The following is a 144,179-nucleotide window of genomic DNA, read 5'->3' on the forward strand; positions in this document are numbered from 1 at the left end:
ATTTATTTTGGTGGGCCTTTGATGCCGTATAATGACTGATTTTACACTTGCTGAAAATAGCATATCTACAAGCTCACAACACGTCTTGGCGTGTATCTGCTATTTTCAGCATGCAACCAAGTGTAAAACTAGAAAAAGTGCCCTTCTGGGCACAGGTCTCCACCAGGATAGGAATGTAAGACATTGCAGCTTGCCTTCATCTGGTGGTTGGATAAAAGGGCAACAAAAGTAAACTGAGTTGAAATTGTTCATGTGGCATTTCTTCCTCGGCCTAGTGGGAATGTGCGTGCACAATTTCACGGAAATCACGCGATGTGTTCATGATTTGCAGCATTTTGTTTGAAACTGAGCACTCCTGTGAACTTTGGAAGCCAATCTTAACCAATCAGGATGGAGTCAATCTGAAAGACTCGTTTCGTTGAATGGCTCTAGAGAGACTGTGTACCAATTTGCGCGATGTTTGGACAAAATCTGTAGGTGTACTGTGCAAAAACTTGTTTTGCACAAAGCGGCCTCCTGGTGGCGCTATAACAGGCCATTCTGGAAATTTTGGGGCAGAGGTTCATCGTTGGCATGCAGGGAGTGTGTGTGCAAAATTTGGCATCGACCGGGTTAACGGTGCCGGAGATTAGCTGCTCACGGAGACACACACACGGACGGACACACGGACGGACGGACGGAGTGCAAAACATACTCTCCCCCCATGCCTTCGGCCTGGTGGAGACAATGACTTGTGTCTTTTACTTATGCTGGATCTATTGTCCACTATAGTCCCTTCCTAACATTTTAGTCTAGTTTTTATTTGTTGACAGAATCGACAGTAGTCTTAGTTTTAGTCATCATAGCTAACTTTTTCTTTTAGTTTCCATTTAGTTTTCGCCAGTGAAAAAAGGTAGTCGACGAAACATTTTTCGTCATAGTTTTAGTCGACGAAAACAGCACTGGTGGCTCAACCAAGCTCACTGTACAGCAAAATGAGGTCACCTCAGAACCAAAACTCTTGGCTCAGTTTCCCAGAGCATGCACATTACTGCCAATTTACTGGTATACATTCCTCTACGGCTTCAGTATTGGAACTAGAAAAAGTGCCCTACTGGGCACAGGTCTCCACCAGGATGAGCAGATGTGAAGAATTCCAGGCAAAGGTTTTTCCTTGGCCTCTAGGGAGTTGGCATACAAAGTTATCCACAGATCCGTGCAGTTAGAGGTAAAAACAGTTTTCGGCCAGTTATAGCGCCACCTTGAGGCTGAGTTGAAATTGTTCATGTGGCATTTCGTCCTCGGCCTAGTGGGAATGTGGGTGCACAATTTCACGGAAATCACGCGATGTGTTCATGATTTGCAGCATTTTTTAAACTGAGCACTCCTGTGCACTTTGGAAGCCAATCTTAACCAATCAGGATGGAGTCTGAGAAATCTGAAAGACTGGTTTCGTTGGATGGCTGTAGAGAGACTGTGTACCAATTTGCGTGATGTTTGGACAGAATCTGTAGGTGTACTGTGCAAAAACTTGTTTTGCACAAAGCGGCCTCCTGGTGGCGCTATAACAGGCCGTTCTGGAAATCTGAAAGACTGGTTTCGTTGAATGGCTCTAGAGAGACTGTGTACCAATTTGCGTGATGTTTGGACAAAATCTGTAGGTGTACTGTGCAAAAACTTGTTTTGCACAAAGCGGCCTCCTGGTGGCGCTATAACAGGCCGTTCTGGAAATCTGAAAGACTGGTTTCGTTGAATGGCTCTAGAGAGACTGTGTACCAATTTGCGTGATGTTTGGACAAAATCTGTAGGTGTACTGTGCAAAAACCTGTTTTGCACAAAGCGGCCTCCTGGAGCGGCCTCCTGGTGGCGCTATAACAGGCCGTTCTGGAAATATGAAAGACCGGTTTGGTTGAATGGCTCTAGAGAGACTGTGTACCAATTTGCGTGATGTTTGGACAAAATCTGTAGGTGTACTGTGCAAAAACTTGTTTTGCACAAAGCGGCCTCCTGGTGGCGCTATAACAGGCCGTTCTGGAAAGTTTGGGGCAGAGGTTCATCGTTGGCATCCAGGGAGTGTGTGTGCAAAATTTGGCATCGACCGGGTTAACGGTGGCCGAGATTAGCTGCTCACGGACACACACACGGACGGACGGACGGACACACACACGGACGGAGTGCAAAACATACTCTCCCCCTAGGCCTTCGGCCTGGTGGAGACAATAAGTGTGGCAGAGATTTTGGTTGCACCATTTCCTAAGTTTCTAAACAATAATCTCTACAACGAATTGGATTTTTCTACAATCTCTGGTAATTAAAAAAGAAATTGTTAAACATATATGCATTTATACTTTAAATATATACAAGAAGTGTACACTCTTCTCTCCTAATGGTACCACATCAATATAGCATGGAATTGTGGACAAAATCTTAACAAAATCTAATCAGATGGTGGTCCGTCGTGGCTCAAATGCAGAATATATTACAGACATGGAAAAAGGGTTTGAAGACCCCTGAAATAGATCATGAAAACACTACAAGAGCAAAAAGGTCTAATTGTTTTAATGTCAAAAAAATCTCAGAACACACACATACTATCTTTGATAACACCAACAGATCAACATAGAGCTACACACTGCTGTTGTAAAGGTAAGAACGCCCACATATTCCTCTGTAGAGCAAACCCAGGACATGGAAAGACTCCTGAAGCTAAACGGTAGCTATCATTTGCAGATCTTGTAAGTAAGAACAAATTGTTCATCTCCCACTGTTGCAGTCAATGTTTATACTGTAGAAGGTGGTGATCAATTGCTTGATAATTATGCCCCGCGGCTGTTCCGGCTTCACAACCGGGCTGTGTAAAAAACGAGAGTAACTTCTTCTTTTGGATGTAGTTGGGATATTGGTTTATTTCTTCTTACTTATGATATTGTTGCAAATCCAGTTCATGCCATCCTACGAGGGAGGTAGAGAGAGAGAGAGAGAGAGATGTTGTATAATTATGTACAACAGATAAAATATTTAAAAATTAGGTTTCATAGATGGGATTTATTTGTATTTTAAGTAGAGATGTCCCAATATCGGTATCGTAAAAGTATCGGATCGGCCCTTATTTGGGTATATCGGTTCATATCGGTATCGGCAAATATGCCACTCTAACCACAGATCCGACACAGCAGGGGTAAGGGGTCGACACTATAGCAGGTAAATAAAATGTTGGGGCATGTGGAGTTTGCTTTGGAGTTGCCCAAACTGCAAGTGTACATTTGATTGAGGAGTCTGCTATAAACACAACACGAGATATATAGCTAGATATCTATAAAGACTATTCCCAGTCGGTGGACTTCAATATATAGTATAATATATAATAACACAGAAATTGTGGTATCGGGATCGGATCGGAAACAAAAAGAAAAGTGTATCGGGACATCCCTAAATTTAAGATAGCATACGGTTAAATATGAAAAGCAAGACAATTGCTGGTGAGAATAATGTTTACATTGTTGACATCTTGGAATCAGTTGTATTGAGTTGGTTTTGATGATAGTAGAGGTGGATCTTACCTGAACTCCTTCCCCGGACACAGCAGAGCAGGCCTGAATCTGCCACTTGCGGTCCCTGTGTGTGCACGTTGTTATTATAGGCTATGTCAATTCAAATAAGGCCTGTACGAGTAACCAACATATCGTTGCTGTCGGGAGGAAACCACCTAACTCCATTTTTGAGGTTTTCGATTTGTTGTTGTTGTCCTATTGAACACTCTTTATGTCTGTGTGTAGGTTACAAAAAAATCACACCTGTGTGAAGTGAGGAACACTCTTATCATCGTTCATCATCATCATCATACATCATCTCATTCTGGCCAGTCACAAGTTGCATCCTCACTTGTGTTTACGCAAACTCGGAAAGATGGGCATAGGAGGGGCCCCTCAAAAGAATATTGAACCAATGAAAAGTAGTAAAGAGCTCTTCGGAAAAAACCTCTTAACTCCATTGGACCTTCAAACTGTCTGCTAAAACAGCTAACTCCACCACCTCTGACCCCTCTCATGTAAGGTAGTAAGGTAATTGACAATATATAAAGTCAAAACGCCAACTTTGATGAGGCAGTGTTGCTTTGTTTTCAAAATATACGTTTTAAAGAAAATTCCTGAAAAATGAACATTTTGGAGTCGGGTGGTTTCACTCCTTCGATCGATAAGTTGACCTGACCTCAACTAAACGAGGTCAGGCCTACAAAAAATGTGATTATCTCAATTAATCGCAAATTAGACGATTATATGTTATAATTTATTGTGACAACCCGATAGTATTTATATACACACCTGTATGTGTGCAGGTTGAGTCCTTCAGCGATCTCACTGGCCGGCGATGCCCCGACCAGGTCCTGTTTGTTGGCAAAGACCAGCACCGGAACCTCCTTCAGGTTCACATCGTCGCACAGCTCGGAAAGTTCCTGCACACACACACACACACGCACACGCACACGCACACATGATGTTCACATATTTGTGAGGTGTTAAAGTTTTATCGTCTAAATCCTGACAGTTTTCTGAAAAACACATGTTTCTATGTCAGTGGTTCTCAAACTATTTCATGTCAAGGACCCCCAAGATTATATGTAATTGGCCGCCGACCCCCATCTGAAAATATGTTGTTACAGGGACCTCCCCAGAAGCAAAGATTTGAGTTAAAAGATTTTCAAAAATAGCAGATCTACAAGCTCTTAGCGCGTCACTCGGTGCCACGCTATGAGCTTGTAGATCTGCCATTTTTGCCAACAGCTAAAGTATAACATAATGCTTAAAACACCAAAAGGGATTCACACCCAAAATGGGTTAAATTGTACTTCATGCTTACCAATCCTGTCTCCTCAAATCGCTTTTTGTCTGCACTATCTATAACATAGATCTGAAAGAGAGAATCATACATCAAATCAATGAGATTCACAGAAGCGTTTATCATTATATTAACCACTTAAACCCAGTTGCCCGGGGTCCCCCATGCAGGCCATTTTGGCTGAATGTTCATCCTAGAATGTTGCTATGGTTCACTCATGTCACTCATGTTAATTGGATTCAACAGGGTTTAGTAACTTAATGTGTTCTCTTTACAGAAAAGAGAAACATGTTTTCAAAAGGAAATAATGATGCAAAAATATATATCTCTGCTGTTGGGAAGAAACCACCTAACTCCAAAATGTTCACTTTTCAGGAAATGAAGAAAAACCTTATATTTTTAAAACAATGCGAAACTGCCTCATGAAAGTTGGTATTGTGATGTTATTGTATTTAATGTCAATTACTTGCATGAGAGAGTGGTGGTGGAGTTAGCTGTTTTAGCAGACAGTTTGAGGGTCCAATGGAGTTAAGTGGTTTTGTCCGAAGCGCTATTTAAAATACTTTTAATTGATTGTAACCAAAACACAGATGTAAAGGGTGTTCAATAGCACTGATCTAAAAACAAAAAAACAAAGGTAGGTGTTTTCCGACAATATATTGCTTGAAAATGTTGTATTATGTTGTACTGTATCTTGACGACACTGCAAATGAGGGAAAACCTCAATGTCTCTCGAGAATAAATAAAGGTTTGAATTTAATTGAATTGAATATTTTAATTAGGCCTATTATTATTGTTCAAATAAGGAACGCTGAAACTGCAGCTTCAATAGGCCTAGAAACAAAGAAACAGAATTGTGTGTGAACAGCTGCACTCACCAACAGGTCTGTGTTTTCTAGGTACTTCGTCCAGAATGATCTGATCATCCGTTGTCCCCCGATGTCCCACACGTTTAGTTTCATGCCGTGAGACGCCACACACTTTATGTTAAAGCCCTGCATGAGGTCAAAGGTCAAAGACACACGGCAATGTTACTGCATATCAGTCAGTGTTTCGGAAGTTTGTTATGTCACACATGGCTGAGTTTTCTAAAGGCCTATTCATAGTTGAGTTTTCGGTGAAGTGGTCCCCTCTTCACCGAAAACTCAACTACGAATAGGCCTTTAGAAGGCCACAAAATAAAGAACGTCTGAAATGAATTGTGATCCCAATCATGACGGAAGAATGCATGTGATCCACCAGTGGTGGAAAACATACGCATGTAGTAGAATTATCAATACTGAAATGTTGAAATACTCTGAGCTTGTAGATCTGCTATTTTCAAATGGCCGAAATATATAGGGCTGAAGTGGTTAGCGTGTTTTCTAATTATAATCAAAATCTACAAAGTAACTAAACGTTTCATATAATTGCAGACAGTAAGCCCAGTTTTAAGGTCAACCACACCAATGCAACTGCTTGCAACTGCCATTGGGGATAATGGTTGCAAGCAGTTGCATGACGAATCATTGGTGTGGTTTGGGCTTTAACCCATTCTGGGCAGGAACCCATTTTGGTGTTAGCATTATGTTATGCTTTAGCTATTGAAAAATAGCAGATCTACAAGCTCATAGCGCGCCACCGAGTGGCGCGCTACGAGCTTGTAGGTCTGCTATTTTTGAAAAATCGAAGAACGACTGACATAGAAACGTAACGTTTTTCAGAATACTGTCAGGATGTAGAAGACATTTTTAGAATCTGATCTCAAGGTCAGAATGGGTACAATATTTTCCTCTGCGATGTATAGTAAGACCAGTAAGTAGCCTGTGATCCCACTGAAGTAACTTAGGCTTAATGTATAGCCTAGTACTGCTCCATAGCAATAGGATGTCACTTGACAAAAAGTTATTTTGGCAAGCTGTCATAAATATGACGAAACACACCATAAATTGAGTTTCACACTGGAAGTGCTGTGCTCAGAGGGTAAAGCCACAGCTGCTGCTTCCATAACATTTAGCTTAATTACATTACATGGTTGTTGTGCAGCAACACATTACCCTGAAGACCAGCTGAGGAGAAAGACTCAGAAGATCATGAACCCACCGAACGTGTACATGTGTGTGACACTGATGAGCCTTCACTTCACATGCACTAGCATGGGACTTTACCTTGGAGTATATACTCTAGGGACTTTACCCAGTGGTGGAAAGTAACAAAGTACTGTACAAACTTTGAAGTAGGTTTTTAACTTTACTGGAGTATTTCAAAATTCCAATACTTAATACTGTACTTCTACTCCACTATACCGTACATCTCTGAGGCAGAGAGGAATAGTTATACTGTAGTATTATTGTGCAAAACTAGTTCTGCTAGTTCTGCTAGTTTCAAAATAGTTCGACCAATTTGCTTTGAAAGAATTTACTTACTTTTACTTTGGAACTTTAAGTAAATTTCTATAATTATACTTCTGATCCTCTATTCTTAGTATACAGGACTATTACTTGTGGTATCACTATACCTTTACTTGAGTAAAAAGTCAGAGTACTTCTTCCACGCCTGGACCTTACAGATTATGTCTGTGTTGGATTTCATATTATATAGTAGACAACAGGGACGTGCAGAGAATGTTAGAAAGACAGGGGCTGAAATTCCCTAAAAGGGATTTTCTATTTGCAATAAATAGCGGATCTACAAGCTCTAACGTGTCACTCTGTGACACATTGAGAGCTTGTAGATCAGCTATTTTCGGGCCACACTGTTTAGCTACTGGAAATGAGGCGTACAACTTGGATTTCTACACAGAGGACAGATCCTTTCAATGTAAAATTGCGTTTAAGTTCAGGAAGGTTCGGCAGAGAGAGTTCTCCTGAATGCTGCCTTGTATGGCATGGAAAGGAAAGGAAAGGGGGGGGCATTTGCATTTAATTCACCGTAAATGCATGATCTCTGGAGAGGGCAGTTTTTTACAGACCACTCAAAGAGCAGAGGCTCAAGCCCCCTTTGATGTCGGGAGGCATACTATGATCCGACAGGGAGCTTTGGTTCGAAGGAGCATTGGTCTGTCTATATGTGTGTGCACGTGTCTGCATGGTTTAACCTGATGTGTGTGTTGTGTGATGATGATACTGGTTGTTGGTATTGGTGAGAATAATGATATTGGTTCCATAAGAGATGTGTTCTATTCTGAGAGTATATATGCCTCAGAGTATCCAGATGCTATTGTAGTCTATCTCCTCCTAATGAGACATTCTTTAACAAGAGTGTCACGTGACTTCATTCTTTGAACGAGAGCTCATGAGACATGCACCTGTTCCTCCGACATAATGAAGGCTTAATATGTATAGTAGCATATGCCGCAACAGGATGCATAGCTTATTATGTGATAGTACCTAGCAATATAGTTAACATACAGTACTATACACCAGGAGGTCATATATTGTAGAATGAAAGTGTGTGTGTGTGTGTGTGTGTGTGTGTGTGTGTGTGTGTGTGTGTGTGTGTGTGTGTGTGTGTGTGTGTGTGTGTGTGTGTGTGTGTGTGTGTGTGTGTGTGTGTGTGTGTGTGTGTGTGTGTGTGTGTGTGTGTGTGTGTGTCCTGAGCATGACGTTAAACTGCTCCGTTGTAACTACCATCGTTAATGTAGTGGGTGCAGATTTAAAGGACAACTTTAGTTTTTTTCAACCAAGGTTCATGTTTTAGGTTGTTATTAGAGAAAGTAAAACGTGGGTGTAATGTTTTTTTTTCATTTGCTGCTTTCTTTCGTTTTAGGGATTTTAGCTATTTTTGAAAGGGGGGCGGGGGCATTCGAGCATAGGGCTAAATATGTATTTATTTACAAAATGTTATAGGGATTTATTTTTTTATTAATTACTATAGTCCTACTAGACCCCAAGAAATTACATCTGGCCACAAAAGATCACGGGATCTACTGAATGTGTCAAACTGACATATTGAGCCTATACACACAGTGTGGCTTCCCCCCAGTACGCTACCTTCACATTCAGTAGATCCTGTGATCTTTTGTGGCCAGATGTAATTTCTTGAGGTCTAGTAGGACTATAGTAAATAATAAAAATATAAATCGCTATAAAATGTTGCAAAAAAAATACATATTTAGCCCCATGCTCGAATGCCCCCGCCCCCCAGTCAAAAACAGCTAAAATCCCTAAAACGAAAGAAAGCAGCAAATGAAAAAGAATTAACACTCATCTTTTACTTTCTCTAATAACAACCTAAAACATGAACCGTGGTTGAAAAAAACTAAAGTTGTCCTTTAAGTTGCATTTGCAACCTCTGTGGACACTGTGTGCTTCAACACCATCGCAAGCTTGCATACAACAAGGCGCTGCTCACTGGTGGAGTATACCAACTGCTGCTTGGTGGACCTTCCCATGAGCAGCTACTGGGAAGAGAGGCGTTGGACCTGGCCTTCTAGCGGTGTGTCCATCCGCTGTCGGAACAACAGTGGGTGGGTTTTGGGCCCATGGGAATTGACATGACATTCTTGTTGTATCGCGACATATTCCTTGATTTTGTGGATGTAACTTTGCTGCACCTGAACTATTTATGTCCTTGTATGCAATTTCCTCTGTGTGGACATGAGAAGAAAAGGGTCCCGCACTGTCGTTTCGGTCTAAACAACCTTCATCAGGTAGCCTAGCTCAGGTTTAGACCGAAACGTTGTCATCTAATAAGTGAAGACATGTGTGCGGGATCCTTTTCTTCTCATGATTCGCATTTGGTTGCCGGCTCCCACGCACCTGTCCTTGTAGGAGTGCACAATGCCTTTTCGCTACTCTTGTGTGGACATACTTTTGTGTGTGTGTGTGTGTTGCATATAGCTTCCCCTCACCTGTGTGGGTGTGATTGTGTCAATCTCTTCAGAGGCAAGGCTCTTCAGCAGTGTTGTTTTGCCGGCGTTGTCCAAACCCAGCAGAACTATCCTCAACTCTTTCTCTGTGGCCCCCTTCAGTTTCTCAATGACGGACAGTAAACCCTGCTAGAGGAAAATAATTGCAGTTTATGTTTACAGCATATGTTAAACGATCCCCATTAGAGACACTTGAAAGTGCCTCTAGTCTTCCTGGGGTCCTGCCGAACAAAGCTTATACAATACCAATATTATGTGAACAATTCAGCAAAACAAAAAGGAAAAACCCTCTTTTCCTTTGAAAAGCGCAGTGCTGGAATCTGTTCTTGAGAGATGCATACAATACATGCTACAACAAAAGATTTAAGTTAAAAAAAACATTTACACAAATTAAACAAACTAACATTATAAAATCGAACAGTCCAAACAAATTAAACAAATACACAAATAGTTAATTCATGTGTTTCCACTGAACATGAATTGGTTCGAGAACCCTAAAAGTTGGTTTTGAACTGGAAACCAAAAATGGCTCTGAGTAATGGGAATATGTTTACTGACACCCATGCTATGCATGGTTATTTGCATTTTCCAGTGGAAAGATTAAGATTAATAATTAAGAATTAACATTTATAGTATTATTATATTTCCAATGGCATCGGTAAAGTCGCTTCGTTTATGTATGAATGTACGTGCTTTTAGACTGCTTATTTCATTCTTGCAAAGGCAGTGTACCTTCTGAAGGAACCAGGAAGTACTGTAACTAACTAACAGCCATCTTTCCCTCCATGGTTCACAAGCTCTTTCTATGACAATCATATGCCCAAAAGGTAGAGAGAACAACAGATGGTGTTCCAAAGACCAAATCACACACAATGGAAACAATCCCCAAGACCTCTCACATTTCCAGATGTTCTGAGTAGGGACACAGGACTGACTGTGAATAAACTTGGTGTGATACAAGGAGGCATGAGGTCAGTCCGCTGCCCCCCCAGGTTGGCAGAGGAAGTGTAGCGCCCAGGATTACATTAGATAATTGGCACTGGGTGAAAAGAAAACTGGGTTACAAAATTGTGGGATAATTCTTTTTAGAGAACTTGGTGTGATGATGAGACAACAGAGACCAGTGGAAGCAGCTTGTGTCGCAGATCTCGAGGGCACTCGAGGGATGATGATGATGATGATGATGAGTGATAATTACTATATCCTATATAGCCTATATATTATATCCTCTAGTCTAGTAGGGGATGGAGGAGTCTCATCAACGGCCTATGAATTTAAAGGCCTAAGTAAGTCTAGTCTAGTAGTGAATATGAGTGAAGTATTTCAGAGTTCATACACAACCAATGTGAGTAAAGCTTTCCAGGAAATCTTAACCTGGCTCTGACCTTTTGTCTTATCTGGTTCTACATGACTTCATAGATGTCTACTACACTACATCTCTGGCACACTCCTTACGTTACGTTCTCGTCTCTTGATCGAGAACGTAACCAGTTGGGCGCCATTCGTATAATGACTGATTCATGCTGAAAGCACAACCTACAAAACATACATCGTAACCTCATTTCGACCACTGATAGGACAACACATGCGTTGGTGTTTGAAAGGCCCTCAGAGACAACTGTACCCTATAGATTCATACAGATTCCTACAGTTCAGGCTTTAGCACCCCTCAAAAAAACAACAGCACATTGAAGCATAATGAAGCATAATATTAAATGAAAGAATGAAAGCAGAGAGAGGCTAACCTACCCTTTGAGATTCTGCCATGATGCCGTGTGTTTCTCTAAGCGGCTGAAGCTACATTCTCAGGTGAAGCTAACGGGTTTGCAGGGGGACGCAGAAGGCACCGGTGTGGCCTTCTCGTCCTCGTCTTCTGCCCAACGCGGGACAGTCTGCCGTTGCACGTGCGTCTGTCTGTGTGGGTGTCTGGCTGCCTCTGTAATGTATGTATGTTTGTGTGTATGTGTGTGTGCTCGCGCATGTAAATGTAAATGTAATGTCGGCTGGGCTAGAGTTCGCAAGCAAGCAGGATGAGGGGGGGAGGGTGGAATGGACAGGATTAGGAGGCCAGAATTATCAACTCAGCCCTCCCTCCTCTCCCTCCCTTGCCCATCCCTCCATCGCTCCATCCTCACTTTGCACTGGAGCTTTAGCTGGATTATCCCTTAGCCACCTGCTAAGAAACCTGCACACACACACACACACACACACACACACACACACACACACACACACAGAAAAAGCACAACTCAGACAACTCACCATATGGCTGAGCATCAAGCCTATAGAGGGGAACGGAGGCCTTTTTGTCATCATAAGTAAACTGAACATGTTGTGAGCATCATGCGTGCTCCTGTGAGCAGAGGGATTATTTTCACTCTTGTTTTATTCCTAGATTAAAACATATCTCTCAACTGAACAGCCTTGGGCAGTGCATGTGGACACAGTATAGTAATACTGATCAGCCTTGGGCAGTGCATATGGACACAGTATAGTAATACTGAACAGCCTTGGGCAGTGCATATGGACACAGTATAATAATCTGGCAGCAAAGTTACGCCACTCGAGTGACTCAGATCTGGAAACGGCTTCTGATACCATCCCCTGCAGGTGGAACTCTGGCTGACCTGTCCTCTACACATGCACGCACGCACGCACACACGCACTCACGCACACACACAAATGAACATAAACATAACAGCACACCTACTGTAGGTAGGTTAATAGAAGATTTGAGGACGGATTATCACATTAGAAATATGATTATGATTAGATTCTTAGAAATATGATAATGATTAGACAGGGCTAAAGCTAGATATCTCAACAGGCCCACCTGTCCATTTAAACTCTAGACAGGCGGCCTGCCCCAATGTTATTAGCGCAGCCATGCCCGGCAGCTGGTGAAAAGTAGAGTTCTCAACAGGCCCGAAAATTAAGGCCCGGCCCTACCTGGGCTCTCATCAAACCCTGTAGGCCTACAATATCCAAAGTAAGTTGAAATGATGGATAGGCTCGGTCTTTTTCTCTCTCAATAATTTCACAAAGAAAGAAAAAGAAAAAGAAAAGAAATTCCATAAATTAGAAAGCTAAATCTACAAACAAATGTTTCACTAGTTTGGGAACATGTGTGACACTTTAGGACCAAAGCACTGGATCCCCAATCCAATCCAATCCACTTTATTTATGAAGCACATTTAAAACAACAGTGTTGAACCAAAGTGCTGTACACAAGACACAGAAGAATGTACTAGTTTAGTTGCTGTGAGAGTGAGGTCTAGCCAACACCAACTCGGGATTCCTGGATCGCTGCCCTCCACAATTTCCTATCCAACATCAGGTTCTTAATTGAGCTCTTCAGTGTTGTAAGCCAAGCTGTCGCGCCGCAGCACGTCTACATAGGTGGTGGTACGCTTCTTTCTCCTCCTGGCTTTGCCCTGGGTTGGCTCCCATAGGGTCAATTTACTTGCCTCAAGTCCTGGGTGCCTGACGCAGTGCCCTGCCAGCCTAGGTCCACATTTCTGATGCGGACTATGTACTAAATGTACTAAAATACCAAGAGCAAAACAAGAATACATAATAAACAGGGCAGTATAAAGACAATTTCATCAAATACAAGTCCAATTTGACACCCAGTCCCATATAAACCTGGAAAAAAAAAGATCTGAGAAAACCGTGATGGGTTAACATTCATAAAACTAGCAGCACACAGAAGAGTTTATTTACAGCGCAACACAAAGTATCAAATTACTCAAAACTATTTTTACGCCCCCCGCCAGAGGCATTCATGCTTTTTTGTTTTTGTTTCTGAGAATCTTCACTACATAAACTATACAAGTCTGGACTGACATGGGCGTAAATGCCAACTGGTTGTCGGAGGCATACAACCGTGATGTTGCATCACGTTGTCCTTGTTTGAATCCAGGGTGAAAGCATTCACATTGTATTAAAGGTGCTTTGGATGAAGGCACTATATGAATGTAGGGTTAATTTTGCCAGCAGATTCAGATTTTGTCTTAGTCTTTTGAACACACCATTTTAGTTTTAGTCCCATTTAGTCATCTGAAATTATTTTGTCTTTAGTCTAGTCTGATTTATTTGAGCAAATATCAAAGGCCTATTCATATTCCTGTTTATAGGTAATAAGGTGTCCACCAAAAGCTACAACATGACGTCACGCCGCGGTGGTAAGCGACTCACCGCTCACCCAAACACGTCACTATTGTTTTTACTAACCACCGTTTCGGTAAACGGTGGTCACCTTATCACCTAAATCTGGAGTATGAGTAGGCCTAGTCAACTAAATGTACACTGTATATAAGTATAAATGCACCATTTACTATGTATTTACCAACATCAATAAAGCTATTGTGAGTCTAATATTATTTAGATTAGATCGAATTGTGAGATAGAAGAGTCAGGCATCTCTAGGTCTCATCTCTGGACCCCTCTGCTGGTTACGTTGAAGCTGAAGTTTCCTTCTCTTATTCTGAGCTGTGTGGAGACAAACAGACGGCCGACAGACAGGAAGACAGATGAAAAGGAGGACACAAGGGAACAGACCCAAAAACAACGTACCCTAATGTTTCATTGCTTCCTTCAGGGTGCAATATTCACATGAAATAGAATGAAACAGCTAAACAAACATGTCCACTTCATAATTTATAAGGCTTTGTTCATTATTTATTATTATTATTATTAAGCATTTGAGTTACATCCATCAAGTTAATATACATCTGTGAGCTTAAAATATGTATTTTTAGGGGTTTCTTCTTTGTTAAACGGAAAAGGCTTACCGGTCTCCCTATTCAACTTGTACTTCATAGCCAATCCCAGACACACAACCAGAACCACCGCAGAGATGCCACAGATGATCAGAAGCACTGGACTGTTGGCTGGGAGAGAGAGAGAGAGAGAGAGAGAGAGAGAGAGAGAGAGAGAGAGAGAGAGACAGAGAGAGAGAGAGACAGACAGACAGACAGACAGACAGACAGACAGACAGACAGACAGACAGACAGACAGACAGACAGACAGACAGACAGACAGACAGACAGACAGACAGACAGACAGACAGACAGACAGACAGAAATAACACAGACAGTTACACAAAGTCTGAGATCCCACTAGAACATCAACTGATACTTTTTGTACAGGTTTTGATAGTCATTACTAGTGCTGTCATTATTAATAATTAATTCACTAATATTATTGTATTTATGGTAACATTAAAAATGTGAACCAAATGACATTACTCAGCAACAACATAAATGATAATGATCATTGGCAATGAGGGTAATGTGAATAAGGATAATAACAACAATAATAATGTGTAATCTAACGGTTATGTAATGCTATCTCTACGGGGGACACTGGGGGGGGGGGTGTAGGGTGGAATTCTCGTATCTGACTTTTGTTTTGTGAATCAGTTAATGTAATGAGTATTACGATTCATGTTCTGTTGTAAGTAGGATAGGCATTTATAAGCTTTTAGCTTCTGTCTACTCCTTTTGATCATCTTCATGTTTTGGTTTTGTTTTGTTTTCATAACAGCTTACATTCATCGTCTTTAAATATATTGTATTTGAAACTGAAGGATGGTCAAATAAACTAAACTAAACTAAAAAACACTGATGATTAAGAAAGCATTACACATTTCTACAATTTATTTAATAAAAAATAAAAAATATGAATAACTACATGCAACAGTGACCCCCCGTGGTAAAGAGCTGAAATTGCCACACAGACTCTGGACGCTGCAGGTGTATTGGCCCCTGTCTGAGCTAAACGCCTTCAGCGTTAGGCTGCTGGCGTTGCAACCCTCCAGGACATGAGCGTCCTTCTCCCACATGAACTGCAGGTGCAGAGGGGGCGCGGCCCGCATGGGCAGGTCGTGGGTACAGTTCATGGTGATGTACTCGCCCTCGCTCAAGTCAAAGCCACCGCTGGCATTCAGAGACACCTGGAAATCTGACAAGTAGAACATCAAGTCAGTCAAAAAGATGCCTAATCTTCTCTGTCAAAGACTCAAAGTTTTAATGCAGATGTCGTGATATCATTTATGTCAGTGGTTTTCAACCCTTTGCATACCAAGGCTCATTATTTATTCTGCATTTGAGCCACGTCGGACCACAATTTGAGGACATTTAGCATCTCAGGCCCAAAGCCAAAACGTAGAATATTTGATAAGATTTTTGTCCACAATTCCATGCTGTATTGATGTGGTACCATTAGGAGAGATAACAGTCAAACCTTGATCAAAATAACAATTCTTCTAATTGTGTAGACTAGACTTCTTGTAAATCTGATGCAGATGTTTAACGATAATGCAACTCCTGAGAGCATCAAATGAAACAAAAGACCTGTAAGGGTCAATTTGGTGAATGTCCCTGGACCACTTGTTGAAAACCACTGATTTATGTCAATCACTTCTTCAATCTACCTTTACGAGTGCAGTTCTCTGGAACTTCTATAGGCAAATTAACAAAGAGAACAGTCATAATTAAATACATTAGTCAGCATGAACTTTAGTTTCTTCTTTTCTTTTTTTACTGTCTTTGATTATCAGCAACTAACAAAACAGAGGAAATAGTTTACTGACCATTGAAGCAGACTGCAGTGTGATTATCATCTAGCAGAAAGGTGAACCGAGACAAAGGAGGAGTCATTTCATTGATCACGTAGACAGCACTAGAATTGCATTTTATGTAGTCATAGCACTTTATAGTATATATAGTATAGTATGTATAGTTTATATAGTTTCATTATATAGATATTCCACTGTTACGTTCTTAGCTTACGCATGTTTCATGATAACTACTTTTTATGTAGCCTACTGTTCTTGCTTATTGTAAATCGCTCTGGATTAAGAGCATCTGCTAAATGCCTAAATTGTACATTTCTTAATCTAACATTATCATCACATAGGTATTGAGTTTAAACATAAACAGTGAAAGGAGCATCACTGAGTTTCACCTGTGATATTACAATGCAGGCATTCAACACGTATGCAGGCGGAACAAACCTGGCCTACAAGGAAGACAAAACATGATGTGAGAGTGAAGACAAAACATGATGTGAGAGTGAAGACAAAACATGATGTGAGAGTGAAGACAAAACATGATGTGAGAGTGAAGACAAAACATGATGTGAGAGTGAAGACAAAACATGATGTGAGAGAGAAGACAAAACATGATGTGAGAGTGAAGACAAAACATGATGTGAGAGTGAAGACAAAACATGATGTGAGAGAGAAGACAAAACATGATGTGAGAGAGAAGACAAAACATGATGTGAGAGTGAAGACAAAACATGATGTGAGAGTGAAGACAAAACATGATGTGAGAGTGAAGACTAAACATGATGTGAGAGTGAAGACAAAACATGATGTGAGAGTGAAGACAAAACATGATGTGAGAGAGAAGACAAAACATGATGTGAGAGTGAAGACAGAACATGATGTGAGAGAGAAGACAAAACATGATGTGAGAGAGAAGACAAAACATGATGTGAGAGAGAAGACAAAACATGATGTGAGAGAGAAGACAAAACATGATGTGAGAGAGAAGACAAAACATGATGTGAGAGTGAAGACAAAACATGATGTGAGAGTGAAGACAAAACATGATGTGAGAGTGAAGACAAAACATGATGTGAGAGAGAAGACAAAACATGATGTGAGAGTGAAGACAAAACATGATGTGAGAGAGAAGACAAAACATGATGTGAGAGAGAAGACAAAACATGATGTGAGAGTGAAGACAAAACATGATGTGAGAGAGAAGACAAAACATGATGTGAGAGAGAAGACAAAACATGATGTGAGAGTGAAGACAAAACATGATGTGAGAGTGAAGACAAAACATGATGTGAGAGTGAAGACAAAACATGATGTGAGAGTGAAGACAAAACATGATGTGAGAGAGAAGACAAAACATGATGTGAGAGTGAAGACAAAACATGATGTGAGAGTGAAGACAAAACATGATGTGAGAGTGAAGACAAAACATGTTGTGAGAGTGAAGACAAAACATGATGTGAGAGAGAAGACAAAACATGATGTGAGAGTGAAGACAGAACATGATGTGAGAGAGAAGACAAAACATGATGTGAGAGTGAAGACAAAACATGATGTGAGAGTGAAGACAAAACATGATGTGAGAGAGAAGACAAAACATGATGTGAGAGTGAAGACAAAACATGATGTGAGAGAGAAGACAAAACATGATGTGAGAGTGAAGACAAAACATGATGTGAGAGAGAAGACAAAACATGATGTGAGAGAGAAGACAAAACATGATGTGAGAGTGAAGACAAAACATGATGTGAGAGAGAAGACAAAACATGATGTGAGAGAGAAGACAAAACATGATGTGAGAGAGAAGACAAAACATGATGTGAGAGTGAAGACAAAACATGATGTGAGAGTGATGACAAAACATGATGTGAGAGTGAAGACAAAACATGATGTGAGAGTGAAGACAAAACATGATGTGAGAGAGAAGACAAAACATGATGTGAGAGTGAAGACAAAACATGATGTGAGAGTGAAGACAAAACATGATGTGAGAGAGAAGACAAAACATGATGTGAGAGTGAAGACAAAACATGATGTGAGAGTGAAGACAAAACATGATGTGAGAGAGAAGACAAAACATGATGTGAGAGTGAAGACAAAACATGATGTGAGAGAGAAGACAAAACATGATGTGAGAGTGAAGACAAAACATGATGTGAGAGAGAAGACAAAACATGATGTGAGAGTGAAGACAGAACATGATGTGAGAGAGAAGACAGAACATGATGTGAGAGTGAAGACAAAACATGATGTGAGAGTGAAGACAAAACATGATGTGAGAGAGAAGACAAAACATGATGTGAGAGTGAAGACAAAACATGATGTGAGAGAGAAGACAGAACATGATGTGAGAGAGAAGACAGAACATGATGTGAGAGTGAAGACAAAACATGATGTGAGAGTGAAGACAAAACATGATGCCAATCATAAGAAACATCAAATTGTACAATTCAAAGAGTTTCTTACTCATGAAGAGAATGCCAAGTCCACGATACAGAGACATCTCTGTCACGTCCATTCTGTCACACAGAAAACTCCTCATAAAAGTGCTATTAAACAAACACATTTAAATTTGAATTGAGTCTTTTTCAACAGAATTAAAGAGCAGAAACAGCAACAAAGATCATTTGTACGAGGAATAGCATTAACTGAGATGATGATGCCCTATTCTCGATGTTGTTTAGCTTAAATAAAAAAGCAAAAGGCCAAATATGGGGCCACTACTTTGAAAGTGATTCAAACTAAATTAAGTAATAATAAAAAAAGAGTAGCCTATTAAAGAAAGATATTTTGGTCATTTTATTAATAATGGTTTTCATTTTTACCTGTTTTGTGTCTTCATACGTCGTTAGTCCTGTGATGGAGAATGAGTACACTACTTTGCCTAAGCTACAGCCTGGTCTTTGTACTGGGGAATGCAGTGAAACTAAACTGAACACTGATAACAATGCAAATGTACATGTTCCTGGAACTCCAATGAATAACCACATGCATACTGCTTTGGAACATATAAATGATGGCACTGCTGCTGAGAAAGAGAGAGAGAGAGAGAGAGAGAGAGAGAGAGAGAGAGAGAGAGAGAGAGAGAGAGAGAGAGAGAGAGAGAAATAAATAATGCTATTACAGTTTTCAGGGAATGTTACAATATATATTATTTTCTTTTCCGCAATGGCCAGGAGAGTGTGCTGTTGATCTCTCATGGCCATTTCACGTCGGTCTGAGGTAACAGTGGATAGTGCAACATCCCTGGCTAAAGTAAACTGAAAGGTATATTCAGTGATTTCGCTCAAAAAACCTTAGGTTTCGTTTTTGGCTGTGGGACCCAGCCTTTCGTCCAATCAGGATAGAGAGTCAAAAACGAAACCTAAGGTTTTTTGACCCCAGGGGTTAACTGGGGACAGGGTGGAACTCCTTATATGGCCAGCACACTCTATAGTAGGGAGGATTATCACAACAAAACAAAAAAATAAGTGATATTTTAATTAAGTGAAATCACTGAATATACCTTTCATGAACTTAAGTACAAACATGACGCCAATGCTCCATAATGTCTCGCTATAAAACTATTTTGTTGCAACAAGGAGTTGCAACTATAGTTGCATTGGTGCGGTCTGGCAGTGCGGTCTTTGAAAAAACAGACAGAGACAGAGTAGCCTGGAGAGTGGAGACAGAGTAGCCTGGAGACAGAGCCATTTCCAGATTTCCATATGCCAGACCATGAACCAATGGGGATGGGATTGGGGCCGAGTCGGCCGACGACCAATCCGCATGCACAATCAGTTATTTATATGTTTCAGCCGTGCGACATCGAGTGTTTCGTTCAATCTGACATTTAGCCTACTGTAATTAGACATTTCATTAGGCTACACTACAGTTTATACATAGCCTGATATTGTGTTCTTGTTGTGAAGATGGTGGCCATCATCCGTCTTTCTACTGTGTATCGATTTGCCAAAAGCACAGTGAAAAAACATTACAAAAAGTATAAGAAACACATCAACGGAAAACACAACAAATGCATCACCGTGGTTGACAATAAGGTATGACTATCATTTTTGGTGAAAGCTTTTTAATGTTGGAAATGCCTGAATTAAACTAGGCAAAATGTTCCACCACTTCCATACACAATAATTACAGTATTTAATTGGTTTGTGGGATCGACATGCTCTATATGCACTCAACATGACGTCACTTGTAGCCTACATAGTTGAGTTGTTTGTCTGTTCCCTCTGCAGATGGAATCCGACTTAATGTAGGCTATTTAAAATGTATTCCTTTCTTTAAAAATGTGAAGCTACATATAAAGTTGTATTTGTAGCTGGATCCTTTCATTGGATTGAGATGTCATGAATATGTTGTCTTGTCTTTATGGAAAAGGAAAAGTTGCTCAGGTCTTCCAGTCTTGACTTTGCAGCAAACTAAATAAAATGTCAGTAGGGCCTATAGGCTAATAGCAATAGGCCTTCCAGTATGAGAAATAACAGACAATGTTATGGTCATAGTTCTAGTATTAAAGGCTGGATTTTATTACAGCCAGGTATGTAAAAATAAAATATTCTCTAGTAGCCTGATATTAGTTTTAGAATGTCGATATAACTTTTGGTGACATGATGTTTCTCAGAAGTGTAAAATATAAAATGTGTTAACTTTTATGATAGGCTACAACTAAACCAATTATGAATAGAAATGCAGAGTAGCCAGGCTACATGTAGGCCTATACACTTACTCAAAAAGCAGAATTTCTATACTTCTCAAGTAGCCTACAGTTAGAGTTGTTCAAAGTAACTACAGTAAGTAGTAGTAAGTTAATTGGCATTACAACTGCTTGTGAGACGGAGCACTATCATTTAAGTTACAGTATGGCCACCATATGTACTATCGCCACGCACAGAGCACGCAGCTTGTGCATGTGTTTCTATAATAATAATAATAAAACTTTATTTGTATAGCACCTTTCATGACATGAAATGCATGAAATGCAGTGAGTCCACTTCAGTTGGTTGCTCAAGAGGCAAGCCTGCATGCCACTTTCATCATGTATTAACAGCAATTCTGATACTTCCTCTTTTGTGACTTGCGATGCTCGAGAGACTTCTCTTTCAGGCAGGAAGTGACAGGAAGTGGTGAAGTGTTGAGGCAGTGTATCAACCTTTGGTGGATCACTCCACTGTGTGTGTGACGTTTAACATTGTTCTTTTGGCTTATTGGAGCTCATACCATATCATCATGGCAAATAACCGTAAAGGTCTTTTCATTCCCGTTGGCCATATGGTGAGTGGCAAATCAACTATTTTGTTATGTTTTGGCTAGTTTCATCATCAAAATATACTAGAGAATAGAGATGCAGCTGGCTACTGTATGATGGCACAGAGCTGGTCAGGTCTTTTTAAAAGACATGCAGACAATGACATGTTAATGCCTTTGGATGCTATTAGTAAAGATCTAGGAGATTGTTGTAGTTGATGGTTTGTTGATGGATCTAGTAGTGCTATTTAAAATGGTTATTGAGTTTGAGTTCTCGACATGTTTCGTGTTTTCACTAGTGATGCTAGATCAGGCTCTGTTCTACTGAAACAGACAATGTTGTCTAGGTTGGTTTGGTAATTCTGAATAAAGGTATCTACAAAGATATCTACATAAATGTACAGTAGTTTATAACTAATATCAAGCTCTTTCTGTCACTGCATATTGTGCACACGATGTGTAATTACTAATGCCTCTTTATGAGAGGCAATGGACTCCTATACTGCACATCCTTCAAGTTCTTAAAAAAAGCCTGTGTTCTTCTTCTGGAACACTGTTATTTCTTATAAGCCTGAAAAGAAGAAATGCACAGAAGGAAGCCGAATTGGGTCTGTGTTTTGCGTCACGTTAATGAAAGGCAGAGAGATACACATCAGGCCCTACTCTTTCACGAGGATATGGTTGGTGGTTGTTGTGAAACAATGACTGAGTCACTTGAATTGAACTGACGTCTACTCTGGAAGCTGTGAATGAACGGTGGGGCTGTCTAGTAGTGCCACACCCTGTTCCCACCATATGACACACCAACGGTGTGTCATATGGTGTACTGTAGACCAGTGGTTTACCACCAGTGGTCCCTGAGGGGTTTCCTGGTGGTCCCCAGCCAAATGATGGAGAGTTGGTAACCAAATGGACCCTTAAGAGAGAGTGTAAAACACATTATTGTTAAATATCTGCATTACTTAATTTACAAGTCTACACAATTTAGAGAAGGTAGAATAATTAATATTTTTTGATCAATGTTTGCCTGTTGTCTCTCCTGATGGTACCACCTCAATACAGCATGGAATTGTGGACAAAATGTTTGGGTCCGAGAGGCTAAATCTCATCAAATGGTCCGTGGCTCAAATGCCCAGTAAATAATGGACATAGTCAGATTAGTCACATAGATATGAAAAGGGTTAAATTGGTGTAGACCTACTCTAGCTAAACAAAAAGAACAGCATGCTCACAGCATGCTCATCACACTTCCCAATTCAAAACATAACTTTTGTGTATCTTGAAAGTATTTACCTCAATCTGCTTTTTATATTTTCTCTCTAAAAAAAACATTGAGGTTGTATTTTGGCACCCACATTATCTCTTCATCTCTCTATTTCAGAGCCAGGCGGTATCAGATGGAGGTATGTGCGCATGTGTACTTCTATGCTGTCATATTTTCAACGAACTGAAACATGTCTATGCATGAAACTTAAAGTATTGATATATCAGTCTCCTGCGGTGCTCAGTTTGTGCTTCTGCGTTTGTTTCAGAGCTGAACATGTCTGCTCGAGGCCATGGAGGCAGCAGTTCCAGTCTTCCAGGGAGTCCGGCCGGAGAGCCTGGTCATCAGGCCAACAATGTTCTGAGCTGGGCTGTCTGCTTCGAGAAGCTCCTGGAGGACCCCGCGGGGGTGCGCTACTTCACGGTGAGAGACACAATTAACACCGTCATACACAGACGGGACAGGGAAATGGACAGGTACTCGAGACTAGCGGGGTTCCGGTTCTTTTTCAGACCTGGTTACCCGGCTATTAAAGAACCGGAATCGGGTCCATCGTATTTAGAACCGTTTCTGGAGTTAAAGAGAACCGTTAAGGAATCGGACCGTTAAGAGGGAATCGTTAAGGAACTGGAGTTGTTAAAATCTTTAGATTCCCAACACTATTCGAGACGGGCAGAGAGACACAGGCAGAGACACGCGCACATACATACACACCATCCACACAAATTTCAATTACTGTACCATTTTAAAATATTGACATGGATAATCCAATCGGAATGATGACTTCATGCACTTCATCTGAACAGAGGTCTGCCAGTGGTGAACTGTTATCTCCATATTTGTACTCTTTCCTGCTCCCTGTAAATTAAAGGTAGGGGTAAGTGATTTTCTTTGGTTAAAAAGTGTTAATAGCTCTATATTCTGATAAAACTAATTGCTATAGAGTAAGAGCGCTATAGGGGTTTCCTTGACTGGAACACCATGAAGCTGATAAATGGGTAATCTCTCCTCATTGGCTGAAATTAAAGAACTAGGGAGACTCATGTTACTGAACAAATGCAAATGGAAATAATCAAATAGCAATGATTACTATCTAAATATGATGCTTTAACCATATAACATTGTTTTCATCAAAAAATATCACTGATGTGACGTGCTGTAAGCTTGTACATCTAGCATCTTAGCTATGTTCAAAAACAATTGAAAAGTGAACAGTGTTGTGTGGGATACAGTATTTAACCAATGAAAAGTAGTACCAAGAATTTATGACTAATGACTATACTGGCACCTTTGGAACACAGGTTATTTCTTTCCCCCATTTTTTTACTGTTTGTGATGCGTTTGTTTCTACAGGCCTTTTTGAAGTCTGAGGTCAGTGAAGAGAATATTCTGTTCTGGCAGGCTTGTGAAAAGTTCAAGAAGATTCCAGCTAAAAGTTCAGGCAAGGTATGGTAAAGTTGATTCCTTTTCTATTTAGTGTATCATCCCTCTTTTCACAAAACTCTACAACACTGCCTGGAGCCTATCCCTGCCCTCTGGTGCTCATTGTGTAAGAGCGCGTATCCAACAGATGAGCTACACCCAGCGCGTCTGTGCGTGGAATTTACTTTGCGCGTACATCGCGTTTGGAAAGATCCAATATATGTCAATGATACCGGCTACACCAGACACACAGATAGCACGGGCCCCGGATATGCATATAGGCATGCTCTAAAAATAGGATCGGCTCTATATTTTTTTACAAGCATATGCCCAGTTGCCCACATGCGCACGTATCATTTGGGAGACAAATTGTGCAAATCTGCGCGCAGCCACAGATCTGGTGTAGCCCGGAGGGTTTCGCAGGTGCATTATTTTCGTGGACTGCGCATACGTCGCACACACACACACACACACACTCTGTGTAGCTCGCCCGTCAATAAGGCTATAATTAAGGCTACCCTCTTTCTGTATAGTGACCCCAGTTCTTCTGACCCAAGGCATTTTCACTGCATGGCAGCCCCCCTCTCTCCCCTGCCTTTCCTGTCAACCTTGATACTAAATCAATTTATTAAAATCTGGCTATTTAAAATTAAACGCAATTGGACTCATGCGGTCTTATTCTGTCACATTTGAGCACTTTTAGGACAGTTCATGCAGGGTGTTTATGTGATTGTGTTCTTTTAGGTTCATGCAGGGTGTTTATGTGATTGTGTTCTTGTTTGCAGTTAAAAGAAGAGGCCGCCACTGTCTACAACACCTACCTGTCCGACAACGCTCCGTACTCCGTCAACATCGACGATACAGCCCGAATAGAGAAGCAAGACCTCCAGCAACCCACACCTCACATATTTGACAAGGCTCAGACACAGGTCTCACGCACGCACGAATGCACGCACGCATGCATGCACACAGTCACCTTCAATCACCTGAAAACATTAACACTTTCATGGCACATTTTCCAGTGTAAAATGCGTTGTCGTCTGTCCTCACTGCTCTCTGTGGTGCTGTGTGCCCGTCAGGTGTTCAAGCTGATGAAAATGGACAGCTACAGACGCTTCGTGCGGTCCCCTCTCTACCTGAGCTGCAGTGTGGGCAGCAAGCCTCTTCCAACACTCGCTTCTAAACCAACCTCCAAGGGCTCCTGGGAGGACATGTTCACTGTGAGTGTGTGGGTGTGTTTTACTTGATTGAATGTTTTGTTAATTAATTTTTTTTTTATTAGTTTAAAAAGACAACACAAAATGCCAAAATATACACTTCTAACTTCTAAGCGATGCGAGATGCGATGTGAGAGTGTGGTCTAGCAAACACCAACTCGGGACTCCTGGATCGCTTGCCCTCCACACTCTCCTATCTAACATCGGGTTCTTGAGCTCTACAGTGTTGGCTAAGCTGTAACGCTGCAGTGTGTCTACGTGTGTGGTGCGCTTCGTCCCCTCCTGCCTCTGACCTGGGTTGGCTCCCAGGGCCTCTAGTTCTGGGTGCCTGACGCAGTGCCCTGGGCCTCTAGTTCTGGGTGCCTGACGCAGTGCCCTGCCAGCGTCCAGTGCTCTTTCCTGTTGTGCCGTGAGAGGGTCCATGTCTCAGCCCCATACAGCAGTACTAACTCCACAGTAGCTACCGTATCTTAAGGTCTACTCTTCTCTCATGTCTGATTTCCACACACTACTCAGTCACATTGACCCCTTTTCTTTGGTTCTAGAACTGGTCCCGTTCTTTATTTTGAATGATGTTTTATATCACATCTGCATCTTCCAACCTGAATAGTGACACGCCCACTTTGGTTCCCACTTCAGGGCAAGAAGAAGTATTTTGTGATTCCAATTCCGAACCAACTTTTACGAATCTGAACCAATTAATTCAGTTCAAATTTAGTCGGGATAAAAAAGAGGGTAAGTTGAGTAGAAATCTCTCACAGACACTGCATTAGAGAGAGAGAGAGAGAGAGAGAGAGAGAGGGGGGGGGGTGCCAGGGCATTATGGAAAGCCATGGAGCAGCTTTGCATTTATTCATATCAATTCTATTCCAACGGCTTGGTTTCACTTTCTCCCAACAGAACAACGGTCCAGTTGGAAAGAGCACTGAGACGCATCAAAAGAGAGGATCATTGGGGGGTAAACTAAACGACGATATACAGTTTAAAATACATTATTCTCCACTTCCAAGGTCCTGTTGTCACAGTCAGTGTTTCTTCCCTATGTAGCTATAGACGTGTCGCAACTGCAGGTCTCTGTGTGCCGAAACAATTCACAGATGAAGTCAAACAGCAGTGTGGAACTTGGCTCCCTCTTCAGGCACATACAGGTCAGTACAGGTAATGAATGGTTACTGGTTGCTGCTCAATATGAAGTCTAAGAGGTCACAGCTTTCTTTCTATCCATCTTTCTATCTCTCTCTCTAGCTCTAGCTAACATTTGACAAATTAGACCCTTCCTCACCTCAGGAGAGTCAGCTCAGCTCCTTATTCAGTCATATCAAAACTTGACTATTGTAACTCTCTCCTTACTGGCCTATCGGCATGTGCACTTCATGAGCCTCTCCGATTGATGCAAAATGCAGCAGCTCACTTGGTCTTCAACCAGGCAAAATTCTCACGTCTCCCCACTTCTCCGCTCCCTCCATTGGAGTACAAAACTCTGATGCTGTCCTTCAAAGAAACCAAAGGTATTGGCACCCCATATCTTCAAAGAAGAACATTCAGTGAAAATGCCAGGACAACGCTCCATACGTCTCAAACTCTTCTCCCTTCTGGCTCCAAAACTATGGAACGCACTTCATCAGAACTGCAGACTCGTTCCCAATCTTCCACCGTAGTCTTAAAACCCACCTCTTCAGACTCCATCTTAGCCCGTAGCACTTGACGTAGCACTTGCCCTATCAATGATGACCTACACGCGTATGCAAAGGTCTCAGGTCAGATTGGGTTAATACCTAAATTGTACCTCTCCCTCCACCTCTATCTCACTCTCTATCTCTCTACTAATCAAACTTCCTACCTCCTTATGAATCAGAATGGCCGTTCGAGTCCCTGTTCCCCAGAGCATGGGGGTGGGAGTCATCCGGGGCTGGAGGGGGGCTACTGCTGCGTCTACCTGCCCGACGGTAGTGCCTCGTTGGCCCCCGCACGGCCCGGCCTGCTCCTCCGAGACATGCTGACCAGCCTGAGTGAGAAGAGAGGGTTCCCACTCAAAGATGTCGTCATCTACCTCCGTGGCAAAGACAAGGTGAGCTCTTATTTCGGCTTCAGTTTAGTCCGCAAATGGTTATGCCTACATGGCTGTCACAATTACAAATTAAAGGCTTAAATCAGGCTTTAATTTCACAAGTATTTTCCTTGAGTGGGGGGGGGGGGGTCATTCCACAGTTTGTCAAAATCTTTTGTTCCAGGGACCCCCAGAAGCAAAGATTTGAGGTGCAAATATTCATATATATATATATATATATATATATATATATATATATATACACACACACATTTTCAAGGTTTTTCTAAAATCTCCCCACAGCATCCCCTCTCTTTGGACCAGGACTGTTCAGTGGTGAGGGACAAAGAGGTGGACCTGGAACTGAGGGTCACCATTGCGTGAGTTAACCACATGCAGCACTTCTCCTTCTGTTCTGCCCTCATGGCTTACCAACTTACACACAACGGTTATCCAAATACACAGTCTTCTTGTCCTTGAGGCTCCTGTTGGAGCGCCTGCCTTGGTGATGTAAAAATGACTGCTATATATGCGGCATTTGTGTACACGATCGTTTAGTGGGAATGTCTGATACACTGACAATTGGACTATATGGAGCTAAAAGTGGACTGCCTGGAATAATTCTGTTCCCTGGCTGCAGATCCTTTGACTTAACGTACATCTTATTGTTGCTTAAAGGAAAACTATTTTTTTCTATTTATCCATATATCAATCCTCATTAATGCTCTAAGATGGTACAATCACTGTAGGCTATACTCTGTGTCTCGGAAGTAGACTGTAGAAAGCTTGAAAATGTTCAATGTTTTTATTTTTTATTGATGCATCTTTTATTCGCATGACAAATGAAATGCATGTCTGTTAACTCCTCTTTTATTCGCATGACAAATGAAATGCATGTCTGATGTTAACTGTTGCTGCGTTAACTTCACTGGCTGGTGTGTTTGTTCCAGGCTGGAGGTGTTGTTCACCGGGAAGACAGTGGGCGTTGTGGTGAAGTCCAGTAAAAAGCTGCAAGATGCTCTCGCTGGGGTTCTGCTCAAACACCAGCTCAAACCACAGGATGCCATCGTCACCATGGTGTGTGTGTGTGTGTGTGTGTGTGTGTGTGTGTGTGTGTGTGTGTGTGGTGTGTGTGGTGTGTGTGGTGTGTGTGGTGTGTGTGTGTGTGCAGGGACGTAGGAGACACAGGGTCAAGTCCCCCGTTGGCTGATGACCTTATATGGGCCCACGACAAAATGTTATAGCAATTTATTCTTTTTATTATTTTACTATAGTCCTACTAGACCCCAAGAAATTACAACTGGCCACAAAAGATCACAGAATCTACTGAAGATCCCGTGATCTTTTGTGGCCATTTGTAATTTATTGGGGTCTAGTAGGACAATAGTAAATAATGAAGAAAAACAATCGCTATAACATTTTGTAAATAAACTTAAAGACATATTTAGCCCCATGTTCGAATGCCCCCCCCCCCCCCCTGTCACAAATGAACGAATGAAACAAATGAAAGAAAATGAATACTCATCTTTTACTTTGTCTAATAACGACCTAAAACCTGAACCTTGGTTGAAAAAAACTAAAGTTGTCCTTTAAAGAAAGTATAATGTTGTACTGTGTAGTACAACAGCTGTGGTGTGTGCTGTGGCACCCATGGCTGAGCTATGTATTTTACAGTATGTTCTTATCAAGCCATGGATGAGCTTATTGCTGACATTGTTGTTGTCACCCATACTTTGAACCCAGACTATTCTCAGTTACAGTACCAGTGTTCCCACTAATTAAATGAAAAAAGAATCTTATAAAACACAACCTTTTGTTAGGCTGCACCAACATAGACAGCAAAACAATCGACGCATCCCAACAGCAACAACGGATGAATATTTGCTACTGCCATCGGTGAATGTCAACTTAATTTACAGACACTGATACATTACATACATTACACCTTTTTATTTCCTGTGATTTCAGGCCGGGTGTCCTGATCCCATCAACATGTCCACCAATGTGTTCAAACTGGCCAATAAGAAGCTCCAACTAGACAAGATCAAAGGTGAATATACTGTACCTGTACATTTATTCATACTGCAGTGTAAAGGCCTATTCTTAGTCTGGAATTTCGGTGGTGAGGTGACCACCGCTCCGGTGGTGAGCTGACCACCGGAGCTGAAATAACGTTGAGCGGTGGTGAGTAAAAACAGAGAGAAGGGCTGGAGCGGTGGCGGTGGTTTGCTCTTCACCGCGGCTCGTGACGTCATGTTGTAGTTCGGTGGTCACCCCACCACCGAAAATCCAGACTATGTATGAGCCTTTAGTCAGACCATTTAACGGTGATGCATGCGAGCTCCGGATTGTTCCAAGATTTGTGTATCCTGGGTCAACAACACTCAACAGTGAACACTATGTATTTATTCATTTGTCTTATCCCTCCACCTTTTCCTTTTGTTCTGCATGCTCCTGGAGTACGTTATCTTGTTGAGCTGATGTGCTGTACCTCTTCTCTGTGCTCTGCTGCCTCAGCTTGGTGCTACAGTATATCCTACGGGAGCACTTTAATCCTTACCTCACTGATTTCACCGTTTCTCTGCGCAGTGCGCACACTTAAATACTCACTGTGTTAATGGAGAAAAAGGTTTGTATTTATAGCACAAAGTAATGACTTCTCAGACCAAGTCTTGGTCTTTTGTCAAAACAATAAATATTGCTGTCCATAGTTGTCACTGATGTCTCTGTTCTATATGCCTATGCCCTATACTAGTACAGTATAGGTAATTATTTAAATGCCACTGACCATGGGTGTCACTAATGTCTGTTCTATATACCTATACTAGTATAGTAGGGATGCACGATATAATCTGTAGCATAATCGCAATCGGCCATAAAAATGCCATATCGGATTGGTCTCAAAATAATTGAGATTATTTCATCTGTTTTCACCAGCAAAACAAATTAAAATGAAAAAATGCATCAATGAGTTCAATATGAATCTAAAGTTTCTAGTTACTCTAGTTTAGAACAAAAGCGAAATCAAATATGATATTTATTGATTGATTGAATACTTTATATATATATATTTTTTTTTTAGATTTTTTTTTTGCGGCTTACGCCTTTTTATTGATTTTTGAAGGGACAGACAGTAGGCTGACAGGAAATGGGAGAGAGATGGGGGGATGACATGCAGTAAAGGCCGTGTCGGGCTCGGGAGTCGAACCCGCGGCACACTGCGACTGGATTACCAGTCCGGTGCCCAGACCGTTACGCTACGGCCTGGGCAATACTTTATTAACATGCTTTGGGCCAATAAGCCCCTAGAGGGCCTAGGCTTGTTTCCATTGTGGTCCTCTGTATAATATTGGAATCGGTCAGAATCTGTATCGGCAGATATGACCCTGAAAATAATCGGAGATCAGATATCGGTCAATCGTGCAGCCCTATAGTATAGTATAGTATAGGTAATTATTTAAATTCCACTGACCATGGGTGTCACTAATATTCTCTGTGTGGTTTATATTAACAGGTCCAAGCAGTTCCAGACACATTTCAACCACTCAGGTAAGCTTTCTGTAACTCCCTCCGCGCACAAACAGACACAAGTGGTTTCCTTGAACTGATTTATTTGTAGGGTTGTTGGTCCTCCAAATCACAGTGAAAACTAAACAATAAAACAATAAAACAAAGACGTTACAATCAACACAGCATGTAGATGCAAACATTTCACGTAGCAAAACACAGACAAAACAAACAACAAATACCTCGTTGGCTGCGTGCGTAACAAAGGGGGGGGGGGATACTCTCCAATCTTCAGGTCCTTATAACCCTTTCTTATCAGTTAGACAGTCTCTTATTTCTTGTAACTTTACAGTCTCTTTGTGACCAGTGCAAGCCGGAGCTGCTGCACCTTGATGCTGTTGCTTGTGGCTTGATCCGTCTAACCAATTGACATGCGCATACCAAACGAGACAGACAGAACAGGACTTTGACTCTTCAAAATAAAGGCATTACAACTTGACAAGAAAAGCAATGAAATAATGTTTTAACATGAATATGAACTTCTTAATTATGAACTTATTTTAGCCTTCTTATAAACTTTGTCTTTAGAGAAATTAACTAATTATATTACTCATAGTGGCAACAGTTACACTCCCACCAAATCTCACAAACCTTCAAGTGGGATTTCTTTAACACTTTTACAATGAAATGTCAAGCAAAACATTAAACCCTTTCCTCTGCTTCAAGCAGAGTAACAACCTTTTATCCAGGCCTTTCAATGTACACTCTTTTAGTTGTAGGTTTTCTCTTTTCATCAAATGTAGTGTCACTGATCATCAATTTTCGTTTTCTCACCCTATCATCTGACCCTGAATAGACTTCAGTGATCCCGGCCATCTTCTCTCTGTAGGGTGGTGCCAGATCCTCTTCTAGAAGGATGACATCATTGACCTTCAAGTTCCTTCTGTTCCTGTGCCACTTTCGTCTTGGTTCCTTGTGACTGTACTTTGGTGTTGATGGATGCTTTGCGTGTGTTCCTTCTTCATCCAGGAACGGATCCAACTTGCACAGTTTACTGTGTTTGGTCTTGGCAACTGCTTTCTTGACTTTAGCGAGATCTTCTTTCCTTTCCTTTAAGATTTCACTTTTTCTGGTTCTTTCTTTTGCACCTTTATCTTCTTTTGCTTTAGTGCTCCACACGAGAGCCTTGTGGAGTTCTTTCTTGATTTCTCCCACCTTGCATTCTCCGCCAGGTGGCTTGAGATCTTCTTGGAGCACTGGCTCTAAACTTGGTGTCACTTGTCTCACTATGAGGCGATGGCTGATTCTGTTGGCATCACTGTTGTCTACACAGGGATTCCCATGGCCGACAACACTCCACCCAAGGTCTGTACGCTGCGCATAAGGCTGGTTGTCTTTACCAGACACAACTTCCCTTGGAAGTAAGGCTTGTGAGCAGTTGTATCCGATGAGCAGACCTACTTTGCAGTCCTTCAGTGTTTGTAACTTATTTCCGAGATGCTCTAGATGAGGCCAAGCTTTTGCAGTTTCACTTGTTGGTATGTGAGTTCTGTTGGCTGGAATAAACCCACAGGTGTAAACTGGTGGTAAAGAGATTATTTTACTGGAGTAAAAGCCTCTGACTCTTAGATTGCTTACTCTTTGCGAGCTTACAACTGTACTTCTTGCAGTCATAGTCGAGAGCTTGAGCTTGACTTGTTCTTTGTCTGCTTCCAACGCTTCTGCTACGTCGCTTAGTACAAAGGTTGTGTCACTTTGAGAATCCAACAGAGCATATACAAGTATTTCTCGTGCTGGTTGAGTTGTAGATGAAAGCCAGACTGGAATTATTGCAGCTGTTTCTCTGTTAGCTTCATGTAGAATTACTCTATTTGAAATAGCTTCTTGGTACTGTGATGACTGATCTTCTTGACTTGTACTTGGCTTAGCTTGAGGTGTGCTTTGTTCTTCCCTGGCTCGCTCCTCATGCAGACAAGTAGGATGCTTCTTTTGGCATGTGTCACAAACACTCCTACTGTCGCAGCTTTTTGATTGGTGCCCAGACCTGAGACAACCAAAGCAAAGTCGTTCGGTTTGAACAAACTTGATTCTTTCTGACATTTCTTTCTCCATGAATTTTCTGCATCGGTGTAACTCATGTCCCATCTTTTCGCAGAAACTGCATTTTATGACAGTCTTTTCATTGGTGCTTGTGTTCAGTGTCTCTTCATTGGAGCTTGTATTCAGTGACTTTGCTGCAAAACTTTGTTGTCTTTGGGACTTTGGGTTGTCAGCTTCACCTTGTTTCAATGACTGCAGTGAAGTGACAGGGTTGCAGGCAATTCTTGCTTCTCTTGTTAGAAATCTGACAAAGTGGCTGAATGAGGGAAATTGATTTCTCTCTTCTTCCATTTCCATAACCTTCCGATTCCATGCGGCCGTTAGCCAATCTGGTAACTTAGAAAGGATTTTCCTGTTCTCATTACAGTCATTCAGGATCTGCAATGTCTTGTTGTTGATCATGGCAGCTTCACAACTGCGGAGAAAATCTGTAAATTCTCTGAGCTCAAAGCTGTCCTTCGACCCAATTTTAGGCCATGCTTGGAGCTGGTCTCTGTACGCCTTGGCAATTGTGAATGGGTTTCCGTATCTCTCCTCCAGAATCTCCCATGCTGCAACATAGGCAGATTCAGTTCCGAGCAGGAAGTATCCATCAAGAGCCTTCTTTGCTTGACCACCGATGTATCTTCGTAGGTAGTATATCTTCTCCTTCTCTTGTATGTTCTTCTGGTCTATCAGTATTTCAAAAGATAGTTTCCAGTCAATGTACTTCAATGGATCCCCACTGAATACTGGAGGTTCAGGAATTGGTATTCTGTTGGCACTTAAAGCGCCTGCCAGCATCTTAACGAGCTCTGCTGTACTGTCATGAGAGGCTTGTGGCACGGGAGACATATGACTGGACTGATGACTTGTGAGAGCAGGTACTTGTTTATCTGCTACTCTCTTATTTTCCAGTAATATGTCTTTCCGTTCTTCTTTGATGCTCCCTTGATCATACACCAGCATTCTTGCTTGTGCTGCATTAAGATTTTTCACAGTTTCCAATTTCTTTATTTTTCTCCGTTTTTCATCCAGAGTCCTTTGTAGAGCTATATGCTCTTCTTCTAGTTGAGCTTTCATTTGAGCTGCCTCTTCCTCTCTCTGAATTCTTCTTTTCCTTGAATCTGCTTCTCGCTCTAGCTCATCTGCTTCTTGCTGCAAGTGGTGCTTTCTGATTGCTGCCTCTTGATCAGCTAACTTCCTTTTAGCTTCTTGCTCGAGGAGGTCCAATTCAGATTGTTCTATTTCTTGTTGTTCTATCACTTTTAGAACAGCTTGGTTCGCAGCAGCTTCAGCGGCAGCTTCTTGTCTTCTTACAGAAGACCTAGTGGAATGGTCTGAGCCGCCTTTCCCGATAGAAGCGACAGAGTGATTTACAACTTGAGTCAAAGATAGAGCCTGCTTCTGGCCATTCTGGCTCCTCTGCTGGAATATTTCCATCCAGTCGACTTGCGGCTCTGAAGAGAATGAACTTAGAGATTTCCACACACTGATCAACCTTTCGTCGGATGTCCTGCTCTGGAGCTGAGACTTGACGCAGGTTATCGTAAGCACCTGTGACATGCGCAGTGAAGCCTTTGAGTTCACGAATGATGTCGTTAATCAATGTCTCACTCAGAGGCTCCGTTTGTGATAACATCTCCTTAGACAATTTAGCCTGTGATCTCCATTTGTTATAACAGTAGTTGAAGCTTTGTTGCAAATTTTTAATTTTGTCCGCTTGCATTTCTTTACCCTTTTCTGTTAGGTTTCTTGTTCTTTCACTTCGTCTCGGCATCCGAGTTTCCTCTTGCTGCAGTTCCTCTTCAGCACCACTCACTTCCTTTTCTTCAGGTCGTGCTTCTTCCTGGTGTCTTTCCTCTTCAGGTCGGGGTTGGGAATCCTTTCTCTCCCTAATACTGTCCCTTTCCTGTTCTGTAGGTGCACCTGGATCTGACATTTTAATCAATTCTTAAATAATAACCTACTTGTAAATAAGACCCTTAAATTGCCCAGAGAAAATATTGACAGTAAATGGAATTTCTGTCAATCCTTGTTAGATAAACTTGTAAATATCACTTAAATGCAGTAAATATCCTAAATGTAAATACCTTAAAGCTTAAACAAATCAAATCTTAAATTCAACTTTCTTAATTCAACCTTTGAATATTACCTTTTCAGAATATTACTTTCAAAACGTTCACTATATACACTTTAAATCACTTCAAAACTAAAATAGCAAAGGCAGTAGAAATGCTGAAATATCAAATCAAATGGCAAATACCTTGAATTATTTTTTGTAAAACCAATACAACTTTAACTTGGTATAATATCAAAACAAAAAAATATAGTGTCCCTTTTTAACTTTGCACCTCAAGTGTGTCTTGTATAATGACAAGATTCAATTAAATTGAATGAGCAGATTAGTCCAAACTTTACCACACACTCCTAAGTATCTTCAAACGTTTCCAGAAGCCCTCTTTCTTCTTAGAGTACTGCTGATTTAATGTCCATTTTCTTCATAGCCTTATTGCCTTGAAAACGTTCAGATTACCTTTTCTTCTGTGTGTGAAGTGTGTGTGAGAAGGACTGAGGGGGGAAGAGGCGGGGGGGGGGGGGTGGCGCTGAACGGGCTCATCTGTCGGTGCTTGCTGACGATCACTCCGTGCAGCTGGCCTGGTCCTTTGATCTTGCAGACTGTCAATTAGCGTGCGTATGGAGTTACATTTGTCTCTTTATTAACCAAACAAAAGAAAAATTAACCAAACAAAAGAAAAACATTTGAGAGAGAAAAAATCTAAACAGAACAAAAAACTATTTTTAATTCAAACAAATTAAAAACGCAATCAAAAAATATATTTGCAAGCAAAAAAAAAAAAGATTTGAAAGAAAAGAAAAAATAATTGAGAACAAAACTTTTAAAAATTAAAAAAAAATTAAATTAAAAAAAATTAAAAATTAAAAATTAAACTACATAAAACAAAATACTTACTAAATGTTTGGGTAATAATAATATGTGTTGTGCTAAATAAAATGTTTTTAATGTTTTTTTTCCTTCGTTTGCGAATGAAAGTTTTTTTTTTCTCATTGCAAAACGCCTTCTCTCTCAAAACCTATGTCTTTGGTCTCGATTTTTTTTTTCTCTCTCAAAACCTATGTCTTTGGTCTCGATTTTTTTTTTTTCTCTCTTGGATTATTTGTGTGAGGGGTGAAAGTTCAGAAGGCGGGTCCTACGCTGAAAAGATGTAAGACACCTCTCCATTGGCCACTGTCTTAAACCCTTGCTTAGGGTGCAAATCTCAACTGTTTTGGACGGGGGTGGGCTCGTTGGAATCGTGTCGCCCCCCTGGGGGCGTCTTTGGGGGGCTCAAGGTTCAGGGACCCCCAGGGACCCCCCAGGGACCCCCAAATGGTAACTCTGTCATTTCTCAACCGTTTTTGACGGGGGTGGGCTTGTTGTGATTGTGTCGCCCCCCTGGGGGCGTCTTTGTGGGTCTCAAGGTTCAGGGACCCCCAGGGACCCCCCAGGGACCCCCAAATGGTAACTGTCATTTCTCAAATGTTTTGGACGGGGGTGGGCTCGTTGGAATCGTGTCGCCCCCCTGGGGGCGTCTTTAGGGGGCTCAAGGTTCAGGGACCCCGAGGGACCCCCCGGGACCCCCCAGGGACCCCCAAATGGTAACTCTGTCATTTCTCAACCGTTTTTGACGGGGGTGGGCTTGTTGTGATTGTGTCGCCCCCCTGGGGGCGTCTTTGTGGGTCTCAAGGTTCAGGGACCCCCAGGGACCCCCCAGGGACCCCCAAATGGTAACTCTGTCATTTCTCAACCGTTTTGGACGGCGGTGGGCTCGTTGGAATCGTGTCGCCCCCCTGGGGGCGTCTTTAGGGGGCTCAAGGTTCAGGGACCCCGAGGGACCCCCTGGGACCCCCCAGGGACCCCCAAATGGTAACTCTGTCATTTCTCAACCGTTTTGGACGGCGGTGGGCTCGTTGTGATTGTGTCGCCCCCCTGGGGGCGTCTTTATGGGGCTCAAGGTTCAGGGACCCCGAGGGACCCCCCGGGACCCCCCAGGGACCCCCAAATGGTAACTGTCATTTCTCAACTGTTTTGGACGGCGGTGGGCTCTTTGGAATCGTGTCGCCCCCCCCTGGTGGCGTTCTCAAGGTTTTGGAGGTTCGGGGACCCCCCGGGACCCCCCAGGCACCCCCAAATGGTAACTCTGTCATTTCTCAACAGTTTTGGACGGCTCGTTGTTATTGTGTCGCCCCCCTGGGGGCGTCTTTGGGGGTCTCAAGGTTCAGGGACCCCCCCGGGACCACCCAGGGACCCCCAAATGGTAACTCTGTCATTTCTCAACCGTTTTGGACGGCGGTGGGCTCGTTGGAATTGTGTCACCCCCCTGGGGGCGTCTTTAGGGGGCTCAAGGTTCAGGGACCCCGAGGGACCCCCCGGGACCCCCCAGGGACCCCCAAATGGTAACTGTCATTCCTCAACCGTTTTTGACGGGGGTGGGCTCGTTGTGATTGTGTCGCCCCCCTGGGGGCGTCTTTGGGGGTCTCAAGGTTCAGGGACCCCCCCGGGACCACCCAGGGACCCCCAAATGGTAACTCTGTCATTTCTCAACCGTTTTGGACGGCGGTGGGCTCGTTGGAATCGTGTCGCCCCCCTGGGGGCGTCTTTAGGGGGCTCAAGGTTCAGAGACCCCGAGGGACCCCCCGGGACCCCCCAGGGACCCCCAAATGGTAACTGTCATTTCTCAACTGTTTTGGACGGCGGTGGGCTCTTTGGAATCGTGTCGCCCCCCCTGGTGGCGTTCTCAAGGTTTTGAAGGTTCGGGGACCCCCCGGGACCCCCCAGGGACCCCCAAATGGTAACTCTGTCATTTCTCAACCGTTTTGGACGGCTCGTTGTTATTGTGTCGCCCCCCTGGGGGCGTCTTTGGGGGTCTCAAGGTTCAGGGACACCCAGGGACCCCCCAGGGACCCCCAAATGGTAACTCTGTAATTTCTCAATGTGTGTGAGAGAGAGAGCTATAGTAAGAAGAATATGCAGATGAATATAAATGGTTCTCTCTGTCTCTCCCTCCCATCAATAAAGATCTATCATAAAAATGTCAAGAGTTACCATGTGGAAGTCCCCAGGGGTCCCCGAACCTCCAAAACCCTGATAATGCGCCCAGAGAGGCAACACGATTCCAACGAGCCCACCCCCGTCCAAAACGGTTGAGAAATGACAGAATTACCATTTGGGGTCCCGGGGGGTCCCGGGGGGTCCCCGAACCTACAAAACCCTGAGAACGCCCCCAGGGGGGCAACACGATTCCAACAAGCCCACCCCTGTCCAAAATGCTTGAGAAATGACAGAGTTACCATTTGGGGGTCCCTGGGGGGTCCCGGGGGGTCCCCGAACCTCCAAAACCCTGAGAACGCCCCCAGGGGGGCGACACAATTCCAACGAGCCCACCGCCGTCCAAAACAGTTGAGAAATGACAGTTACCATTTGGGGGTCCCTGGGGGGTCCCGGGGGGTCCCTCGGGGTCCCTGAACCTTGAGCCCCATAAAGACGCCCCCAGGGGGGCGACACAATCACAACGAGCCCACCGCCGTCCAAAACGGTTGAGAAATGACAGAGTTACCATTTGGGGGTCCCTGGGGGGTCCCGGGGGGTCCCTCGGGGTCCCTGAACCTTGAGCCCCCTAAAGACGCCCCCAGGGGGGCGACACGATTCCAACGAGCCCACCGCCGTCCAAAACGGTTGAGAAATGACAGAGTTACCATTTGGGGGTCCCTGGGGGGTCCCTGGGGGTCCCTGAACCTTGAGACCCACAAAGACGCCCCCAGGGGGGCGACACAATCACAACAAGCCCACCCCCGTCAAAAACGGTTGAGAAATGACAGAGTTACCATTTGGGGGTCCCTGGGGGGTCCCAGGGGGTCCCTGGGGGTCCCTGAACCTTGAGCCCCCCAAAGACGCCCCCAGGGGGGCGACACGATTCCAACGAGCCCACCCCCGTCCAAAACAGTTGAGATTTGCACCCTAAGCAAGGGTTTAAGACAGTGGCCAATGGAGAGGTGTCTTACATCTTTTCAGCGTAGGACCCGCCTTCTGAACTTTCACCCCTCACACAAATAATCCAAGAGAGAAAAAAAAAAAATCGAGACCAAAGACATAGGTTTTGAGAGAGAAAAAAAAAATCGAGACCAAAGACATAGGTTTTGAGAGAGAAGGCGTTTTGCAATGAGAAAAAAAAAACTTTCATTCGCAAACGAAGGAAAAAAAACATTAAAAACATTTTATTTAGCACAACACATATTATTATTACCCAAACATTTAGTAAGTATTTTGTTTTATGTAGTTTAATTTTTAATTTTTAATTTTTTTTAATTTAATTTTTTTTTAATTTTTAAAAGTTTTGTTCTCAATTATTTTTTCTTTTCTTTCAAATCTTTTTTTTTTTTGCTTGCAAATATATTTTTTGATTGCGTTTTTAATTTGTTTGAATTAAAAATAGTTTTTTGTTCTGTTTAGATTTTTTCTCTCTCAAATGTTTTTCTTTTGTTTGGTTAATTTTTCTTTTGTTTGGTTAATAAAGAGACAAATGTAACTCCATACGTGCGTTGTCCACTGCGTCGATGAACAGTGCGAGTTTTCACTATAACTCCCTCCGCGCACAAACAGACACAAGTGGTTTCCTTGAACTGATTTATTTGTAGGGTTGTTGGTCCTCCAAATCACCGTGAAAACTAAACAATAAAACAATAAAACAAAGACGTTACAATCAACACAGCATGTAGATGCAAACATTTCACGTAGCAAAACACAGACAAAACAAACAACAAATACCTCGTTGGCTGCGTGCGTAACAAAGGGGGGGGGGGGATACTCTCCAATCTTCAGGTCCTTATAACCCTTTCTTATCAGTTAGACAGTCTCTTATTTCTTGTAACTTTACAGTCTCTTTGTGACCAGTGCAAGCCGGAGCTGCTGCACCTTGATGCTGTTGCTTGTGGCTTGATCCGTCTAACCAATTGACATGCGCATACCAAACGAGACAGACAGAACAGGACTTTGACTCTTCAAAATAAAGGCATTACAACTTGACAAGAAAAGCAATGAAATAATGTTTTAACATGAATATGAACTTCTTAATTATGAACTTATTTTAGCCTTCTTATAAACTTTGTCTTTAGAGAAATTAACTAATTATATTACTCATAGTGGCAACAGTTACACTTTCGCTCATAGAGCTAAATAGCTATAGTGTACGACCACAACTTGCACAACTTTATATTACTTGAGATCTAGAGTCTTCGGGGTAGAACGGAACAGACTGGAGAACTGATCAGTGGTAGATGGTAAGTATTGCCGAGCCGTGAGGCCCATATGGCAGGAGAGTATCTCCGGTTTCCTTATAGTGTGAGGCTGCTTGATGTACAAGTACACCCCCTGGACATGACACATGAAGCTAGTAGTACATCGCAGGGACTTATACCCCCTCAAAACCCATGATGCTTTTAGTCTTTAGGTTTGATGGATGGATGGTTAGTTTAGTAACGTAGAATCGTAGATAGAGGCCCAGGGAATGTAGGCCAGAGACTGGGTGGAGGAGAACATGGAAGTGGGTCCTGTCTCTCTATACAGCAGAACTTGGAAATTGGCATCTGGGCAGAGTTTAGCGTGGCATGATCTCAAAGAGATTCTATAAGGAGAGATGCAACTCCTTAATTTTCTTGGAATCACCACTAGATGGCGCATCAATCCAAGATGGCGGCAGCGCTTTCTGAATTAAAGTTAAAGAATTCTGAGAACCCATCAGCCGAAAATAAAAGAAAAACGGTGAGTCAACAGTCTGTCTCGAGAGTAGGGCTGTCGCGGTTACATAATTTAAACCGCGGTGCGATCAATTGGCTCAGAAGCGCGATATGCGATACTGTGCGATATAGTTCTCAAGCCCCCTTTAAAATGAATGAAAAAATACATTATTAATAAACGAAAGTTACACTAAGCTTTACTTTACTATGTTGCTTTATAAATGGCAGAGACGACAATGTTTATTTAAAATTAATCTTCAATTAATCCTGGTCTTCATTAATTTAATATATTAATTTAATATATTAAATTAATGGTGTAAAACCGAAAGCAGTAATGAAAATGGAACACACCATCAACTGCCTATATAACCCGCAATGGCTTCAGAGAGGAACGCAAATTGATAATTGTTCTGTTTGCTGCTTGTTATTATGATAGTTGCTCCGTGAGTTTGGAAGTAAAGAAGAGCTTGTGAATCAGCAGACCATGAATGATACAGCTTAACACAACTTTTCTTTACTTCCAAACTCACGGAGCAACTATATCAGCCTAATAACAAGCAGCAAACAGAACAGTAACGATATTCCCCGCTTCACGGAAAACTCTCGGATGGTGCACTTATAACACAAATAGCCTACAGCCCTACACATGTTGCATGCAATTTTAGAAAGTTGAAGGAATCTAGCCTGGTTTTCACGCCACCAGACGAGGATCATCATTGGTAAATAATTCCTTCTGTAGATAGCGAGTGAGTTTGGTTTCTGCTCGAACTCTCTTGGGCACAATCAGTGCAGGAGCATCGCTCATTGATCTCAGTGCAGGAGCATCGCTCATTGATCTCAGCAGAGGTCTCTAACCAAGAGTCCTTTTTTTTTGGCTGGATGTGCCACTGGCATTGTTGGCTCCGCGTTCGCTGCGTCTGCGATGGCCGCTGCAGGGCGTCCATCGGCCCACTGTCAGGGATCCTGCGGTTTATTGCGCCTGTGCGGTTTTTCTGCCCCCTTGCGGTTTCAACTTGTAACAGCGCGATATGCGATAAATGCGATAATTGCGACAGCCCTACTCGAGAGACTAAAGTTAATGTAACACTTGTAACACTGTCCTACTTACTGTAACACGCATGCATGGACGTGCGTGCGTGTCCATACATGCATGGGTACACATGCACCCTGACATTCTGAATGAATATATATCAATACATATTCATATTCTAATATGAATGTATATCAATTTCTGCTTTGATTCATTCATAAATATGATTTAATAAATTAGTAAACTTATTATAGTAGTATGTATATTTCTAATTTTACACTGTTCAACACTGACAAGTTCTGTAGAAGCATTAAATATAATCGTAGAATAGGTTTGTACAGCATGACTTTGACTTTTTCTTTTTTTACCCATTTTGGGCGGGAACCCCTTTTGGTGTTAGCATTACGGTACAATCCTATCCGTTTCTTCCTCGATCTCAAAATGACATCCATGGGTACCTACAGGTATCTATGTTAGACACACCCACAGACACACCCCCAGATTCTCAGCCACACCCACAGGTTTATTGTGGAGTGTGGAGTAGCTATTCAACCACCAGGTGGCGTCGGCCCATGATGAGCAGAGCTATTAAGTCTTAATAGCAGGGACCCCCTTAGCTGAGAAAGATGAAGCAGGGACCCCCTTAGCTGAGATAGAGATGAAGCAGGGACCCCCTTAGCTGAGAAAGATGAAGCAGGGACCCCCTTAGCTGAGAGAGATGAAGCAGGGACCCCCTTAGCTGAGATAGAGATGAAGCAGGGACCCCCTTAGCTGAGAGAGATGAAGCAGGGACCCCCCTTAGCTGAGAGAGAGATGAAGCAGGGACCCCCCTTAGCTGAGAGAGAGATGAAGCAGGGACCCCCTTAGCTGAGAGAGATGAAGCAGGGACCCCCTTAGCTGAGAGAGATGAAGCAGGGACCCCCTTAGCTGAGAGAGAGATGAAGCAGGGACCCCCCTTAGCTGAGAGAGAGATGAAGCAGGGACCCCCTTAGCTGAGAGAGATGAAGCAGGGACCCCCCTTAGCTGAGAGAGATATGAAGCAGGGACCCCCTTAGCTGAGAGAGATGAAGCAGGGACCCCCTTAGCTGAGAGAGATATGAAGCAGGGACCCCCTTAGCTGAGAGAGAGATGAAGCAGGGACCCCCTTAGCTGAAAGAGAGATGAAGCAGGGACCCCTTAGCTGAGAGAGAGATGAAGCAGGGACCCCCCTTAGCTGAGAGAGATATGAAGCAGGGACCCCCTTAGCAGAGAGATGAAGCTACCCCCTTAGTGCATTTAAATAAGTGGTTCTCAACCAGTGGTCCGGGGACCACCAGTGGTCCTTGAGGGGGTTCCAGGTGGTCCGGGGACCACCAGTGGTCCTTGAGGGGGTTCCAGGTGGTCCGGGGACCACCAGTGGCCCTCGAGGGGGTTCCAGGTGGTCCGGGGACCACCAGTGGTCCTTGAGGGGGTTCCAGGTGGTCCGGGGACCACCAGTGGTCCTTGGGGGGGTTCCAGGTGGTCCGGGGACCACCAGTGGCCCTCGAGGGGGTTCCAGGTGGTCCGGGGACCACCAGTGGTCCTTGGGGGGGTTCCAGGTGGTCCGGGGACCACCAGTGGTCCTTGGGGGGGTTCCAGGTGGTCTGGGGACCACCAGTGGTCCTTGGGGGGGTTCCAGGTGGTCTGGGGACCACCAGTGGTCCTTGGGGGGATTCCAGGTGGTCCCCATATGCAGCCTAAATGATGGAGCGTTGGTAACCAAATGGTTACCAACTGTCATCTGGGGCAATATTACTTAAGAGTAATATGTTTACTTTACTTATTACTCATTAGAAATAGTAATACTATGACATTACTTATTACTTGGAATCAAGAGTAATATAGTTACATATTACTTTATATTACTTTTCAACCGGGCCCCTTCCACCCACTAAATAAGCCAGCTCTTTTTACAACTGAATCCAATTCATTGGAATAATCAGCCAAACTGTATAATTACAGCATGTAAAACAAAATATTCAACAAAGAACCTTTTTTGCATGGTGGGGAACATAGAACCTGGGGAACATAGGTACGCTCCCAACAAGAATTGAACTGGCACAATATATCTTGTAATTTTTTTTGAGAGGACCCCCTGTTCTGAGGACCCCCAAAGTAATCATATTTGAACTGGGGATCCCCCACCCAGACAAGCAACAGAATGGTTCCACAGATAAATATTGTGAAAATAGCCAATCTACAAGCTCGTTGTGAACTTGTAGATCGGCTATTTTCACCAGTTTGACCAGTTTTTATAGCATGGTTTGCTGATTACTTTTGATGCAGTAATGGTATTTTTTCTTTTAGAGCCTTTGAGGCATTATAAAAGTCTTAAAAGTCCTTAAATTGTCACTTCACTGTCATCTGGGGTCCCACAGGTTGAGAACGATATGATAGGATCTCCAGCTTCAAGTGTCTCTTTAGACATGCTAATAAGCTGGTCAGGCTACTACTTGGCCTCAACCCCCGAATCCAACTAACACCACACTTTGAAAGGCTGGAAGGGCTTAGAGAGTTGCAGAACCACGTTACAAAATGCCATGCAGGTCGCATATGACCACACATGTGTTGCCTGGCATGTACAGTATGATAAAGTGAGGGCACAAATCACTGAAGGGCTGAGCCACGCAGATCAAATTGCACTAGTAGTCACACTTTCGCTCTTATAGTCTTACCTGTTCAAACAATGTGAACATTCTACAAAGTAGAAGAATTTGTAACAGCCAAAAAACGTAATTGTTTGGTTGAACTTTGTATTTACTATTTGTCTCTTTTTTTCTTTTACTTACTTAGAGCTTAACAAGAATGTTACAAGTCATCTCATCTTAAAGACACATTTAAAAAATGTTAGGGCATAAAACCCAAAGTTGTTAAACCTTTTATTATTCTCATTTTGATTTGTTATTTATAGAAAATAAAAGTGACTTATTGGGAAACAAGTGTTTTTCTTTACAAAAAGGAGGTTTTAAATAAATAGATTGATAGTAAGGGTCTGTCTGCCTGCCAAATTACAATATTTGCCTCTGAGATGTGGAGTAGAAGTAAAAGTATTGGAAATCGGTAATACTTTAGGCTCTTTGGATGCAAGAGAATATAGAGTATTTTAATTCGTATTTAATGATGTTAAATACGAATTTAATTTAATACTTGCCAGGGAACTTCAGTTTACTGGCAAGACAGTTCATATTACCCCACCCCCCACGGCGCATTCAACACCTTTAGCTGTGTCCCAAACAATGGTGCCAGGGTGCCAACTGTGCTCTCCTCGCAAGACTGTGTTCACTGAGTCTATATTGAGTTAAAGTTTTCCTTAGTTTTGGGTCAGTTACTGTGCTCAAGTATTCTACTAATGTGTATTCCCTGTTTAGAGCTAAATAGCATTCCATTTTGCTCTGGTTTTGAGTAGATCTGTTCCAGTGTGTGAGATAGCTTTCTTTTTGTTTTCTTATGATTTGGTGTAGCAAATTCAGATTTAAGCTCAGTCTTTGAACAATCTGTTCTGAGGACCCCAAATGCCAAATGCCATCTGAATTAGTTAAAAGCAGGCTCTGTACCCAAACATGCCTGTATTTAGCATGTCCTGGTTTGTGCTGATTAAAAATGCTAGTCTGTTGCAATCTTTTAGTAGTATTTGACTCTCTCTCCCCAGTGTCTAGCCAAACAGGTTATGTTAATTGTATACAGTAGTCAGCCTACAGAGAGAGAGAGAGTGGGGGGGGGGGGGGGGGGGGGGGTTCCACCCTCAGTATATTCCTCTGCTTAACCCCAAAGCAGTTTTCCAAATGAATGTCATTGAACAATAATCAAACAAGACAAAACAAAACAAAGGAATGTGTCCATTATGTCACTTCAATGTTGTCTTCTTCTTAAAATAATGACCTCAGGATACATCACTGAGGATACGTCCCAGGTGCATCCATGCAATGTTTTTTTAGTTATGCCTAAGTTATTTTTTTTAGGGTTTTCAGGAAGAAAAAAAACTGATAGGCCTATTTCTTTAAATAGGATTAAACCTTAGACTTGTTTTATTATTATTATTATTTATTCTCAGTCAGGGTGGTGGTCCCCAGGTTAATTTTCAGTCAGGGTGGTGGTCCCCAGGTTGATTTTCAGTCAGGGTGGTGGTCCCCAGGTTGATTCTCAGTCAGGGTGGTGGTCCCCAGGTTAAGTTTCAGTCAGGGTGGTGGTCCCCAGGTTGATTCTCAGTCAGGGTGGTGGTCCCCAGGTTGATTCTCAGTCAGGGTGGTGGTCCCCAGGTTGATTTTCAGTCAGGGTGGTGGTCCCCAGGTTGATTCTCAGTCAGGGTGGAGGTCCCCAGGTTAAGTTTCAGTCAGGGTGGTGGTCCCCAGGTTGATTCTCAGTCAGGGTGGTGGTCCCCAGGTTAATTGTCAGTCAGGGTGGTGGTCCCCAGGTTGATTCTCAGTCAGGGTGGTGGTCCCCAGGTTGATTCTCAGTCAGGGTGGTGGTCCCCAGGTTGATTCTCAGTCAGGGTGGTGGTCCCCAGGTTAATTTTCAGTCAGGGTGGTGGTCCCCAGGTTGATTTTCAGTCAGGGTGGTGGTCCCCAGGTTGATTCTCAGTCAGGGTGGTGGTCCCCAGGTTAAGTTTCAGTCAGGGTGGTGGTCCCCAGGTTGATTCTCAGTCAGGGTGGTGGTCCCCAGGTTGATTCTCAGTCAGGGTGGTGGTCCCCAGGTTAAGTTTCAGTCAGGGTGGTGGTCCCCAGGTTGATTCTCAGTCAGGGTGGTGGTCCCCAGGTTGATTCTCAGTCAGGGTGGTGGTCCCCAGGTTGATTTTCAGTCAGGGTGGTGGTCCCCAGGTTGATTCTCAGTCAGGGTGGTGGTCCCCAGGTTAATTTTCAGTCAGGGTGGTGGTCCCCAGGTTGATTTTCAGTCAGGGTGGTGGTCCCCAGGTTGATTCTCAGTCAGGGTGGTGGTCCCCAGGTTAATTGTCAGTCAGGGTGGTGGTCCCCAGGTTGATTCTCAGTCAGGGTGGTGGTCCCCAGGTTAAGTTTCAGTCAGGGTGGTGGTCCCTGGTTCATAATCAGTTGAAAACCCCTGGATTAAACCTTAGACTTGTTTTATTACTCTTAAACAGATACAGGCTTTGAGAAAGCATATTCAAAGAGCCTAGTGACAGTCAGGGGTAAATATAAACTGTTACTGACTTACTCCTGATGACATCACAAAACCATTGAAAAGATCCTATTTTGGCATGCATGGTAAACCTATTAATTTAAGTTTTTATATTTAAATGATATTAAGAAAGTCACTCACCATTCCACAGTGGTGGAAAGTAAGTGCATTTACTTAAGTACTGTACAATTTTGAGGCATTTGTACTTTACTTTAGTATTCATGAATTCCAATACTTTTACTTCTACTCCACTACATCTCAGAGGCAAATATTGTTGCTCTGGCCTCTGTCCTACTGTCCTACTGCCACCTACTGTCCGTTTATTATATTACACAGTGGGTGAAAAAAACACACCCCTTAAGACTAAACCACACCCATCAGAGGTGTGGCTTCCAGAGGTACCCAGGTTCTTTTAAAAACCTATAGGTACCTCTAGGTACTGGCCTGGTACAGACGAAGGGGACAGTACTGTAGGTTATGCTTTAGCTATTGCAAAATAGCAGAGCTTGTAGGTCTGCTATTTTTGAAAAATCGACTGACATAGAAACATAGCTTTTTCAGAAAACTGTCAGGATGTAGAAGACATTTTTAGAATCTGATCTCAGGTCAAAATGGGTTAAGCAACCGGAAGTTGTGTCATCACACCAAAATGGTGGAGACATTGGGTGCTAGTTGTTACTATGGGACTTATTGGGAGTTTCCTCTCTTGTTATAGAACCTCTTTGATGATCTCGGGGTGGAACGTCCTCCCAAACCTCATGTTATCCCCCAGACAATTTAAACGTTGTTTTCGTGCTTTACAAATCTTGTCCCATTTATTGTCAAATCTAATGGATGCAATGCGGTGTCTATACCTTCTGTTGGCTTTCTGTATTCTGCCTTTGCGCCAAGGAAGCTTACAGAAGGAAGAGACACCGCAGACGTCATGGTACGCGCCATAACACTTTCATGGGAGGCAAATCTCACACCCGAAGTTCAATGAATACATGGCAGTGAATGGAGCCGGCTGGACCAGCCAGCTAATATTGCTTATAACTTAAGCCAACATTATTTCTGAACAATTGAGACCATTGTCTCATAATCGGTTCACGAATATAAAAGAAGACTTATCACAGGTTGTTGTTTTCTAATCACTTGCTGTTCGATGTGCAGAGTAGTAGTACATCATTTTCTGGAGCATCTAAACAGTGCTAGGTATCGTTTCCGTCTCTGAGGTATCGCAAGATTCGCCTGCCAGGCAGGAAACGAGATACTGTACTTGGTATATTCAGAAAGGTACTTTGTGCTCTTCTAAACCTCTATAAAATGACAAGGTGTACACATCAAAAAGCAACACAGCGGACAATAATGTGTTATTTGTCTTGTGTTATTTTCCAGAAGCGATTACTTTACAAAATGTCTGTCATTCAGAATTTATCAGAAATAGTGTTTGTTCACTGGGCTCTCACTGACTCCAATGCATTCCAGTGATTACACCAAACTTCCGGGTGTAGTTTGGCTCCCATTGTGCGACGAATCTGCTGTCTGAAATTGTATGATTGAGAAAATGGTGTCGGTGACCTTACCTCCTTTCCATATACCTTGCTTTGTGCCAGGAACGGGGATCGGCTGCTGGGGGCGCGGAGAGCCAGTCATGCCCGGAGTCTGGCTGTGCCAAGAACCAGCCCAAGCCCAGTAAGGATGACATAGATGGTAGGCCCCCCAGTATGGTGATCTAGTTGCCGTCCTTTCTTAACCACTTAAACCCTAAACACTTTGTTGACCAGGGCCCTATGCTAAATTGGCCCTCTCCTTTGAACCCTTTACACCAAATCTCTTTGCCGAAAATAACCGATCTACGAGCTCACAACTTGAAGCTTACAATGCACTTGAGAGCTTTGTGTTATGAGCTTGTAGATCTACTATTTTCGCCTATTGTTAGAGAAAGTTCACCTTTTATGACATGCCCAGAATGGGGACGCAGGGGTTCATGTGGTTAATTTTCTAGATCGATTGCTGGGGGGCAGGTCAAAGCTAAGACGTCTGTCTGTCTCCCTGTCTTTCAAAGCGAGATTTAGTCAATCTGTAAATCTTTCTTGGTATTCGTAAGAACTCAAAGTACAAAGCTCTTTGTGCCAAAAAGGAAATCACAAAAGAAGCATCTGGCAAGGATAAAAAGGCAGAAAAGTTAAGCCAACTCGAGATGTGTAAATGGCTGATAATCTGGCCAGGTCTTATGCCAAATTCTGCATGCCTGCATGGAAACTGGATGACGGGGGCATTTGGCAAAAATAGCCAAAGTCATTTGGGGTCAATATAAGTAGGAAAATGAGCCTACGTCATTTAGTCTGGAGTTGTCCTTTAAGATGAGTTCGTTGGCCAACAGAGGATGGACTAAATGTCCAAAAATAAATGACCCAAAAATGAGTCCTTCATCTTTCCGGGGTCCTTCAGCTTTTACTCCACATAGTGGAGTAAAAGCTTTTACTACATAGTGGAGTAAAAGTAAAAAAAACTGCACAAATGAGTGCAGTGGTGATGAATTGCCCTCTACTCAAAGTGATTGACCGGTTAGTCACCCATGGCATTCTAAAGTACCTTCAGAACCGTATTATATAGTTTAGAATAATTATGATTTGACTTGCGTTGAAGGACATTTTCTCTCTCTGTCAGGGATCATGGATATGTTGTCCAAAGCACAGTTCAGGGCTGACGATCAGCGAGGTCTCCTGACCAAAGAACACCTGACGATGCCCGTGTTCCTCCGGCTGCCCTCGGACGAAGGGTTTGAGGATCCAGAGGGAGACGATGGGTCCGCCAGCGGAAGCTCAACGACACGCACTACAGAGGGAGTGGATGACTGCGTCACGCCTGCTGCAAGTTCAGCTGGAGGAGCAAAAAGCGCCGATTCTAAAAAGGACTTGCAGGAAACGACACTTTGAATGTGACTGCCTGTGTGAGAGCAGGTAGGCTATTTAAGGATGTTTTGAAGGCCATTTTAAGGATATGTTCTCCAAAATGTGGGTAAACCCGATGTTTCCAACGTGGCCTTGGTGAATAGTGGACCACAATTAATTTATCACTGAGTAAAAGCTAGTCATGCACTTTTTACTTTTATTTGTGAATGTCTGATGCATAAGCTCCGAATCAGTGGACTGCTGCTGTCACTGTAATGAGTTGTAATCATCAAGCAGTGTTCTTATGTGATGAAGTGTTTAATTTGCATATGATATTTATGATCCATTAGAAAACATATTGGGCCCGATTCACTAAGCGGTTTACACACATATTTTGGGTCTAAAGGAACATTCCAAACTTTCCATGTTAGTAGTCTGTAGTAGTTAGTAGTAATCTTTTTTTTATTTATCTTTTTATTTTTGCGGAGAGTCTGCTCGGATGCAGACTTGCATGGATCCATAGCTTGCTGTATACTGTCTGTCATTTGAATTCCTTATTCTAGACTAATGTGGGAAGTTTGGAAAACTCCTTTACACCCAAAATATGCGTGTAAACAGCTTAGTGAACCAGGCCCATTATGAATTATGACTGAAAAACAAGTAACCAGAACGTAAGTTATTTTAAAGTATTACTAAAAGGCCAAGTATGACCATATGATGCGTGTGATCGGTTTTTAATAATGGATTTGTTTTTTTTATGGTATACAAAAATGTTAAATGCTAGGGTACAACATTCTTTCCAATTGATTTGTCACAATGTAGCCATTATTTTGATTCTCTAAACTGAGGATAGCCTACGCAGTCAGTGATTTGTTGAATGACCAAAAAAAAGGGCCTTTTCTGTTTTGACGTGTGAAGTGTGTTTGCACAGACTTTTGAACATTTTCTACTGTAATTATTTGTGGTTGTTTATATTTAAGTGCTTTATTCTTAATGGTATGTCTATGGTAATTATTTGATTACACGTTTGCTGTGTCGACAAGTCTTTAGTAATTGGTCATGTGCTATTCCTGTCTCCTCAGGCTGAATCTCAGTATTAACATGGCATCAATGAACATGAATGTACAGTATACCACATGGTGTACAGTGTGCAGAATTAAATAATGTTTTATGATCAATCAATCCCTTGTAGTTGAAGTTATTGTTTGCAGACATGTAGCAAACAGATTACCGTTATTGTCCTGGGGGCGCATGTGTTGGTCCGACGTATTAACAGTCCGATATGCAGTCGTTGCTGATTAAGACTCACCCGTGGCGTCTGTGGGTGGTTCGGGTAGGGTGTCGGACTATTGCGTGTCGGACTGTACGTCGGACCAAAGATATGCACCCATTTATCTGCTTATTGGTGTCGTGTAAATTTAACAAATGGCCATTCTACAAACTCATAACGTGGCTGTGTTGACTACTTTTCCTATTGTACTGTGGTTGTTTTTTAATCAATTTAGTTGATTCGTTTACGGGACTCCACCCAAAATGTTTTGTTTTCTCTCTTTTTTTTTTACATTTCTATTTTTAAATCTTGGTGTTTTTTTTTGCACTTTGCTTTTATCTAAAGCATTAAAGGTATATTCAGTGATTTCACTTAATTCAAATATCACTTATTTTTTTGTTTTGTTGTGATAATCCTCTCTACTATAGAGTGTGCTGACCATATAAGGAGTTCCTCCCTGTCCCCAGTTAACCCCTGGGGGTCAAAAAACCTTAGGTTTCGTTTTTGACTCTCTATCCTGATTGGACGAAAGTTTGGGTCCCAAGGCAAAAACGAAACCTAAGGTTTTTTGAGTGAAATCACTGAATATACCTTTAATATGGACTTTTACCTCAAACTGGCCTTAAGACCGCCCTGCCTGTGGCATGTGACGTGAAGTGGGCTCCATTTGTACACCGAGTTATGGTTATGTGGGTCCTTGAAATTAAAAGGTCTGAAAACCACTGCACACTAAATGGAACGGAGCCTTAATTGGTATCGTCGGTAACACCTGTGAAGGAAGTAGGGAAGCGGCCCGGAAGTAGGAGGAGTTATTCTGGGTGCATCTGGCCCATTCAGGCACCGTGTTCGCGTCATCAGGGACACGCCGCCAATCGCATTCTCTTCAGCGGCTCTGATAAACCTCTGACGTACAGTAACTGCATAATGCCCTGCATAATTCATGACTGTACTCCGTACTCATCCTTTATAACTTTGAGCCTTCATCAATAATGAGCAGGTCCACGGAGAGGTGACTCGGCTTACTAGAAGAACTATAGCTCTGTGACTCATTGCTACTGTGACTCATCGGCTGCTCAATTCCTCCCAAGTCTTCCTCCCTGGCTGTCCATTTGATGATGTCACGTATTATGTCATTTTCAAACGGTGAAGGGTGTTGCCGGCGTTGTCTGTGCTGTGACTGGTGCTCTGTCACAGCTTACCAGCCAATGACATGCCTCGTCTGTTTCTCTTCAGTCATATCGTCGGAAAGGTGTTTATTTTTTTGGAGTGAAATCCGGAGAGGATTCACTTAATTTAAGATGATGTCACCACCAAACCATACTGTACATCATACAGTGTATGATGTATGGTACACTGACATACACACATACACACAACCATGTAATATGAGCAACATCAATCTACCGCTATGCTTTGCATAATTTACAACAATGACATATTGCATTAGGAATAAAGCTATTACTACTAATCACACCCCCCAGCCCCTCTCTCTTAAGTGTTCACAGTAGCAGACAGTCACTGCTATGATTGGTCAAAACTGTGTGTGTGTGTGTGTGTGTGTGCGCGCGCGCGTGTGCATGTGTGCGTTCAGTCGTGCGTGACGACGTGTTGGTGAAGCTGTGAATGGGGTGTTGTGTCTCTCGCTCTCGCTCTCTCTCTGTAGCAGTGGAATAGCAGCGCATCCAGTCTTTCACTGAGACAGTCACCGGGAGAGGAGAGAGGTGAGAGAGTGCTTTGAATGAATCTCTTTAATGTCTCAATATGTCATCGCAGCCACTCTGTTTTCACGCATTTTCATTCTCACTCCTTTCCTCACTCTCTATCTTAATGTTTCCTCTGCTATTTGCCTATTTCTCATACAAACTATTACTATAATTGGGTGGTGGTGGTGGTGGTAGTGTTTCATATGGGTGACAAGGGGTGCAATGTTTCCATCTATGTTTTGTTACTGGATATATTCATACCCAGTGCTATAAAATGCTGAGAGTTCAGGGGCGTGCTGCATAGTCTATCATGCATTGCTATGGATTTTTGATTGGGCTCGTGTTCTGAACTAAATCCTCTGCTAATGGGTGCTGCTCACTCGGAGACTACTTGCTATGAGTGTAAGCATAGTATCTGAATATTAGATTGATGCGTCCCACTATACTGTGCCACCGAGACGTTCCCCTGAAGGACAAAGAGAGCATGTGCTCTGTGTGTTTAAAAAATGAGGAAGATTGCAGAGCAGTGCCAGTGCTGCTACATGCACCCTGGCTCCGTGTCAGGTGAGATCCACAGAGCCACAGAGCTGTGTTAGTGGGGACGTCCACAGATCCACAGAGCTGTGTTAGACTGGGGAGACGTGCTGTGATGGATGGCTCCTGACCAACCTTATGGATGAATAGAGGTTTAACCTCAGCGTGGCCGAGCACACAGCCCGCCATCAGTTTACTGCACATAATGTCCTCACTGCCGCACAGTATGGTGTGTGTGTGTGTGTGTGTGTGTGTGTGTGTTTCCAGAACGGCATCTAAAATTCTAAATATTCTGTGCCTGTGTGTTCTCTCTATCATCGCAGACACAGCAATGGATTCAAGGAAACTGAACTGTCTTTTGAGTTTCTGATTGAGTTGGATTTATTGATTGATTAGTTGAGCATAAAGTATATGCATACAAATGAAATCCTTAAATGATTTGTTAAATCTCATACACGGGGTCAAATTCTTTGGTTACGGTTTCTCAACATTGTAGCAGAAATAACCAAATAATGAACAATAATAAAATAAAGATATATCAGACGCACATATACACAATCATAGAATCTTTGAAGCCCACAGGGGGAAAAGGGACGTTTTTTTCAGAGGAGTATCTGATCTGGCGTGGGCTGGGATGCTCACAGTATGACACATTTCCAACAGGTTTATTTGGCAGATGAATGGACCAGTCTGTTCTGCTGAAATAGAAGAGGGCACTATAGGGCTCTATTTTCGTCACCGCTAAACCCCTTATCCCTAAACTACTTTGCCTTTTTTCACTAGTTTGAAAAACATTTTTGAATAGTTAAAATAGCCAATCTATAAGCTCACAACGTGTCGATGTAGATTGGCTATTTTTTTAAATAGAGCCCCCAGTACTGTAACAGCACATACAGGTTGAAATAAATGAGGGCACATATAGTACTGTAACAGCACATACAGGTTGGCATTCTTTAACCCATTCTGACCTGAGATCAGATTCATACGAGGTTTCCACCGGACACACACTGGTCTGATTAACCCATTCTGACCTGAGATCAGATTCTAAAAAATGTCAGTCGTTCTTCGATTTTTCAAAAAATAGCAGACCTACAAGCTCGTAGCTGTATGAGCTTTTAGATCTGCTATTTTTCAATAGCTAAAGCACGACATGACGCCAAAATGGGTTCCCGCGCAAAATAGGTTAAGTCAGGGCTGGTTTGGACAATGATACAGGCCGGGTGTCTCTCACCCATGTTGCGGATGCTAGACGAACAACAGTGACATTATCTAATACATTTAGAGTAAAACCATGATGATTTGCATGGATATTTAGCCCTCCCCATATTGCAATATGTGCTCTCATCATGCCTTGTATGGTGTCCTAATTCTGTCCCACAGATCCCTAGAGACAACGTAGCGTGAATATTCCAACAGATCATCCATCTCCAGACTTCATCGCTGTTCTCCAGAGGAATCCTTCAACTCAGCCATGGAGCAGAAAACCAATGAGGTATAATAAGCAAATTGAGGGCTGATATTGAGAAGCTTTTCTTTCAGACATTCTGCCTTTAATTTATGTGTAATTTATCTATCTATAATGTATTCTATCCCGTCTCTTATACCTAGCTCTCTCTCTTCAATTCAAAAGGCTTTATTGGCATGAGAAAATAACTATCTATCTATCTATCTTTTCTATCTATCTATCTACACAAAGTCTCTGGCTGTCTGTGTGTAATCCACGTAACTCGAGAACCGTTTGCCCCACCGACTTCAAATTCGCCACACGCACATTCCACACCACCGCAGGGGGTGCAGTGCCCGGTGTCTAGTCGGTCGGACCCACGCTTGTCCAGAACCGCCCCAAAAAGGCCTCTACCCGTGCTCTGGACAGGGCCCCTGTCCAGGGTCCATATATGGAGTGGCATGTTCTGACATCACACCACTCCAAACTTGGCATGCCTGACACAGAACTCCATAAGCTGGCCTGTTCTGACATCACAACACAACACTCCATATTTGGGCATGCCTGACACAGAACTCCATAAGCTGGCCTGTTCCGACATCACAACACTCCATATTTGGGCATGCCTGACACAGAACTCCATATATAGGAATAGGGACACAGAGAGACAAATACATATCCATATATGGGCATAAAAGGGACCCAGACAGATGGGTGGAACAGGTAATCTGCATTTCCGGTTGTCCAGAATCAGCACAAAAGCCTCATTCCAAGTTGGCCAGGGCACTGCTGTAGAGGCTCCAACGCATATACCATATAATATCTGGGTGGGGCATGCATTTCCAACTCGCATCGTTCCAAGTAGTTCCAACGGCCACCGCCGTAGAGGCCCCATGGGCACCGCTCTAGTACGTTAAAATTGCCAAAGAAAAAGTGGAACAATACAATCTAAACAAAATAATGTATGTGCAATACAAATGATGTGTGCACAGAGCTATTACATTGCAACTGAGTGAAATCTAAATTAACAAAACCATAAGGGCCGATTCATACTCCTATTTTACCGCTGTTTCGGCGCTGTAGTGCCGAAATGATTTCCGCTCGTCAGAAATTTTCAGTAGCACCGAAGAGCCGACTTCAGGACCGTACCCCCCCCCCCCCCCCCCCCCAGAACCTCAAATGACGTCACATTAGGCTCTACAGCGCCGAACCCACCTTTATTCGGCTCTAAAATAGGAGTATGAATCGGCCCTAAGAATTGTGCATTTGCTGTCGGAACTATATCCACGTAGGAAAGGTTGTGCACAAATAGCAGTTGTTTTTCAGAGATGTTTAACGGTAATTTCTCTACCGTACAGTACAGTGTGTACGGTACAGTGTTTCTACAATTTATGTTTTTCTTTTCAAATGTGTCTAAGTAAATGTACAGTAATAGTTGTGTGTGTGTGTGTGTGTGTGTGTGTGTGTGTGTGTCCCTCCTCCAGGACCCCTCCACCACCTCCCCTCAGAAGCAGATGAAGAGCAGGTCCAAATCCACGGAGGAGATGCAACAACAGACCACTAAGAAGGTGAGAACTTGAAGGATATTACGTTTAATCCCCTTGATCTTCTGCACTCTTCCATTACTCTGGTCTGGTGTGTGTCCGTCCGTCCAGGCTAATCTCCTTTTCCTCCACGCAGACCTTTGTCTCACAGAATTCACTCCCGGGCGGACCAGACATGGAGAAAGTTAAGGTGAGAGGCTGAGAGCTGTGTGTACGGTTGTGCAGATATATATTATTTTCTTTCATTTTCCCCAAAAACATTATATATAAAATAAAAAAACATAATTGAAGAAACACAGCCCCCTCACGTATTAGAAGTTACAATAGGAATTGTATAGGAACTAAGATGGTGTCTATCAAATATCTAAACACTGAATCGAGCAACTTAGTTAAAATCTGTCTGGGATGCACGCAAAAGCCTGGGTAAACGATAAAATGACCCGAACACTTTTTGAAAGAGAAATACCCCTTTCTTTTTTGACGTGTGTGTGTGTGTGTGTGTGTGTGTGTGTGTGTGTGTGTGTGTGTGTGTGTGTGTGTGTGTGTGTGTGTGTGTGTGTGTGTGTGTGTGTGTGTGTGTGTGTGTGTGTGTGTGTGTGTGTGTGTGTGTGTGTGTGTGTGTGTGTGTGTGTGTGTGTGTGTGTGTGTGTGTGTGTGTGTGTGTGTGTGTGTGTGTGTGTGTGTTGCAGGAGGGTCCTGAGTGCTGTGACACACATTCGTCGTCTTGTTGTTCCCATGAAGAGCACAAGTGACCCTGAGATGAGAAAACACCAACCTCCCCTTTAACAGACTCACAGAAAACACCATCCTCCCCTTTAACAGACTCACAGAAAACACCATCCTCCCCTTTAACAGACTCACAGAAAACACCGTCCTCCCCTTTTAACAGACCCACAGAAAACACTGTCCTCCCCTTTTAACAGACCCACAGAAAACACCATCCTCCCCTTTAACAGACCCACAGAAAACACCCTCCTCCCCTTTTAACAGACTCACAGAAAACACCAACCTCCCCTTTAACAGACCCAAAGAAAACACCATCATCCCCTTTAACAGACTCACAGAAAACACCAACCTCCCCTTTAACAGACCCACAGAAAACACCATCCTCCCCTTTAACAGACCCACAGAAAACACCATCCTCCCCTTTTAACAGACCCACAGAAAACACTGTCCTCCCCTTTTAACAGACCCACAGAAAACACTGTCCTCTCCTTTAACAGACCCACAGAAAACACCAACCTCCCCTTTAACAGACCCACAGAAAACACTGTCCTCTCCTTTAACAGACCCACAGAAAACACCAACCTCCCCTTTAACAGACCCACAGAAAACACCAACCTCCCCTTTTAACAGACCCACAGAAAACACCCTCCTCCCCTTTAACAAACCCACAGAAAACACCATCCTCCCCTTTAACACACCCACAGAAAACACCAACCTCCCCTTTAAACAGACCCACAGAAAACACCAACCTCCCCTTTTAACAGACCCACAGAAAACACTGTCCTCCCCTTTAACAGACCCACAGAAAACACCAACCTCCCCTTTAACAGACCCACAGAAAACACTGTCCTCCCCTTTAACAGACCCACAGAAAACACCAACCTCCCCTTTAACAGACCCACAGAAAACACTGTCCTCCCCTTTAACAGACCCACAGAAAACACCAACCTCCCCTTTAACAGACCCACAGAAAACACTGTCCTCCCCTTTAACAGACCCACAGAAAACACCAACCTCCCCTTTAACAGACCGTCATCCATCATATCAGGTCATCTGAATGCCAGTGGTGGAAAAAAGTGCTAAAAGTTTACTTAAGTAAAAGTATCAATACTACAATATAGAACTACTCTGGTTACAACTTACAAGTAAAAGTACGGAAATCAAAATGTACTTCAGTAAACGGTACAAAAGTATTGGCATTAAAATGTACTTAAAGTACCAAAAGTTGAATGTATAGGCTACTCATTGTGCAGCGAATGTCCCATTTCACAAGTTTTCAAAGGTAGGCCTATAGAAATCTTTTGAAAATTGCCGATCTACAAGCTCACTATTATCAAATGGCTGAAATGTATATAGGGCTGAAGTGGTTAATGTGTGTTTTGTATTAATAATCAATCTACAAAGTAACTAGTAGGCGAACTAAAGTTTTCAATTAAATGTAGTGGAGCAAAAGTACAGTATTTGGATACGAGATGTAGTGGAGTAGAAGTAAAAGTATTGGAAATACTCCAGTAAACTACAAATACCTCAAAAGTGTACTTAAGTGCAGTACTTAAGTAAATGTACTTAGTTACTTTACACCACTGGCAGAACACTGACATATCGTCTGCTCGGGTGGAAACCTCATTACGTCCAAAACGGAAAAGGATTCAAATTCAAAAATGTCAAAAGTAGCAGATCTACAAACTGAAAACAAGTTGCTTAGCGTCACATTTCGACCTTGTAGATCTGCTACTTTTGGTGCTGTTGTATGATGCTATAGTATGATCAAGTAGGGATGTTAATTTACGAAAAAAGTTTAAAGTATGGAGATTTAAGGTTTCTGTCCGACAGCGACGATATGTGTAGCTACTGTATGCACGCATGCACACACACAAACTGTGACAATCGCACATCAACAAGGTGACATGATCATGCTGTGGCTCCAGCTCCATTGTACTGTGAACATTTTGTACAAACTGAATGTCTATTAACAATAAAGGAATGCTGTTCATCTATGTGCTCTTTTTTCCCTGTGTGTGTGTGTGTGTGTGGGGGGGGGGGGGGGGGGGGGGGGGGGGGGGGGCGGACGACGAGGGGACACACACTTGTTTGTCCAGTCCATACCAGTGATGACACCCATGTGTGAAATGACAGCAGGATCGTGACCAAGGTGAAAGAACGGTCATTGTTTTTGTCCTTACATGCTCCCACTGTGTGCACAGCATTGAATCAGTTACTGATTCATATGTTCCCAATCTCAGGTTTTATGCTTAGCTGGGAAATTGTCAATTGTCAAGGCGTTTTTCCGCAGTACTGTTTCTCAACCCTGGCCGGCCCTCGGGAACTCTGTTTGGATTTTTGTCTGATCAGCTGGCAAATTGCCTTCTTCTGGTGTCCTATAGGTCCTGATTCGCCTCTAGGTATTGGAGAAAACCAATCGGAGTGTAGTGATGCCCAGGAGCGGGGATTGAACCGCAGTCTCCCACTCACCAGACCAACGCACAACCTGTCGTGCCAATAGGGCCGTGTCTTGGCTGGGTGCTACAATCACCCCCCCCCCAGTCTTTGGAGCGCGTCCTCACGCTTCACACTTCATGCCGCGGACCACCGTCCACCGCACACGACCTCCCTCATGTCCCTCAAGCAAGGATCCCCGCACTCCCAAGTCCTGCCGACTACGCCACATACCGACACACAACCTATCTGGTGCATATGTTTTTCACCCTAACCTAACCCTAACCGCATGAGGAAGCCATGGTTGAGTCTTAAGCTGCCACTCATGTCGGGAGCCACGGGTGAGTCTTAACCGGCCATGAATGTTGTCGGACTGTTGCATGTCGGACTGTCGGTATGTCGGATTGGCCCCCAGACTGGCAGAGCTGTTGTGGGCTGGCCGGGTCTTGACTGGGTGCTACACAGGCGTGTGCGTGCACGTGATGTCATTAAAATGCTGTACCACCAGGGAAAATAAATCGCCATTACTCCACTGGTAGTACATTACTTGAGTACATGTACTTACAGTTACTTTACAGTACACCATGGACGATAATAATAAACGTGTGTCAAAGTTCTCTCCCGTCTGGACAGTGTAGGGGTCAGCAGGTTCTCTGTTGGCTGACAATAATGCTGAAATGGCACAACGTCAGCTGGTGTAATTATCAACACTATTAACCTGTTCAGGGCAGTGGTGTTCAAACCTTTTCATGGGATCTAGTGAACGTGACGGCCTGACGGGGGATACCGTTTGGAACCCAAAACCGACCCTTGAGGGACTCCACAGTAATGTTCATACATCTAGAAGTACCTCAAAACTGTACTTTAACTTTATAAATATAACTTTGTCATATTTAGGCCTATCAAATCAGCAACACTAGGCCAAGTACATATCGGGATGTAGATTGTATTTAGAAAAAACAAACAAAAAAACAATGCACCTTTCCATTACAGTTGCCGAAACGTTGTGCTGTAGTTTGTAAATACGGTACATCAAAGATGCCATTATGATCCATCTATAATGGATAAAGCCTTGGCCTAGAAGAGAGGGTTCATATAAGATGAAGATAAAGAACTTTATTGTCTATTAAATTTACATGAAATGGAAATCTGTCTTTGGCTCACCGGCAGTCAGTTTACAACACAACATTACATAAAATACACAGATGCATTAATATACTAAAATACGTTCACATAACGCAGCAACAGGGAAGTAATCATGGGCTGTGGGGATTAGGTGGTGGAACTATTTAAACATTTCCTTATTTAAAATGCCCACATCAAAGTAACACTTGTAACACTTCTTTTTAGCTAATTTTTCCCTACGCCTCCTGCCTGATGGCAACAAGTCAAATTCAGAGCGAAGAGTGAGGGTAGAATCATTGTAAATCTGAAATTGTTTTTTTTTTTTTAAGATAAAGGTGACCCCCAACCTTCGACCCGTGGAGTCGACCCCACAACACTCCAGTTGGTGGGTCAGCAGTGATTGGCCACTGCCCCTCTCATCCAGGCTAAAGTTCCTTTCTCTATGCCAGAGCCAACAGGAGGCTCCACCTGCCTTGGGTTCTTGGGGGTTTCTAGGACCTCTAAGTGTGGTTTGCGTCCTGCCTAGGGTCCTCCTACATCTCAGCAGACTATAGAAGTCTGTGCGGTGTGCATGCATCTTGGCCTTACTCTGGTGTTTTTGAGAAGGTGGGTTGGGTTGTTTGAGCCCTCTCTGCGTCTGTGTCACTGTTACAAATCTAAGAAGAACCATAATACTGTGAAAGCCTGACATGGTGATTTCAACACATGCCAGTAGGTGTCACAATTTTCCTGCACATGAGAACAAGAAATGATAAATGGTTGAATTGCATCAGACCACTTATCAACACTTAATTATCTATCTATAAACCTGCTGCATGAACACATTTCTCTCATCATGTCATGCATTAAGTGCTGCCCTGAAGTGTGTGTGTGTGTGTGTGTGTGTGTGTGTGTGTGTGTGTGTGTGTGTGTGTGTGTGTGTGTGTGTGTGTGTGTGTGTGTGTGTGTGTGTGTGTGTGTGTGTGTGTGTGTGTGTGTGTGTGTGTGTGTGTTGAAATTAGTGTTATAGGTCATGTTATAAATTAACAGTAAGATCTCCAGTGATGGGTTCAAGTTACGTTAATCAACAAAGATGAAATGCTCTATTGGACACACAGATAATAACAGGTATAGCTGCTGGTATATAAAGACTCCAGCTGTGCTAGTCTTCCCTTTGGAACTCATCCATCCTGGGCCGGCCGTCTTCCACATCACCAAGACAGACACGGTAAGCTCAAACTCCATGCACAGCATTGCACACAGAATAACTTCATACCTCAGGTGTTACTGATGGCACTAATTAAGGCTCTGTTCAAGGACCCACATAACCCTGAGAGTGTACAAATGCAAGTAGACCTGTAAGGGTCCATTTGGTTCCATTTGTGCGCTCTCTGAGTTATACACCCATACAGGGCCATTTGGAACCCATGTAAAGGACACTATGGCCCTCATTTATCAACCGTGCGTACGCCAAAATATGGGCGCACGCCGAAATTACCGACATTTTCGGCATTTAACATTTCCGGCAAAGCTTGAAATTGAACGTGACAACGTTCAAAACCCACGTCTGCTCGGCAGCTGTCGTACGCTTTGTCCTCACCTGTTTTTCTGTCCTAGAACAGCGGAGCAGCATTGTCTGACCAGCTGAGAGGCTGCCAAAGGCATCGAAACATATGTATTCACTCCTAAAATGTTAATATAAAACTGTATGTATATGGGCTACATGTAAAAAAAGGAAAAGAAAAAAGCAATAGACCTACAAGATGTGTCTTTGTGTCATATGAAATTTGTAGCAGCTTTCCAACTTTACAATTAGAATCGCGCTTGATTTAAGCCATTTAAACAGTGTTTTGCATGAGCGCATACATGCAAGGATTTGGGCTGTCTGTGCTGGAATATTTCCATGACGTTGGAAAGTAGCCATAGTGCAATGCAGCTGCGGAGAATTCCAACGTGGTATAGCCTAATCTACAGCAGGCCGATGTCTTTCTGGAGTTACGGTATATGTGCAATATAATAAATCGCTCGAATGCCAAATGTACCGTGCCAGGCTGCCAGCGCAAGTGGGAACTGCATCGGAGATATAGGTATATATACCCAGCCAGCCCACCACCAGCCACACATGAGGCTATATACGGTTTTGGCTGCACATTCATATAATGACAGTTGACAGCCCGGCCACTGCAGTGACTAACGACTGCGAGGCAATCTAAATAGACTGTCGAACGTGCATGGTCACTTGGTCAGTTGGTCACGGACGGACCACTGTGATAGAGAGAGACAGTTGCTTGCAAATAGCGATATGTGCGTGCGTGCGTGCGGGGGGTGAGGCGGGCAGCAAGGGAAGCGAAGCGAGAGGAGAAACAGACAGCTTTATTTAATGTGTCATGTAGGTGCGTGCGTGCATGACAGCAAGGCAAGCGAGGTGAGAGGGAAACAGACAGGGTAGGCCTACAACTTTATTTAATTCATGCAGGTGTTCGTTCTTTATTTGTTTAACAACACACCAGTTAAGTGGGCTTGCGATCACTTTATAAATGCCGTGGCGACGTGGGTGTACTACGAAACCTGCACTCGAATCTGTGGCAGATTTGACACTCGATTGATAAATGAGGGCCTATGACCCCAGTTCAGTTATTTTTGGTTCTTAGTCCATGACCCAGAGCTCCACAATTGGAACGTTAATTATTAATTGAGTGGGCAAAACCATACGTTAATTATGAATTGAGTGGGCAAAACCATATCTATATTGTAGAAGTCTTTCTAGCGACCCAACATGCACAATAGCAGCACCCTGACTCTGGTTGATCAGTCCAGAATGGAACAGAGCCTTCATCGGTAACACCTGTGAAAGAAAGTGGCCCTTAATTTTCTTTGAGCATATAGCCTATATGAAACTGTCTTACGTGTCATGTTGTTGTAGACCAGGTGTTTTCAACTGTTGATCGTTGGACCACTGGTGGTCCGTGAAGGTAATTTGGGATGTGGTCCCTGTCCTGACCATGCACTAATGGGCTAATTAACCACTTTAACCCTCCGTACTTAGGAAACTTATTTGGCTTTGTACCTGGTCTGCTCTTTTTTTCCCCTGTGCACCAAACCTCTTCACCGAATATAGTCGATATACAAGCTTGTAGATCGACTATAGGAGGGTCCAAGTAGTTATGCCCTGCAGGTAAAGTGAATACTTTCTTTCCTTTTGCAGTAGACGGATATATGATGGTATAGGGAGACAGATATAGACATGCATGGTATAGAGAACAAATGGACATGCGGTTAAAAAACAGAGGAAGATTGGTGAGCATGCAGGTATGCACGGGACAGACGAGACACTACGTACAGTGGTTTTCAACCAGTGGTCCGGGGACCGCCAGTGGTCCTTGAGGGGGTTCCAGATTGTCCCCAGCTAAATGATGGAGAGTTGGTAACCAAATGGATCCTTATACATAACAATGAATGGCATTTTTGTAGCGCCTTTTCCAAGTGCTCAAAGCGCTTTACAATGGTTCATTCATTCATACATTGGGATGTGAAGTGGCGAACAGTCGACGCCAGCGTCCTCACTTCCCACATTCACACACCAATTGACGATATTCAGACCATCTTGCCAGCCCAGCCAGCAAGGTGCTAACTACAGTAGGTGCAACTTCCCATAGTACTGCTGTACTTTATGCCTCATATGCTTAGTATGAGGTATAACTAGGTGCAACTTCCCATAGTACTGCTGTACTTTATACCTCATATGCTTAGTAAGGAAATACGTAAGCTGCGACCATGAGACCCGTTTCTGAATTTGTCTATCTATTCAGTTGTACTTATAACTGTGAATGAAATGTAATGTAACTGTAATGAAAAGTGAAGTGCCCTGTCTATCTCTGCTCCATTCAGCTTGGGGACAGTGCATGCACACACACACACACACACACACACACACACACACACACACACACACACACACACACACACACACACACACACACACACACACACACACACACACACACACACACACACAAATGGGAATTTTAGAATGCCAACTATAGTGCCAAATATATGCATTATTGTGTATATATATCCATTTAGTCTCTTTCTCACCAATGTGCTCAGTCCAATTCATGCAGCTGTCAATCTAACAGCTGACACACACACACACACACACACACAATCGGATGCAGAATTTGTTATCTACAGCAGCAGTCTGTGCGTGCGTCGCTGAGCCTACATACAATACCACATCATCCAAAGACACGTTATTTTGTTCAGCTGCGGTTGAGTTTATAGTAGCAGCATTTCCTAAATCAGTGGTTTTTCAACCATTATATCAATTATTTATTTGGCATTTCAGCCACGGAACACGAATCGATGAGATTTAGCCTCTCTGACCCAAGAGGCCAAGACCTGGAACCCCCTCAAGGGCCTCTGGCGGTCCCCTGCTGTAGAATTTCCACAGAGAATGCTCGTCTAGCCACAGTGATTACTGTAATTAAGTATACAGCCATTAAAGCAACATCCTCTGCGTCATCATCTGCATCGTCTGCGTCATGTCACTGGCGGCATATAGTTTGGTCACGTGAAAAGGAAAAGCTAAGACATTTGTACTGTGAGAGAGGCTTTTGGTGAACTGGATGGTTGCAGCCAATTAACACCATTCAAATCTGACTAGCATCTTCACTTCAGTTAAGAGGATGAGACAGTCAAAAATGTATAGAGGCCGTATGCGTGTGACATCATCAACATACAACAACATAGCCGGAGGTTATGCGGCGACAGCTATACTGAGTGGCCAAAAACAAAAACCCTACTTCCTGGCCTTGACAGCCCATGCATCCACACCGAAAAAGTCCCATCTGATTGCATTGAACGACGTTAAACAACGTTAAAGGGGGTTTAAAAGTTTTTGTTATTATTTAGTTTTAAGGTTTTCTGAGCTCAATTGCACCCAAAAAAAAACCTGAACTTTTTAACATTCAGTAGATTTTCTGTGATCTGTGGGGTTTTCTGGCCCAAACAAGTGCTCTGATGTTCCTGCTGTTTGTGATGTCACGGCCTGCAAATCCCATTATGTGTCAATTATGTTCCAAACCCCAGAGAAAACCCCACACCACAGAAAACACACTGAATGTAAGTTCAGGTTGTTTGGGTGTAACTGAGGTCATGCAACCTAAAAGAAAAACGAAAAATAGAAATTAATTAACATTAATGTCATGAAACCTTTAACCCATTCTGACCTGAGATCAGATTAAAAAAATGTCTTCTACATCCTGACAGTTTTCCATTCTGACCTGAGATCAGATTCTAAAAATGTCTTCAACGTCAGTCGCTCTTCGATTTTTCAAAAAATAGCTAAAGCATAACGTAATGCTAAAGCCAAAAGGGGTTCCCGCCTAAAATGGATTAAACTCACTTTGCCACTCGATTGGCCACACACAAACAATACCCTCTAGTGTCTAGTGACTCTAGTCTATATGACTGTTGTCATATTGATTCTGGCGAGATGTTAATTTGTTAAATCACATTAACAGCCTCCTGGCATCTGTGCTGAAGCGGTGACATTATTGCATCAAGGACAGCTGCCAATTAATTACAAATGCAGGCTGACTTTGTTCCCCAGGTAATTGCTCATTTGTTGCTCTCAGCACCTGGTCAAATGGCTGTCTACAAACTAGACATTTCGCCCTGCTGTGTCTGTTTCCTTTAAACTGTAGGTGGTTAATGGATTCATTTATCTTTACATGAATTTCTCCCCCCTCTCTCTCTGCGTGGTTTTCGGTTCTCAGCCACAGTCGAGTCGAGACCCACTATGTCGTCTCGATCAATCACAATAGTGTCGTCTAGGAGGAGCCTGGTCGTGGACTACAGTGGTAAGGATTTTACACTCCACTGCCGCCGTTTACACAACACGTGTAACACAAAGATGTGTTATGTTGTGTCCATCAATCCGTCCGCCCGTGGCAAAGACTAGCTTGGCCTTGTCTGTATATAGGCTTAGATTTTTCAGACATGATTATAATGTTATTATTTTGATGATTTGATCATAAGACCCAATTACTCAAAGTCAGGTTCTTCCGAGTATGACTTGACGCGATGATATTTACTATGACACTATATGTACATGATGTATGGCACTGGCTGCACATTAGGAGCCCACTGTACTTGTGGTTCTCCAATGTTTTATTTTCAAGGACCCCCATAAGTCTGAGAGTATACAAACGGGCCCATTTGGTTCCATTTGTACACTCTCAGAGTTAGACCATGCTAGGGCTGTCCCCGACTAAGGATTTGTATAGTCGACTGATAGATGAATAAATTTGCTGTTAGTCGACTAATAGTCGACTGAGCAAAAAAAAAAAAAAAATTGTATATAAAAATACAATATTTACAAAAATATACAAAAATATTGTATTATTCCACTAGGTCTGTGGGGGACATAAACACATTTGAACATTCTGACTGTTCAAATCTCCAATGTGCATGTGGAGTGTGTCTGCCTGTGTGGCAATGTGCCACTGCCTGTGACTTGAATCGCACATCAGTGCGCTGGCCTGATAGACTCCAGGTTTTGGTGAACAACTGAGAGGCTTTTCATTAGCCAGATTGAGCACAGCAGGTGAGATTGAGATTCTGGAGTCTATCAGGCCAGCGCACTGTGCTCAGTCGACTAAGAGGTGGTCAGTCGACTGAGACCCGTTCCGATCGATTAGTCGACTATTCGACTAATCGAGGTCAGCCCTAGACCATGCAGAGTTGGACCATAATTATTAGACCTGTTATGGTTATTCAGGGATATCGCTTTGTGCTTCTCTCATGGTAATATTATTGTCCGCTCATTTTATGTCCATGGCAAAAATGGAATTTTGACATAAATGTCTGCCAGCTGCATGGTTGTTGTGTTGTGTTTTGTTGTCAGGGGTGGTGTTGTCGTCCTCCAAACCCAAGCTCCTGATGGAGGAAGACAGAGAGTCGGGGCTTGGCTCCACCCTAGACCTAATTGGCAGCTGTGAGGGTGGTGACAACAACAACCACCACATCTCCCAAAAAACTCCACCTGCGGATGCAGACATCTCCCTCAAAGAGACAGGTACAAGGGAGCATTGTACCGGGTGGGTAGAAACCTTGTACATAATATTATCTCCATATTTCATTCATAAAATGAATGCCCTATTTACTCATTTGTCGTGACAGTTTTGTCGTATAGTTCATGTACAAGCTCAAGTCGTTGCATTTTGAGGAATTGTAAGCTTGTAGATTAGCTATTTGTTTTGACAATTCTTTTTTTTTTTTTTTTTTTAAGATATTTTTTTGCGGCTTACGCCTTTATTGATTTTTTAAGGGATAGAAAGTAGGCTGACAGGAAACGGGAGAGAGATGGGGGGATGACATGCGGTAAAGGCCGTGTCGGGTCCGGGAGTCGAACCCGCGGCACACCGCGCCTGGATCACCAGTCCGGTGCCCAGACCGTTACGCTACGGCCTGGGCCAGACAATTTATTTTTGAGTGGTGCAACCATAGGGTGCAGCCACTCCAAGGCCCAGCTATGTCCGTCCCTATGTTTGTCCCTATGTATGTTTAGGTACCAACTACCAACAGGTGACAAAGTGGCGCTGTTGAGCTTCACACTGTGCACAGGTGCATGATGGGAAGCTGAGTTTTTAGCAGCCATTACGTGATTTCTGGTGTGACAGTACAGTACAGTGACAGTAGAGTACAGTACAGTAGAGGGACCCCCTGGGGACCCCCACACGGCAACTCTGTTATTTCTCGACTGTTTCGGAAACCGATCCGCCATCCTGGGCACATTCCTGTGGGTCTGGAACTTCCGGGGACCCCCTGGGGACCCCCACACAGAGTTGCACTCACTTCACTCATCTTCCCAAACCTTTCAGGTCGAGACCCAAAAGAGAGATTAGATATTTGTCTGTCTGTCTGTCTGTCTGTCTGTCTGTCTGTCTGTCTGTCTGTCTGTCTGTCTGTCTGTCTGTCTGTCTGTCTGTCTGTCTGTCTGTCTGTCTGTCTGTCTGTCTGTCTGTCTGTCTGTCTGTCGTAGCTCCTCACTGGCTGCACCAATCGCTCCGACCTTTCACACAGGCATAGACCATAATATTACAGAGGTCTTAACAAATTATTGATTAATAATTAATTTTGTAGTGCATTAAAATTCCCCATCGACTTACATAGGAAAATGCAAAAACTCACATGAAGTATTTTTCCCTCAGAAACCGTCTGAGCTACAGTTACAACACTTGGAGGGGAGGTTCATAATAATTAATACAATTAATTAGTAATGAATAATTAAATCCGTCGGCTTGGCCAGCCTCATAGCGTGGATTCCTCCCCACAGCACAGTGATTATCTTCCTCCCTTTGCTTTGAGCAGACGACTCTGCCGAGACATCCACTGGCTTCAATCCACACCATCAAAGCATCAAGGACTCCTGCATCAATATCTCCAAGGCCCCTCTGCTCCTCCTCCTCCTCTTCCTCTTCGTCTGTTCCTTGGATACGCTGAGCTCTGCCTTCCAGTTGGCAGGAGGTAAGACAAGTGGACCCTTTAGTCCACCAATGAGTCACTGACTAACTGGGCCGTGAGTGTTATTGCAAGCGTTACCCCAAATATTCTATTCATAATATCACATCTCTCTTTAAAACCTCTTGAGCCCCATTGCCCCCCGCGGGCCTCCACCTCTGAACAGCGCTCAGCGGGTTAATGGAGACCCAATCGGTCTCCGTTTCCATGTTCCGTTTCCACCCAGTTGCAGCCGAAAGGCTGACTCTGGTCCAGTGGACTCTGACCCAGAAAAGGTTGAGAACTCTGGGCTAATGAATGCAACACTGACTAACTATTAGAGTTGTTCACATTGTCCTGATACGACCCATGTGTGTACAGTAGATGGGATATTCGACTGGCGTGCACTGGGGGCTAGTGTGGCGTGTGTGATATGAAATGTGAGCTTACCATAATCACAGTAATCCTTTTTTCACCCAGTATTAATTATCTAATGTAATCCTAGGCGCCAACCTGGGGGGTGGGGGGGGGGGGGGGGGGGGCAGGCAGCGGACTGACCTCATGAGTCCAAGCTGCTTCTTTTCACCTGACGGGGGAGAGTTGACCCCGGCCGGACGTAGCACGTGGAAGGAACACGTTATTCTGACCAGCTCCTTTCCCCTCCATCAGGCCCACCTGGCTGGCCATGAGGAGGTAGTTTAGAGACCAGGATTACAGCATGTTTTTTGTGAGGGTATATCTCTACCCTAGGGGACACGGGGAGAACATGCATGCAAACTCCACACAGAAAGGCCCTTTCGCCAACCCCGCCTCAGGTATGGGCACTGATGATGCGGAGAAGAGAACACGCCCCCAGCGCCCACAGCAGGAATCAAACCCAGGACCTTCTAGCTGTGAGGCGACAGCACTACTGAGCCCCCCATAATCACAGTAATCCTTGTTCATATTCCATCATATTCAAGGGATTTTGGAGAGAAACGAAATTACTCCATGCATTTCATGCTTTCAATAGAGCACTGCAGAGCACTGTGAAATTGGTCTACATCTATTCTATATCTCTAATCCTCTTAAATAAAAGTTGAGAAAACGATATTACCATTTTATCCCATTTAGACCTGAGGCTGATTAAAAAAAAAAGGCTTCTAAATCCTGACAGTTTTCTGAAAAACCTATGTTTCTATGTCAGTCGTGTTCAACCTTTTCTATGTCAAGGACCCCCAGATTCATCTGAATCTGGCCGCAGACCCCCATCTGAAAATATGTAATTTCAGGGACCCCCCCCCCCCCCCCCAGAAGCAAAGTTATGAGTTAAAACGTTCATTGTGAAAGAATATATCCAAAGATTTGTGTCATATTTTTCAAAAATATCAGATCTACAAGCTCGAGCTATGAGCTTGTAGATCTGCTATTTTTCAACAGACGAAGTTTTAAATAATGGTTAAAACACCAAAAGGGGGTTCCCGGGTTAATGTTAAGGTGGCGTGTGATCAAGTGTACTGTACATACTGTACCTCTGAGATTGATAACCGTGCGTGCATCATGTGCACCTCCTCCTGACCTCTCTCTAGGTAAGGTAGAGGTTGGACATCCTCCAGGAGAACGCCGTGCTGTCCAACCCAGTGGGAGGCCTGGTGGTGGGCATACTGGTCACTGTGTTAATGTTAAGGTGCACATCCTCCTGACCTCTCTCTAGGTAAGGTAGCGGGGGACATCCTCCAGGAGAACGCCGTGCTGTCCAACCCAGTTGGAGGCCTGGTGGTGGGCATACTGGTCACTGTGCTGGTCCAGAGTTCCTCCACCTCCTCCTCCATCATCGTCAGCCTGGTGGCGTCTGGACGTGAGTGGGCGCCGAGTGCGTGCGCCGCGTGCATGCGTGCATGCGACATTTAGAGTGAATATATGCCATCTGTTCGTCTCTGTTGGTCTATAGGGCTCTATAGGGCTTTCTGGAGATGATGAATCAAATCAAGCTTTATTTTATTATTAAGCTTTTATTTAATTTTCTTAAATTTTATAATCAACCTCAACCTCCGTCATCGTCAGTCTGGTGGCGTCTGGACGTGTGTGTGTGTGTGTGTGTGTGTGTGTGTGTGTGTGTGTGTGCAACAATAATCATTTCATAAACTATATTTGGAGCAACGTCATCATCGACATCGATGGACTGCCATAAGCAAAGTGTGAGTGAATATATGTCATCTGTTCATCTCGCGGTTGGTCTGTTATGGAGATGATGAATCATATCAAATATAGATTTACTTTATAGAGCAGCTTTAAGTGCTGTATGTATGCATTCTGCTGCTAATGGATGGAGGTCACCTTTAAACAGCTTGTTTATCCGTATAGTGAGACTGCTCTGAAACCCCATGAATGGAAAATGGATAGCATTTATATATAGTGCTTACATTTATATAGTGCTTCTTCTACTAGTGTTTCCAAACCCTCAAATGCACTGAAGAATGTACCCATTCGCACACGCCGCCCGCAACGGTGGAACGCCATTACACATTAGTGCGTTGTGCGTCAGTGGTGGTATAACACATAAAAGTATCAATGACGCAATTTAGAAATGCTCTGTTAGAAGTAAAAGTCCATACCTCTACAATTTACTTGATAAAAGTACAAAAGTATTAGCCAAAAGTAGTACTCAATACAGTCTGCTAATTATGTATGCTTTGTAATAATAGTAATAATAATAATCAAAATCTACAGTTAGTAACTAGACGTTTTCAAATAATTGTAGTGGAGTAAAAGTACAATATTTGTATCCGAGATGTAGTGGAGTAGAAATAAAGTATTGGAAATACTCCAGTACAGTATATGTATTGTACAGTATGTACAACCACTGACACAACCACTGACATTCACACATTACACTGCTCTTCGGGAACAGTACTGGTACACACCTGGTAATTTGATGTTACCATGTCTTGTTTTTGCTTACTGTAAATCGCTCTGGATTAAGAGCGTCTGTAAATTGAAGTTAAAGGACCAGGTTCAATCTATCTTTATATAATAGGTCCTCACAAATACCATTTCTGTCTACTTGGTCTGTGTCTCAGAGGAGGGCTGTGGACACTTCAGAAACCATGAATACAGCGACTATCAGCGGTAGCCGGTAGGAAGGTTTGGTCATTTGAATCAAGATTATTTTTGAGTGGTGCAAGAGAGAGAGAGAGAGAGAGAGACCGACCGACCGACCGAGACCTTTAACGAAGCCTTTATTTAATTTTGTATACACTCACATATTCTTCAGGACATTTCTAGAAATGTCATGCTTTCATGCTCACAATAATATTAAAACCCATGTTTTTTTTTTTCCTTTTTTTCTTTTCTTCCTTATAGAGATAAAACCAGTGATTCTTGCTCAATGCTACACAAGAGGTTATCATGTCCCCACATCTCAACGAACTGTTCTAGACAGGAAATCAGTTTATAGTAGGCAAACTCTATTCTGAGACGAGCTGTTATCAGTCCTTTTGCCATGAGTTCTGGGTCTACTGACCCTGCTCCTTGCATTTTGTTCCTCCTAGTGAGCCAGATGCTAATCTTTACCTGTGCAAGTAAAAAGTTCAGCAGGCCCACTCGTCTCTTTTGTGATGCTTTATACTTTGGCCCAAAAATAAACACTTCATCACTTAGTTCTCCATTAAAACTGTTAAACCATCTCTGTAGCATCGCAAACAGACTACCAAGCCTTGGGCACCTTAACCATAGATGTTCAAGTGTTTCTTCCTCCTGACAGAAAGGACAACTTCTGCTGGCCCTAGAGTCAACTTCTGCTGGCCCTAGAGTCAATGTGTGCCACATGTCTGTTTGTAGCCACGGCCCCATGCACTATTCTCCACTGTAGATCCGCTGTGCGTTTCTCCACTGGAGCTTTGTACATACATGGACCTCCAGCTGCCCCGTGGGGAGGAGCCTGGTGCAAGTACTTCTGACCACTTCGACTCCCGTACTCCCACCAGTGCAGAGCTGCCAACCTGCACACATTTTGTGTACCAACCACGCAATTCTAGGTGTCTATACGCCTAGAATTGCGTGGTTGGTACACAAAATGTGTGCAGGTTGGCAGCTCTGCCAGTGTGACCTTGTTGATGACCTTGACACTCACAGCATATAGCGTCTTACTGGACAGTTCACGTATGTCTCCCAGCTTTGGTGTTGAAAAGGAGAGGAGTAAACCTTCCTCCTCCTCTCCTTCCTCTACTGCCGCAGAGACCTCTAGGACTGGGAACTCCCAACTCCTTTCATTCTGTTCACTCTCAGGTTCTCTTCCCAATATCTCTCTGAGTGGGCCGGGTAGTGAACAGATCACCTCACCTAACAGACGCTGCAGGAACCGAACAGACCTCAGACCAGTCTGCTCACTGAGGTTTTCCGCTGTTTTCCAGTCTCAGATCAGCTAGTTTCACCAGTCCTGCGCTTATTAATATTCTTTCAACCAAGTTGTTCTTTCTGCTGGACGCAAATCCAACTTGTGACTGTCTAGCTTCATTGATATCCATAATAAAGCTAATCTGACGGAGCAGAGAGAGAGGAGGGGGGGGGGGGGGGGGGAGAGAGAGGGGAGTTGCACCACTCGGTTCACACAGGTGTGATTTTTTATAAACAAATGCAAGAACGTTGGCTTCTATTTGAGGATGCTACACCTTTCCATGCAGGATGAAAAAGGTCGCAGTTGTGCTTTGAAAGGTTTCTGAATTGCCCTTCTTGCCCTCGCACTAATGAGACTTGTGCCATATTTTATTAAAGTAGGACCAATTATACGATGATAAGGTTGAAAGTGGGTGATGTGCTCCATTTAGAGTTCAGTGTCTTGCTCAAGGACACTTTTAGACACACGCAACCGGAGTTGGGAACCGGTTGTGTGCAATATGAAGTGTGAGATTACCATAATGAATCCTTAATCATATTCAAGCTTTTGGAGAGAAATGAGACTGTCGTTAATGTCAAGGCAATTATGTTTATGCACTGTCAAATAGGTCTACATCTATTTTACGGTAGCATACCGGTATACCTGTATAGACATATTATTCTGCTCATAACTTTGCAGACATTTTATATACTGTATAGTATACATAAATCATGATTGTAAAAAAAAGAAATTGAGAACCCACAAAATGTCCATGTGCATGCACCCCCCCCACACACAATCATTCTATAGTTGTGGCCCCCGGCCTAATCTACTTGAATACCTAGTATCTACTAGACCTCCTAAGCCACTGCATTGCATTCATCATACTAAAAGTGTGTGTGCACGTGCGCATATGACATGCAGGGATGCCCTAAACATTAAACCTCCCTCTGGAGTTAATTGCCTTGCGAATTGAAATCAGCTCTCATCGCCTATCAAAGTTTGGATGCCAGATGAAAGGTGAAGGGTCATATCATATTTAAGCATCAAACTTGCATATCACCCCATGTAACTAACCCATGTGCACTGTGTGTGCGCATGCTCCCACATCCGTGCATGCGCGTGTGTCAAGGGGATACTCATATGGGCAACCTTCCTTCCTCACTCACACACACACACACACACACACACACTCACACACACACACACACACACACACACCAATGTGGTGTCCTTTGCACTTATGTAAATGCATTCTAGTTGTAATGCCAGGTGAGAGATGCTCCATGAAGTATGGGTGCGTGCCACATATGCATAACAGCATGTCTCTGTCTCATATAGTGCTGGGGGTACGATCAGCCGTTCCTATCATCATGGGCTCCAACATTGGAACGTCGGTCACAAACACCATGGTGGCCATGATGCAAGCAGCCGAGAGGGATGACTTTAAACGGTGTGTTCGGGTGGTAAGATATACAATCAAACATGACATGCTGCTATTCATTGCCTCTGTATGTGACTTGAAACCTAAAGCCAGATTTATCCATCCCGATAGCAGAGCATGTCAGAATCACGTTAGTCACATCGCAGGTTTTACAACTGTGAATCATGCTGGTGAAATTATTTTTCGTGCAAGCTCCGTCTTTTGGGTTGTTTGCTAGGGAAGAAAGAGGGGGGGGGGGAATTAAAAAACTTCAGTGCACTGTGCCTACACATGTTGCGACTGCAGGTCGCAACATGTGTAGGCACAATGCAAGGAATAAATGCATTCGCCATGTATCCGAAAGGAAGTCTGATCCAATCATTTTTAGATTTCTCCAGTTTAATCCTGAGTTTAAGTTTTGTTGTGTTCAAGATCTGATTTTAGGCATGTTTAAGCCTCCAGGAAAATCCGTGTTGAGGTTCTTAATCCACTGTTTTTCATTAAAACGTCTTTGTCCTACTGTCCAGTTGGGATTGTGTTGAAGTCCAGCGCATTTTAGGGCTTCAATGCCATGAGCCATGAAATGTTGCACAAACCTTGTGGTTGTCTTTTTTCCATTGTTAATATTGTATCTGTGTTGTCCCAGCCTTGTACCTATTGTTTTACCCGTTTCTCCGACATATTGTAAACCACATTTGTTACATGTGATTAAGTAAATGCAGTTGCTGGTTCTGGTTGTTATTTGTTGTTTAATCTCTAACACGCGTTTTGTAGTTCTATTTTTGACTAATTGTTTGGGTTTGAAGTATTCTGGTCCCTCACGTGCTGGTGTGTTGATTTCTTTTTTGCTGTGTACTATAATCTTTAAGGTTTTTGTTTTTTCTGTAGGCCGATATCATTTTATAATCTTTTAGAAGATCATCCGTTCGGTTCTCAAAATTCCTTTTTATTCTGTTGTTGGCTAGTGTGCTCTGTGTTGAATAACTGGTTATCAGGGCCAATTTAGGGCCTGGATCTCGCACTCTTATTTCTAAGAAGGTACTTTGAGCTTTCCGGAGGAATGTCCTAGTGTATCCTCTTAGTCTGAGGGCCTTAAATAGTGTTTTACAAGCTATTTTGAAATCACTTCTTTGCGTGCAAATCCTATGGAATCTTAGTAGTTGTGATTTGACTATCCCTGTGTAAGAGTGTGTCGGGTGAAATGTATGTTATCAGGACCCACTTTAAAGTCCCTTTCATCCAATTTCGGGAGGAAACTATGGCCATGGCCTTTTAGAATATTGCGATTTAAATCTCTTAAGTTGTCTTTATCCTTGTGTGAGAGGTCATTTGAGAAGTTGATTAAAGGGATATGGATACTTGCGGTTGGAAATGCGTTCTGTGCTGCTGCGATGGTCTCATGCTGGTGAAATTATTTTTCGTGCAAGCTACGTCTTTCGGGGTTTTTGCTAGGGAAGAAAGAGGGGGGGGGGGGGGGGGGGTTATGTTCCGTATACGGTACATATAAGGTGCAGTGGCAATGCATTATAGGCCCACATACAGTAGTAGCCAAATAGAAATATACTTTGTTTGTGTAGAAACATTACATGACATGAAATGCAGCTCAAAGTGCTTTGCAGAGCAATAAAAAAAAAGTGAAGCACGAAGCATAAATCAACATTAAAATAATAGCAAAAATCAGTGACGACATGAATAACAACACAGAATTTAAAATCAACTAAAAGCAAGAGTGAAGAAATAGGTCTTGAGCTTTAAAGCTATGGTGTAATACATTTTTACTTTAATAAAAAAGTCCACCACAAGCCAACATGCCAATCACCCCTGCAGAATTTGACATAAAACTCACAATTGAAAACATGGTTCATTACCTCATCTGTGGCCTGTTGTGTTGAAATGCACATGTTTTCTCTAATTACGTATTGATTGTACACAGTGTAAATGCTCCAATCATTATATATATATTATACACACACATACACAATACTGTGAAGCATAACATTGGAAATGATTAAATCCATTGTATAGTGCATTCGCTGGGGCCACGATCCATGACTGCTTCAACTGGCTGTCGGTGCTGGTTCTGCTGCCCCTGGAAGTGGCTTGCGGCCTGATCTCCCGGCTGGCCCACCTCATGGTCACCTGCTTCAGCCTGCAGAGTGGGCCGGATGCTCCTGAGATGCTCAAGGTCATTACCGAACCCGTCACCAAGCTCATCATACAGGTGAGGAACCAGGCGGCGTTCATTTAAATTCTAATCATTTACAATGATGGCGAGATTTCACAAACGACAATGATACAACAACACAAGAACAAAGAAAAACAATACGTTAACAACAAAGACCTAAAAACGGTTACATGTTGTTGTTGACAGCAATCAGTTAAAACAGTTACATACATACAGGTAATGCACGATTATTAAGTATGTTCCTAAAATGGCCAATATTGATGCTAGGGTGTTCATTTTAAGTTCTTATTGTAAAAGATGCCAAGAATTGGGTGAACCAATGCTGAAAGGAGCATTTCCCAGAGTTGGCAAAAGGAGCCAGAAGGCCTAGCCAATCACTGGAGTGAGTTAAAATGTGAGTAGGTTTCTGATGGATGAGCATGGATGAGAAATAATGGTGGTAGTTTTCCAACCAGGGCTTTATAAATGAAAAGGTGACAATGATTAGTGGCATACATTCTGAATCACTTTACTTATAAGCTCAGTGGTGGAAAAATGTACTTGCATGTTTTGCTTAAAGCATCAAAATATGCTTAAAGTACCAAAAGTAAAAGTACTACTACTACTCATTGTTTTCAAATCTATAAAATGTTTAACAAACGTCTGAAAATAGCAGGTCTAGCTCAAAATGTGACACACTGTGAGCTTGTAGATCTGCTATTTTCAAATTACTGAAATATATAGGGTTGAAGTGGTTAGTGTCTTTTGCAATTATAATCTAAATCTACAAAGTAACTGGTATTAAACTAAAGTTTTCAAATACTTATAGTGGAGTAAAAGTACAATATTTTCCTCTGAGATGTAGTGGAGTAGAAGTAAAAGTACAGAAATGTGGAAATACTCCAGTAAAGTAAGCATACCTCAACATTTTACAGTACTTGAGTAAATGTACTACTTAGTTAGTTTACAGCACTGACATATAAGCCCAATTGTCCTGGTGACCAATTAAGCTGCTCATGTATTCGAAGCAGATCGAATACACAAAACATGGAGAAGTTTAGACATTATTTTGCTCCTAATTCCTCCCACAGTTGGACAAGGATGTGATCATGGGTCTCGCCATGGGAGATGAAAGCATGAGGAACAGGAGCCTGGTGAAACGCTGGTGTCAAGCTGACATCGCCATGGTAGTAAACATTTATTTACCAGTCACATCATGAACGCTGGGTTTTCTTTTATTCAACCCTTTTCTTTGCCCATTATTAATTCAGCATTTGAGCCAGGGACAAGTGGGACCACCGTTTGATCAGATTTAGCCTCTCTCAGGCCCAAACAAAAATAAAGAACATTTTGTTCTCGAGTCGTTCTATAAGATTTTATCCAAAATTCTGTGCTGTATTGATGTGGTACCATAGGAGAGATAACAGGCAAACGTTAAAGTTATCCACACTCACTCCAGAGGGCCACATTGCATATTACTGTCGTGGCAAAAAATAGCCACGACAGTCGCACTGTGACGCATTTTAAGATGGTCTTGTAGATCGGCTATTGGAATCCTGAAAAGTATTAATTTCAAATGCATTTAGTTATAGTCATGTTAACTCCATGAACTAAATACAAATACAGTGGACATAAAAAAGACAATACTAGTAATTAGCTGAAATCAATAATATATCAGTATTCTGATATTAACCCATTCTGAACGGGCACCCATTTTGGTGTCAGCATCATGTTATGCTTTAGCTATTTAAAAATAGCAGATCTACAAGCTCATATCGCGCCACCGAGTGGCGCGATACGAGCTTGTAGGTCTGCTATTTTTGAAAAATCGAAGAGCGACTGACATTTTTAGAATCTGATCTCAGGTCAGAATGGGTTCATCAGACCAGTGTGTGTCCGGCGGAAACCCTCGTATGAATCTGATCTCAGGTCAGAATGGGTTAACCTGCGGGCCGGCCGCATTAAGTGATGGCATGTGGCCCCCGGGCCCAGTTTCCCATGCATGCTCTATAGCACTACCTCGTGTCTCTCTGTGCACGGCCCATGGGTTCATCATGCCAAACCATGTCTGCCTTTCCTCACACCTTCCTCCTATGTGTCTGTTTCTTCAGCCCACAGTGAACGGGAGCTCCAGTGGTCCAGTCAACTGCAGCAGCACACCCTGTTGGCTGGTTGATGACATGACCTTGATTAAACACAACTTGACTACAGAGATCAGCGTTCAGAGATGTGAGTTAATTTATACAACTCAACTCAGTACCTCATTGTTTTGATATGAAACATATGCATGCCTATTATATTGTGCATTAGATGGAATGCTTTTATACAGTACACTATGCTTTAGAAGTATTATCTTAAGTATTACCCAATTTGCAGTCGTTTTTATCAGCTTGCAGAGCTGATCAATGATCAGACTGTCTAGTCTAGTCACGTGTAACCTCGCCTCACCAGGCTTTCCACCACCTCGGAGGAAAGCCTGCATGGTCTCTGTTTCAAAAGTCTGTATGATCCGGTCGGGAGCGGATGATATCGTTACGTCATGGTGTAGTATTGTTTTGTAGTCGACAGGCAGGAACAACAGGCGGCGGAAACGTCCTTTTCCCTCAAACCGATTTTTCTCAATAAAAGCTCTCGTAGCCTGTAGCTTTTATTAAGAAAAAGGACGTTGCCGCCCTGTTGTTCCTGCCTGTCGATATCATCCGCTCCCGACAGGATCATATACCCTAAATGAAATGGCCCAGGCTAAGTCACGTGTGGTCTAGTAGCGATGTAGGGGCGAGATTTTCATGATTGGCTGGCCTCTAAGCCAATGGGAGACTAGCCCTATAGGCTATAGCCAATGGGATATTTCTGGCAGAAGCCCTTGACGGCTGATTTCACCAATATGAGACGGCACTGGAATTCTCCTCCCATCCACTTGCGTTGAGTTGCTCACCCAGCGCATGAGGCGTTTTCACCACCTCTTACGGTTGGCTACGTCATCGAATTGCATTCAATTCAATGGAGCTTTCACGAACCCGCTGGGCCATAAACATGTGAGTGCACGTGCGTCACCCATAGTGACGCCATCGGCCCAATGCCGCTCGAGATGCAGTACCTACTTTCGGCCACCATGTCCATTTAGCTTTTAAGTGTTTTAAGAGTTAAGGGTCTTGATTTCACCCTTCTGCTGGGACACTAAGCTAGCCTGTCTAATAAGCCAGACTCAAATCACACTGTCGTGTGGCAACTCTTTTTTGCCAACGGCTGATTCGGTCTGGCTTATTAGCCAGGCTAACACTAAGCCCCACGGCCAGTGGGACAGTAAGCCCCACGGCCAATGGGACAGTAAGCCCGCTCTCTCTCCCCCAAACGAGACTACAGAAAGCCCCACTAAGGTACAATATGCAAGAGAAGGGAATGCAAGCTGTTCTTGTTTATCTGCAATCTTTTTGCCAGTGTGAAATGGCGTGCGCCGAATGATTCATCCCCAGTGTTGTGTACTGTGGTCAGGCAGGCACCTGTTTGCGTCTGCCCAGCTGTCAGACCTGGCTGTGGGGCTCATCCTTCTGGCATGTTCCCTGGTTGTCCTCTGCACCTGTCTGGCCGTCCTGGTCAAGTTGCTCAACTCCCTTCTGAAAGGCCAAGTGGCAAAGGTCATCCAGAAGGTCATTAACACAGGTGGGCAGACCTTGATTATTATTAAAAAATCACACCCGTGTGAACTGAGTGTTGCAACTCCCCCCCCACCACCTCTCTCTCTCTCTCTCTCTCTCTCTCTCTCATTAGCAGGCAACACAGCAGCACTATCCCTCTCTGTTTCTGGCACCCCCTACTGGTACAAATAAGTCATATACTCGTGCTCATGGCCACATAGCCACATAGGCACGCACGGACATTGCTGGTTGTAGGAGTGGTTGCACCACTCAAAAAAGAAAAAATGGCTTTAGTCAGTAATTTGAGATAGATCAAGGTACATATAGTTAGTTAGTTAGTTAGTTAGTTGCTGCGAGAGTGAGGTCTAGCCAACACCAACTCTGGATTCCTCGATCGCTCCCCTCCACAAATTCCTCTCCAACATCAGGTTCTTGAGCTGTGCAGTGTTGTCAGCCAAGCTGTCGCGCCGCAGCACATATTGGGGTTAGGGTTGAGGTTAGGATTAATCCCAGTGGTGTAAAGTAAAGTGTACATTTACTCAAGTACCGGTACCGTACTTGAGTAAGATTTTATTTGGGGTATTTTTTATTTTACTGGAGTATTTGCAATTTTCAGTACTTTTACTTTTACTCCACTACGTCTCAGAGGCAAATATTGTACTTTGACTCTACACGCTACAATTATTACTATTACTATAGTTACTATAGTTTATATTATTACAAAACCTACAGTAAATACATCAGCCCTATATACATTTTTTAAATAGTTGATCGTGAGCTTGTAGATTTTTTATAATTTTTGTACATTTTATACACATTTGAAATGAGTGCATAATGTATACACTTTTAGTACTTTATGTACATTTTGATACCAATACCTTTGTACCTTTTTTAATTATAGACTTTTACTTCTAACTAAGAGCAGTATCGATACTTTTATTTAAGCAAAACTGATTGAGTACTTTTTCTACCACTGGTCAATCCTAACACGTAATCATATAACGTCAACAGCTGACAGCAATGAAGAATGAGTAGCAAACCAAATAATGAAAAATTGTATTAATATCTCATCTCTCTCTCTCTCCGCCGCAATAGATTTACCGTACCCATTTGGCTGGCTGGCGGGATATGTGGCCATGTTGATTGGTGCAGGGATGACATTCATTGTCCAGAGCAGCTCTGTTTTCACTTCAGCGTTGACCCCACTGATAGGTGAGTGACCCCTTGGCCCACGTGTAATAAAAAATAAAAAGTGAGGGGCGCTAGTATATTAAAGTCTAACTCATGTTGATTAGGTGATGTAATGGTGATGTAACAGTGCCAACACAAATATGAAATGCCATTAACAATAACGAGACAATATGACGTAATGATGGACAATATGACGTAAATTTTCCCCTTCATTGTCAATGGCGTTTTTAAAACAAACATTGAACATTGAATCTTCCGCCGTAGTCTGAAAACCCACCTTTTCAGACTCCATCATGGCCCATAGCACTTACCCTACCCCCTTAGATAGCATTTCTGTAGACTTAGATAGCATTTGATACAGACTTATAGCATGTTATGTAGACGGCACTGTAATTGCATTGTATGTAGTCATAGCACGTCATAGTACATATGTATAGCATAGTATAGTATATATGTATAGTTTATATGTATATTCATTATATAGATATTCCACTGTTACGTTCTTAGCTTACGCATGTTTCATGATAAATGCTTTTTATGTGATGTATTCCCATGCTTTTTTGTTCTTGCTTAATGTAAATCGCTCTGGATTAAGAGCGTCTGCTAAACTAAAAACAAACATTAAACCTGTATATAGGACTCAACCATATATATTATGTCCTTGAAATAAAACTCATAACTCAATCACTCAATTATATTTAAAAAATCGATACAAATAATAATAATTATATCATGACAAAATCCAACTCTCTATACTACAGTGTTTGTGCTACAAAATATGATAGCACAATGATAACACATTTGTCCACCGTGCGAAGGTGCGAAGGTTTCTCACAGCAGGGACATGGTGCTCCTGCTGTAGACAGACCTTAGCTGATCTGTTCTGTATCGTGCTAAGGTTTCTAGACAGACCTTAGCTGATCTGTTCTGTATCGTATAAGGTTTCTCACATGGTGCTCCTCTGTGGACAGACCTTAGCTGATCTGTTCTGTATCATGCTAAGGTTTCTCACATGGTGTTCCTCTGTGGACAGACCTTAGCTGATCTGTTCTGTATCGTATAAGGTTTCTCACATGGTGCTCCTCTGTGGACAGACCTTAGCTGATCTGTTCTGTATCATGCTAAGGTTTCTCACATGGTGCTCCTGCTGTAGACAGACCTTAGCTGATCTGTTCTGTATCGTATAAGGTTTCTCACATGGTGTTCCTCTGTGGACAGACCTTAGCTGATCTGTTCTGTATCGTGCTAAGGTTTCTCACATGGTGTTCCTCTGTAGACAGACCTTAGCTGATCTGTTCTGTATCGTGCTAAGGTTTCTCACATGGTGTTCCTCTGTAGACAGACCTTAGCTGATCTGTTCTGTATCGTATAAGGTTTCTCACATGGTGCTCCTCTGTAGACAGACCTTAGCTGATCTGTTCTGTATCGTGCTAAGGTTTCTCACATGGTGTTCCTCTGTGGACAGACCTTAGCTGATCTGTTCTGTATCGTGCTAAGGTTTCTCACATGGTGCTCCTGCTGTAGACAGACCTTAGCTGATCTGTTCTGTATCGTGCTAAGGTTTCTCACATGGTGTTCCTCTGTAGACAGACCTTAGCTGATCTGTTCTTTATCGTGCTAAGGTTTCTCACATGGTGCTCCTGCTGTGGACAGACCTTAGCTGATCTGTTCTGTATCATGCTAAGGTTTCTCACATGGTGTTCCTCTGTGGACAGACCTTAGCTGATCTGTTCTGTATCGTGTTAAGGTTTCTCACATGGTGTTCCTCTGTAGACAGACCTTAGCTGATCTGTTCTGTATCGTGCTAAGGTTTCTCACATGGTGTTCCTCTGTGGACAGACCTTAGCTGATCTGTTCTGTATCGTATAAGGTTTCTCACATGGTGCTCCTCTGTGGACAGACCTTAGCTGATCTGTTCTGTATCATGCTAAGGTTTCTCACATGGTGTTCCTCTGTGGACAGACCTTAGCTGATCTGTTCTGTATCGTGTTAAGGTTTCTCACATGGTGTTCCTCTGTGGACAGACCTTAGCTGATCTGTTCTGTATCATGCTAAGGTTTCTCACATGGTGTTCCTCTGTGGACAGACCTTAGCTGATCTGTTCTGTATCGTGCTAAGGTTTCTCACATGGTGTTCCTCTGTGGACAGACCTTAGCTGATCTGTTCTGTATCGTATAAGGTTTCTCACATGGTGCTCCTCTGTGGACAGACCTTAGCTGATCTGTTCTGTATCATGCTAAGGTTTCTCACATGGTGTTCCTCTGTGGACAGACCTTAGCTGATCTGTTCTGTATCGTGCTAAGGTTTCTCACATGGTGTTCCTCTGTAGACAGACCTTAGCTGATCTGTTCTGTATCGTGCTAAGGTTTCTCACATGGTGTTCCTCTGTGGACAGACCTTAGCTGATCTGTTCTGTATCGTATAAGGTTTCTCACATGGTGCTCCTCTGTGGACAGACCTTAGCTGATCTGTTCTGTATCATGCTAAGGTTTCTCACATGGTGCTCCTGCTGTAGACAGACCTTAGCTGATCTGTTCTGTATCGTATAAGGTTTCTCACATGGTGTTCCTCTGTGGACAGACCTTAGCTGATCTGTTCTGTATCGTGCTAAGGTTTCTCACATGGTGTTCCTCTGTAGACAGACCTTAGCTGATCTGTTCTGTATCCTGCTAAGGTTTCTCACATGGTGCTCCTCTGTGGACAGACCTTAGCTGATCTGTTCTATATCGTGCTAAGGTTTCTCACATGGTGTTCCTCTGTGGACAGACCTTAGCTGATCTGTTCTGTATCGTGTTAAGGTTTCTCACATGGTGTTCCTCTGTGGACAGACCTTAGCTGATCTGTTCTATATCGTGCTAAGGTTTCTCACATGGTGTTCCTCTGTAGACAGACCTTAGCTGATCTGTTCTGTATCGTGTTAAGGTTTCTCACATGGTGCTCCTCTGTAGACAGACCTTAGCTGATCTGTTCTGTATTGTGCTAAGGTTTCTCACATGGTGCTCCTCTGTAGACAGACCTTAGCTGATCTGTTCTGTATCGTATAAGGTTTCTCACATGGTGTTCCTCTGTGGACAGACCTTAGCTGATCTGTTCTGTATGCTAAGGTTTCTCACATGGTGTTCCTCTGTGGACAGACCTTAGCTGATCTGTTCTATATCGTGCTAAGGTTTCTCACATGGTGTTCCTCTGTGGACAGACCTTAGCTGATCTGTTCTGTATCGTGCTAAGGTTTCTCACATGGTGTTCCTCTGTAGACAGACCTTAGCTGATCTGTTCTGTATCGTGCTAAGGTTTCTCACATGGTGTTCCTCTGTAGACAGACCTTAGCTGAGATTCGTTCCAGGATAAACAAAAACAATGTTTTTCATACCTGTTGCCTGCAGGCTAGACTTTACAGTAATCCAAGGCATGATTCTTCAGGCGGGCGTGATAAGCTTGTTTACTGCTGTCCTTTTGGGGGCGTCTATATTGCTTTGCAATTTCATGTAACCCACAGGGTGGTTATAGTTATATTAGATGAAGCATCTCAGCAATGGAAACGCAATCAGAAAGCCCTTATAGCAGTGAAACGATTGTGTTCATTCCAATGATGTATCAATATCATTTTTGAGAGGGGCTTATACAGTGTACTACCAGCAGCACCAAATCATCTCTCCCTCTCTCTCTCTCTCTCTCTCTCTCTCTCTCTCTCTCTAGCTCTCTCTCCCTCCCACTCCTTAAGTGTCCTTGAGTCGGAGAAAGGTCCTTTCAAATCAAATGTAGTATTGTTATTATTTACCTCAGTCTATTGTCTGTCCCAGAGTTATGAGGGCCGATTCATACTCATTAGAGCCTAATGTGACGTCATTTGAGGTTCGGGAGGGGGTGGGGAATACAAGAAGACTCACCCCGTTTCTGTTTTCCTCCCAGAAGTTTCCCCAGTGAGGGGTGGGAGAGGCTAGACAGCAGACGGCTGGATTTTGAATTTCTCTAACTATAAACTTTCATGACAGCAGACAGCCTAAGTACAAATATAATTTATGAAAAGCTACTACAGTGAATTCTGTTCACATAAGTTGTTGTAGGATATGTGGGGATTATCTGACGAGGTACCATTTGAGGGGGCAAAACCTTACACTAAATAATACTAAATTGTTTATAGGGTCAATATAAGTAATATAATATAGCCTTTCCACAGGAGTATCTTTTTATATTTTTCCAAAAAGAATACAAACAGCCAATAGCATATTACAAAGTTATCCCCCTCACTGGGGAAAATTCCGGGAGGAAAGACGGGCACGCACCGGGGTGAGTCTTCTTGTTACCGGGGTGGGTACCGTCCTAAAGTCGGCTCTTCTGTGCTACTGAAAATTTCTGACGAGCCGAAGTCATTTCGGCACTACAGCGCAGAAACAGCGGTGAAATAGGAGTATGAATCGGCCCTAACTCTGTACATTCTTTTTCAAGTTTTTCTTTGACTTTACACATCCATTTTATTGAAAACCAAATACAAGAAATTGTGCTCAACTTCAAATCCCATAACATAATGCACGGAGCAGAGAGTCATGGGGAAAAACGTAGGCATTGATTCCTTCTTCAGGTGCGAATATGAGGATTTATTTCTTTGAGCATGTTTTTACCTCCCTGCCCTTGGAAAAGAAAGCTATTAGGGGGGATGAACCATAGCTTATTCCAGAGGAGAGTGAGGATTAGAAATAAACTTTCCCCCTTGCCAATGCCCTCTCCCCTCCCCTCCCCCCTCCCCTCCCCTCCCCCCCCCCCCCCCCCCCCCATCCTCCAAAGTAAACTGAACTGAAATGGGATTGAACTGCACTTGACATCATTTCACTTTTTAGAATGCACAACAACACTTTATTATACTGTGCTGTAACTGTTCCCACTGAGCATTTCTCAGGCTTTTAGATTGTCTAAAATACGTCTAAATGGCCGTCTAAAAATGGGTTATAAATGGTTTAAAATTGAAAGTATTTTTTCCGCGGTCTAAGGTTAGATTAGACGAACGTTGTTTCGTATTCTCCAATGCACAGCTATGTGTGCCTGTCTGTCTGTCTGTCTGTCCGTCTGTACTGTATGTCCGTTTGAGTACGGAATGTCTGTCTGAGTATAGGACCTATTGACCCTGCAGCTGAATGTCTGTCTGAGTATAGGACCTATTGACCCTGCAGCTGAATGTCTGTCTGAGTATAGGACCTATTGACCCTGCAGCTGAATGTCTGTCTGAGTATAGGACCTATTGACCCTGCAGCTGAATGTCTGTCTGAGTATAGGACCTATTGACCCTGCAGCTGAATGTCTGTCTGAGTATAGGACCTATTGACCCTGCAGCTGAATGTCTGTCTGAGTATAGGACCTATTGACCCTGCAGCTGAATGTCTGTCTGAGTATAGGACCTATTGACCCTGCAGCTGAATGTCTGTCTGAGTATAGGACCTATTGACCCTGCAGCTGAATGTCTGTCTGAGTATAGGACCTATTGACCCTGCAGCTGAATGTCTGTCTGAGTATAGGACCTATTGACCCTGCAGCTGAATGTCTGTCTGAGTATAGGACCTATTGACCCTGCAGCTGCCTGCAGGCCCCAGTCGTGCTTTTGGGCAACATTTCTATATTTATATTTTTTACATTTCTGTTCTTTTTTTCACCTAAACATCATCATTGATGTTCATTGTCTTACAATGCCATTGGTCAATGGTCATGAAATTTGCATATAAATATCCCCCACAGAGGCAGAAACTCACACAACTTCAAAATCTTTGGACTAGCAGCACACTGACTCTGTTTGCCCAGAATGGAACAGAGCCTTATCAGCGGTAACACCTGTGAAGGAAGTAGGCCCAAGCATTTAGCCTATTATGAAAGGGCCCCAAGTTCTTTGAGCATTTAGCCTATTATGAAAGGGCCCCAAATTCTTTGAGCATTTAGCCTATTATGAAAGGCTTTCCAAAATGGCGTGTGTGCATATAGAGCCCATTTGGTGATTACAACAACCATGTTATTGGTGCTCTACCTTCAGGTATTGGCGTGATCAGCCTGGAGAGGGCGTACCCCCTGACACTGGGCTCCAACATTGGAACCACTGCTACCGCCCTTCTAGCAGGCCTGGCCAGCCCTGGAGACAAGCTGGCTGCTGCCATTCAGGTACAGAACCACTGCTACCGCCCTTCTAGCAGGCCTGGCCAGTCCTGGAGACAAGCTGACTGCTGCCATTCAGGTACAGAACCACTGCTACCGCCCATCTAGCAGGCCTGGCCAGTCCTGGAGACAAGCTGACTGCTGCCATACAGGTAACCTCGCTTCACCAGGCTTTCCACCTTGGAGGAAAGCCTGGTCTGTGTTACTAAATCGCCGTGTGATCCGGTCGAGAGCGGGTGATATCATACGTGATGTTGTAGTCACTGGTTTGTTTATAGTCATCAGATTGGAACCACAACCGGAATAAGAGCTACCCAAAATAATTCCCAGCGATCATCATTTTAGGGCCTACCCAATAAAATAGAATTTCCCAGTGGAATAACGAAGGTAGGCGCTAAATGGTCTCTGGAAAGTGCACTCACATTTATATTTATTTTGTATTCAGCAAAGAATCAGCAAAACTACGCCGCACCAAGGATTTTATTGTGTAGGCAACTAGGCGCCTTCTATCTTGACCCTTGTACTTTTTTTAGATTGCCTTGTGTCACTTCCTCTTCAACATCTTTGGCATCTTGCTGTGGTACCCCGTGCCCGCCACTCGCCTGCCCATCAGGATGGCTCGAGTCCTGGGCGAGCGCAGCGCCAAGTACCGCTGGTTCGCCGTGCTCTACCTGCTCCTCTGCTTCCTGCTGCTCCCCGTGCTGGTGCTGGGCCTCTCGCTGGCCGGCTGGCGGGTCATGGTGGGCGTGGCCGCTCCATTCCTGGGTGTGACTGTGTTCATCACCGTGGTCAACCTGATGCAGTCCCACAGCCCCCGCACGCTGCCCAGCCCGCTGCGGAGCTGGGACTTCCTGCCCCCGTGGATGCGCTCCCTCAAACCCCTCGACCGCCTGATCGCCAGGGCGACCGTTTGCCGCGGTCCCGGACGCGCAGAGGGCGGACGAGGGCAGGGCGAGACAGCCGCCTCCTCACTGCCGACACCCCCTACAGACCCTAACCCGCCACCTTCCTCTGCCCAGAGGAGGGTGGAGTCGGCTGCATATGACAACCCCATCCTGGCCTATGTGGATGAGACCACGGGAGGCGCACGGGTGTTTAAACTGAGGGGGTTGGAGCGGTGCAACAGCACTCCACTCTAACAGAGCATGGAGATTCTAGGTCGCACGTTATAGCCCAATAGCGTCACGTTTCAACCATGTCTGATGTCTTTGCAGCTGGTAAGGTCTTCACACACCAGGGGCGTGATGAAGACCTTGAATGAATATGTAGTGAATATGTAGCATCAAATTTATTCTTTACAGTTGATGTCTCTATCCTTATGCTTTATGGAAAAGCTCAGAAAAATCAACCTTGTTCCAATTAAAAATCACGTCGCTTTATCGCCATGAATACTCATGTTCTGTGGCGAAGATTCGTGGGAATCAAAATGGTGTTCGTTTGTTGCGAGCCTTCCTTTCTTCAACTGAATATACTCAAAAAATATATTTTCAGGTGAATTAATCGCACAAATTATGCCCCGGAGTGTAAGTGTAAGGACTGTATTGTAAGACTAATGTGGTAGTAAGTAAGTGTAAGTGTAAGGACTGTATTGTAAGACTAATGTGGTAGAGGTAGATAATTGAAGGTAATGATGCTTTGACCAGAGTCCCAGCTTAGGCTGCTGTTTGTAATGGTCTGGTTAGAGTGGAAATATATCAAACCTGTACTATTAATGTTTAAATACCACAATTAACTGGGCAAATAGGCCTATTACTGCATGTTTACTGATTATTATTTTGATAGTAGTGATGAAATACTGTATAGTGTATATGAACTATTTTACAATTTTACAATTGCACTGCTGAATGCACAAAAATGTGATGAAACACTGCGGTGAATTAATGGAATGATTTCATTACCTAATCACTGGTGCTCATGTGTTTGAATGTGTACTGTACTCAGTAACAATCACAAATACTGTACTTTTTTTTTCATTTAACCTTTATTTAACCAGTAAAATCACATTGAGACTGCGTCTCTTTTACAAGTGGGAACTGGCCAAGAGGCAGAAATAAAAATTACACTTCAATACCACATCGTCAATGTTACATTTTGAACCAGCAAATACAACATCCATAATACACCTTAAAGGACAACTTTAGTTTTTTTCAACCAAGGTTCATGTTTTAGGTTGTTATTAGAGAAAGTAAAAGATGAGATGATTTTTTTTTCATTTGCTGCTTTCTTTCATTTTAGGGATTTTAGCTGTATTTGACAGGGGGCGGGGCCTTCGAGCATGGGGCTAAATATGTATTTTTTTACAACCTTTTATAGCGATTTATTTTTTAATTATTTACTATAGTCCTAATAAACCCCAGGAAATTTCATCTGGCCACAAAAGATCACGAGTTCTACTGAATGTGTCAAACTGACATTGAGCCTATGACACACAGTGTGGCTTCCCCCCAGTAGGCTACCTTCACATTCTGTAGATCCTGTGATTTTTTTGTGGCCAGATGTAATTTCCTGGGGTTTATTAGGACTATAGTAAATAATAAAATAATAAATCGCCATAATATTTTGTAAAATAATACATATTTAGCCCCATGCTCGAATGCCTCCGCCCCCTATCAAAAACAGCTAAAATCCCTAAAATGAAAGAAAGCAGCAAATGAAAAAAAAAATAACACTCATCTTTTAATTTCTCTAATAACAACCTAAAACATGAACCTTGGTTGAAAAAAACTAAAGTTGTCCTTTAAAGTACCTATGCATAAATACAACAAGTCACCTGTCCTACATACAGTACAGTGTACTGTATGTACAGTATTTGTGATTGTTGCTGAATGTGTGAATGTTATTTGCCTGCCTTCTATTTTGGACTGTAAATATTTGTCAAAAGTCAATTTGATTTATAAACACTTTAAGATGTCCCTCCTTTTTTTTCCTCATTTCTAGAATTGTTCTGCTTGTCCCTCACTCCTTTCCCCGCCCAATGTTTTTTATTCACTTTGCCTTGTTTTATGTATTTATAACTTTGAAAGACAGAGGTTAAGGCTTAATATATTAAGCTGAATTAGTCACAGTGCCATGGTGTGACTCATTCGCTCTGTTTACCGGCGTTCTGCGGTGGATTACCGCATATAGTGCCTTAATTGCCCAAGGCACATTTTACCGTCTTCAAAATAGCAAAACAGCCACACGTCTCCTGGTCTTAAGTGAAGACACAAGACCTGGTAATTAAGATGCCAGGTTGAGTTAAACTGTTTGTTAAAGTCTCAGGACAGCAATAGAGATGAACTGATTGCTTTAATAAACTTTAATCGGTATCGTGGAGTGGACAATGGTAATTGGTCAGAGGATCTAAGAGGCCTGAAGGTGGAATGGGGGCAGAGAAGGTGAGGGCAAATCATGTATTGTTTTAAAATAATAATTGAACAATAAATAAACTGCGTCATCCGTGTCCATACCCTGTGGTGGGGTTGACAAAGTGTGTGTGTGTGTGTGTGTGTGTGTGTGTGTGTGTGTGTGTGTGTGCGTGCGTGCGCGCGTGCGTGCGTGTGCGCATGTGTGTGTGCGCACTACGTTGGATGGATGGCTGAGTCACAACGAAGAGAGATGGAGTGGCCATTTATTTCTATTTCAGACACTGTATAATAAACAAACACATCCGCCTTCCCCTAGCTTCAGCAATTTGACGGATCATTTGGTGTGTGCGTGTGCACGTGAGCGTGGGTGTGTGGGCTGACAGAATGCTTTGAAAGGAAGCCAGCTGAGTTAAACTCATCCATGACTCTTGGTCACGATATCAGCGGTGAAGGTAACAGAAAAAGAAAACAGATTACAATGTAATTAATGGGGGTTATATATATATATATAGGCTACACGCCGTTCTGTTGGTAACGGACAGGCGGTGTGAAGAACTGGAGATAAGATAAGAAGCTTGTGTTTCCCACAATGCAGTTCAACTGCAGTGATTGTCTGAGATATGCAGTGGAAAAAGCACTCGCTTTGTCTGAGATGAGCACTGGAAGCTCTCACTTTGCTTCTGTCGAGTGGTGGAAAGTAATTAATTATACATTTATACATAAGTACTGTACTTAAGTACAATTTAGTGGTATATAGTGGTACTTTACTTGAGTATTTCCAATCTCCAATACTTTTACTTCTACTCCACTATACATCTCAGATCCAAATATTGTAGGCAGAGCATGCCTCACGAGCCTCAGGGTCTCACTGTCGGCGCACCTGCCTTGGTTTACAATAGCTAAGCCAGCCTGGCCACGTGTCGCAAAACCTCTGCTGGACATGAAGGGAACAAAGGATGGCTCCCTCCATGCGTCTCAGAGGGCGGGAGCCAGCTAGGTGCACCGTTATCTGATCTGACACAGATCTTCTGCACAAAGAGGTTTCATTTATTACACCGACGTAGCGGAACAAATGGTATAATAACTTGTCATTAGTTGTGACTGTGCCTGCCATGCATGGCCACCTGAAGCCTGATCCTGTATTGGTATGTGCTAGCATGCAGATCTGTCATGTCGGAAGACATTACCACCACACAGGCAGCCAAAGGTCACGTTTCCATTAAGCACAACCATACCTTAGGTATTCATGAATCCTGCAAGGAAGAATAATAAAATAGGTAGTGGCTCCCTGCATGAACTTGCAGTATACAGCACCTGTCCAAAAAAATGAATATCATGGAAAAGTTGGTTTATTTTTCCATAGTTCCATTCAAAAAGTTCAACTTTCATAGATTATAGATTCAGTGCACACAACGTAAATGATTTCCAGTATGTATTTGTTACACAATTTTGGCTTCCAGCTCATAAAACCCATCCAATTTAAAATTAGAATACTGTGAAGAAATCACCATTTACTCCTCAGTTTTTGCAGAGCATGAATGTATTAATCTGAATGCCACATTAAGAAATTAGCATCACATCAAATCATTCAAAATATGGTAGGCCTACTTTCAAAACAGAAATGTCAATCTTCAATACTTGGTTGGGAATCCCTTTGCCTTCATCACTGCCTCGATACGCTGTGGCATTGAGCCAATCGGCCTGTGGCATTGAGCCAATCGGCCTGTGGCATTGAGCCAATCGGCCTGTGGCATTGAGGCAATCGGCCTGTGGCATTGAGCCAATCGGCCTGTGGCATTGAGCCAATCGGCCTGTGGCATTGAGCCAATCGGCCTGTGGCATTGAGGCAATCGGCCTGTGGCATTGAGCCAATCGGCCTGTGGCATTGAGCCAATCGGCCTGTGGCATTGAGGCAATTGCTCAAGAGTTCTGGAAGCCCAGGTTTCCTTGATGCTCGCTATCAGCTCTTCTTTGTTTTTGGTAATTGGGTCTTCTTGGTGCCCCTCATTTTCCTCTTGACAATAGACAAGTGAGTTGGCTGGCCACTCAAGCACTGTGATGGCATGGTCATCAAACCAGGTTGTGGTGCTTCTGGCAGTATGGGCAGGGGGAGGGGGCAGGGGCAGGGGCAGGGGGCAGGGGCAGGGGCCAGGGCCAGGGGCAGGGGCAGGGGCCAGGGGCAGGGGCCAGGGGCAGGGGGCAGGGGCAGGGGCCAGGGGCAGGGGCCAGGGGCCAGGTCCTGCTGGAAGATGACATCTGCATCTTCATACAGATGAATCATGAAGTCCTCTAAACATTCTGGTAGACTGTTGCGGTGACCTTGGATTTAAGAAAGCAGAGTTTACCAACACCTGCACTGGACATTGCACCCCAAATCTAGACTGACTGAATCTATGGGGTATTGCCAAGAGGAAAATGAGAGGCACCAGACCCAAAAACAAAGAGCTGATAGCATGAAGCATCAAGAGAACCTGGGCTTCCATAACTCCCGGTCCCGAGCAATGCCACAGGCTGATTGCCTCAATGCCACGTATTGAAGATTGACATTTCTGTTTTGAAAGTACCATATTTTGATTGATTTGATGTGATGCTAATTTCTTAATGTGGCATTCAGATTCAAACATTCATGCTCTGCAAAAACTGAGGAGTAAATGGTGATTTCGTCACAGTATTCTATATATTTTTTTAATTCTGTTTTTGTGGGTTTTTTGAGCTGGAAGCCAAAATAAATACTTGTTTACTTTACTTTACTTTATCATTTACGTTGTGTGCACTGAATCTATAATCTATGAAAGTTAAACTTTGAATGGAATTATGAATATAAACCAACTTTTCCAATACATTGTGCTGTACAGCACAATGTATTGTGCGGACAGCCAAATTAGGTTGGTGTCTTGCATGGTTTCCTCCACCATCGGTGTATGAATGAGTGTGTGAATGCGTGAATGTAATGCACAATCTACAGTATGTAAAGTGCACTAAAGTGGTTCTCCTCCTCCTACCTCACCGATCGGACCTACCAGGTTTCCTGGAAAGGTCTGCTATCATCCCCCCGAACCCTCCAAACTGGGGTCCCACAGGGATCTGTACTTGGTCCCCTCCTTTTCTCACTGTACACTAAATCCCTTGGCACTATCATCTCTGCTCACAATATATCCTATCACTGCTACGCCGATGACACACAACTGTTCCTATCCTTCCCCCCCTCTGCCACTCAGGTGGAAGAGCGCATCACTGCATGCCTGGCTGACATATCACAGTGGATGTCCTCCAACCACCTCAAGCTGAACCCAGACAAGACTGAGCTTCTCTTCTTCCCAGCTAAGTCCTGCCCTATGCAGGAGCTAACTATTTCCGTAGACAACGCCCTGGTAACGTCTGTCCCAACAGCCAGGAATCTTGGTGTTGTCCTGGACAGTCAGCTCTCGTTCAAAGCTCACATCACAGCTGTCACTCGATCATGTAGGTTCACACTCTATAACATACGACGAATTAGACCGTTCCTCACCCAGGAATCAGCCCAGCTCCTAATCCAGACAACAGTCTTGTCAAAACTCGACTATTGTAACTCCCTCCTTACTGGCCTACCAGCATGTGCACTTAAGCCTCTCCAGCTGATCCAAAATGCAGCAGCTCGCTTGGTCTTCAACCAGCCAAAATTCTCACATGTCTCCCCCCTGCTCCGCTCCCTCCACTGGCTCCCGGTCGCTGCCCGCACAGAATACAAAACTCTGATGCTGGCATTCAAAGCAACCAAAGGTATGGCTCCCCCATATCTTACAAGTATGATTGAACCCTACAAACCCTCCCGCGCACTCAGATCAGCCAACGCAGGGAAACTGGAAGTACCCTCACTAAAAACGCCGGGTCAACGCTCCACACGTCCCAAACTCTTCTCCCTTCTGGCTCCAAAACTGTGGAATGCACTTCCCATTGCAGTCAGAACTGCAGCATCACTCCCAATCTTCCGCCGTAGCCTGAAAACCCACCTTTTCAGACTCCATCATGGCCCATAGCACTTACCCTAACCCCTTAGATAGAATTTCTGTTGGCTTAGATAGCATTTGACTTAGACTTATAGCATGTTATGTAGACAGCACTATAATTGTATTGTATATAGTCATAGCACGCCATAGTACATATGTATAGCATAGTAGTGAATATGTATAGTTTATTATGTATAGTGTATGTATAGTTTCATCATATAGATATTCCACTGTTACCTTCTTAGCTTACGCATGTTTCATGATAAATGCTTTTATGTGATGTATTCCCATGCTTTTGTTCTTGCCTAAATGTAAGTCGCTCTGGATTAAGAGCGTCTGCTAAATGCCTAAATTGTAAATTGTAAATTGTAAAGCGCTTTGGATAGAAGCACTATATACAGTAAATGCACCATTTACCATGGAAGAATATAAAATAGATAGTGGCTCCTCCACCAACACACAGACTTCTTCTGGACAGCAACAACAATGATAAAACAACTGCTATAATGAGAAATGAGAAAACAAAAGACAAGAATTCGACTAGTCTGACAAAATGGTATCTGGTATCTGGTATCTGGTATCATTGTGGGCACAAGAACAAACAGAGTACAGACAATTATCCTGCAGCTCCAGACTCATCCCAGATAGACCATTGTCCATAACATAAATCATCCTCGTATCTTTTTAAACACTTCTCTTTTAGAGTATTATTTTTTTTCCAAAGAAAGGCACACGGTTAACTCAGCGATGCTTGGTCTTCCTATCTATTTTTCTCTTTTCTTTTTTCCTTTTGATGAAGAATTTGATAAAGCAACAGGGATCTAAAACTATTTGTTTGCTATGCTTTATCTTGTGGCCAGCTGGATATAAAGACCTAATAGGAAAAGGTTTGGGTCCAGCTCAACATTCATTAACCCATTTAGGCCTGACCTCGAAGTTTAAAAAGTTTCTTCTAAATCCTCCAGTTTTCTGAAATAAATATTTTCACGATCTTTAAAAAATAGCAGACCTACAAGCTTGTAGCGCGCCACTCGGTGGCGTGCTATGAGCTTGTAGATCTGCTATTTTCCAATAGCTAAATTATAACAATGTTTAAAACACCAAAAGGGGTTCCCGCCCAAAATTGTTTAATTCAATCTTCTGTATTTCCCCCCTAAACTCCCCCCCCCAGAACCCCTTCACTCTCGGGCATGTTCACAAACAATGGAACAGTGTACTTTCACCGTCTCCACATCTGATACATCTGGAACATCAGCATTTAATTTATTTCTGGTTTCTGGTGTGATATACAGTTTATACACCCTCATCAGCTAGTTATATTGCAGTAATTCTGGCAGAGTATTACCCGCCTGGGTTTGAGCCTCCCTTACGGGAAGGCATCTGCGTGCGTGCGTGCGTGCGTGCGTGCGTGCGTGCGTGCGTATGCGTATGCGTGTGCGTGTGCGTGTGCGTGTGCGTGCTAATCTCCCCATTAGGCCATTTAGCCTCATTTCATAAATCAATTCATTTTTTCCTCCCCTCAAATCAGTCAGTGGCAAATTATGTCATTCTTTAGAGAGAGACTGAGAGTTGAGTACTGTACTGTATGTAGTTAAAATTCTTGTCATATAGGCAAGTTTAAGTACAAGCTTAAAATGCTTGTGTTTAGGCATTGGGCTACGTTTGGGGTTGCTATTGTCAGAACGCTAACCTATACAAATACATAGATTTCCAGTACGTCATTTTGGCTCGGCCCCCCGACACATTTTCAGTATGTGGAATGGTTGTGAAAAATATATATATACCCTGAAGGATGCAGTTGGTTTCTTTTATTCTCTGCGTCCTATAATAAAACTTTCGGCACTCAGTGTGTGCGGCCACTTTTCTGTCTTTCAAAGACTATGCCTTTTAGATTATTCTGCTCGTCCAGCATCACTACAAGGATTGGTGTGCATAGCATCCTTCTGCACAATATTGGGAAAAATATACCAGTGAAAGATTATATGACTTTTGTTTAATTGAAATGGCATTGCATGACCTCTACCCTCTCGAGCCAGGCTCTGTGTATCACTCTAAGGACTTTAAACCACAGAGCTGAAGCTTGTAGACACATGGGAACTGGCATTGGTTCCGGAGCCATGACCTGTAAATTATACGTCCATTTCAAGCAGAAAATCAGTTACAGACCTTTGACCCTATGGCATTAATTGGCGGAGTTATGCAAATCTAAAGTGAAATGAGTTGAGAGCAGCATGCAGTTTAGAGGTGATGGCAAAGGTTCACCAGAATCACATATTCTAGACAATTCATACAAAAATAATTAAGGGACAATATTAAGGGACCATTATCAGTTATGTTTACCATATGTTTTTGAGGGGAGCTAACCCCTCCTATATGTCCAGCTTTGAGGGTTTGTGTAAACAAACATTGAAGACAAACGTGTGTAAACACAAACGTGTGAGGACAAAAGTGATTGGCCAGAATGAGATGATGTATGATGACGTATGATGATAAGAGCGCCCCTCACTTCATACAGGTGTGATTTTATTCACTATATTCAGTTTCAATTATGATGATGGATAAGCTAGTATAGCCTGGACCAGACCTTTCATACAGTCTTTAATGAAGTCATGATCTATTGTGAGACTTACTAACTGTTAATGGTGCATTCGGACATACAGTATATAGCGCTTTTTATTCAAAGCACTTTACATAGATTGTGCATTTCAGTGACCCATTCCATTCACACACCCATTCATACACAGATGGCGGAGGAAACCATGCAAGGCACCAACCTGCACATCGGGAGCAATTAGGGGTTCAGTGTCTTGCTCAAGGACACTTCGACACTAACTCTGGGGGAGCCGATTGAACTGGGAACCATCCGGCCACTTTAACAGCCACTCTACCACTGAGCCACTGTCGCACCTGTAGATGCCCAAATTCAGACGAGCAGAGTCAAGCTCAAGATTTAACTGGGGCAAACCAGTCAAAGGGAGCAGGCAAATACCAAATCCAAAAACAGACATCAATAAGGTATAAACACAAGGCTGCCTGGCACAAGAACAAATCTGGGACATGACCCAAACCTACAAAACACTTTGAACAGAAGGCTCTAAAAGCCAAAGCACTTTAGCACACAGAGACAAACTGGCAGTGAATGCAGTAGAACAAAGCCAGTTTTATAGGCTGTAGCTGATGAGCTGAAGTGGCCACAGATGAGTAATGGGGCATGGAACTGCTTCAGAGTGGGGTGCAGGAGGTGACTGAGGAGGAAGAGAGTAAAGGCAATAGTCTGAGACAGAAAGAGACAGCTGTGCCATTTGCTGTGTTTGAGTGTCGCTCTTCCTGAGCATTAATTTACAGTAGAAACACTTTTCAAATTCTTAACCATTTAGTTGTTTTAGGGGAGCCGCGGTATGATTGCGATGACAGATACAACTTTTAGCAACATAATTAATCTTATATCACCTACTTTATTTAGTAAAGGCCAACATGATCATTATCAGTGTACTTTGGATGTCAGGGTTTTGTGGCAACATCAACTGTGAGGCTGATGAAGGACCTTGGCTTCAGCGGACAAGTCCCACGTCAGGCCATCAAAGGAGCTATTCAGACTGGCAGAGTGGAGCAGCCAGTGGCTCTGGCTGAAAAGGAAAGACCCTAGCTGGTCTCCCAAATAAGCAGGCTGGGCAGATTAAATTAGCGAAACGTTGGTGAAAGTAGGACCCCACTTGACAACCCCTGTGAAGTGTCTGTCCAGCTGTCTCAACATCACAGTGCTCAAGTCTTCCATCTTTAGGTATGCGGTCAAGTGCAAGCCTGGCTCAGGGAGCCTTGCAGAGTCCCTAGGCACTTTGGACTTAACATCATGAAAACATTCAAAATCATCCAAGGCAAAAAAGCAGCCAAACTCTCTCCAGTCTAACCATGTAGGAGTGACAAACTGTAGAGAAAAATCTTGAATTATGCCAAGTTAAGAAAAATGGATTTCAGGTGTTCCTTCATCTTTGTTTAGTTTTTTTTCTCCTTTTAGACAGATTGGATCTTATTAAGATGGATGAACTTACCCACTTGGCTCGAGCCTCCATATCGATGAACATGGAACATGATTTGAATTTTAACATCTGAGTGTGTGCGTGCGTGCGCGACAGCCTCAGGAATATGATGTCTGTCACAAGCAAATCTGAACCCTATCCGCGCCACATTCCTCCACCACCACACTAGATACATGCTGTGATAGCTCTGTACTGACTTGCACGTCGATGTCCCCACTGAGGAGTCCATCTTTCCCATTGACCAGGCAAATGGCCATTCTTTTGGTGGAGACACTCAGCTATTTTTGCTATGTTTGTCTCTGTGCGCGTGTGTGCGTGTCTGTTTCTAAAGTGGTTCATTTTTCCTTTTTTTGTGGTATTGACCACTACCAGGAACCTGGGCAACCGTTTCAAGCTGCTGATCCGCTGTGGGCTTCCCAGCGCGGCTAATGAGGGGGAGATGTGAGCGGGAGCGTCACGGTGGCATCATCTTCTGTATGCGCACCCAGTCACACACACACACACACACACACACACACACACACACACACACACACACACACACACACACACACACACACAACACAAGCATTCATCCACTCTCCCCTGCTGTTAGACAAAGAGTATCATCAGCATCGATCAATCCTCCCCTGTAGTTAAGAGAAGGAGAGAGAAAGAGAGAGTGTGTGTGTGTGTGTGTGTGTGTGTGTGTGTGTGTGTGTGTGTGTGTGTGTGTGTGTGTGTGCGCGCGTGTACGTGCGTGCGTGCGTGCGTGCGTGCGTGCGTGCGTGCGTGCGTGCGTGCGTGCGTGCGTGCGTGCGTGCGAGCGAGCGATAGATACCATGTCTTTTTTATCTGAAACAGCTAATAGGTTTGCTGTTCACCTGGTAACCATAGTTACTTTGTAGTCCTTTTCTTGAACAATTGACCCTGTTGTTGGTTCGTAGGTATAGGTACTCCAATGTTATCTTCTTTTGAAGATATTGTTTGGGCTTTTCTGCCTTTATTGATAGTTGCCACACATCACAGTAGAGAGAGAGACATGAAACCGGGAGAGAGAAACAGGGTTGTGACACGCAGCAAAAGTCGTCGTGCTCGGAAATCGAATCTGCGACTCACTGTCAGGCTGCATTAGAGCCTGCATGTGGTACTGTATACAGTATATTCACCTTAACCACTAGGCCAGCGGCGCCTCTGCTAAATGCTTAACTGTACTTTTGTTGAGAATATAATATTTTGGTATACCTGATGGAAATTAATTCAATCAATCAATAAATGAATTAATTCTCAATGTATTGCCGATATAAAGGGTGGCAGGGCATTCGCAATTCGGGCTCCCAAACTATATGGAACGCCCTACCTATTAATTTAAGACTATGCAAAATCCTTTTGCATACCTTATTTTATTTTTTGATTATGTGTATGCTTTCATGTTGTGCCTGCTGTTATTCAATGATATCTTGTTGTAGCTGTGACTACGTTGTTGTTTCACCCTGTTATGTAAAGCACTTTGTGACTATGTCTTGAAATGTGCTATATAAATAAATTCATTATCATAATTCATAAAGCATCGCTCTTAATTGTCTTTCGAGTCTGTCTTCTAAAATATGTACAGGCAGCCCATCTATCTATAAATGCGCCACCAAGTCTCTGTACGTGTGTGTGTGTGTGTGTGTGTGTGTGTACGTGTGTAATCCATGTAACTCGAGAACCGTTCGCCCCACCGACTTCAAATTCGACACACACACTCCACACCCCCACAGGGAGTGCAGTGCCCGGTGTCAGACCCAACGGTTGTCCAGAACCGCCACAACCTATATGGAGCTGGCCTGTTCTGAAATCACAACACTCCATATTTGGACACGCCTGACACAGAACTCCATATATAGGAATAAAGGGAAACAGAGAGACAGATAGGCCTACAGAAATGTCCACATATGGGCATAAAAGGGACACAGACAGATGGGTGGAACGGGTACTCTGACACGGGTACAACGGTACTACTGCATAGCCGGGTGGGGCAAGGATCTCCAACTTCCATCGTTACCGACTCGGTGCCCTACATACATACTGCGCCTGTTAATGAAGTTAGTTAACGTCCAAACAAATGTGTGTGCCTTTGTTGCAACCTTGGTGCCCTGCTATGGTTGGGGCTTGTGTCCCAGGTGTGTTTAATTCCCAGTTACTGTATGTGGATAATGAGAAATCTGAAGTCGCCGACACACTCCACCGCCTTTCACAGGCTGATTAGCCTGGGGTCCACCTATGCTTTCCATGGCATATAGGCAGCTCCGCCGGGAGAATCTAGACACAGCTGCGCGACATGAGACTAATTAATTGGAGCGACAGAGAGAGAGGAGTGTGTGTGTGTATGGGTGTGCGTCAATTTAACAAAGGTGCAGACGATCGGAAATCAGCAGAGAGTGATCGACGTTTGGGCTACTCTGTAGGCTATGCCGTATTGAAGTAGCCTGGCTAATAAGCCAGACCGAATCAAAGCACTTTAGCACACAGAGACAAACTGGCAGTGAATGCAGCAGAACGAGGCCAGTTTTATAGGCTGTGAGCTGATGAGCTGAAGTGGCCACAGATGAGTAATGGGGCATGGAACTGCTTCAGAGTGGGGTGCAGGAGGTGACTGAAGAGGAATAGAGTAAAACAATAGTCTGAGACAGAAAGAGACAGCTGGGCCATTTGTTGTGTTTGACTGTCACTCTTCCTGAGTATTCACTTACAGTAAAAACACTTAAAATTCTTAACAATTTAGTTGTTTTAGGGGAGCTGCTGTATGATATCACACTGTGCTTTACGACAGTGTGATTTGAGTCTGATTTATTAGCCATGCAGGCTAGTATTGAAGTGGACTCGGACCCAGACTTTTTTCTCTCCCTGGAAATAAAAAACGTCTGGGTTTCCGAGGCTACAGACTGATTGACTGCATGCTCTACTAATTACATTATCATTTTTAGATACATTTGGATAGATATGGAGGCTGCAGTAATTTAAATTCCTGGGCAGATTTTTGTTCCCAGTCAACCATGTATTTGTACAAACCACTGATACAAGGAATTAACAATCAGCATCCTTCCTTCCGTAACCCTTTCCCACATATGAGACGTATCCGTATCCCCCTGGCACACATGCACGCACAGGTGTGTGTGTGTGTGTGTGTGTGTGTGTGTGTGTGTGTGTGTGTGTGTGTGTGTGTGTGTGTGTGTTTCTGTCTGTTTTGGGAGGAAAGAAAAGGAAAGTAACTCATACTGAAGTATACTGTGTGTCCTATCCTAAAGATATTTGGAACAAGAAGCGACTGCCAAAGTCTGCCATCATAATACCACTGATAGACAGTGTATATATAGGTAAAGAAAGAGACACAAAGACCCATCCCTCTGTCATCATCTTATTATTTTTAGTCCTGTCCCATATTGCCCTGCTACCTCCTCCTCAGCCAACCTACTGCATACAGCCAGGCGGCGGTTTGGTTGGCTACCAATCCGCCGCCTGGCGTGGGCGCCTCGGCTGTTCCACCAGCTGCTCCATGTTTGCAGCGAATATATGCAACGAACTCACCCTTTCACCAACTAGCCCCCGCGGGAAGTTAAGGAAGTATCTCACCCAAAACTACATATAATACCAAAGGCTCCATACATAGTCTGGATTTTCGGTGGTGGGGTGACCACCGAACTACAACATGACGTCACGAGCCGCGGTGAAGAACAAACCACCGCCACCACCCCAGCCCTTCTCTCTGTTTTTACTCGCCACCGCTCAACGTTATTTCAGCTCCGGTGGTCATCTCACCACCGGAGCGGTGGTCACCTCCTCACCGAAAATCCAGACTATGAATGAGCCTTTAGACGCCTCGAGGGTGAGAAGTGACCTCGCCCTATAGGTGCGTGCACACAACCGCCTGGGTGACGGCAGATGACAGACTGCTGGGCGAGCGCTGGCGCTTTGGCATGGGGGGTCAGATCAACATATTCTGTACTGGCCATATATGGAGCGTGTCTTACTCTTGAGTGTACAGGGTTTGATGAGGTCAGATCAACATATGGAATGTCAGAACAGGAAGGACGGGTGGGGTAGGATCAACATATGGAATATTGAGGTGTGGTGTCACAAGGTGTGACCATATACTGTATGGAGCCCGACCAACTGACAGGAGATGCAGGTTTTCATAGTAAATGCGACCTAAGGTCGCAATAATAAATATATTTTACTCACCTTTTTCACCACACATTTAGTGCCGGAAGTGCCTTCAAAATAGAAGCTCTGGGTGCCAGAGTTGTCTGATCGCTTTTACTCTGAAAGCCATGAACCGGAAACACTTTCCTAAAAAAAGTTGACTTTACAAAGAGACCTCACATCCCTGATCATCTTAATTTATTTATTTTTACGCTCCAAAAAGCGTTCATATTTTGCGGGAGAGACGGATGAGGAGCAGAAATGAAGCGCCAGCATATCGATCCATTCATCACCACGGAGAGCGCCTTGGATTAGGAGATACGAGTCATTCTTTCCGCCGCGTTAACATGGGAGTCAATGACAAGCTAATAGTTGCACATAGCGTTAGCCTACGGAAAGCCAAAAGCCAAAAGCCAAAAAAGAAATATAGGAAAAATTCTGAATATTCTTATCTCGCCCCGCGTCTCTAGGACGTCGCTAGGACGTCCTCACACGTCGATGGTACTAATATTTCGGGATTCTTATGACGGTCTCATACGTCGTATGGACTGAAACGGTTAATGAAAAGCAGCAGTATAGACTGCATGCATTCTTCCTGCCTTCCTTCTGCATATGGTACTTCCTGGTTGTTGTTGTTATGTGATGTTTGCTCCCACCACCACCCCAGCACCACCGGTTGGCTCTGTTATTTCTGTTCCCCATGGGGGGTTGTTATTGTATATATATCATCCCTGCTCTTAATGTTTAACGATTGTGTTTAATTGTGCTGAGCATGGAGAAAATGTAGCCGATAAAATATAAAATATTATATGCACACTTGTATTCTCGTTCTATAATTAATATTGGTAATAGTGAGTTATCTGACTGAACTTACTTAAATGACGAGTTTGAGTTTCTCACAAATAACGCCACGTTTTTCCATTCGTGTCCGTGCGGTGATGTTAGGCTAGACAGTGCAACAACTGCCTCAATGAACTTTGGCATTTGTTTATAGTTGCAATGACGTAATTTAGTCCTTATTAATTTACAGTAAGTTAGCCTTTTCCCCGCCTGCACGCTCTGGAAGGGATCAAGTTCCATCTTTCATGATCATTGCTGAGGCTCCTCTCTTTCTTCAATCCCCCCCCCCCCCCCCTCCTCCCCCAAAAATAAAAAAATAAAAAACCAAAAAATGTGTGCAGATAATATACGATCTGGTTTCAAATATATAGTCTTAATTAGCTCAATAAATCCTAATGAAATATGCACTAACTGCATAATTATCTTAAATGCTGTCTGTACAACTGTGGTTTAGTGATGTTGCTTGATGAATGTTCCATTTAAAGTTGGGTCAGAGTTTCACTAATGTCCTCCATATGATTTATAATCTTGACATCCTCCTTGCATGGGACTCCTAAAGTACCCTTTACTTTATGGTAAAGTACCCTTTACTTTAAACTAAAGTAGCCTACCCTTTACTTTAGGCCGGGGCCTATAACCTCATGGATGTATAAGTGAGTGCACTATTATCAGGGCAGGCTGACATGGTGACGTGTTTATGGTTTATACCAGTATATATTTGAGTATACCTGGTTGATAAGGCTTATTATAATTACATGTTTTATTTGAGAGTTGGGGCACCATGACATTCAGCATATTGAGTGATTGAATTCAACAAACAACAGTGTAAAAGTGTATAATGGATGAGATGGAGAAACATTTCGTTGGTGTGATGTAATACAAAACCCACGGAAATAGAAATAGGCATATAGCTACAAATAAAATAAAATGCTTTTATGTTGCCACTGAAAATGCAGTGGTGGAAAAAGTACTAACCCATTTAAAGTTTTCACATGTACACAAATGTATACAAGTATTTCGAAAATAGCATCTACAAGCTCACAATGCGTCGCATTGTGATTCGTGAGTGACGCATTGTGAGCTTGTAGGTCTGCTGTTTTCAAATGGCCGAAAAGTATATAGGGGGTATGTTTTGTAATAATCAAAATCTACAAAGTAACTAAACTAAAGTTTTCAAATAATTGTAGTGGAGTAAAACTACAATATTCGCCTCTAAAAAGTAGTGGAAAGTAAGTACTGACATTTTTAAATACTCCAGTAAAGTACAAGTACCTCAAAATGTTACAAAAGTACAGTAGCCAACGTAACGGAATGTAATTAGCTACTTTCCACCACTGGCAAAATGTATACAACTTTTGTTTCTTTGTTGTCTTGTGACACCGGACAACATGAAATTCAATATTTCATTTTCTTTTGTGCATTGTAGTGACTTGTGAGTCGTGACTCCAGTGGACTCGGTTGGGGGAACAGTCCTGAGTCCCTTGGTCAGAGACCGAGTCAAGTCCCTGCAGTGAAGAGTCCCGAGTCCCTTGATCAGAGACCGAGTCAAGTCCCAGTGAAGAGTCCCGAGTCCCTTGATCAGAGACCGAGTCAAGTCCCAGTGAAGAGTCCCGAGTCCCTTGATCAGAGACCGAGTCAAGTCCCAGTGAAGAGTCCCGAGTCCCTTGATCAGAGACCGAGTCAAGTCCCAGTGAAGAATACCGAGTCCCTTGGTCAGAGACCGAGTCAAGTCCCAGTGAAGAATACAGAGTCCCTTGGTCAGAGACCGAGTCAAGTCCCAGTGAAGAATACCGAGTCCCTTGGTCAGAGACCGAGTCAAGTCCCAGTGAAGAGTCCCGAGTCCCTTGATCAGAGACCGAGTCAAGTCCCAGTGAAGAATACCGAGTCCCTTGGTCAGAGACCGAGTCAAGTCCCAGTGAAGAGTACCGAGTCCCTTGGTCAGAGACCGAGTCAAGTCCCAGTGAAGAGTCCCGAGTCCCTTGATCAGAGACCGAGTCAAGTCCCAGTGAAGAATACCGAGTCCCTTGGTCAGAGACCGAGTCAAGTCCCAGTGAAGAGTACCGAGTCCCTTGGTCAGAGACCGAGTCAAGTCCCAGTGAAATTCAGGGGCGAGACCGGACTCGATACGAGTCAAGAACTCGAGTACTACAACACTAATAGTAACACTCCCGAATGACTTTAATTTCCTGTTCCACTCCTACTCATTTCCCATCGTGTGCGAGAGGGTCAGAGGCGAGTCTACCATGACAACCCCCTGGGGAGTGATCTCCATCTTGCATCCAGACGACTGTGGCGTCAACATAAACACTGGTGAAGCTCCTCAGTAAACATCAATCAGTGGTGGAAAAAGCTAGTAGTCAATATTGTTTTACTTACTGTAAGTAAAAGCTTCAATATTGCAAAGTAGAATTATTCTGTTACAAGTAAGCTCACAATGCGTTGCGATGCGACGCATTGTGAGCTTGTAGATCGGCTATTTTCAAATGTAATGGAGATTCGATATACTCAAGTAAAGTAGCCTACTAATACCTCAAAAGTGTACTTAAGTACAGTAAGTAATGTAGGCTACTGTCCACCACTGGATAGTATACCTTGTCTAGTCTCCCAATGAGGGATAACACTTTCACTTGTGATCACCGCGCTTTGACTCATGGTGTGTTACCTGTTCAAATCATGCAATAGAAATAACGGTGATGGGTCGCACACACCAAGAACTGCTTTAGTTTTCTTGCATAGTGAATAATAGACAACCGTTTAGGCTATCCAGCCTTCATCAGGTGCCTGTGTGTGTGTGTGTGTGTGTGTGTGTGTGTGTGTGTGTGTGTGTGTGTGTGTGTGTGTGTGCGTGCGTGCGTGTGTGCGTGCGCAACTGACTTTGCAGCCTGCATGTCAGCTGCGGTCATTTGGTTGTCATGGTGGATCTCGTGCATACAGACAGACGGGGCCATGAACATAATGAATCACAAACGGAAACGTGCCCCATGTGTCTGCATGGAGAGGAGACGGCTCACAACCTCTGTCTTCATCACTGACAAGACCAGCACACAGTGACATGACAGCAACCAAGATATTTTGAGTACCGGGGACCAGTTTCTATAAGAAAAAGTCCTTCTGCACACCTTCAATGGACAGGTGCGTCGGATAACTGGAACCGAGAAGTAGAGAAAAAAAATCCCTTAGTTCACTTAGTTAGATTTATTGAGCAACGTTTCGGTCGTTCAGACTTTCATCAGGCATCTGGGACCAGTTTATAAATGCAGCCGCCCGTAAAGTGCTATTTGAGAGCGGTTTTGCCATAAGGGGCGAGCTCCAAAAGTGGTCTTTGGTATACCACTCCACAAAAAGTGATATATATCCAGTGGTATGCCACTTTTAAAAGTGGTATACCACGTTGAAAAAACTTTTATACCACTTTTTACTTTACAAGACCACTTTTGGAGCTCGCCCTACCTCTAGGGATTTTTGTCTAGGGAGTCTAGGGATTTTTGTTAACGGCTGTTGGTAGGGCGTTCCACATTTTGTAGGCATAGGAGCTAAATTAATTTAACCCCTCCTTTGAGCCGGATCTGGGTTGCACGTCACATGGTTTGTTGAACTCCCTTTGGTGTTGTGACCGTGGACTTTGTTGACATTAAGGAAGTATTCTGACAGGTAAATGCATGGGTACATGGGTAGCCTACTTCACTTGGAGTTTTGGATGGCTTTCACTCCATAGTCTCCACTACATTTCCAAGAAAATATTTGACTCCACTCCACATTTCTAGGAAGGAAAAAAAGTTTGAAACTAAGCTTGAAATTGGCAAGCTCCGAGCTTGCAGATCTGGCTATTTTCACTATTATCTATGTTTTTTTTTTTCAGGAACTTTCAGGGAAATCTTACAATTTTGGGGGACGAGGGATACAGCAGTGCTTTGATATAAAAAATATATACCTTGTAATTTATACTTTTGAATAGGCTACTTGTGTACTGATGCACTTTCGACACATACTTTGACACAAGTACTGGGTGGGGTTGAGTGTGTACTTTGTCAACCACGGCACACAAGTTGACACAACAGAAAAGCTCAGTGTCATGAACTGTGGTGATGCGTTACTATGTGTACCTTTATTTTGAAGTGTTTCCTGTTGTCATTGTACCCTTGTTACCTCTGTTGTCTCACCCTACCTGTGATTACTAGTTTTCTCCACCTGTGTCCTGTTAGTCTCCCAGCCAATCCCTATGTTGATTACCACCTGGTGATCCCTGCCTACTTAAACCCTCAGTTCCCTTTGTTCCCTGCTAGAGTATAGTTGTTGTATAGTATAGTTGTTCCTATACAGGATCTCCTCACTGGTCAACAAAAACACCTTGAAGACCCTAACAGGAGCCCTCGTACAAGGTTTCTTGGACTATGCATGCACCTCTTGGTACCACAGCACCTCAAGACACATAAAACAAGGCTCCAGACTACTACTCCCAGAACCCACCTCACCCCTGCCCACTTTGACAGGCTGGAATGCCTTAGGGTTGATGACAGAGTACAGCATCTTGCAATGGGTCTGGTCCACAAGATTCGATACACCACCAAGATACCCATGTAAGTACCTGTCTAAATCCTTAATGTCGAACGAAGTCCACACCCACAACACCAGAGGGAGTTCAACTAACCATGTGCAACCCAGATTCAGCACAAACAAGGGACTAAATAAATTTTGCTCCTATGCCACCAAAATGTGGAACGCCCTACCAACAGTCATTAAGACATGTGAATCCCTTGACTCCTTCAAAACCCCCCTCAAAGGTCACCTGGACGGCTGCAATTCGAAACTGGCCCCTGTAAAATCTGAAACCCCACCCACACCCTTTTCCCCTCACTGTATATGTTTCTTTTCTCTTTTTACCTCCTCTATGATGATTTCCTGTTTTGACTATATAGTTGTGTATATTCGTACGTCTCTAATTGTTTTGATGACTTGAAAATGGTGGGCCCTATTGTAAACAAGTGTAATGCTTTATGGTGTCTCACTCACAGTTAACAGTTGTATTGAGTTGTACTTGAAATGTACTGTAATTCTGCAAACTGTTAATCTGTCAGTCAATCAATGAATCAATGAATAAATCAATGGTGTTCTATAGTGTTTCCTGTCCTGTATGTATTCCTGAGTTTTGGGTATTTTGGGTCCTATATCTGAGTCGCATCGTGACACTCAGATTAGACAATGAACCTCTGGATAGAAATGTGACGATTTAATTTGATAATTATTTAATTGAGAAGAAGCTTAGGCACGTTGAAGCACTTAAAGCCTGATTTATACCTGCGACAAGTCGTGAGCTTGTAGATGTGTTATTTTCGGCGTCTGGTAAAATGTCATACGAGTACGACACAGTGTATAATTTGGCGAATTGGCAAAGTGCTTTTAAAGGACAACCGCATTCATACAGTAACGGCCCTCACACAAAAACATGTATTTCACCAGTGCAACGATAACGGAAACATAATCAGCCCTTTGGCTCGAGACATTTTGTGAGACGAAGAGGTATGCAGCATTGTGAAGGATAAAGATCTCTCTCCCTCTCTCGCCTCGTTCCTTGAAGCACTGGCAGGAACGAGGAGAGGGATTTGCATAAGCCAGCACTGCTGACATGAAATATTTAAAAGAAAGACCCGCAGATGTGAGGGAGTCACAGAAGAAGAAATGTGTGACACATTTGAGTTGGCGTCGCCGTACAGCAGCTGGCTCTGTTTGAGTTACTGCCACGGGTTAGGATGGAACCATGAAACTGTCCACGGCTCTCAGCCGCTGTACCAGTCCACTTTCACTCTGAGTGATGTTAGCATGTCACCTAGGCTTTATTTACTGTATGCTCGACGACGCTGTTGCTCGCCAAGAAGAACAGATTTACTTCTTGGAAACTTGTTCCGCGCGTGATGGAGTACGAATCAAGCTCAACTGATAGCGGGTGCAGTACTGTAAATAGTTAGGTTGGCATACAACGAGAGGTGCACTTGGAGTTTATAAGTTTCACTAAAACGGTTTTGAATTCTTCTTTATCTGTCTATTGGGGACAATACATTAAAGTTGTCATCGGAAGCAGAAATACGCTGCCGGAAAAAGGCCCAACTATTATTCTGCATGTAGGAAGTAGCCTATGCTTTAAAAAGCATGTTTGGTCAAACATATTGTGCTTGATATACTGCCATATATATATTTCTATTACAATGGGGATTTATTTTTTGCTTTGTGAAATTAGTTTTTATGTGGAAGATTCCTACAATATATCATTTGGTTTCTGACGGCTGACATCATGCTCATTTGCAGAGCATGATGTCACAGGTATGCAGTGATTCCACCAGACATTTAGTTAGCCCGCTTTCTGCGAATCCACAAACCACTTGGATGCAGGATATAGAGATGTGATTAATCTGTCATGTCCCAAGGAGGGCTTTCAGACTGTTGCATGGATTCCAGAATGTCACAGCAGTAACATGTTGATGTAAACTTTCCATAGACCGGAGGGAGGAATGGTTGCAGAGGGAGCCGTTATCTGCTGCAAGGAGGACAAATGTTTATTGATGAATTGGGGCACTGTGCGCACCCAGGCTTTATTGCAAGAATTCGGGAAGGCGAGGAGGGATTTGTTGTCGTGGTTGTGAGAGTGTGTCTAAGCTGATCTTATTAAGCTCCCTCAGACTTGTGATGGCTCTGCCTGGCATGGATATAAGGCATATACAGTACTGTACATTTAAAATATCTCTATCTGAGAAGGTTGAGGTGGAGGGACAGATTGAACGAGCGGAGAAAGAGAGGAGACCTGTAATTGGCACAGGCGTGTTGTCGAGGGGAACAAACGAGGGCATTCTGACGCACCACCATACCGACTACATTTCTTCCGCGTGCGGTTGGGTATAGGTTTAGGGTTAGGGACAGGGTTAGTAGGCTATTGAGTGCGTCGGAATGCCGGTGTCTTACCGCTGTGGAGGAGTTGTTGTTATTAATATAGGCTAAATCAATAATCGAATGTGTTTGGGGTTGGGGAGTTTGTTCAAATATTATTTTCCTCATGATATTAATGGAAACTAGAAAAAGTGCCCTTCTGGGCACAGGTCTCCACCAGGATTTCTTCCTCAACCTAGTGTGAATATGCGTGCACAGTTTCATCGCAATGGGGCGCTGCGTTGAGGAGTTGTGGCGATTTGTACAAAGCGGGCTACTCCTGAAAACTGTAGGAGCCAATCGTGGCAAATCAGGATGGAATATGATAAATCAAACAAACCTGTCTTGATCACATGACTATGGAGATCATGTGTAGCGATTTGCGTGAGTTTTGGATAAAATCTGAAGGAGTAATAATAGAAAATGTGTTTTACATATGTCGGCCTCCTGGTGGCGCTATAAAGAGCAGATGTGAAAAATTCCAGGCAAAGGTTTTTCCTTGGCCTCTAGGGAGTTGGCATACAAAGTTATCCACAGATCCGTGCAGTTAGAGGTAAAAACACTTTTCGGCCAGTTATAGCGCCACCTTGAGGCTGAGTTGAAATTGTTCATGTGGCATTTCGTCCTCGGCCTAGTGGGAATGTGGGTGCACAATTTCACGGAAATGACGCGATGTGTTCATGATTTGCAGCATTTTGTTTGAAACTGAGCACTCCTGTGAACTTTGGAAGCCAATCTTAACCAATCAGGATGGAGTCTGATAAATCTGAAAGACCCGTTTCGTTGAATGGCTCTAGAGAGACTGTGTACCAATTTGCGTGATGTTTGGACAAAATCTGTAGGTGTACTGTGCAAAAACTTGTTTTGCACAAAGCGGCCTCCTGGTGGCGCTATAACAGGCTGTTCTGGAAAGTTTGGGGCAGAGGTTCATCGTTGGCATCCAGGGAGTGTGTGTGCAAAATATGGCATCGACCGGGTTAACGGTGGCCGAGATTAGCTGTTCACGGACACACGGACGGACGGACGGACGGACGGACACGCGGACGGACGGAGTGCAAAACATACTCTCCCCACATGCCTTCGGCCTGGTGGAGACAATGAAGACAGAAAGGGAAATAGATTGGCTCGATCTGAACTTGTGTGCATCATAATCATCATCGTCATCATCTCTCAAGACAGATTCAGAGCTGCGCAGCTGAATCGCATATCTGTTATCAAAACCTCCATGTGATGTGAGCTCAGCTTACCAATGGGGTGTAGAGGGGAGAATATAAGCATGCATGCATCATGCATGTGCAGTGCTTGATGCGCAGGAGCAGGGATTGAACCACAGTCTCCCACTCACCAGACCGACTCACAACCTGTCGTGCACACATAGGGCTCAGCCTGATTGGCAGGGCTGTAGTGAGCCGGGTCTTGGCTGGGTGGGTGGTGCACGTGCATCAACATCTTGCCAAAGTATAGCTTCATTGGCAAGCAAGTGCATGTATCATTATCCACCCAGTGCCGTCGCTACCTATACGCGCAGTACTCGCTGTGAGTAGGGCAACATGCCGAGGGGGGCAACAAAATGTGCCAAGCCGACCCTCAAAATAACAATTCTCTCTGAAAATAGCCGATCTGGATGAGGAATAGCAGCGCTCTCGTCGGGAGGGGGGGCAGCACAAATATCCTACGAGTAAGGCAACCAAATGGTCCGCTACGGCCCTGCACATGCATGATCACAATTTCATCTCAGCCTTATATTCTATGGGGCAGCTGTTGCATTGGAAACTCTTCCCTGGCGGCAGTCAGTGCATGTCTGGCTCTACAACAAAACAACTAAATGAGGTGCATGGGATGAGCATGTGCATGGCGCTGCATTCTATCAGCCTTTTTGGCATTGGGATCGTCTGAATATAGGATTTGTGCCGCCTGCTAATGCAGCATCAGACTTGATACAAAAAACATGTCTCTTCATATAAGCCACATTCAGACATGCAGCGCATTCAGACGATTTAATTAAAAGAAAAAGCCAGGCCCAAATCACCAGGGAGAAAATATGCTAAAGATTCATTTCTGCAGAGATGTGACATGCCCTCTTCAGTAGCAGGAAGCCGCCATCTAGTTAACCAAATGAGTTTGCAGCCCACGCTGACACCGGTTCCACAGCGGAGCTCATTTCAGCGAAGGAATGAATGTGTGTCACGGCGACATGGCAGCGCGGTATTATGTGGTGACATCGCAATTGCATTGTCTTTGCCACATGGGGAATGAACGTTGATAGGCTCGGAGCAGTGATACGTTAGTTTTGAGCACACTGCAACAATACATGAAACAATATTGGTCTGTCTGGTGTCTGACCATCGACCACATTGGTCCCAAACAACATTACTACTGGCTGGATTTCCATGGAATGTATACTCTGCAGTTTCATGCTCCCCTAAGAAACGTCTGGAAGTAGTGTTGATTTTGACAGCCAATTTTGATTTAGTTTTAGTCGGTAACATGTCATTGTTGTCACTAACCCTAAGCTCAGTCTTAACCGGCCACATTGGTCGCTAACCCTAAACTCAGTCTTAACCGAACGCGTAGGTCACTAACCCTAATCTCAGTCTTTTTTTTTTTTTAAGATATTTTTTTGCGGCTTACGCCTTTATTGATTTTTTTAAGGGATTGAAAGTAGGCTGACAGGAAATGGGAGAGAGATGGGGGGATGACATGCGGTAAAGGCCGTGTCGGGTCCGGGAGTCGAACCCGCGGCACACTGCGACTGGATCACCAGTCCGGTGCCCAGACCGTTACGCTACGGCCTGGGCCCCTAATCTCAGTCTTAACCGAATGTGTAGGTCACTAACCCTAAGCTCAGTCTTAACTGGCCATGTTGGTCACTAACCCTAAGCTACGTCTTAACCGAACACGTAGGTCACTAACGGGATGTCGGAACTCGGTCATAGTCTTTTGAATACATGTTCATTTCGGGGTTTTTTTGTCAACTGAATGGGGTTGGGATCAGATAGGACTTTTCTGTTTATATGTATGGACTGTCAAGGCCAGGAAGTTACTTACACATTACTGATGATGATGTCACACGCATACCCTCTATTATGCGTACTGCAGGTGTTTTCTTGTTTGAATCTGGCTGCATTTGGGTCCCGTTTTTAAAGATATCTTCAGTGATTTCACTTAAAGGTATATTCAGTGATTTCACTTAAATCAAATATCACTTTTTTTTTGTTTTGTTGTGATAATCCTCCCTACTACAGAGTGTGCTGACCATATAAGGAATTCCTCCCTGTCCCCAGTTTACCCTTGGGGGGTAAAACAAAACCCTGTAGGTTTCGTTTTTGGCTAGGTGGCCCAGCTTTCAGGGGCCTTCCTCCAATCATGATCGAGCACCTTGGTGTGTGTTCTGTTGGCCTGTTGCGTGTCCCCCCACTGTAGAGCGTGTGCATGTGCACATCTTGTTACCGGGGCGGACTGGGTTTACTGGGTTTACTTTAAACCTGAATTTGACCGACTGAGTTTGCAGCACACGCCGACACTGGTTCAACAGCGAAGCTCATTTCAGTGGATGAATGTGTGTCACAGCGCCATGGCCTTTCTGTTTGGATGTAGGCTATATGGCTACTTTCTGGCCTTGACAGGCAGCCCACATACTGTACATTCAGCCAAACAGAAAGGTCCCGCATTTATTAGGTCACGTTTTTCTGGCAGAATGCACCACAGTGATTCAAGTTTACTTGAACCCAGTTTGACCTGAGATCAAAATAGCAGACCTACAAGCTCGTAGCGCGACACTCGGTGGCGCGCTATGAGCTTGTAGATCTGCTATTTCTCAATAGCTAAAGCATAACATAATGCTAACACCAAAATGGGTTAAACCGGAATGTGATTGTGAATGTATTTCTAAGCATTGCCTCTGCACTCAAACATAATGTCATGCTAGTCACATGAAAAGGTGGAACGCTGGGAGTCAGCACACGACCCCTAGCTTTATGTTGCTGCTTTCCTTTCCTTGGAGGTGTAAAGTCAAAAAGGAACATCTGCTGGGGATCAGTTTGATGCACGCACGCACACACACACACACACACACACACCATAAACACACCGTAAACCAACAAACAAATAAACACACACACCGTAACACGCACACACACACACACACACACACACACACACACACACACCCTGAGCAATAGGGATTTTAAGAAAAGTGTATAAGCGTAACTTTTAAATGTCAGATCCACACGCATGCATTCACGCACACACATGACACCCACGCACACACGCATGCACACGCACACTCACTCTCTCTCTCTCTCTCTGAAGCAGGAGGTTGCAGCAGCATTTGTGACACCTCATGGGGGAGAGACGAAGGCTGGTCTTTTGTGCTCTGCGTCATTTCATAAAAATGACAGGATGATAAATAGCAGTTTTTTGAGCAAGACACTGAACCCCTAATTTCTCCTGATGTGCTGGTTGGTGCATGGTTTCCGCTGCCATCAGTGTAGGAATGTGTGTGTCAATGGGTGAATGTAATGCACAATCTTAACTTAAAATAATAAAATGATAAAAACATTGAGGGAATTTTTTTTAAACTATCTAGAGCCCTGGCTGGGACATGGCTCAGCGGTCCAGGCTCCATGAAGTATCGCTGCGCTGCATACTGTGTGCTTGGACATGCTTTGCTGAATGTCAATGTCCATCATTGTTTGTAATTTGGCAGTTTTCACACGTATATTCACAATTCCACGCATTAGATGCTGGAATTTACACGCTATGCTTAATGTCAATGTACATCATTGTTTGTTGTTTGGGAGTGTTTGCACGTATAGGTTCACAATGCCAATTTATATGTTCCAATTTCCTGATTGGTCTTGCCATGCATGACTGTAAGTCCCAGGGTCAATCTTTGTGTTGGAATCTTCTGCATTTTTCAGTCACCGCCAATGTTATGTGACAGCCAGAAGGTTTAGCAAATTGAGTGAACTTTGTATTCTTGCTCTGGATGAAAACAAAAAAGAATGTCATGTTCTAAGCATGGGACTTAAGACATTTGTATGGGCCTATAAGGTCCTACAAGGGGGCTGCAGTGCCGATAGAGCAGCAGAATGGGAACCGCGAGGTGACCAGTTAGATCCAGGGCTCCTTAGTGTCAAAGTGTCCTTGAGCAAGACTCTGAACCCCTAATTGCTCCCGATGTGCAGGTTGGTGACTTGCATGGTTTCCTCCGTAATCGGTGTATCATCTCGTTTTCGAGGGGGTCCAGCAACATACAGCAAATGCAGAACAATACAACAAGTACATTCATACATACATAATGTGTGTGTGAATGACTGAATGTAATGCACAATCTATGTAAAGCATAAAAATGCAACATTTACCATTTATTTACCATTTACAAGCTTTTTGGAACGGCACCACTGCCCATGATTCCGACATCCCATTACTCCGACTACGTGGCTTTGCGTGCGGTTAGCGTTTAGGGTTTGGGTTAGAGAGACAGGGTTAGTAATGCGGCAAGTCGGACCAACGCGCCGTCGGAATAATGCGCCGTCTGACATATTTGACCTGGATTTAACCGTAAAGCACTGCAGAGGATAATGCGAACAGTGGACGCGAGCTCCCTTCGGTACCTCTATGGCGGGCGCTCATGGAGGATCTGAGCCACCCGAACCACAGACTCTTTCACTTTCACTTTCAACTATTCCACTTTCAGCCAACTAAGCTCTGCCACTCCGTCACAATAAACAGTGTGCACATGGTTGTTTAGCTTGCCTGCTCTAAATAAACAGAAGCTACTTTTCCTGAGGTATATACGATCATCTGCTTCAGTGAACAGATGGAAGCTTATATATACGTATAGAAGTGAGAAAACGGAGTGGAGTGAGTCGGTGAGAACAGCCGCCGGGGGGCCAGCTAGGGTACTAATAGTGTCATTCAAAAGGCTTCAAAAGAAGATTGTGAAATCCATGATGTGGATTATATGTACGGAGCCCCCGAATGGCCATGAATCTAAATGTACAGTTACAGTACACACATCATAATATAGCCCCATGACGAGGACCGTACGCCTGTTTATGGGCCAACATTAACAAGGCAACACATTAGCAGAGCGAGCTATAGGGAACATCCTTAGGGAACACACCCCCGTATAACACCGATCTAAAACGCTGTTGGCTCATAATGCTCTTGTTGCAGAGAATCACATGGAACATGTGCTACTAACTTCTGCCACCTTCAATATAGCAGAGATCGAACATAAGAGGGCTGTGTTCTCTCTTGGGATTAAAGCATGCTTAAAGGCGGATACGCTGTAGCAGTCGGTGTTTAGTATGCTACAATGTTCTTTGGTATACGTGCCACTGAAACCGTTCCTCTAATTAAATCCATATATTGTACGTCAGCATTGCAATGGATCTCCCTTGTGTCCGTGTATGCATGCCTACACTTGAGTCTGTCTAAAAAAGAAAGGGAGACAAGATGCAGAGAGTAATTTGCAAAAGTGTGTGGGCACGCATGACGCAGTACTTGTGGGTTTATGTATTTACACAGATAGGCTTCTGTTCTAGATCTTGTTGAGCAGTGGAAAGAACTAGTAACATATTTGCATCATTATTGTATTGCTGGGAATGTTCTGTAAATGAGTTCACACTAATCTCTGTGAACTGTCCATTTAAATACACGGGCTGAAAGTCGGAAGACAGCCAAGAGGAAATAACAATAGGCCCCGGGAGACACAAATGCCAAATTCAGATATTCGAACAACACAAGAAGAGTTCTAATTTATGGGATAAAAAGGCAACGCTATACAAGGTGGGTGGTGGGCATTAATCATTTATTTCATTCCCAACGGCCAGCTATTACCACGAGTTTATAGTTTACATTTTAAAATGGATCAAAATGGAACGGACAAACTTGCAGCTCTGGGACTAAAGCTAGAACAAGCGTTTATCATCAGACCATAACAAGACTTGTTCACAGTGTTTACAACGTCTTGGTTATACAAATAAGAGTGCTAGAAACATATCTGATTGGAACTGTTGCTGGACATACTGTAGCAGGCAGTGGTGGAAAGTAAATACGTACATTTACCTAAGTACTGTACTTAAGTACAATTGAGATATTTGTACTTTACTTGAGTATTTCCAATGTCCATTACTTTTATGTCTACTCCATTACATCTCAGATCCAAATGTTGTACTTTTACTCCACTACATTTATTTGAAAACTTGAGTTACTATAATATCTTTGTAGATTTGGATTATTATTACAAAACATACATTTAACCACTTCAGCCCTATGTGCCCTATTTCATCCATTTTGAAAATAGCCTATATCTACAAGCTCACAATGCGTGAGCTTGTAGATCTGCTATTTTCAAAATGGGACATTCTACACAATACACATGTACAGACTTTTTGTAATTTAAGTACATTTTGAGTAGGCCTCCATTTTGGCGCCCCAGACTGTCTTCCATGAGGAGGAGGCCCAACAGCCCACGCTAAAGCCAGTAGGGCCATTCAACCCGGAAGCGGAGCCTGTGGCACCACTGTGGAGCCTGCAGAGCCACTGTGGCTCAAGAATCTGCCACTCCTGAATGAAGTGTCTGGTGCTGGGACTCTGGTGCAACGCACAGGTCCTGGGCCTGGTGAGGGCAGGACTCTGGTGCAACGCACATGGTCCTGGGCCTGGTGAGAGCAGGACTCTGGTGCAACGCACATGGTCCTGGGCCTGGTGAGAGCAGGACTCTGGTGCAACACACATGGTCCTGGGCCTGGTGAGAGCAGGACTCTGGTGCAACGCACAGGTCCTGGGCCTGGTGAGAGCAGGACTCTGGTGCAACGCACAGGTCCTGGGCCTGGTGAGAGCAGGACTCTGGTGCAACGCACAGGTCCTGGGCCTGGTGAGGGCAGGACTCTGGTGCAACGCACATGGTCCTGTGCCTGGTGAGGGCAGGACTCTGGTGCAACGCACATGGTCCTGGGCCTGGTGAGAGCAGGACTCTGGTGCAACGCACAGGTCCTGGGCCTGGTGAGAGCAGGACTCTGGTGCAACGCACATGGTCCTGGGCCTGGTGAGGGCAGGACTCTGGTGCAACGCACAGGTCCTGGGCCTGGTGAGGGCAGGACTCTGGTGCAACACACATGGTCCTGGGCCTGATGAGAGCAGGACTCTGGTGCAACGCACATGGTCCTGGGCCTGGTGAGAGCAGGACTCTGGTGCAACGCACAGGTCCTGGGCCTGGTGAGAGCAGGAGTGGACCTGTTGAGACGGCGGGTTTGCGCCGCGCGTCATCGTACCAAAACACGTTCTCACGGGTGACAGTTGACTGGCCCTTACATTTACCCACTGCTATATTATTATATCACAACATAATGTTAGCCTATCTTTGACCTAAATAGAGTTATATCAACAATGAAAAAAAGGTTAGGCTCATGTCTTTTTCATAAATGACTGTGTGGAAATGTGGAAAACGTTAAACATGCATGAATCCGACACGTTTCTTTCAAGTACTTCTTGGAATAGTTTGTTTGGTATATCCATATTTTATTCCAACTCGTAGCGACTGGCGAGACTGAAAACAAACAGGGCCCATGTAGAAAAATTGGTCCTGCCCAGTTATGGTCCATATAATCCACTTACAGTCGGCCCACTTGGATCAATGAATTACGGCCCTTTCATGGCCTAGATCTGGTTTGCCAGAGCTGTGGAAACGGGTTGGGCCAGCATTGGGTCAGCTGTGGACACACTGTTCTGACCCAGCACTGGGCCAGAACAGTGTTTCCACAGCTCTGGCAAAACAAATCTGGGACAAAATTCATTGCTCCAAGGGGGGCCGTAAGTGGATTCGGTGGGCCATGTTGTCCCGATCCGAGGGACAACATGGCGCCCTCTACACAGGAAGGGACAGAATAAGCTGTTCTTCCTGAGGAGGCTCAGGAGGCATTCACTGCGTGCAACAGGATGCTACAGATTCACAAGTCTATGGTGGCACTGGCACACACATGCATGCGCATGCATGCACACATTACACTCACGCAGGCGCGCATGCACGCACACACATACACACCGAGAGAATAAGTCATGAGTCAGAGCAACGTGTTCCGTTACCAAGTGTTTCACTTCTTGGCATCTTGCTTATTGGCATTTCAAGCTAACGGACAGATTTCCCAAACTGACGGCAAAGACAGCGAATTAATGTGATTTGGTTTATTATTCAGTGAACAAGACATTTGGGATCTCCGTCTAATATCAATCTGTTAGTCCATAATTGTCACAACAACGTTCGTTCGTGACTCATGGCCCAATGTGTCTGTATTTATGAAGCTCATCATTTTCTCCTGGGTGGACCTTCTATTATACATTTGTAGTACTGGCTAATCATGGTGATTGAAGCACAACACTTGACAGAATTACTCAGTGATGGCGTGAATAATTGATCTGACAAGCTCATTGGATATCACTCAACAGCACCTGTTTTGAATTTGCACATGATGCAGGAGGCAGCAGGAGGTTGCTTTACTAAAAACGAGTGCTTCCAAACTCCGATACTTAGGAAAAAAATCACCTTCAAGGAATCTCTACAGGAAGAATAGCTCATAACATGTCTACGGTGGGTTTTTGTTTACTAAAAAATCACCAAATTAACACTGGGTGAAAGAAAATGGGTTGCAAAAATCATGGGATAAAAATTATAAAAAATAAAGAAATCCAATTAGATAGGACTTTTCTGTTTGGATGAATGGGCTGTCTTCTTGCTGGCAAGATGGCCATGGTCTGAATACATACCGTCAATAGACACATATTTTGAGTTCCTATCCCAGGTAAGGTAATCCGCTGTCTTCCCAGTCAGAGCAGAGTGGAACATTATCTGACAAAATGTCTGCTGATTGGCCGGAGGACACTGGCCGGGGCCGTGACAATGTTGGGTTAAATACACACTGCACGTCTGCAGAAGTTCACTAGTACTGACCCTGGTGTTGGGTAGTACACCAATCAAGTTATTTGGTAAACAAACAGGAGAAAGGGCGCACACCAGTATTGATGAGGTGCTGCTGTGTGCTAACTTATTTACATAAGTCTAAAACGTCTAAGTCTAAAAGTGAAGAAAAGGCTGCACACACTCATAGCAACTGTTACAATCCTTATAGGCCTAGGCTAGGGAATGATGGATTGTGACATAAAGTAGGAAAGTGAATTGACGTTTTATTAGTGACCTTGATAAGGTTCTTTTCCGAGTTCACAATGCAGTTTACAAATGTCAGTAGTAGTACTCTTTAAACGACCATGACTTAACGATATTGTAGTAAGTCAATGATATTGTAGTAAATTATATTGTAGTTAGGTAATAATTGTATATAATAAAAATAACAATATATGGGGCAAATCAGGGAAATAATCAAAATGAACAAAATCTAAGCTTCAATGTAAACCTGTCTAACCCAGCCAATACGAAAATAAGAATGACATAATGAATCCCACTCTAATCTCACTATACAAAACTAAACTATAGGAAAGGTAAAGAGTCCCAAAGTAGGCTACAGACAGGCTCTGGACAGCGTGTTTTTCAGTAGTTATTTGGAGCAGAGACTGTGCAGATTGGATACGCTCGATTGGACACTATCTTTATTGTAATTGCAATTATCTCTTCTAATGATTTATTTTATTTAACCAAGCAAAATTAATTAAGAACAGATTTTTGTTATTTAGACTTGTGGCCTTGTGACAAAAGCAAAGGCCATCCTAGGATTGATTTATTTTAGCCCATACAGTGTAAAATAAATCAACATCCAGGGTGAAAGCAGATAAAACAACACTATTAAAAAAACCACACACAACAACACAATCAAATAATAATAAATAAATAAGTTCATTTACTGCAGAGACGAGATAAGACGGCCTACACAGCCTCATCTTTGACTCAAACAACTGCTGCTGTCCATCACTGTTAAACCCATATAAAAGACCTGGCTCTGGTCCTCTCATCTCACTCACCTCATCAACCACCACACCATAAAAGCCCTGTCTTCTTGCCACAAACACTGCCAGGTCGTTTCACAGTTGGTTTCACTCTGTAGCCAGTAATTGTCTCCACCAGGCCGAAGGCATGGGGAGAGACTCCGAGAGAGTATGTTTTGTCCGTCCGTCCGTCCGTCTGTGTGTGTCCGTCCGTCTGTCCGTCCGTGGACAGTTAATCTCCGGCACCGTGGGCTTGAGCCATACTCTCTACACACACTCCCTGAATGCCACAGCTGAACCTCTGCCCCAAGGTTTTCACATTGGCCTCTTATAGCGCCACCAGGAGGCCGCTTTGTGCAAAACAATTTTTTGGCCAGTACACCTACAGATTTTGTCTCTCTAGAGCCATTCAACGAAACGGGTCTTTTCAGATTTTTCAGACTCCATCCTGATTGGTTAAGATTGGCTACCGAAGTTCGCAGGAGTGCACGGTTTCAAACTAAATGCCGCAAATCATGAACACATCGTGTGATTTTCGTGAAATTGTGCACGTACATTCCCACTAGGCCGAGGAAGAAATGCCACTGGGACATTTTCAACTCCGCCTCAAGGTGACGCTATAACTGGCCGATTTAGTGTTTTTTACCTTTAACTGCACGGATCTGTGTAAAACTTTGTATGCCAACTCCCTAGAGGCAAAGGAAAAACCTTTGCCTGGAATTTTTCACATCTGCTCTTTATAGCACCACCAGGAAGCCAACATAATATGTAAAACACATTTTCTAATATTACTAGACAGGTTTGTTTGATTTCTCATAATCCATCCTGATTGGCTATGATTGGCTTCTAAAGTTTTCAGGAGCAGCCCGCTTTGTACCCGTTTTGTACAAATCACCACAACTCCTCAACACAGCATCCAATTGCGGTGAAACTGTGCATGCATATTCCCACTAGGCTGAGGAAGAAATGCCACTTGACAGTTTTCAAATCAGCGTCATAGTGGCGCTACAACAGGCCAAGTCGCACGCACACACACACACACACACACACACACACACACACACACACACACACACACACACACACACACACACACACACACACACACACACACACACACAAAACATTTATTTATATTACTCCTAAACATTTTGCTAAACATCACACACACTATATGCTCCTGGTGGAGAGACCTGTGCCCAGAAGGGTACTTTTTCTAGTTCCTAGTAGTTTTTGAGTGCATTTATGCTCTACTTTGTTCCTGTTTTGCTCTCAGTGTTTTTGGCTTTTGACTTTTTCCTCTGGTTCAGAATACCTGGCTGCTTGCCTGCCTACCAGCCCACCTGTTTGCCTTCAACTCAGCCTGCCTACCACCTCATCTGAAAGTAGCTTATCTACAAGCTCCCCCTTTTTTGTTGAATAAAAACCTTTGCCTACACGTCGTGTCTGCATTTAGGTCTGCCAGTTTTGGTAATCCTGACAAACATGAGTATTAACATGCTCACATGTACATTTTGATTGGTTAAAACAACAATGTAGGGCTAATAATGTTTACTCAGGCTTTTGGCAATTAGTTTGTTTGTTTTGTTTTTCTGTTTTGTAAAGCGTCCTTGGGTTTCTTGAAAGGCGTTATATAAATTCAAGTTGTTGTTGTTGTTATTATTATTAATACCTAGACTTCAATGTAGCCTGACACTGCGTCGAGGGTTCGAGTCCCGATCCCGACGGCCTGCTGCGTGTCAATCTCTCTCCCCATTTCCTGTCCTACTGTCCTATCAATAATAAAGGCATAAAAAGTTTTTAAAAAAGTCCCCCACGACCATCACTGGCTCCTGGTCAAACAAAGAATACACATCTAAATACTACTAAACAGCTACAAGGAACTAAACAAGATCTCCTCAAACGGCATGTCCCCTCCCGCTCCCTCAGGTCTGGTGACGCAAATCTCCTCGAGGTACCCAAGATAAGATCAAATGCCGTACCTGGGGCGACAAGAGCTCTTTTGCTTTCGCTACCCCAACCCCTGTGGAATGCACTCCCCAAAATCCTCAAAGATGCCCCCGCCCTCCAAACCTTCAAAACCGCTGTCAAAACCCACCTCTTCAATATTGCTTTCCTCAGCTGACTCATTCCACTGTTTTAATTGAGCAACCTAGCAAATGTCACTAATAAAACGTCACTCAGCACTAACCACTCAGCACCTTGAGACAGTAATCCATGCCTTTATTACATCTCGGCTGGATTACTGTAACGCCCTCTACCTTGGAGCCAGTCAGTCTTCCCTTGCTCGGCTCCAGTTAATTCAGAACGCGGCTGCCCGACTACTAACTGGCACGCGTAAGAGAGAGCATATAACTCCCATCCTCGCCTCTCTCCACTGGCTGCCAGTGAACTTTAGAATCCAGTTCAAGGTTCTGCTTTTTACTTTTAAAGCTTTAAGTGGTCTCGCCCCTCCATACCTCTCTGAGCTCCTCCACCCCTACTCTCCCGCCCGCTCCCTCAGGTCAGCTGACCTGATGCTGCTAGAGGTCCCGAGGTCGAAGCGGAAGCTTAGAGGGGACAGAGCTTTTTCAATCGCTGCCCCCAAGCTCTGGAACGACCTTCCCCTGCAACTTAGGCAGGCCCCCTCTCTGGCCATTTTTAAAACCTCACTGAAAACGCACTTTTATTCTTTGGCTTTTAACACAGCATGAGACCTCTGTTCCTGAACTTGTTTCCCCCCCTCCTTTTCTTGTTTTGTGTGTTGTCTTTGTATTCTGTGTTTTTAGTCTGTGTTTACTTACTGTTTTACCTATGTACTGTACAGCACTTTGTGGCAGCTATGGTTGTTTTAAATGTGCTATATAAATAAAGTTGAGTTGAGTTGAGTTGAGTCAATTCACTTTCCAACTTTATGTCACAATCCATCATTCCCTAGCCTAAACCATTCATTTAAAGTAGCACATTATCTCTCTCTCTCTCTCTCTCTCTGTCTGTCGCAAATTGGCTGGTGTATAATAAATTATAGGCTTTTAAAGCACAGAGAAAGAAAAAACAGGATTATCAAAATGAGTGGCATCATTGTCTGCATTTGTATGATAATGAATATCTTTAGACTGATGTTGACTTAAAGATGAGCTCCTTTAGTCCTTATTTCATTAGTCAAGCAGAAGCTGTGCGAATCTCAGCCATGGCATCTCACCATCAAAATGTTATCATTTGCAACACGTCTGCACTGTTTGTTACAGTGTCTGCACTCTCTAGGGTCTGTATGGCATAATGAATCTTAGCTCTGTGTGGGAGATTGACTGGTGATCAGATTATTGTCTCCACCAGGCCGAAGGCATGGGGACTGGGAGAGAGTATGTTTTGCACTCCGTCTGTCCGTGACTCCGTCCGGCGTCCGCGTGTGCGTGCGTGTGTGTGTGCGCGTGTGTGTGTGTGTGTGCGCGTGTGTGTATCCGTGTGTCTGTCCGTCTGTGGACAGCTAATCTCAGCCTAGCTCTGGTCCATTGCCTTTATTATTGTTATCTAATGCACCATCTCTGTGTGTATGTGAGCGTGTGTGTGTGTACAGTTGCACGTAATGCACATAACTCGACAACCGTTTGCCCCACTGACTTCAAATTTGACACAAGCGTTCCACACCACAGCAGGGAGTGCAGTGCCCAGCCTTGAGTCGGTGGCATGCACTCTGGTCAGGCTCTGCCCGTGGACCTAATGAGGCCAAGTCCCCTCCCTGTGCAATTTATTGATTGCCATGGCAATCACACACCTGCCAATTGATCACTTAACCAGTTTCCCCCATAAGAGGGCAGGTTTAGGGCCTGGCCAATCGGAAGAGGGCAGGTTAACACCTTGAGGGCCCGGGCCTATTTAATCCATTAATAAAAATGTGCCCATCGTCAGCAAGCGCCTCTAGGCTGTAGAGCAGCATTAGTCATTAGTCATATTATTAGCCATCTTGATACTGTTGATCACACAATGAATTAGATAAGGTAGATTTTCAACAATCACGTTTCCAAGTTGAAACTGCATGATGTCACAAAGGAAAAATATCCACACTCCATCTTAAAAGCTTCCAAAGTAACCTTATTAATTGGAGCAGAACTATATTAAAGTACAACGCTTCGCCCTGCAGAAGTCTTCGTTAGGTACAAATTGCCACCATGACAAAGACCTCCGGAAGTTGAAACATATAGTACTCTGAGTAATAGAGATATGTTGGGAGCTTTTAAGCTGGCGTGTGGAAATCTTTCCTTTCGTTAAACTTGTCCTTTTTATCTAGCACCCATGACCCATCCCAATTATTCTTGGACTGCATCTGAAACTACCAGTCATCCCATTGTTCGGAACAGCTCTTATGAATAGGGAGGATTATCCACATGACTTCCCTCGACGCGACCACCAGAATAAATTAAAACTCTCCAGGGATTTGTTTTTATTCTTTTCTCGTTACATATTGCCCGTGTTGGTCCAAACAAGGAGCCTGCTTATTTCAGTGACAGGTCCCTGTACGCTGTAATATTATGCTATGAATTATGCAAGAATGTGGACGGACCTCCATGCATGCTGGGGAGTGCAAAACAGGATTTCATACTGAGTCTCAGGCCCACCACTATTCAAATGCAATACCCCAGAGTATAGAGACTGTGCTGGTTATCACAGCTTGAGCTCACCAACGCTGAAAACGAATCTTCAAAAGATTTACCCATCTTTTTATACACCCCCCTATTTTGTCAATACCAATCCACCTTGAACATCAAACTACACAATCTCTCTGTCTCTGCCGACACCCCACAGTGCTCCGGGGGGGGTGAGACAACCACAGGCCACCTCTGATGCACATGGTACGGGGGTGAAAGATCAGCCCTCAACTGCTTCTGACATGCTAGCGGTTGGCCCATGCATCCAGCAAGCCCGACCCAGTAGTTACTGCATGGCGAGGCTTCCATGCCCATATTTCTGACAGAAGCCGTTGAGGGCTGATTTCACCCTTCTACCTACCCTCAGGGGTAGGGTGGCCGGTAGTCAGTAGAGCGACCGGATAGCAACCGTGAGGTTCCCAGTTCGATCCCGGGCTGTCGAAGTGTCCTTGAGCAAGACTCTAGTCTGAACCCCTAATTTCTCCCAATGTGCAGGTTGGTTCCTGCATGGTTTCCTCCGCCATCGGTGCATGAATGTGTGTGTGAATGGGTGGATGTAATGCACAATCTATGTGAAGCGCTTTGGATAAAAAAGCGCTATACAAATGCAGCATTTGTCAGCGGTCCTTGACTTGACATTTTTTGAGAACCAGTGGTTCAAACAACATTGGGAAGCATGCCCAAATATACACTTGACAAACAAGCCAGAAAAGCCACAACCACAGGTCCACCAATATTTACAAGTGACTTTACAGAAAAAACAAGCCCATAAGCTGATTATAATAAAGAGACATGGGAACACTGATCCAGCATCGATGACCCTAGGGGACACAGTGAGAACATACAAACTCCACAAATAAATGCCCTTTCGTCAACCCCACCTCGGGTATGGCCACTGATGACACGGAGGAGAGAACACGCCCCCAAGGCCCAACACCCACAGTGTCCCCAGCGGGAATCGAACCCAGGACCTTCTAGGATTTGTGTAGCATTTTGCCTCTAGTGGCTCCAACCGAGATTGACTAACTTCAAATATTAGAGATAGAGTGCCACAATTTTTTCCACCCTAAAACATGGTCATCAGGTATTATTACAATATAACTTTTTCCAAAAAGTGTTCAGTATTTGTTAAAATCATGCTTTTACTGTATGTGGACACGCCCACCAGTTCATTACATGTATGCCTGGTTTGCCTGGTGTTGATGGGTGGTGATCCACCTGAACTGAAGCTGTAGTTGTATGATAAAGAGGGATGGGTTAGGGGAGGGGCTGATAGTGTGGTGTCACTATTTTACTGTTTATTTCATTGGCCCGTTTGACTGTCAAGGGTTCAGCCTCCAGGAAGAAACCCTAAATACAAAGTGAATACACCATTGCACATAAAAACAACTCCAGGTACTGTCACTGTACTGAAACTGGAAAAATACGAAAATTGTGGCACTCCATCTTTAACAATCTGTCTGAAAGCATGCGAGGATGCTGAGGAGCACACAATCCCTCACAGTCAGTTCCACTCCCTCCCCTGTTAGGAGAACACAATCGCTCTCAGAACAGCCCGATATGCAGGAGCACAATCCACTGCTTCCCACCTGAGAACAGTGGTGGAAAAAGTACTCACTCAATCTACAAGCTCACAATGTGTCGCGACGCAACGCATTAAACATTTTAATGAGCCGAGACTCCTGGATATTTCGGACTAATTGTCCAGTCAGTCATTTATAATGCAGTGACAAGTCAGATGGCGGATCGACTAATTCATAATAACTTCTACCAGTAGTTTATTATAATAATTATTTAGTTTTAGTTTTTACTATTTTTGTGTTTCCCTTAATTTTTGTCTTGTCTTTTTTGTGTCTACAGTATTTGTCTTACTTGTTAATTGTTGTCATAATGTCTTGATCACAAGAACAAATTTACAATCAGGGTAATATCACCTATTTGCTAATATCTCATCTGGCTGACTAGTTGAAACACTTTTAAACCCATTATCGTCCATTTTTCCCCATAGTTACTGCACTCTGGCTTAATTGTATAGGGCAGTACAGTACTTAAGTAAATCTACTTAGTTACTTTCCACCACTGCCCAAGAACATTGCTTGCATGAGTGCCCGTGGAGCTCTGGAGGCACCGCTGGGGATTCAAAGGCCTGCCTCCATCATCTTGTATTTAACATAAACCCTTCTATAAAGCGTGTAATCCCTTAAGAGTTGTGACTGTTCTGGCCTCTGCAGCATATCTCATTCAGCTACTAATGAGTCAGAGCAACATGTTCTCCTCCCATCTGTTTGTTTCACTGTTTGGCATCTTGCTTGGGATCCAGTCAAGCTAACGGACAGATACATTTTCAAGCCGAAAGCAAAGACGGTGAATTAAGTGTGATTTGGTTTACCAGTTATATGCTCTGAGGGCGAGAAGCGACTTCGCCCTAAAGGGCGAGGTCGCTCTGAAACAACAGAGCTTAATTAATTGAGAAGCAGGAGTTAAACTACCGGTATTAATCTGGTCTCAGTGAGGTCAGATGTAGAGTTGCTGGCCGGCTCCATATATGCAGATCTAGTGTGTCAAACCATGTATGGCTATCCAGGGATTGATGGGTTCAGTTTCATGATCTTCATATATGGAGATCAAGGTGACGATGGTCAGCTCCACGTATGGAGATCCATGTGTTGTACCAACTTGGTTCATTAAGCAAGTGTTACTCGCGTCACGGCAACCACACTGGCTATCATGAGACACAATATGGCCATATATTGACATTCCCGCATGGGCTTAATATTGATGACATCAGGGATCTCCATATATGGGCATAACGGGGATTATATTAGGGCATCGTCTGGGAATGCCCATATCTGGACCTTTTCTTTCTTTGAGGGGCGCCTCCTATATGGCTTTAACCCATTCTGACCTGAGATCAGATTCATAACGAGGTTTCCACTGGACACACACTGGTCTGATGAACCCATTCTGACCTGAGATCAGATTCTAAGAATGTCAGTCGTTCTTCGATTTTTCAAAAATAGCAGACCTACAAGCTCGTAGCGCGCCACTTGGTGGCGCGCTATGAGCTTGTAGATCTGCTATTTTTCAATAGCTAAAGCATAACATGATGCTAACACCAAAATGGGTGCCCGGTCAGAATGGGTTTAATGTTTGTTTTTCAACGATGTTTGACAATAAAGAGACAATAAATAGACAATAAAGATAAATCTTCAGCAAACATTGGCGCCCGTTGCTTAAACAAACATTATGTTGTAATATGATAAGAGCGGCCCTCACTTCACACGGGTGTGATTTTGAGCTCAGTTCGGGGCCATCTCCAGGTTGGCAGAACGCTGGGCAAGACCTACAGTACGCTGCATTGCTGGAATTTGGCGGAAGTATACCGCTCAAGTAAAAGTGTTGTGATTGGTCGAAAAATATCGTAACCGGGGGAAATATCATCTAATCTAATGGATGTTCCGGCCCGACACTTAAAACACAGTAAAAATAAATCCATAATGGCACAAAGGCACTGCAGATAAAAAAAGATGAAGAAAGAAAACACTGTTGAATTGCCTAGCCCTGTGCTCCATTATGAGCAATCAGCAATTAGTACCTCGTCTGTATCTGCTATTTGAGGGAAAGCGTTTCTTTCACTTACCCCTCAGATCAGCTCGACAAAGACTTCAATTAGAGTTTTAAAGGTCACAGTGAGGACGGTACGGTGATGCGAAGGTGATCAGCTGATCAACGTGGCTTTGTTAGCAGCTCTCTCACTTCCCTTGACAATAGATTTAAGAGCATGTTAAAAAACACATTTACCGTATTTCATAAACATGTTCCCCCTGTAGTTTATACCTGACTCACACCTTTACAGGCCCAGTTTTAAAATGCATATTGTATTAATAAGAGATAATTATTTTATTAACCACACTTGCAAGCAAGAAGTGCACATTTTCTAGTTGAGCTTGTTAGTGGCTCCAGATGCTAAAACTATGCTGATCTCAACGGGGTCGTCCCTATGTTCACTGGAGCTTCTAAATTATACATACCAATGATGGTCACTGTCATCCGACTCCATTTCTCCACTGAATTGTCAAGCATTTAGGTCTGATTTTCAGACCATTGAGGGTTTTCTCCTCCTGTGGCTGCAGTCTCAGCAAATCTCCCCAGCTGGTCATACTGGACCCTGTGCCCCCTGGGTCCCCCCTGGGTCCCCCCTGGGTCTGGAGTCTGGGATGTGGACAGGAAGGGAGTGAACCCCAGGGCAAATTGGATTCAATCCACCTCATGGATGTCAGACATCAGAGAGGGCTCCCCCTCCCTCTATTTGATCCTGTGGGAGATCTCCTGCTGTCTTTCGCCCGATGGCTGAACCATTGGAAGACAACAGTTTGTCAGGGGCCAAAATCCTTCAATTGTATATCTGGCTACACTGAACTCGATCCTTAGATGTTTTCGCTCAAGTGGGAACAAATTCCATGAGTTATGGGAATGTGTTGGGGGCTGATAACGTGCTATATGTTGCTTTATGTTGTATATATGTTATTTTTATGTTTAATGGTTGGGAGCCATATAGACAAAACCATTCCCGATCATCATCACCTACCTATAGGCTACATACATTACATGACTTGCTCTTAAGTATATGCATGTTGGTAAGCCTCGATTAAGGCATGCTGTAAGGGTGGAGAAGGTTCTTTGTCACAGGAGCGGGGGTGCTGACCAGCTGGTATAATCCGGAGTTGGGTCTTGGCTATATCTTTACCTTTACGGACAAGTTAATAAATCTTAAACTGAAAGGCTTAGTTTAGATTCTCAAACAGACTAGACTTAAAATGATAATCCGACATAGACGGTGCTGGCAATATGCCTTATATATAAGGAGGGGATGACGTCACAACTAGGTAGGCGTGACATCAGCCCTGACACATGCAGTCACCCTGCTTTGATGTCACCATTTGCAAACTGGTGAACCCATGAAGCCGAGTCAAACACAGGAGGCAAGTTAAAAGCAGAGTCAAACACAGGAGGCAAGTTAAAAGCAGAGTCAAACACAGGGGGCAAGTTAAAAGCAGAGTCAAACACAGGAGGCAAGTTTAAAAGCAGAGTCAAACACAGGAGGCAAGTTAAAAGCAGAGTCAAACACAGGAGGCAAGTTTAAAAGCAGAGTCAAACACAGGAGGCAAGTTAAAAGCAGAGTCAAACACAGGAGGCAAGTTAAAAGCAGAGTCAAACACAGGAGGCAAGTTAAAAGCAGAGTTAAACACAGGAGGCAAGTTAAAAGCAGAGTCAAACACAGGAGGCAAGTTAAAAGCAGAGTCAAACACAGGAGGCAAGTTAAAAGCAGAGTCAAACACAGGAGGCAAGGTAAAAGCAGAGTCAAACACAGGAGGCAAGTTAAAAGCAGAGTCAAACACAGGAGGCAAGTTAAAAGCAGAGTTAAACACAGGAGGCAAGTTAAAAGCAGAGTCAAACACAGGAGGCAAGTTAAAAGCAGAGTCAAACACAGGAGGCAAGTTAAAAGCAGAGTCAAACACAGGAGGCAAGTTAAAAGCAGAGTTAAACACAGGAGGCAAGTTAAAAGCAGAGTCAAACACAGGAGGCAAGTTAAAAGCAGAGTCAAACACAGGAGGCAAGTTAAAAGCAGAGTCAAACACAGGAGGCAAGTTAAAAGCAGAGTCAAACACAGGAGGCAAGTTAAAAGCAGAGTCAAACACAGGAGGCAAGTTAAAAGCAGAGTCAAACACAGGAGGCAAGTTAAAAGGTATTTATTCACAATACGTGAACTGGAGAATGAGGAAGGTGCCATGGGAACAAACGTGGGAGGCTGAGGTGAGCAGGCAGGGCAGGCAGGCAGCAGGCAGGCAACAAACAAGCAGGCAGTGGAACAGGTGAGCCGGGTTCCATTCCAAGCATTACGAAAATCGCAAAAATAAAATTGTCCGGGTTATATTATTTCATTTCCGGTACGGATTGTGTATAAAATACAGCTTGTGACTGTTAGAGGAATTGTGGCAGCACAAGAAGACATGCAGACACACCGATGACAGCTGAAAGGCCAGACGCCCCATAGCTGAACAACCCACACACCTTCATCTGAAGCAGCACAGCAAGGTGCATGCTTGAAAAGAGTTTGAAATACTGCAATGACCGACCGGCGCAGTCTCTGCTCCCACTGGGTAGTCATGACAACCGCTTTTCTCATTTTTATGGGAACAGCCTTTTGATCATAACGGTGGCACAGAAAGCACCAAACCGACTCACTCACCTGGGGACCGCATGTAAATTTGGCAATAATTCTCCGGGCTAACTTTCGGCTGCTCTGTAACTTTCTTCTAAACCTCTTTTCCTGGAGAAGGGGGGGCTATTATAGCACTTCTTGTCAGGATGACTGAACCCAAATATGCAGAGCCACAAACGTAATGTTCAAAATCTAAAGATTTATTTAAACCCAAGGCAGTGAGGTAACAAACAAACAAACGAGTAGTAGCTATAAGCTCAGGAAACAAGAGGCCAAACTTGAATTGAATGCCATTTAGAACAACAGTCAAAGAACAAATAATGAACCTCGGTCTGCTGTGCTGGCAAACTCACCTTTCCAAGTCTCTACAGCAGTTCAGTCCTATGTCAGTCTATGTCAGAGGCCCCAGAACCTCAGGGGAAATGATCGAGCTGGGCCCCAGATTGCTATCAACACCAAGCTGGTTGACATGTGGCCAGAAAGCACTTAGGTCAGCGATCTCTCGGTTCTTCGATGTTTTCCTGCTGTTGTTGCTGTGCTTGTGGTTGTTTTTGTAGAGCAGACTTGCTATTAGGCAACCATCTTTAATGACTGTCTCTATTTACGTGTTACTCAAACAGAGAACTTAAATGTGTTTATATGTGTAATCTAAATGGGCTACATGCCGAAAACATTCTACATGACAAACTGTAATAAATAACTATTAAATGCAGGAAGCTATACAGTTCAGGCATTACAGTAATTAAATTAGCTTAAATGGATTAGGTTACCCTTTTTCCTTCTAGGGTCTAGGCCATTTAGAGAGAGAGAGAGAGAGAGAGAGAGAGAGAGAGACTCCTGGAGTGAAAACGGTTAGCCTCGCAGACCACATGCATTTTCGTTCCAAACAACAAGGTGCTGCATGGTATAACTGGGTGACAGAATTGTTGCAAAAGTTGAGCCCAAGGCAGAAGTTTAAAAGCCTTCAATCTGGGAACCCATCAGCAAAAAAAGGAAAAACAGCACCCTCTGCTGTTTGTTTCCTTTGAATTTGCCTCTGGGGGCAGGCCACAATAGAATGTGGATAACAGGTGTTTTCATTCCCACTGTGAACAATGTATACACATTCTGAATGGCCCTGCTGACAGATTCGTTAGCGCAGCTCAGAATCTGTTCTTGAGAGATTAAAAAGCCTTTAATGAAGTCGCTACTTGCCGCATTGCAAAACTAAACACTTCACCTAGGCCCACGCGTTGCGGCACAACTGCATTCATTAGGGCGACAACAAGATTGCAGAGAAAACATGGCTTCACAGGTTTATTACCATAGCAGTCCCACCATATGCCACTTAGAAAAACACAACAAAACCACACACAACAATAAACAAAAAGAAAAACTGTTTGTAAGAAAACAAGAGAAGGCTTTGTATTTCCAGTGCCGAATCTCCGCGGGCCCCCTGGCGCTACACACCACATCAAAAGGCCCCATCGCACGTGTGCATGAGATTCACGTGCACGGGACACAATCAAGAATGACACATTTTACTTTGCATGCTCAGGGAATGAACTCGATCGATATCGCCACTGCTCCCATAGAGTTATAAGGCTGCTCAGTGCAGCTCCCATAGAGTTATGTATAAAGCTGCTCCATAGCTTTGAGTTTAAAAATCCAAAAGGTTTCCCTTTTGTAAAAAGGTGTTATTTGAGTGTATTCCCCGCACCCCTCCAGGGAATTGGGGACCACATGTCATAACATTTAGGGAACTTGACCTTGTCTGTATAAAAGCCATGTTTTCTCTGCAATCTTGTTAGTCACCCTGATGAAGGCAGTTCTTGTACCGCAACGCGTATAGGTGCAGTTTTTAGTCTTGCAATGCAGTAGCCACTTTATCAAAGGCTTTTCCTCTCATCTTTTTTTTTGTCCAATGTATATATTTGTCCAATCTGTGTGTCCAATCTGTGTGTCCAATCTTGATTGTGTCCTAGTCAAACAAAAGCATCATGCATGCTTACCAATGTGGTTATAATATTCAAAAATTCAACCAATGTCAAACCCAACTAGAAAAAGTGCCCCTCGGTCTCCACCAGGATATGATCGTTTGTGACGTAACAGTATATTCATAATGCTTAGTAATGTTATAAAGATTAATGCATGCTGTGTTTTCTTTTTTATAATTTTTTTATCCCATGATTTTGCAAACCACTTTTTTCACCCAGTGTCAATTATCTAATCCTGGGCGTTACACTTCCTCTGCCAACCTGGGGGGGGGGGCAGCGGACTGACCTCATGCTTCCTTCTATGCATGAGGAGTCCAAGCTGCTTCTTTTCACCTGACGGGTCCAAAAACCTTCCCTCTACTCATTGGTCGGGCTTAAAATCAATTGGCAGGTGTGTAATTGCCATGGCAAGAGGCTGGAAATTGCACAGGGAGGGGACTTGGCCTCATTATAGGTCCACTGGCAGAGCCTGACCAGAGTGCATGCCACCGACTCAAGGCTGGGCACTGCACTCCCTGCTGTGGTGTGGAACGCTTGTGCCTCTTTCTCTCTGCTTTCTTGGGGCCATGTGGTTGCATCCCACCATCTCTCTCTACACTGCTTTCCTCTGGGCCATTATGCTGCATCCCACCATCTCTCTCTACACTGCTTTCCTCGGGTCCATTATGCTGCATCCCACCATCTCTCTCTACACTGCTTTCCTCTGGGCCATTATGCTGCATCCCACCATCTCTCTCTACACTGCTTTCCTCTGGGCCATGTGGCTGCATCCCACCATCTCTCTCTACACTGCTTTCCTCTGGGCCATTATGCTGCATCCCACCATCTCTCTCTACACTGCTTTCCTCGGGTCCATTATGCTGCATCCCACCATCTCTCTCTACACTGCTTTCCTCTGGGCCATTATGCTGCATCCCACCATCTCTCTCTACACTGCTTTCCTCTGGGCCATTATGCTGCATCCCACCATCTCTCTCTACACTGCTTTCCTCTGGGCCATTATGCTGCATCCCACCATCTCTCTCTACACTGCTTTCCTCTGGGCCATGTGGCTGCATCCCACCATCTCTCTCTACACTGCTTTCCTCTGGGCCATGTGGCTGCATCCCACCATCTCTCTCTACACTGCTTTCCTCTGGGCCATGTGGCTGCATCCCACCATCTCTCTCTACACTGCTTTCCTCTGGGCCATTATGCTGCATCCCACCATCTCTCTCTACACTGCTTTCCTCTGGGCCATTATGCTGCATCCCACCATCTCTCTCTACACTGCTTTCCTCTGGGCCATGTGGCTGCATCCCACCATCTCTCTCTACACTGCTTTCCTCTGGGCCATGTGGCTGCATCCCACCATCTCTCTCTACACTGCTTTCCTCTGGGCCATGTGGCTGCATCCCACCATCTCTCTCTACACTGCTTTCCTCTGGGCCATTATGCTGCATCCCACCATCTCTCTCTACACTGCTTTCCTCTGGGCCATGTGGCTGCATCCCACCATCTCTCTCTACACTGCTTTCCTCGGGTCCATTATGCTGCATCCCACCATTACTCTCTGCTTTCCCCGGGCCTGTGCAGCATCCCACCACCTGCCTGGCCTGCTAATCGGACCGAGCAGGCTGTCCCCTCCATGCGGCTGTCAGCCCTTCACGCATCTTAATCTGAAGCAGAAGGCAGTGCGACACTACAGCCTCCGCCTTTAGCTGCCACTACATCCACTTTGTGACAGAAGACACGTGCGTCCATGTCTAGTGATGGAACACTTGAACTATTTCCATCTTTAAGAGACTGAAAACGGAGCTTTATAAAGTCCCGCGACAGCCGCTGTGTCACCATTATAATTCCACTTCAATTATTATGGCATACATTATTAACCCATTTAGACGTTGAGTGACCAGATGTCCCCCTTTGCGTGGGACAGTCCCTCATTTCCGAGACTTTTCAGGCGCCAACAGGAGGCCACAACCTGACCTGCCCTGGTGGAGACCTGTGCCCCGAGGGGCACTTTATCTGTTTTATTGGAGGGGGGGGGGACCTCACGCCGGGGAGGTTCTTGTATTCTTGTAGTATTTGTTTACTGTGAGAGGTCAGAAATAAGTTCAGGGTTAGCCATAGTTTTACTGGGGTTAAGTTTAGGAATAGGGTTAGGTTTTGGCACCGTTTTGCTGAGGTTAAGGTTAGGAATAAGGTTAGGTTTAAACGTTTAGGCATCGTTTACTGAGGTTACGTTTAGGAATACCCAGAGTAATTTAGTAAGAGAGTGGTGACACGCTTTGATCTCGCAAAGCGGGTGCCTATGGGCGATAGTTCCAAACATTGCTCCTATTGCTGGAACTATTCCATTGAGATAGAATGAGCACTTCCACTTTCCATTGTTACAATGAGAGTCAACGGGAGTGTCATTACTCTCTTACTAGATCACTCTGGGAATACCAAGCTGAGCAGTCCCACCGGCTACACTACACCCATGCACTGTGACTGTGTTTTGAGACGAGCTTTCCGTATTCCTGTCACCGCACGGTTTTTCTCCTGTGAGCGGAGATGAATGTTGATGAAACCATACACACCCCTCGAGTGTTTCTTACTAGCTCCATTGAGATGATGTACAGACTAGTATGTATGTGTTTAGGGGGAAGGTGGGCAATCCCGTACATCATGTGAGAGACTAGGGAATGGAAAAGACAGTTTCACCATCACTCTTGTACTCTTTATATAATGATACGATTCTCTACTCCCCCTCCTCTTCCTTTCTGACTCAATCCATCTATCACACACACACAGAAATATTATTAGCTCCGCAGGGGCTTAAAGGATATATAGTTTTCCCCGCTGTGATTTAACGATCTATCATTGTTGAAGCATGAACAAGAAAAAAAATCTTTAACTAACTTCGATAGTAATACTGTACAGAAAACCACCCTTTTTGTCTCCACCAGGCCGAAGGCATGGGGAGAGAGTATGTTTTGCTGTGTGTGCGTGTGTGTGTGCGTGCGTGCGTGCGTCCATGTACAGCTAATCTCCGGCACCGTTAACCCGGTCAATGCCAAATTTTGGAGAACCTCTGCCCCAAAGTTTCCAGAACGGCCTGTTATAGCGACACCAGGAGGCCGACTTTTGAAAAACAAATTCTTTGATATTACTCCTCCAGATTCTGTCCAAAAATCCTGCAAGTCGTTACACACTATTTCTATAGTCATGTGTTCAAGCCGGATCTGTCCGATGTTTCATATTCCATCCTAATTGGCTAACATTGGCTTTCAAAGTTTGTAGGACAGGTAGATTTTTGCAAAACACATTTTTGGAACAAAATGCCTCAAATCATGAACGCAGTGTGCAATTTACGTGAAATCTTTCACAGACTTTCCTACTAGGCTGATGTATATATGTATCCCACCCTTTTCACATTGGCCTGTTAAAGCGCCACCAACAGGTAGATTTTTGCTAAACACATTTTTGGAACAAAATGCCTCAAATCATCCAATTGCCATCCAAGGCGTAAGAAGAAATGGCACCCTTTCCACATTGGCTTATTATAGCGCCACCAGGAGGCCACAACCTGACCTGCCCTGGTGGAGACCTGTGCCCCGAGGGGCACTTTATCTAGTTTCTTTTGTGATTTTCTGTCACTCAGTTACTGTAATACTCACTCCGTCCTCCATTCACATGGACATTTTTCCACATTTTTATGTTTTTGGGTGGACCATTCAATCCGAGATCGCACAGGCATGGGCCATATTGTATACCGGCGGACACACAGGATTTCCCTGCAGGCACTGATTCTGTCGCCAAATCTGTGAATTTCAGCCTGCATGGCAACGCCAATATATCACTTTTCCCCACACACATACACGTTTAAGCTGTTCACATTTTAGCTGTTCACATTTTTGACATGGGCTTTGGGATCTCAATAGCCGCCCTGCCATTGTTGTTTGTTGGTTTTGGGGTTGTCAGGGTGACAGTGGTAGCAGGGACTGTGATTTGGGTTCCTGCAGGGTAGAGAATATGGAAATGGGCACATGGGAGCAGTGCCAGTGTTAATCTGATCAGCAGATGTCCTCAGCTGTCTAATATTGCTCTGCTCTTTCAGGCACACAAATTAAATATTCTCCTTCCCGTTTGCTTCCATTCTGTGCGAGCAAATTGCCAGAGGATCTGTGTGTGTGTGTGTGTGTGTGTGTGTGTGTGTGTGTGTGTGTGTGTGTGTGTGTGTGTGTGTGTGTGTGTGTGTGTGTGTGTGTGTGTGTGTGTGTGTGTGTGTGTGTGTGTGTGTGTGTGTGTGTGTGTGTGTGTGTGTGTGTGTGTGTGTGTGTGTGTGTGTGTGTGTGTGTGTGTGTGTGTGTGCGCGCGCGCGCTACTTGTCTACAAATGGCTGTGTGGTTCTGGCACAATTACATCTCAGACAAAAATGTCATATTAGTAGTGGTTCTCAACCTTTTCAGGCCACGTACGAGACACACAGACACACACACACTGACTGACCCGCATATGGAATTGTAGGAGTTGAGGCATTACATAATTTAGTTTGGCCAATGTTTGACCCGTGATTTAGTATGATTACTTTTGTGATTACTCCCCCCCCCCCCCCCCCCCCCGCCATGTAAGGCCCCCACAGGTTGAGAACCACTGGCCCTTAGCCTTATGACTCACCTGTAGCTGGCCTGCTGATTTCAGAGCATGTTTTAGTTAATCCGTAACTAAATCCCAGAATGTTGTGTATGAATAGATCAAAACGACGTCACAGTGTTTTGCATCATGGCACCAATTCAATTTCATTACCATGCAGCGCCAAAGAACAGCCTGACTATCTGACTGAAGCTACAATGTGTGGGCAGAGCCTCAGAGGCTATGGTCTGCAGCCAGGCTAGTGAGGCTACCTGGAATAACCTCCCAGATTGTATTAAAACTCGCCTTGTCAAAGCATATTCGCATCAAGTACTTGAGTTGGATGGTGTTGGCGAGTCGACTCCCCTGCGTAGCATAGCGTGCTGTGCCTCTGGGCCAACCGAAAGAGCCAGAGAAAGAGCTGACCCAACGGCGGAAAAGTTATATAAAATGCATAACAAGCTGCAGGGCCAGCAATGCTGCAGTACTATAGATTCGGTAACCGGTGCACCGATATAACTGTGTTGTGGCCTACATGTGCATGCAATGTGCATAGTCAATAAAGCACAGAAGAGAAGCTTTAATTGCAAAGCAGTCTCATCAAGAACCCACAGTATATCACTCAGTACAATGTCATTAATGACCAATCTGCGGACAGGGACATTTATCCAGTTGTCATTAGTGGTGGGTTGGTCAATCAATTTATATGCTGATTATTAGCATTTTTGGCCAAAAGCCAAAACCAGTAGTTACCAATAGTTATACTACTCCTTTCAATGGAAGTCGCTCAGTGGCGTTTGAAGGACCCGGAAGGACACTCTACTTCTGCATTTTTTCGAACCAAAAATTGTCCGTTGTCAATATGGCATTTAATGTTTGTGTTATGACAAACTAATTCAAAATTCAAATTAAAAAGCTGGACATATGAGGGCCTGTTGCCCCTCAAAAATACCAATACAACAAGGAAGGAAGACTAATAATTCAACAAATTGATTTCAATAAGAAATATTTTAGCAGTGAAACGGGAGCAGGTGCTCTCACTTTAAAATTTGAGTAGCACCAGATTATTATTATTTAACCCTACATCCATTAGTATCCAACATGCACCACACTTCCACATTGAAGCTTGAGTTTCAAACAACTCTCACAGTTGCTCTTTGAAGTCTTTAAATCCTAATTGGTCAGTACAGTGTAGTTTTATCACAGAGGCACTCTGACATGACCCAGATCACTACATCAGAGACCACTAGACTACAGATAGGGTCCCTATTTTCATACGTGTTCTATGAACTTCTTTGCCTTTTATTTTATTTTATTTTGAAAAACATTTTAAAATAGCCCGTATTGTTGAATATAAGACGAAAAATGGGGGTCGTCTTATAATCAGAGTCAAGACTCATCAGTCATTCGTCACGCATCATCACTCGGGGTGATGATTTGAGCTGAAATAAAGGATTCCTGGGACATTTGTGGGGGACGTAATCGATTTTGTTTGCATTCATGCTGCGGTGCTTTGACCTGAAGGAAAATATCGATCTGTCTCCTTCAAGTCAAAGCAAATGGGCGTGCATGTATGTATTACATGCACGGCATTGCACGCCCAATGTAGCCTGCCCTGCACCTGCAGCACTTAAGGACACAGTAGCCTCTAAATGTGCTGTCAAGTCAGATCCTCTGTCTGGACAGATGCCACATTATTGCATAATGCCACCTTGGTCATGGTTAAGCCAAATGGGTCTGCCAAGTCAATTACTGCGGTGTTGTTGGCTCCTCTGGGAGTTTCCCTGGTGACCCCAATAGCCAGGCAGGCCATGCAGCTGCTATGAATTAGCTTAAAGTTTACTTTGCACTGGCCGGGCCAGAAAGCTGTGGTTAGTGCAGCAAAGAGAATAATAGAGTTTCCTAGTCCGACAGTGCGATTAATCCTGAGTCTGATTAATGTGTGGTCTCCGTATAAGAGCTCAACTTCTATTATTGGCTTTCTGGTCAGTATGTGTGAGTAATCCCTTTTCTTTCTACATATGTCTCATTAACATGGGAGACACCGGGCCGGTATCGACTGAAATATCAATGTGATTAATCAAAGGTTTTTGCTCTTTTGTTTTTGCTGGACATTTTATTTGAAATATTAACCTCTTAGAATTATTGATGGGGTGAGATAAAGCAGAGAGATGCATTGTGTGTTTTGTCAAGAGAGCGTGAAAGATAAAGCTACTGAGATAAATCCCCTACCGTATTTTCCCTTTTTTTTCCGTTTTTCTCATGCACTTAGTCATATAACACGTTTTAGATTTGTATCTGAAACTGTATAGTACAGTTTTCCGTCTTCTCTTTTCTGCCCTCACTTTTATCTTCAATATGTATTTTGCTCAGCCAATGAAATCAAATCATCGCTATGGGGTGATCAGCCAATCACCAGCCAATGTTTGTGTTTACACTAACCCAGAAAGTTGGGCATAGGACTGGCTACCACGCCTCAAAAATCTAACCCTATGGACCTCAGATTCACATGCAGGAATTTCATGGGAACTCCAACTTGGGATGTCAAACCTTGTGTCCAACCTGCGATGTCAGTCACCTATGACGTATTTATGACGTGCCACTCCAATTTTGTGCACAAGCCGGTTGAAACCTTCATATAATCTTTGAAGGGTGCTAGCCTCTCCTAAATTCAGCTATGCTGTAGTGTATTTTCGTCTTACACAAACATTCAATTCCCATTGACAATGAATGGCGAATTTACATCATAGTTAGACGAGCAAATCGGCTATTTTTGTCCTACCCAAAGTGCCCATTGACAATGATTTTTTTATTTTATTTAACCTTTATTTAACCAGGAAAAACGCATTGAGACTGCGTCTCTTTTACAAGTGGAAACTGGCCAAGAGGCAGAAATAAAATTACACTTCAATACTCATAAATGTCACATTTTGGAACAGCAAATACCGTAAAACATCCATAATACACCTCAAAGTACCTATGACATAAATATAACAAATCACCAATTTGTCAAATTAAGTCCTAATCTTTTAGTAGCAGGGCAAAATACACAATATACAAAATCTAAACCGAAATAATAAATATATAGGCATGGTTAACTTATAAGGCTAGTACAAATGTGCAGATGTTGGACTAAGATGATCCTTTTAATACTTCTCAAGGGAACTTTCAAAGACAATTTTAGTCTGGACTGTAGGAGGTCCGGGTCGTTCCACGACCAAGGGCCAAAGAAGGCCAGACATTTTTTACCCCCCTAGAATTGTAATGCTGGTACTACACACCGTAGCCAAGCATTTGACCTGCAGGTTTAGACCATTTTGGACCAAATCGAATTTGGAGGAAATGTAAGACGGCAGATCACCCAGAATGGCTTTATAAATGAAAATATGCCAATGTTGCAGCCTGTGAGATGTCAATGAGAACCAACCGACTGCAGCATACAACGTGCAGTGATGTGTTCTGAAAGGTGAGTTAGTTATGAATCTCAATGCAGCATGGTACAAGGGAATCCAATTTGGCCAAGGTGGTGGAGCAGGCAAACCTATAAATCACGTAGAAAGGCAAAGGCTCGCAACTGACTTTTGTAATGCTCCAAGTATTTATTCTCAATCACAGCAGGCAGGACATGCAACGTTTCGACCGGTATTGGTCTTTTTCAAGTATGAATGAATTTCATACTTAATTTCAATTCACTAGCAGTGATTCTCAACCAGTTTAATTTCAAGGACCCCCAGTTTTACATGCATTTAGGCTACCCCCCATTTAATGGCATTTCTATCTCCGGGACCCCCAATTTATATTGTAAAATCAATGTTAATTGAACTCTGAGAGTGTACAAATGGAACCAAATGGACCTGTTGGGGTCAATTTGGTTCCATTTGTACACTCTCAGAGTCAGACCCATAAGGGTCCATTTAATTCCAAACTATCATTTACCCCCTGGAACTCCCTCAAGGACCCCTGGGGGTCCCGGGGCCCCACTTTGGGAACCACTGATATAGTTGACTAGGCTCCTGTAGAGCCAATGCCTCTGAGGAAATGAGGTTGAGGAAAAGAAAATGGTCGAAGTTCATGAAAATAAACAATTTGTTTTGGGGCTATATGCAGTTCTCTCTGAGGCATCATTCATCACAGCGTCCTCAGGGTGTCATCTCATTTTCTCCTGTTCCTCCCGTTTTGTTTTGATGTCCTGCACGTACAGTGGAATGGAATTGCAGCCCCATTGCGTCTGCAGAGCCTTGTTTCACACAGCTGTTCTGTCCCCTGAAATTTCCTCCGATCTGCCCCCTCTCTTTGATTTGCTATTTCCTGTTGCCCTGTCCGGTCGGGATCGCTGGATGTTGTTGGCATGTCGCCCATATCACTGTGACATGAGAGCACTGACCGCGAGGGCCTAATTTTATGTTCTAAAGTTAGTTCACAGTTGGGGAAGTAGACTAATATGAAGCATAGAAGCAAAACAACTCTCTCGAGACCTTTGGTTCATGGGCAGGTTTTC

At 43.6% G+C, this 144,179-nt stretch overlaps 4 protein-coding genes and 1 long non-coding RNA gene across 9 annotated transcripts; 3 read left to right on the forward strand and 2 right to left on the reverse strand.

The window, feature by feature from the left end:
* Positions 1-2,883: 2,883 nt before the first annotated feature.
* LOC310873791 (ADP-ribosylation factor-like protein 3) lies at positions 2,884-11,166 on the reverse strand (the record flags this gene model as incomplete). Its single annotated transcript, XM_083786343.1, has 7 exons — positions 2,884-2,931; positions 3,540-3,594; positions 4,302-4,432; positions 4,837-4,887; positions 5,694-5,810; positions 9,647-9,790; positions 11,125-11,166. 7 exons carry the CDS (start codon positions 11,164-11,166, stop codon positions 2,884-2,886), a joined length of 588 nt encoding a protein of 195 aa, XP_083642469.1.
* A 2,634-nt stretch (positions 11,167-13,800) lies between these two features.
* LOC310872976 (uncharacterized protein) lies at positions 13,801-18,751 on the reverse strand. The gene is made up of 7 exons (XM_083785201.1): positions 18,702-18,751; positions 16,634-16,687; positions 16,260-16,289; positions 16,101-16,127; positions 15,359-15,628; positions 14,458-14,556; positions 13,801-14,155 (listed from the first exon to the last, which is right to left on the reverse strand). The coding sequence occupies exons 1-7, from the start codon at positions 18,736-18,738 to the stop codon at positions 14,079-14,081; spliced, it is 594 nt and encodes a 197-aa protein (XP_083641327.1). The 5' UTR covers positions 18,739-18,751; the 3' UTR covers positions 13,801-14,078.
* Positions 18,752-21,409: 2,658 nt separating this feature from the next.
* Positions 21,410-50,832, forward strand: LOC310873528 (regulator of G-protein signaling 14-like). 5 transcript variants are annotated; one of them, XM_083785964.1, is made up of 16 exons: positions 21,410-21,506; positions 22,861-22,882; positions 23,012-23,166; positions 24,097-24,189; positions 24,951-25,094; positions 25,245-25,385; positions 26,283-26,340; positions 26,430-26,530; positions 27,238-27,450; positions 27,733-27,809; positions 28,380-28,506; positions 29,398-29,479; positions 30,944-30,978; positions 40,745-40,834; positions 48,583-48,679; positions 49,640-50,832. In XM_083785964.1, exons 1-16 carry the CDS (start codon positions 21,462-21,464, stop codon positions 49,906-49,908), a joined length of 1,749 nt encoding a protein of 582 aa, XP_083642090.1. In that variant the 5' UTR covers positions 21,410-21,461; the 3' UTR covers positions 49,909-50,832. The 5 variants fall into 5 exon arrangements, with proteins under 5 accessions (XP_083642090.1, XP_083642091.1, XP_083642092.1 ...); XM_083785965.1 differs by having other exon boundaries at positions 48,583-48,661; XM_083785966.1 differs by lacking the exon at positions 40,745-40,834.
* Positions 50,833-54,748: 3,916 nt separating this feature from the next.
* On the forward strand, positions 54,749-57,704 carry LOC310873874. Its single transcript, XR_014570511.1, has 4 exons — positions 54,749-54,862; positions 56,299-56,382; positions 56,495-56,548; positions 57,048-57,704. It is a non-coding gene; the product is annotated as an uncharacterized lncRNA (long non-coding RNA).
* An 8,720-nt stretch (positions 57,705-66,424) lies between these two features.
* On the forward strand, positions 66,425-89,164 carry LOC310873793 (sodium-dependent phosphate transport protein 2A-like; the record flags this gene model as incomplete). The annotated part of the gene is made up of 12 exons (XM_083786344.1): positions 66,425-66,485; positions 67,532-67,702; positions 68,998-69,153; positions 70,820-70,963; positions 74,822-74,933; positions 76,929-77,124; positions 78,159-78,254; positions 79,179-79,296; positions 80,560-80,727; positions 81,798-81,914; positions 87,907-88,031; positions 88,559-89,164. The coding sequence occupies 12 exons, from the start codon at positions 66,425-66,427 to the stop codon at positions 89,162-89,164; spliced, it is 2,070 nt and encodes a 689-aa protein (XP_083642470.1).
* Between the last annotated feature and the right edge of the window lie 55,015 nt (positions 89,165-144,179).

The sequence above is a fragment of the Protomyctophum parallelum genome, assembly GCF_964188405.1.
Source record: "Protomyctophum parallelum genome assembly, chromosome: 16".
NCBI classification, from domain to species: domain Eukaryota; kingdom Metazoa; phylum Chordata; class Actinopteri; order Myctophiformes; family Myctophidae; genus Protomyctophum; species Protomyctophum parallelum.

Bases quoted from the DNA above. Each gene is read 5' to 3' on its own strand.
- LOC310872976 (XM_083785201.1), bottom strand. From the start codon at position 18,738: ATGTCTCTGTATCGTGGACTTGGCATTCTCTTCATGA. The intron at 16,290-16,633 runs GTGAAACTCAGT...CCTTTCTGCTAG, and splicing joins CCTGCATTGTAATATCACAG to ATGATAATCACACTGCAGTC. The intron at 14,156-14,457 runs GTAAGCCTTTTC...GTCTCCACACAG, and splicing joins CAAGTTGAATAGGGAGACCG to CTCAGAATAAGAGAAGGAAA.
- LOC310873528 (XM_083785964.1), top strand. From the start codon at position 21,462: ATGGCAAATAACCGTAAAGGTCTTTTCATTCCCGTTGGCCATATG. The intron at 22,883-23,011 runs GTATGTGCGCAT...CGTTTGTTTCAG, and splicing joins CCAGGCGGTATCAGATGGAG to AGCTGAACATGTCTGCTCGA. The intron at 27,810-28,379 runs GTGAGTTAACCA...TGTTTGTTCCAG, and splicing joins GAACTGAGGGTCACCATTGC to GCTGGAGGTGTTGTTCACCG.